This window comes from Alnus glutinosa, chromosome 3, assembly GCF_958979055.1.
Source record: "Alnus glutinosa chromosome 3, dhAlnGlut1.1, whole genome shotgun sequence".
Lineage (NCBI taxonomy): Eukaryota > Viridiplantae > Streptophyta > Magnoliopsida > Fagales > Betulaceae > Alnus > Alnus glutinosa.
In genome coordinates this window covers 20,850,203-20,974,498 of record NC_084888.1, presented here as the reverse complement: position 1 = coordinate 20,974,498, position 124,296 = coordinate 20,850,203, and the positions used below count along the sequence as shown (strand labels likewise).

Genomic DNA, 124,296 nt, shown 5'->3' with positions numbered 1-124,296 from the left:
TATGGTTGAATATCTGCATATTTTTGCATTTATTGCTTCTGGTTTATTGAATTACACATTATAGCTCATTTTTCTTTTGCCCCTTGATTTTTTCTACTAACTTTGCACAAAAAGAGAACAATCGTATTCTGTGGATGAACAATGCACCAAATACATCTACTTTAAATGGACATGTTGCTTATTTTCGCAAGTTCCTAACGATCGTTTGCTTGTTTTTTCAAGGAAACATAGTTTTTTTTTGTTCTTTCTATATTTAGTTTAGCAATTAATTGATTGGAAATTGTTGGTACAGTTTCCGGGACGGTGACGTGCTGGCTTGTGATTCGTTGTCTTCCTTGATCTTCACTCTTCTCGTAATCTGCAAAATAATAAATGGCTCGTCGGCTCGTGGGGGTGCCGACCATACCCCCACTCCGATGCCTAAGTTAGTTCAAACTATTTATTTTCTGGAGAGTATCAATAATCTCAGAGCTTAGAGAATCTGCCCGTTAAAAATACCTGACGTAGTAGTCTTATTTATAGACTCACAATTCACAGTTATGAAACTACTGGAGTGCTTGGAGCATAATCTAATTAGGAGTCTGAGTCCTAGATCACATAGTCTTTAATCTTATCTTCATAGAATTCAAATTGGGTAGTAGAGTCCAAACTGGATATGACACTCTCTTTAGCTAATGTCATTCTATTAGGTGCCTTATCCCATATTTGATGGGATAGAAGTCTATCTTGATATATTTGGGATATGCGGCTTTTTGGAGATAATGGATGGTCTTATACTTAAGTCTAATCTGGCCGGGTCAACCCGATGGGCTCAGCCCCCGATACTACCTTAGGCCCACGTGTCTTTGGAGTTGATTATTTGTCCAACAGTTACCCCCCTAATTCTCTTATTTGAATTTAGAATGTAAGAGAATTAAATACCTCAATTTCTGAATCTAGATCTTCCATAATCTGTATCTGACAATTGCCGCCTCTTTCAAAGTAATTATGATGAATAATGCCTCGAATCTCTAGATTGGAGTGGCGTCTGACCTGATGGATGCCAATTCAATTCTTGGACACTTGTGATCTGTCAGAGTACTAATAGCAACTTCCCATAGATATCTTCTACATAAGTGCCTTTACATAATATTATCGGTCGGGCTAAAGTTGTGAAGATGATCCTCTACTCTCGGTAGGAGATGGATCGAACTGATGTAGTTGATTTCACCAAGATTGTGGTGAAATGCCACTCTGAGAGAACACTTTACGTACAACTTTCCTGAGATCAAGGTTCTATCTGACAAAAAAGGATAAACCGTTGAAAAAAAAGGCTTAACATACCTGAAGCTTCTTCATCGGTAGTGCTTCGTAGACCGCTTCCACAAAAATCTCTCTTGGCGGCTTTAGAGGCTCAGACTAGCGCTGAGGCTTTGGTTGTCCGAGACTTACAACGACTAGGGGCTTCCGGTGGCCCGAGGTTTTGTGCTTGGCGTACCAAATCTTCTAATCTGAACACCATCTAGCTTGGTCTCACCTGTGAATATCTTTATTTTTGAACTTTGTAATGTTTGAATTCTTTGTTATGGAAAAACTTTCCATAACAAATCAATTCTCACTTATCCTCTAATAACTTGAACAAACAATCGGTTTGCGTAAGTTAACTCCGAGGATGGTAAGAAAAATCTTTTGTTTCAAAAATCTTTTTGTTTCGACCTCCGGGACTAGGAGGAAAAAAATCTTTTGTTTTAACCTCCGAGCTGAGGAGGGAAAAAATCTTTTGTTCAATCTCCAAAACTAAGAGGAAAAAATCTTTTTGTTTTGACCTTCGGGACTAGGAGGGAAAAATCTTTTGTTTTGAACTCCGAGCCGAGGAGGGACAAAATCTTTTGTTCAATCTTCGAGACTCATAGGAAAAAATCTTTTTGTTTTGACCTTCGGAACTAGGATGGAAAAATATTTTGTTTTGAACTCCGAGCCAAGGAGGGAAAAAAATCTTTTGTTCAATCTCCGAGACTAAGAGGAAAAAATCTTTTTGTTTTGAACTCCGAGCCGAGGAGGGAAAAAATCTTTTTGTTTCGACCTCCGGGACTAGGAGGGAAAAATCAAACTTTAAGCTATCCTCCTTAACTTTAACAAACAATCGGTTTGTGTAAGTTATGACCAAGGAGGATAGGAAAAATCTTTTTAGAATCGATAAACTTACTTGGTTATTTTTTTTTTGTAGAGGTGGTATCCTCTTATGGTTTGTTATAGGGGTTGTCTCCCGAAAGGTTTGTTGTAGGGGTTGTCTCCCCGTATCTTTGTCCGAGTTGCTCTTGAGAGAACTTAATTTAAGAGCTTGGTGCAGCTTCGATGATTTTCCCTTTGCAGAAGCTTTAACTTTGTTGAGCTACCCCCCATAACTTTAGTCCGCGACCGCGGGCTAAGTCGTTCGAGGCGGATAGTCAAGTCCTCTTGGTATCCTGGACAATGTTGTAAAAGAGATCTTGGAGTTCGGAGTGAGTCTCGGGGCTTCAGCCTGTAAATACTTGAACTTTCCTTTTCAAATGTATCTTTTTTGATGATTTTTTAAAGAGGTTTTATCCTCATACCTTCCTGAAGCTTTGCATCCTCTTTATCTTTTTGAATCTTTCCTGAAGTTTTATCATCTTGAAGCCTTATCTCCCTAAACCTTTATCTTCGTAGAGATCTGTCTTCCTGAATCTTTATTTTTCTGGATCTTTCCTTAAGCTTTATCTTCCTGAAGCTTTGTCATCCTAAAGCTCTGTCATCCTGAAGCTCTACCTTCCTGTTTACTTTCCTGAAGCTTTATCATCCTAAAGCCTTATCTCCCTAAACCTTTATCTTCGTAGAGATTTGTCTTCCTGAATCTTTATCTTCCTGGATCTTTCCTGAAGCTTTATCTTCCTGAAGCTTTGTCTTCCTGAAGCTTTGTCATCCTAAAGCTTTGTCATCCTGAAGCTTTATCATCCTGAAGCTTTATCATTCTGAAATTTTACCTTTCTGAAGTTTTATCTTTCTGAAGCTTTATCTCCCTAAACCTTTATCTTCGTAGAGATCTGTCTTCTTGAATCTTTATCTTTCTGGATCTTTCCTGAAGCTTTATCTTCCTGAAGCTTTGTCATCCTGAAGCTTTGTCATCCTGAAGCTTTATCATCCTGAAACTTTATCTTCTTGGATCTTTCCTGAAGCTTTTATCATTCTGAATCTTTCCTGAAGTTTTATCATCCTGAACCTTTACCTTCCTGAAGATCTGTCTTCCTAAACCTTTACCTTCCTATTTGTTTACCTTATTGAACTATCCCCCATAACTTCAGTCTGCGACAGCAGGCTAAGTCGTTCGAGGTGGGTAGTCAAGTCGCTGAGCTTTTCCTTCCTTTCTGAAGCTTTGTCATCCTGAAACTTTTTCTTCCTGGATCTTTCCTGAAGCTTTTATCATTCTGAATCTTTCCTGAAGCTCTATCATTCTGAAGCTTTACCTTCCTGTTTACCTTAATGAGCTACCCCCCATAACTTTAGTCTGCGACCGCAGGTTAAGTCATTCGAGATGGGTAGGCAGGTCGCTGAGCTTTACCTTCCTTTCTGAAGCTTTGTCATCCTGAAGCTTTTTCTTCCTGGATCTTTCCTGAAGCTCTATCATTCTGAAGCTTTACCTTCCTGTTTACCTTAATGAGCTACCCCCATAACTTTAGTCTGCGACCGCAGGTTAAGTCATTCGAGATGGGTAGTCAGGTCGCTGAGCTTTACCTTCTTTTCTGAAGCTTTGTCATCCTGAAGCTTTTTCTTCCTGGATCTTTCCTGAAGCTCTTGTCATTCTGAATCTTTCCTGAAGCTCTATCATTCTGAAGCTTTACCTTCCTGTTTACCTTAATGAGCTACCCCCCATAACTTTAGTCTACGACTGCAGGTTAAGTCGTTCGAGGTGGGTAGTCAGGTCCTCTTGGCTTTACCTTCCTTTCTGAAATCTTTGTAACCTGTAAAAGATTTTATATATTACTGAAATGAAATTACTGAATTGAAATCTTAACCTTTCAATTTCCTCATCTCTGAATTTAGATGATCCATACTCATAGCATCTGGAGACCCCCGAACGAGGGGACCCTTGTCTTGATATTCTTTCCATAACCTTTTCGGGTCGTCCGAGGAAAGGACTATCCTGAAAGTTCTTGTCCTTCCGGAAACTTTCAATCTCGCCGTGGTTTCCTTTCCATAACCCTTTCGGGTCGTCCGAGGAAAGGACTCGGGCCAATTCTTAATCTTATCCCTTCGGAAACCCCCAACCGAAGGGTTTCTTCCCATTGAATCCTTTCCATGACCCTTTCGGGTTGTTCGAGGAAAGGAATCGGGCGGATTCTAATCGGGATATCCATAACCTTATCCTTTGGAAACCCCTAACCGGGAGGTTTCAACCCTTTGTATCCTTTCCATGACCCTTTCGGGTTGTCCGAGGAAAGGATTCGGGCGGATTCTTTTCTGGATATCCTTAGTCTTATCCTTCGGAAACCCCCAACCGGGGGGTTTCAACCCTTTGTATCATTTCCATGACCCTTTCGGGTTGTTCGAGGAAATGAATCGGGCGGATTCTAGTCCTCATCCTTCGGAAACCCCCAACCGGGAGGTTTCAACCCTTTGTATCCTTTCCATGACCCTTTCGGGTTGTTCGAGGAAAGGATTCGGGCGGATTCTTTCCTGAGCATCCCCACCATAACTCTTTCTAGTCGTTCGAGGGGAGGAGTCAAATGGACGTTGATGTAGCTTGATCATCTTTGGAGAAGTTTGATGAAGAAGTGCTTCCATTCTGTCTCGGACTGCTGCTTTATTCTTAGCAGAGATCAATCAATACCTAGGGACTCTCTGTTCTTCCTTGCTCTCGGTGTTGGACTAACTGAGAGGCTTTCCTTGTTTTCTCTGCAAGGTTGTCTCCCTGGCTCTCGGTGTTGGACTAACCGAGAGGCTTTCCTTGTTTTCTCTGCAGGGTTGTCTCCCTGGCTCTCGGTGTTGGACTAACCGAGAGACTTTCCTTGTTTTCTTTGCAGGGTTGTCTCCCTAGCTCTCGGTGTTGGACTAACCGAGAGACTTTCCTTGTATAATTTGTTGTAGGGGTTGTCTCCCCGTATCTTTTCTACAAAAATGGTTAACAAAGCATTGCATATACTAAAACAAAATAGCAGAATGCACAGTAGCACCATATATTCTTTTCATCCGTCGGGATGATTTTGTGATCCTTTCACTCACGACAGGAGTGAAGCCTCAACACATGAGTCTATTTTATCAAAATATATATACATTTCGGCAAAGCGTACAAGTGCATGCATATATATATATTTTTTCCTGGTTGATAAAAACCAACATTTATCCTTACTTTAACATGAATCATGTTTGTAAAAGAAGAGTATGAACTTATCTGGTGAATTCGATGAAGATGAACTGTCTTACTTGGAATTCCTTATCTTGCACGCCCCTCGATATGGGGCTGTTTGGGAGAGTTCCTTAAGCTGGACCCTCGGTTCGGATTGGTCCCTCGGCATGTGACTGTGCACTTCGGAGGATGGCAAATCTGGAGGGGTCTTCGGACTATGCTATTTGAAACTAGAAGCTCGGGCATAGGGTCTTCAGGATAGTACCCTCGGAATAATACTCTCGGTATGTGTCGTCTCGGTACGTACTTTTCGTCTCTGTAGAACACCCTCGCGTCTAGCTTTTCTCCTTGGTAGAATGCCCTCGGATCAAACTTCTCGGAATATACTTTCTTCTCGGTATGAAACCCTAGGGTTTAACTTTCCTCCTTAGTAAAACATCTCGGATCTGACTTTCCTCCTCGGTAAAACACCTCGGATCTAACTTTTGTACTCCGTAGAACACCCTCGGATCTAACTTTCCTCCTTGGTAAAACACCTCGGATCTAGCTTTTGTACTCGGTAGAACACCCTCGGATCTAACTTTCCTCCTCGGTAAAACACCTCTGATTCACAATCTGAAGACAACTCTGATAATTCCTGATTATTTTCACCTGTATCTTGGTTCTGACTGAAGATTTCGGCAAAAACCACTCGTTGCACAGCGCTAGCGTTTCTCTTCGTTTCCCCAATAAACTGGAGCGTCTCTGCTTCCTTCCCTGAAGGCCTTTATCGGTGTAATAAAAGAGTTCAATAATTCATTTGACTATCAATTCGGCAGTGATCGGTTGGAAAGATGGCCTCTTTTCACGCCTTCGGTCATGGGAGGATCTTGACACGATGGTGCCAGAGGGGCTGTTCAAGGCGACCTGTAAGAGGAAATCTTCGGTTCGGTCATAAAGGTTGCTCTTCTTCTTTATTTTTGCTCAGTATTCTGACGCTACCTTTCTCTAAAACCCACAGCTTCAATCCTCACGCAGCGCACTGAACCCCTTTCAATCTCAAAACAAGCTTGGTCAGCATGAAGCCATAACTGCCTCGGTAAGTTGCGGGTCTCAAGTTCCCATAAGAATTGTGGGCCTCGGTGGAAATAGATGCTTCTCGGTTCTGCCGGAATCTTGGTAGAACCAGCCACTAGATCGCCTTAGACCCTTTCTGCCAAAGGAGTTCATAAATAACTCCCCTCCATTCTTTTTGATCTTATTTCTCTGCCAAGTTTTGAGAACCAGAAGAAAACAACACTGTTCAGGGCTCCAACATCTCAATGGGCGGAGCCCGAAGTGCCAAAGATTTACTTTGATGTCCTGTGGATAACAAGATATTGTGGCTCAAGTCAAGACTTTTTAGCCACTCTAAATTGTGAACTTCTATCAATTGCCCAAAATTTACGAGGATCGCAAGACGAGGCTGGGCTTTTTGGACCCATAGATGAACAAATACATCCAGCCAAGATTACCCATAAGAGGAAACTTTCTCCCTATTGCTCCAAGACTCAGCAAGAATCCACCCCTATGAAGTGTGAACTGCATCAGAAATCGGAGCTACTGAACCAGCTCAACGATTTAATGGGGAATCTTCAGTCGTTTTGTGCCAGGATCTGTTTGAGCATCAACTATCAATCCGTGCCGAGGGCTTTCAAGCTGGGCAAGAACAAGGCCGTGGAACACTCCGAATCTAATGGTCGTATCAAGAATATCGATGGCACCGACCAGGGAAGAACCGGAGTGTAGCTGAGCTAGGGACGAGAACTAGTTGTTTCTGGGTCGAACTACTGTGACAGTGGAGGGTCATCGCTGCCCCTGAGGTCCGAGTCCTTGGGAGTCTAGAATCTTCCGGTGAGTCTCTCTGTTGCCGTTATCTCGGAAGTTCGGGAGCCTCGGAAGTTCACATCAGTTTCACTGTTGTCTCGAAGGTTCACTGTTTCTGATACATGAAAACCAAAACACGGGGGTCTTAACCGCGTCCCACTCTCTGTCCTGGACGTTGGCCGAACCTCCGAGACAAAGCTTGGGTGATGGACTGGCCCCTTTCAATTTCTTTGATATGCACCTATGGAAACCACGGCTTGGTAGCTAAGAAAGGCCTGGTTGCGATCTGTTCGTCCTTGATAGCCACGGCTCAGTAGCTTAGAAAGGCCTGGCAGCAATCTAGTGTTGCCACGAGCTCCGTAAAACCGTGCGGTGAGGTGCTCTGATCCCTTCTCCGGCGCTAGTGGTTCTGGATCTGGCTTCAGATTTCGGCGGGTTGCGATCAAAGCCCGGTTGTCTACTTGAATCATCTGGAGACGAGCTTGATCTCCTACCATCAATCACCATCGGCCAGAAAACTGAAGATTGGGGCTATACATCGTTTAGCCTGTGAAGGCCAGCATTGATTCGGTGTGATGGCAGATCCTCCACCAACTGACTCGGCACCACCGGCAGCAAGGCCAGATCGTGATGTTCTCTGGCGGCAAAAGGGGAAGAGCCGACTAGCTGAGGGGTTCTCCGTTCATCAGGGAAGAAACCATAACCGGACTGGGTTGGACATGCCCGTCGGTTTTTTTTTTTTGTTTTTTGTGTGGGTCGACTCCTTTCTTCCTCTTGACCCATCTTCTTCCTTTTCGGTTGAATTTTCTGGAGGTTGGAGGTCTGACTTGGATGAAATATCTAGAGCCTTATACATCACTTGGTCTTTTTTTTTTGATGTAGCCGCTGGAACAAACAACCCATAGACTCGGGTTTTTTTTTTTTGATTTGTTTTTCAGAAACAAATCGACCCATCATCACCGAACAAATTGTTGAGTTTGTGCGAACATGAATTTGAGACTGAACCCCCGTGTAAAATTGTTACCACTGAGCCTCTGAGCGTAGATCTAGATGATACCACATCTGTATATTTTTAGCACCGATTTGGTGTGACCAAATTCTGATCTGGGACTTCAATCTTGATCTGATACCGCAGTCACCATTGCGGATTTTTTTTTAAGGAATGATGTTATTCTCACAGACGGCGCCAAACTGTTGGTACAGTTTCCGGTACGGTGACGTGCTGGCTTGTGATTCGTTGCCTTCCTTGATCTTCGCTCTCCTCGTAATCTGCAAAATAATAAACGGCTCGTCGGCTTGTGGGGGTGCCGACCATACCCCCACTCTGATGCCTAAGTTAGTTCAAACTATTTATTTTCTGGAGAGTATCAATAATCTCAGAGCTTAGAGAATCTGCCCGTTAAAAATACCTGGCGTAGTAGTCTTATTTATAGATTCACAGTTCACAGTTATGAAACTACTGGAGTGCTTGGAGCATAATCTAATTAGGAGTCTGAGTCCTAGATCACATAGTCTTTAATCTTATCTTCATAGAATTCAAATTGGGTAGTAGAGTCCAAACTAGATATGACACTCTCTTTAGCTAATGTCATTCTATTAGGTGCCTTATCCCATATTTGATGGGATAGAAGTCTATCTTGATATATTTGGGATATGCGGCTTTTTGGAGATAATGGATGGTCTTGTACTTAAGTCTAATCTGGCCGGGTCAACCCGATGGGCTCAGCCCCCAATACTACCTTAGGCCCACATGTCTTTGGAGCTGATTATTTCTCCAACAGAAATAATGTATGTCTAATTGATAATAGTTTATTGTTGAATGATGATAGTTTCAATATTTGGTAGCATAGTTGTTGCATGTGCCTGTTGGTGGTGGTTTCGAGGGAAGAACATGGTCTATGAAGTCGTCATTCATGCCCCAAAAGCATTAAGAAGCAATGCTTACTCCTTCAGTAGTCACAAATATATCCCAACATGTTAAGCCCAAGAGATACATCAAGTATGCAGATGTGGAATTGGTGGCTATAAGATTGCTTTGGTAGTGCTTATGTACAGGTTGTTTGGACCGTTGAAAGGGAAATATAATGAAGAAACATTTGATGGAATTACAATTTTATGTACTATAGGTTGTTACAATTTGGTTTGAAGTAACAACATATGTATGCTTTTTAAATTAACTCATTTGTATTCTATTGACATTTCATATTTACTCAATTTTATGGTTTTACTTTATTTGTTTAAAAAATTCAATATATACTTTTTCAATAATCTAGATGTTAAATATATTTTAAAATATAATATATGTATGATATTAAAATTATAATGTTAACAAATAGTGATGCATAACATCAGGAACCAAGCACGTGCATTGCACGTGCCATTCAACTAGTGTAGATAATAAGAGTATATTTTTTCTATTCTTTCTTGTTTATTTATTCTTATATATTTCTCCTTTTCCTTACTTAATTTTTTATTTTGTAATTCTATTTCTATTTTTCTTTATTTTTACTTCTCATTTTCTTGTTCCTTTTTGCTTTGCTTTTCTATTGTTAACTTCTTAATAATATATAATATATAATGCACACATAACTGCACTTACATATCTAATATCTCATAACCATATATAATCTCCCAATTGACAAACTAATTGGGACCATAAGAGTGCCTAGTATGCACAATTTATCGGAACAGATCCTTTCCATTCTAAATGAAATGAAGAGGAGCCGGTTAGGCAAAAATGATGGGCAAAATTGTCTCAAATTTAATATTAAATAAAAGGCAATTTATCATTTAAATTTCTTCAAATCTTAATAATTATTTTTAAATTAAATGGTTTATATTTTATCATATCAACACTCATTACATCTATGTATTCAACATTTAAAATTTAAAATTATTAAGATTTAAGAAACTTTATTCCAATTTGGTTACTCCGGAGGATCCTCCTATACCTACTAACACTTAGCAATTTCTTTTTTTCTTTTTTTAATTTTCGCAAATAAATTTTGTACAAATTAATTTGTAAAAAAATAAAAATTTTGTCCCGCTTTTTCCTAGTTGTTACGTAGAGGAAAAAGAAAAGAAAGGATGCGTCAAACATAAGGGTACATTGAAAAATTGAAGTGCATGTAGAGGAGAATCTTTTTTTTTTTTTTGACATGTCCACACAAAAGGGGGAGGGGGATTCGAACTAGTGACCTCCGTTTCATGAAGCGTGGTCCCCAGCCGATTGAACTACCCCTTGAGGACAGATCTTCTTCATTTCTGTTTGTTTCCTTCCCGGCCATTTTCCTCATTCTCACTTCCTTCTTCGTCACTGACTTCGAATTCCTTCCCTTTAATTAACAAGTCTTTTTAAACCATTAATTAATTACCTCATTCTTGTGAGACATGTTCTTGACATTCACACATTAATTACTACAGAAAAATCTTTAAATTCTTTACTCAATAAAATACAAGAACAGATGGATAACGACTAATCTTCCATGTCTGCGTTCAACAAAACTGAGTGCCAAGATCGAAACTCAATTTGTGCCATCACAGCTGACGGTTGCAATGCAGGCGGATATATATATATATATATATATATATATATATATATATATATATATATATATATATATATATATATATATATATATAAAATATAATTGTCAAGTTTCTTGCGATGATGGACTTTTAATTTTCTTCCCATTGTTGTCCACGTGTTTGGCCATTAGTTGCCACAAGTGAAGGGACGTGTTAAAATGTCTCATATCGCTAAGATTTTCTTCACCTAGGCACTTTATAAGTCATAGTGTTCCCTTTTCTCTCAAGGCGTCTTTTGAAAGTGAGTAAGGCCCATAAACTTTTACATGAGTCATGAGCCCAATAAAACATGATATAAACATGAAGCTAGATAAAATATGAGAAGCATTGATGAACATTTTGTAGACTCTTTTTAACGAAAACTTGAATCGAAAATCATGATAAAGTTATAGTTAGTCTCCAAGATCATGCCACGTCACTAATTGGGGGTATTTTTGTTGTTGTTAAAGAATCAACATTCAATGAGGATAAAAATAATGGACACTTGGTATTATCTGTCCAACGCAAATTGGGAGGCCGGAGCACTTGGACGTCCAGCTAAGCCCAATTACTTATCCTTCTTCCACACATTCTAAATCATAATCTCAGTTGGCTCTGATCTTAGCTGTTACTTATTTGACACGTAGCCCTTAAGATACACAATCTTTAGCCTTCACTCCAGCTTCACGCCTCCCACTTCCCCAAGACACGCTATTTGTAAATTTACTAAATTGTAATTGTGCCCACTTTCCTGACTTTTCTTGTGACTCTCTCTCTGTTGAAGTGTTGGTTCTCATGACTACCGCAAGATAAATATAACAAAAAGGTCCATTCCAATGTGACCAATAAAATCCTAAAACTTTTAGAGCTACTATAATTAGAAAGACTAATTAAGCAAAAACTGCTACAATAGTCTACAAGCCCTCGCAAATTGTATGATATTAAACTTTGCTTTGGTGTTTGATGTTTCATGTATGGCGGTGTTTCAATGTTCTTTTTGTGAAAATTGAATACACGCTGAAGTAGGGCTGTAAGCGAGCAGAGCTACTCGTAAACATGCTCGGACTCGGCTCGGCCTAGCTCAGCTCGGGATCGGTTCGTGTATTAAATGAACAGAGCTTGAACATTTTTTTATGCTCTTTTAATAAACGAACTGAACATGTCAATACTCGGCTCGGCTCGGGGTAGGCTCGTGAATAAAGCTCGTGGAAGCTCGACTCGATGGGGTCGTTCATATAATAATAATAATAATAATTAATAAGTATATATTTAAAATTTTGAAATTAGAATATAATAATCTATACAAATTACAAACTAAAACTATTGACTAGTGAAACACTGAAAGTTTGAAACTACAACTCGTTACTCGTTAGTCTTGAATTCTTTGTTTCTCAACTTTCTTTATTGAATATTGCCTAATTTTCCTGATGGAGTGATGGGTGATGCACTAATGCCTACTCCTTGAGATTCATAGAGTCATAATTTCTAACCATTGGAAATAGTAAAGGACTAAAGGCTAAAAAGCCTAAAGCCTAAAGGGCCAAAGGTGTTTTTTTTTTTGGCCTTTGGATCTTCATTAATGAAGATCCAACGACCAAATACATATGCTTTTGAAGATTTTTTTTTTTCGTTGCACACTTGCACGCTTCCTTCTCACTTCCCTTCTTCAATTCTTCAACTTTTTCTCGAATCTTCGGTTTCTCTCCTCGACAAACTCAAGGAGTAAATGCTCTCAACTACCCACACTGTGTGCATTGAATGAGATTTGATATCCTCTCTGGCTCTTTCTCACAAACGTTTTTGACTCTCTAAGACTCTAACCCTTGCCGCCAGCAGCTTTACCTCAAGAATCTCTCAACCCCTCTCTCAACCTCTCTCATCTTCTTTCTATAGATCTAGATCTTGAAGCTTCACATCTAAGATTTGCAGTCAAATCTTGAGCATGAGGACGACAACCTGTCTTGGGCTCACCTACACCACGAATCGCATGCTTCAGCTTCATCATCTTATGGGTTGTATAAATGTTTCTTTTTTCTTTTTTTTGTTATTTGTTATTTGTTACTTGGTTCGGTTATACTGTTGTAGATAGAACTCTGAGATTTGAATGCTTTCTCCAAAAATCTCAAAGGCGTTACGATTTGTATGGTGAATCTCTCTTTCTCCTTCATCCTATTAGCATATCTTCTGATGTTGTCCATCTTCTGTCGCTCTTTCTTGCCATTACTCTTGCCCTAAGTTTTGGGTTTTAAGATAACCGAGAAAGAAAAAAAAAATCATTTTTTTCTCATTTATCCACGATTTTTTTCCCCAGAAAACAGAGACAGAGAAGAATCAAAAGATATATTGTTTTTTTCGAAAGCTTATGAGATTTTTAAGAAAGCTTATGACATTTTTAGAGATAGAGACAGAGAAGAATTAGAAGATATACATTTTCAAAAAGCTTTTTCCTTATTTGATTTGTTTCAGTTGTTTGATGTACGATGAGAAAAGTGTTTGGGTTCTTTCAACTTCTTTGTAATTGGTATATTACCGTATATATACTATGATTTTTTTTTTCTTTCAACTCTATTTCTATGTCTCTGTTTGGGTTTTGAGAAACTCTTGTCCTAAGGATAGAAAGTAGAAACTCTGTATAGTATATTATGATTTTTTTTTTCAACTCTCTGTCTTTGTTTGGGTTCTGAGGAAATTGAGAAAAATGATACATTTGGATGTTTATCATTTACCATTTAAATTGTAGTATGAATATGATGCTATTTAAATATTTTAGCTTGATTTATTATTCATTATTTTTTATTTAATGCTCTGTATACATCATATTTGTGTTTATTATTCTAATGTAGTCAATTACTTAAAAATTGGCTATGGACGAGCTGATAGCCATTGCCCTTGTAGACGAAGGTTCACTTGATGTGAACCTGACTACACTAAATATCACATCGGATGATGAAGGACATGAAAATCTTGAATCACCTAAGGATGATGGTGGTGGTCCGGGTGGAGATGTTGTCTCCTGTGGGGATGGTGTTCTTGTGGCTGAGAAGGTCCAGGAGGATGATCCTCAAAAGTACGCTTATGAAAGGAAGCCGAGGAAGAAGAATTCTCCAATTTGGAAGGACTTTAAGGAAGTAGTGAAATCTGGTGTTAAGAAAGCTTAATGCATTCACTGTAAATCCATCCTTGGCATTCCTACTTCGGGTGCCACAACTCAGTTTCATAGGCACTTGAATAGATGTATTCCACACATAGCAGCTAACAAAAAGTAGAAGGTGCTTACATTCGATTCTGAAGGTGGTAGTGTGAGCTCCAGTTCAAATTTTACTTATGATCATAAGAAGGTAAGAGAGCTTGCTTCTCATATGATACTTTACCACGAGTATCCTTTTATGCAAATGGAACATGTTTTGTTTAACAAGTTTATGAGAGCTAACACTCCTTATTGACAAAAGATATCTCGTGCAACTGCAAAAAATGATTGTATATCTACTTATGCAATAGAGAAAAAGAAGCTGAAAAATCTGTTGAGAAATGTTAACAAAGTAAACATAACAACTGACATGTGGTCCTCAGGTCAGAGAGTTTCTTATATAGTAGTTACATGTCATTTTGTTGATTCTTGGTGGTATTTACAAAAACGTGTCTTGAACTTTTGTAATGTCCCACCCTTACATAGTGGTGTTATTATTGCTGATGCTCTTCAAAAATGTTTCATTGACTGGAGACAATGCAAGAAACAATGATGTGACCATTCGAATTTTAAAAGATGATTTTGGTGTGAAAAAAACATTATTTGTTGGGGGACAAATCTTTCATGTACATTGTTGTGCTCATATAATAATTTGTTGGTGAAAGATGGGATTAGTCAAATTGGGGATATTGTGGATTGTGTTAGGGATAGTATAAAATACTTAGTTGCATCGGAGGAGAGGTTAAAGTAGTTTGGTGAAATTGCAAAGCAGTTACAGTTGCCCTTAAATAAATTGATTTTAGATGTTCCCACTAGGTGGAATAGCACTTATATGATGTTGTTTGTTGCATTAGAGTTTAGGGAAGTGTTCCCTAGGTATGAAGATATGGATCAAAGTTTTCGTTGGGTGCCTACTGTTGAAGATTGGGTTAAATTGAGAATGTTTGTCAAGTTTTAGAGGTTTTTAATGAAGTAACAAAGATAATATCAGGGAGTAATTATCCAACTGCAAATTTATTTCTTCCTGAGGTTCGGAGAATAAGAGATGTGTTAGGTAAAAAATGTAGGGATGAAAATGTTTATATAAGAACAATGACACAAAAAATGAATATGAAGTTTGAGAAGTATTGGGGGGAATGCAATCTGCTTATGGCTGTTGGTGCTGTTTTGGATCCAAGGTTTAAGATGAAACTTGTACAATTTTGTTTCCTTGAAATTTATCAAGCGCCTGAAGCCACTAGAAATATTGAAAGGGTCCATAGGGTTTTAAATGAGTTATATGGTGAGTATGTTGATGACCACAAATAAGTGCTGCTGGCCCACAACGTGGGCAGGAAAGCTTTTCTGAATCTTCTTCAACTTCAAGTGATAGTTCAGCTAGTGTAATTCGGAGGAGCACTAAAAGTGGAATGGCGATATTTCAATCTTTTGTAAGAAGTGTTGATACCTTTCAATGTGTGAAATCTGACTTGGAAGTATATTTGGAAGAAGATGTTTATATTTGTGATGAAGGGTACTGATTTGAAATTTGATGCATTGTACTTGTAATTTGTAAGTTATAATTTGTAATCTGTAGTTTGTAGTTTAATTTGTAATTTATAATTTATAAGTTGTAATTTGTAAGTTTTAATTTTACTATTTTAAGTTGTAAGTTATTAGTTGAATGAAATTTGTAATGTGTAAGTTGTAATTTCTAGTTAGTAATTTGTAAGTTTAATTTGTAAGTTGTAAATCTGTTCGTTTTAAGTTTTGTATTTTCAGTTGTAAGTTTTAATTTGTAAGATTTAAGTTGTAAGATTTTGGGATTAGTCTGAAATTTGAATGCATTTAAAATTTTAAATTGTGTTTCAGTTTCGGTGTTTCTAGATTTGATTATTGAATAGTTGAATTGCTTGTAAAATGCCCTTAAAAAAATACGAGCTCGAGCTCGTTCATTTCAAAAATGTATAATGAGTTCGAGCCGAGTTCAAACCGCTTAAATAGTTAGCGAGTCGAGTTCAAACTAAATTCTTGTAAATTTTAACGAGCTTGAGCCGAGCTCGAATACACTAAAATTTCAACGAGCCGAGTTCGAAGATCCTAAGCTCGGCTCGGTTCATATACATTCCTACGCTGAAGAGAGTCTGGGCAGTCCACCAGTTCCGGACAATAGCATTTAGATTTTTCCTTTGGCTAGTTATATATATAAAAGCAAACCCGAGTGGAGAATTTGATTGGAAACCCGTTCTGACTTTTAAACTTGATCAGTCCGTGCGTGTCTCTGGCTGGGAGCGCGGAGTTGTGCGATGGAGGTGCAGAACCAGCAACAGCAACAGCAACAAGTGGAGAGGCTGAACCAGGCATTGCAGCAACAGCTGAACCTTGAGGCCGTGAAGGCGCGAGCCAGCAGCCTCTACAATGCCATCTCTCGCATCCTAGAAGACTTCGACGCCTATGGCCGCACCAACACCACCCCCAAATGGTCCTTCCCCCGCTCTTCATTCCTTTATCTTCTTCGCTTTTCACTCATAATTCCACAACTTCAAGATTTATGCTGTTTAGGTTTCTTTTTGGTTCAAGATTTACCCGCTGTCTGGAAAATAGCACAAACATAATTCCGTTCTCAGTTTCCAACAAATTGAAGCCCTTTATCGTTTCTTTTCTTTGCCTAAGTAATTGTGTTAACACGCTTGTGTTGTGTGCCAGGCAAGACATTTTGGGGCAATATTCTATGGTGAATCTTGAGCTTTTCAACATTGTTGATGAAATCAAGAAGGTCTCCAAGGCCTTTGTAGTGCATCCAAAGAATGTAAATGCTGAGAATTCTACAAGTATGTACTTGTCTTCTTAACATTAGTAAGGCATATGATTAATTCTCCGCTAGGGACATACATCAGCTTATGGTACTACACTTCACATATAATCGGCATGCACATTTATCTGATGAAATGCAATAGGCGAAGAGGCAATTGCGCACATACGTATGGTTCAGATTAAGTCCATTAGCTAAGCACTTGTTCAAGGTGTCTAACTTTGTTGTTACTACATGGTCACATGCACGTGTATATACTGTACTCTTGTTATCTTATATCCAATCATTGACAGTTTGGAATTTGCTGTTTTTATTTTTTTGTTTTGTTTTGTTTTTTTATTTTTATTTTTATCATGACTTCTAAATTATGATAAAGGCCTGCTCTAGCTTTATATGAATCCTCATTTTGCCTAATCTCCAATTGCCTCAGATGCAAAGCTGTGTCTTTTTATTTTTAATTTATTTTTATTTTTATAAGTAATCGCAAATTTATTAAAAAGCGCAAAGAAGTAGCCAAAGTACATAGGAAATATACAAGAGAGACTCGTAACTAGAGAAACGTGAAAGCTAGAAATATTAAACTCAAAGATAGCAGCCTAGTAGTAAAGTATCTTAAAGGAAAAAGCCTTTAATTCCACCGATGTCTGCTCATGGTCTTCAAAGTTTCGATTATTTATATTCCTCCAAAGACGCCACATAAGGCAGAACAATATCTCATCTTCCATACTACATCAAACTGAAGCCTACCAACTTGCCCTCTCCACCATGTGAAAAGGTCTACCACTCTACTAGACTTAACCCAAGCCAACACTTCACTGCTGAAGATAGTGCTCCCAAGAGAACTTGCAATCTCACAAAAGAGTAGGAGGTGATTCACTGACTCCTCACTCTTCTTACACTTACAACATCAATCAACCACAATAATATGCATCTTTCTAAGGTTGTCCATGGTGAGGATCTTACCTAACGCGGTCAACCAAGCAAAGAATGCCACTCTCAAGGGACTCTTATTCCGGCAAATACTATTCCAAGGGAAATCAACACTATTATGGAGAACAAGGACATTGTCGTATGATCAAACATCGAACAACCCTCTCTTGAAAGGTACTCAACAAAGCTTGTCTTCACCACCGTCTCAATATGAAGGAATATAACTAATTGAAGAACGAAGTAAAGAGATCCACCTCCCAATCGTGAGTTGCTTTAAGAAAGTTAACATTCCACTAATGAGAGGCACTTGAAAGATCCAAATAGTTTGCCACGAGAGCTTCCTTGTATCAGGCAATATTGAATAAGTTCAAAAAAGCGACATTGAGGGCTTGATCCCCACACCACTCCTCACTAGAATCTAATTTTAGAGCTATCACCCACCTCAAATCTAGTATGACTAAAAAGCTCTTTCCAGCCCCTCCTGACATTTTTCCAAAGTCCCACCTTGTATGACCCATGGACGTCATTTGAGCACCACCCACCCAATGAGCTACCATTTTTTTTTTTGATAGGTAAGAAAAGAAATATATTAAAAAAGCGTAAGGCACCCCTAAGCATACATGAAGTAGGCGTCAAGAACAGGCGTGAAGGCTTCTTCGTTTGGGCGCTCTTTTGCAGAAGTGGTGCAGGCTACACTTAGTTTTCCCACAGACTCTGGTGGGTTAAAGAAGTTGCTTTTGGGCCTCATTGATCTGTTTCCAGTGGTGGCTTGTTTTGAGTGGGAGAACGGAGGTGAGAATCTAAGATTGGCGGTGGATTTTTCTGAGATAGAGAAGAATATGGAGAAGAGGGTGGAGATTGGTCCAGAGGAGAGCTCTGAGTTAGTGAAGAAAGTGAAGAATATGAAGGGTACTCTCGTCAATCGCTCGCAAAAGAAGATTCAAGGGTTTGCGTGGAGAAAGTTGTGCAATTAGAGTAAGGTTGAAGTGGGTCGGGTGGTTGGTTATTGGCTGGATCATTTACCCACAATGGGTTTTAAAGGGTTTCGTCTGGGCCGGTTTGCATCTAAGCCCAAACTGGTTTGTGAGAAAATGGGTTCTAGCCTAGGTTTGGCACCCGGAGCGGGTCCTAGGGGTTTTTCGGATCTTGGGTCTGTTTCCTTGCCTGAAGATGTCGTAGGTCCTCATGCGAGGCTTGTTTCTTCACCATCGACGGTCAAAGCGTTGTCTTCTTTTGCAACCGGGGATTTCAAAGTCCAGCAGAGTGGGTCTTCTCAGGTGAGGTTTGCTTTTGCCGGTGGGTGTGTTTTAGCTCAGGTTGTATCAATAGATTCCGTCTTGGTGTCGGCGTTGGAGGATGTAGCTCTACCTTCTCTCTTGATTGCAAACCCTGTTGCTCCAAGGTTTGTTTTTCCTCCCTCGCCAACTTTCTCTTCTGGTCTGTTGTTTTCTGCCCCTATACCCCTTTCTCGGACCACAGAGACGTTGTCTTCAGCGTCTTTGGAAGTTTCCCTCAAGTCTGAGGGGCCTTCTTCGGCACCAGTAGGTATTGGTGATGGGTCTTTTTCTTCCGGTGACTCTTTCTCTGGGGCGGCTGAGTTGGGGTGGCTAAGCTGTTTCAGAGTTACTATAGGAGGGCTAGAGAAGGTAGAGTAGTGCATTTGGATGAGAGCTTATTTGCAGAGACGATGGCGGCAATGAGGACAGATATTGTTGGTGAGACCCAAGTCTTTGCAACGCTCTAAGGTGGAGGATCCCAGTAAGGCATTTTCCATGAAGGCTGTTGTTAAGCAATCTTCTTTGGCGAGGGGATTTCTTCGGAGGGGGTTTCTCAATCGGTCAGTGCAACCCATTCTCTCGCCTAAAGTGTCGGTCGCGTCGTCATCGGCTCTTGTGGCTAAGGAAATTGGGGTGGAAGGGATTCCTTCCCTTTTGGGTGGTTGCGGCTCTCTTAACGTTGAAAAGGATGAGGATTCCGGGCTTAATGGTTTGATCTAGTCTCAAAAGTGGCCGGTAGGCTTTGGCCCGAATGGGGAGGCATAGGGTGGGATAGAGCGACGAGTTTTGGTATGGGGAGGATGGAGAATCCCCTTATCCTTTGGGTGTTTTACGTCCCGACATCCCCTTGGGTGTTTTACGTCCCGACATCCCCTTGGATTGGGTGTTGGATGGTGATGAGGGCGAGGATCCATCCTTGGCAATCTTGGATGCCATTGATGAGGAGTTTCATTGGAAAACTATGGTTGCGCGCCAAAAGACCAAAGGTATGAGGGAGCTGTTGAACTTGAAAAGTTTCATAATTACAGCGATACAAGCGCACCCTCTTGGCATTTGAAAGGCAAGGCTCACATGATATAGTGTGGAGTGCCTCTTGGGTTTTAGGGTCTAGCGGTTTGTTGGTTTTCTTTGTTTTTTTTGAGCTGGTTTGGTTGCTCTTGTGTATACTACCTGTGTACTTAGGGGCGCTTTACGCTTTTTTTTAATATATTTTTATTACTTATCAAAAAAAGAAAAGAAAAAAGCATACAAGTAGTTTACAAAGGCCTCTCTTTCTTGAGCATAGCACCAAAACCACTTCCCCCTAAGAGCTCAGTTGATTAAAAGTAAATTTCGGACTTGCAACCCTCCTTTAGAAATTAGAGTACACACCTTAGGCTAGGTAACCAAGTGGAATTTGAACTCTTCACCAATACCATCCCACAAAGAAATGCCGTTGTATCTTATCTATACGATTAGCAACACCAATCGGTGGGGGAAAAAGAGACATGAAGTAAGTAGACATATTAGATAAAGTGCTTTTAATCAAAGTAACTCTCCTACCCTTTGACAAGTACATCATCTTCCATCCAATCAAACGACATTTTATCTTCTCAATAATGTCGTCCCAAATAAATTGGGTCATAACTCCAAGGGGTTGGCTCAAGTGGTAAGGGCCTTGGTTTTGGTGGCATTTCCATTAGGTCTACGGTTCAAATCCCCTTGAGTGCAAATAATTTCTTGTTGCCAGCCCGTGGGCAAAGCCGGATTATTACTCAATCCATGTGCAGGGGGCACTTTGCATGGCTTCGAGGTTTACTTGATAGGGGTGATTACACAATTTATCAACATCTCCTCCAGCTGGCTGTAGCTTCAGGCTTTTATTCATGACCTTCAATCGATGGTTTGGAGTACTGACATCAATCATGGGATTGTATGGGCCCTGGTACTACTTTTAATGGTACTACAATTGGGTATAGCTGATAGAAGTTGACACATAACTGCGTTATGAAACTTTTTTTTGGACAAAACTATCTTACACTTCTAAAATTTGATCCAAAATGGCCGCATTCTATCCGTCCGTACTTTTTTTTTTTGATAGGTAAGAGATTAATTTTATAGAAAAAGCGTAAGGCGGCCCTTAGTCTAGCAATCTAGAAATAGAAAAGCGAGTGAGAAAGTCAGAAAAATAAATATACAAAGGATGGACATAAGCCGAAGTCCAACAATACAAAGAGTGATAGAGCAAAGAAAGGATCTCATCCAAGGATCTTTCCAAGCCTTCAAAACTCCTATTGTTTCTTTCCCACCATAAGCACCAAAAGATACAAATAGGTGTCATTTTCCAAATAGCAGCACTCCTTGATCTACCAGATGACCACCAACATGCAAGCAAGTCAATAACCCGTCTAGGCATAACCCAAGACATCCCGAAACGGCTGAAGAGAGAATTCCACAAGACAGAAGCATCGCGCAGTAGAGAAGAAGATGATCCACAGTTTCCTCGGTCTTCTTACACATGCAGCCTCGGTTGATCACGATAACATGTCGTTTCCTAAGGTTGTCCTGGGTGAGTATCTTACCGAGTGCCGCAGTCCACACAAAGAAAGTAGCCCTAGGAGGAGCTTGAGTACGCCAAACACTTTTCTATCCATCCGTACTTAAACCACATCTTATTTGTTTTGTCTTATGTTCACCCATCCATACTTAAACAAGTCACAATTCCTGAATGAAAAAAAGAAAGATAAAGAAACTGTTATGGACCTCTTGGTAGGACACAACAGATCAGCTTGACTTTGTTCTTTCAAGTCCATTCTGCCTATTTTTAAAATCTTTTTATTACTTGTAATATATTTTTCTATTATGTCTTGTAAGTAAGAGCTACTCTATTTTATCAATCTGTGCTGAATGTATGATGGAGATGAATCAATTGGTTACTAAGAGCACTTACAATGGTTTATGTAAATTTTTATGCAAAATGGCTAACCAAAACCCCTTTTTGCTAACTTAGCTAACCATCTTTTAAAACCTTACTCCAACAGCTTATCTAAACTCCTTATCTATTTTATTAAAATAATATAAATTTTAGAATATTTTATTCATTTTAATTAAAAACTCATCTTTACTAAAAAAACACCAAATAAAACTCTCATCTCTAGTAGCATAATCACCGCCCTATTCTCCATCATCACCAACACTTTTTCATACGAACATTTTTCTTACGGTTGTATTTTACAATGGTCATTTTTCTAACACAATAATTTTTTTAATAGTCACTTTTCTAATTGTTATTAAAGTTTACTACTATTTTGCACCTTACTATAGAAAGAATTGCAATCCTTGAATTGTTTATACTGTAGTGACCAAGTTTGATTAAAACTAATATCATCAATGAAATTGGAAAAAAAGCTGTAAATGCCAATACGAGTTTTTTTTTTTTTTTTTCTTTGGTTGTTGTGAAGATGTAAAAAATAACTACTAATTAATTATAATCACAAGCAACCGTGAGAAAAGAAGGAAAAGAAGGAAAAGAAAAAAAAAAAAAAGGAAAAGAAGGGAAAGAGAGAGAAGGAGAGATGCCCAAAAGATATATTAAAAACAAGATGCATTTGTGAATAGTGTAACTCCACATGTCCAAGACAAATCTATTTTGCATTTTTAGTAGATAATGGGATGGAATGCTTTTTTATGATTTTGTTTAGCTATTCTAGCTAAAAGTGAGAGACAGATCCATTGGGAATGCTCTAAGGGGTTATTTAGCATATTGGTACCTTCACTTACAAAATGTATAGGGTCATGGTGAAAAGCTTTGTGCATTGAAAATTATAGTTTGTAGACTGTGATCAACACTTTATACTTGGATGTTTGCCCATCATAGTTTGCTTGTTTCTAGTTTTGCAAATTTTTTGAATTTTTGATCTTATTCTTTAGATTAGGGGTTTTCTTGTATTCTCCCTGTGTACTAAGGTGGCACCCCTTTACACTTATTTAATGATAATGAAATTATCTATAAAATAAAAGGTATTATAGTTTGTAGAATTCTTTTTACTTTTGTGAAAATCATTCTAAGTTGTGACTAAAGGCTACTCAAAATTGAAGATTTAAGAGCATATCAGCATAATGTTATTCAGTAGGAAGAAATGATTTGAGAATTTTTTTGGAATCTTTTAATTTATCTATATTTTGATGGTGTTTGGTTTTTTGTTCGTTACAAAACTTTAATTTATATTTTGATTTCCTTTGAAATTTTGGATTTTTATTTTATTTTTCATATATATGCATTTTTGCCAATCTCCACATATTGTGTATGCCTGATATTTAGTTAAACCTATTTTTGCCATTTTGGGTTCAATTTGATAAATTTGAATGGTTCTTGTATGGAACAAGAATTTTCATGTCTAACGCATGTGCATCATAGCTATATAATAGTGAGGAGGGATGGAGTGCTATGAACTAAGTTCTGTCCTTGATTACCTGGATGCCTCATCTTTTTAAAAAATTCTATTCAATTATGAACAGGTAAGTTTGAGATTTGTTGTATGCTGGAATCTGCTCAACTGTGTTTTGGTAAAATGATGGCTTTGATATGGTTACTTGCTTTGAAATCACTTTACTTACGTTAAACAATGGTGAAATGACATTGCGCTTTAGTCATATTATTGCAATAGCAAGAAAGAAGCCCAGGTAATCAAATTATTTGAGACTTCAAACTGAAACCCATCAACAAAATTTTTGTAATGATCTTAGTTAATGATTATATTAACCTTTTTTTTTGGACTTATCTAGATCTTTTTATTTCAATTAGTCCTTACCCTTAAAACCAGCAGGAAAGGAAAAAAAAAAATCTATTTTTCTCAACCATTTTTTTGTTAAACCAAGTAAAAGGAGGCAAGATGACATTTTAACCTCATTAGTCTACTGCTGCATTTGTTTGAATATTATCGTGCTGTAGCGTGAGCTATACTTGCGTTTGATGCTAATGTAACTTGAGCTCTTCTAATTTTAAGTTTAACAATCACACAACTGTTATAAGAATTTTACATTTAGCTATGTCAGAAATAGCAACGGAAGGACCCACAAATTCCAGGGTCGCTTTTTGTGTTTTTCTAATAAATTTTGACCCATGTCCATCTTAAAATGGGTACATACATGAGAGAAGAATATCCCAAAAGACAAAGGCAGTGGACTTAAAATAGGAGTTTGAATATACTTTTTTGATCACTATCCAATGAAACACATGATACAGCAATCAAAATCTTAAATCAATCAATGGGATTCTGTGATTACAGTCCTACCAGTTATGCTGTCCTCAAAGCTATTGCCTGAGATGGAAATGGATGACAACACCAAGAGAGAGCAGTTGCTTCATGGGATGCAAAACCTGCCAATATCCTCACAAATTGAGAAGTTAAAGGTGTTTCAGAGTTGATTGATAATCCAATATTAGTTTTTATTTCATTTTTATGAATTTCATGCATTTTGAGAGCTCCATTTTACAGGCTAGAATTGATATGATTGGAGCAGCCTGTGAAAGTGCTGAAAAAGTATTAGCTGAGACTCGCAAAGCTTATTGTTTTGGAACTCGGCAAGGGCCACCAATTGCCCCAACTTTGGATAAGGGTCAGGCTGCAAAAATTCAAGAACAAGAGAATTTGCTCCGAGCCACCGTAAATTTTGGCGAAGGCATTACTCTCAACTCCCACTTGACATTCAAAGCCTTCATAGATTATCTGCTTTTCATCCAGCTCTAACTCTATATAGGTTCTTGGTCTTATTTGTATCTTTTAAGATCAAAACCTGTGACATTTCTTAAGGCATCTAGTATTGTAGCTTTGTTTCTGCAATTTGTGGTCAGACAGTAAACATAGAAAATTAAACCGACTCTATGATGAAGAAAAGTTCAGCAGAAATTAAATACCTTATATTTGTTGTCACTAAGAAGAGTTCTAAATGATGGTTTGTGCCTATTGAAGCAACAGCGGCCAGATTTGGTCTTATCTGTGTCCTTTCTGCATTCTTGAGTTATTTTTGTTAGCTGTGACAGTGAGATTCTTATAGAATTGTGTTCTCATATGAATTGTCAGTGGATCAATCCCTCCCATATGTTGTAGAATTGTGTCTGTAAGCCTATATTATTCTTTAATCATTGGTAAAGACTCCAGGTTTTATATTATTCTTTCATCACATCAGATATGGCCTTACCACTTATCCAAAAAAAAAAGAAAAAGACACGGGCTTTACTCTTTTCTGTTTCTAAGATAATCTTTCCATTTGCATATAATTAAGGGTTGTTTATTCAACTCTTAACTCAGAGCTAGTCATACTGAATTTACTAATTATTCTTTGCTGAGTTTGGCTGCTTGTTAAACTGGATATTGATGTTCAAGATCAGTTGTCTATTAGGGACAGTTGTGCAAGAGCAATGTTTCCTGTCTGGCTGTAGCACAGAGTCATAGGATTTGGCTTAGGAACCAAGCTGTGCAAGTATATCTTGAAAGTAACATAATTTCTAATAAAAGCAACAAGTTCTCGTGTCAGATGAATGCTAGTTGGTCTAATTATGATTGGAAATTTTACATTTAGATTGATTGGTACATGCATGTAGGATTGCGAATACCTGGAGACCAGAGGCAGATCACACCTGCACTTCCATTGCATTTGGTAGATGTGGTCACTGTAGGTGATGGAGTGCAGAGTTTTGCTGATGCATCAGGTAATAATCAGTCATTTGTTGTTCAAGCATGATTTTATTTTGTGGAATTGGATTGAATATCAATTCTATTTAGGTGGCTTTTGCAAAAACCACTTGCAGGCATGTATTTAAAGAATACTCCTATTTCATCAAATAATATGAGTGGACAGGGCACTTTGTTGCAGGTAAGATCTTTGACGTTTTTCTTTAAGTGTCACCCCTAGAGTTTGATATGACTAGTTCATTTTTCCTTAAATTGTGAATCGAGGAGGCTGCTCTAGTTATGCAAAACCTAAACATTATTTCATGTGGTCGTCCCTTGATTTTGGTTACTTTTCTTCCATGTGTAATTGCCATTACTAATCATACAAACAATCTCTTTTTGCTTACACACACACACACACACACACACACGCATATATGAGTTGTTCAAGTTACACAACTCAATAACCTTTCTTTAAATTGATATTTTGTCGAACTTACTGTTAGATCTGATGTCCTCTACATTAAAAAAAAAATAATTTGATGTCCTCTATTGGCTTATCACGCATGCCAAATTTGAAAACAATCGGATGTCTTTCCCATAACTATCAAGCTTATTAGGGTTCCGTTCTCTAGAGGATGGCTTTGGAGAGGTGTTTCTTTGTGGAGGCCAAAACTTTTCTCTACTCGGTGGAGGAAGGCAAGTTTGTGTTGAGAATGGAGGAGAGAAGAAAAGGCTTCTTAGGGGTTGTGCTATTGGGTTTGCAGTGTATTGCTTGGGTTGTCGTAGCAATGAAGGAGGCTTTGCGGTCTTAGGGGGTTGAGGATTTTGTCAAATCCTTCTGGGAAGATTTGAAGGCTTGGATTGTTCGGAAAGGTTGTAATAAGGATGGCCGCTTTTTGGAGCTGGCGGTCTATGCAGTGGGTGGCCGGAGAGGGTTCATCTTGTTCCCAGAGGGATGAGGAGGGCAGGGCTAGAACAGAGTGGTTGATGAGTTGTGCAAGGTGATGGTTTTTCTGGAAACCACGTTTGGGTCTTCTCCTGTTGGTGTGTTGTCTTTGGTGGAGAAGAAGGATGGGAAGAAGGTTTTGGGGTTGAAGGTCTCCTCCCCAAGCTCGGGTGGGGCTTGGCCCTTTGTGGGTGGTGCTCTACTGTCATTCGCGGAGGTGGTGAGGTTAGAGGGCCCTGTCAAGTTACGGTTTCCGTTGGTTGAGAGGTGTGACCTTGATCTTCTCCTTGTGGTGAGACTAGCAATCTTAGAGGAGGTGAGATTGGCACTGGACTGCTTTGTGATGGAGAAGGAACCTCTGGGTAAGGATTTGTTGCTGAAATTGCTGGGCAAGGAACATCCACCACGTTTTCTCTCTGCCCAAGGCACACCAGGATCAACGAGGAAGATTTTGCCTCGTTTGAATCTGCGTACGTGGAGGAACCTTTTAGTGAGGATGATGGGTCGGGTCGTTGGGTTGTTCGTTTGCTTTTGAGCTGGGTCTAAAACCCACTTTCAGTTTTAAAGGTTTTCGTCTGGGCTGGGTTATGATGATGCCCAAATCTAAGAAGCAGACTGAGGTTACGGGTCAAGGGCTCCCTTTGGTTCCTGAAGCGGGTTTTGAGCTCTCTTTGGGTTCTAGGTCTACATCAGGATTTCAACGGCCGGAGGTGACGACAGCGGTTGACATGGGTGGGGGGTTGTTTGCTCCGACCAGTTATGAGATGTCTAAAGGTGCTGAAGATACTCCTGCGAGGCCGCTGTCCTTTCCTCTTGTGGCTCTTGGTTGAACACGTCGTTGGCCGCTAATCTCTCCTTGATTGTTTCCGAGGGATTTGCAAAACGGGCAGTAGAAGTTGCCGGCAGGGTTTGGGTCGGATTCTTCTGCTTTAGAGTCTTCTATGTACACCTCCTCTCCCGTGCAAGCCTCTGCGTTTCCAGGTATGTTGCCGGCGATCTTTGGTCTTGTTTCGGTGTTTTCTGGGTCCCCTTCTGCAATAGCCTCCTCTGCCTCTGCTTCGCCTCTAGAAGCAGTGAGTGTCCCATTTGGGTGCTCAAATTTGGATTCTAAGGGATTTCCTGAGGGATTTTCTCCAGCACTCAACTTCTCTGAAGTTGGGTTAGATTCCTTCGGTGCCTCTTCTTTGGGGGTGGCTACATTGGGAGAAAGGCTCTGCTTTTCTCTTCTGGAAATGTTGGAGTGTGGGGCTCCTATCTACCCGTCCGAGTCCAAATTGGTGCTGAGATATCACCAAAGATCGAAGGTAGGCAGAGTTGCTCAGATGGATGCTTCTCTATTTGACGAGGCTGTGACTGCTCTCAGTGCTCCGACGACGCCGTCTTTGGGTGGGACTGTGGTCCAGTCCTTGCCGAAGCCAGGTGGGAATGTGGTCAGTAAGTCTCCTTCGTCTAGCTTTCTTCGGCGAGGCTTCCTTCTCCTGAGTGTTCCCTTCCTTTGGGTGGTTGCGCCTCTCCAATCGCTGAAAAGGGTGTGAATTTCAGGTCGGATAGCTTGATCCAATCTCAGAAGTGGTCGGTAGGTTTTGGCCCTTATGGGGAGATTGTGGTGTGTGGGATCAATGCGATGAGGTTTGGGTTGGGGAGGATGGAGACTCCCCTTACCCCTTGGGTGTCTGTCCTCCCGAGTCCCGACATGCCCTTGGATTGGGTGTCGGATGGTGTTGAGGATGAAGATCCGTCCTTCGTGATTTTAGATGCCATTGAAGAGGATTTCCATCGGGTTGAAAAGGGTGCACGTCTTAAGATCAAAGGGAGGAGAGAGGTGTTGAATTTGAAAAGCTCCATTAACTACGGCGATGCAAGCATGCTCTCTAGGCGAAGGAAAGGAAATGCTCAGGTGCTGTAGCGTTGAGTGCTCATTGTGGGTTTCGGGTTTAAGGGCTGAGGTCCTTGTGGGTTTGTTTGGGTTTCTTTTTGTGGGCTGGTTTTGTTGTTCCTGTGTGATGCAAGCATGCCCTTTAGGCGGAGGAAAGGAAAGGCTCATGTGCTGTAGCTTTGAGTGCTCCTTGTGGGTTTTGGGTTTAAGGGCTTAGGTCCTTGTGGGTTTGTTTGGGTTTCTTTTTGTGGGCTAGTTTGGTTGTTCCTGTGTATACTTATTGTGTACTTAGGGGCGCCTTATGCTTTTTTAATAAAACCTTTCTTACTTGTAAAAAAAAACTATCAAGCTTATCAAATGGTGATTGGACATTAAGAGTCATCTTATCCATAAAGTGTTTAAGTTTATGTTTTTCGTATTCTTAATTACACTAGAGGAAACAAATTTGTATTTGATAGTTAATGACATCTGAATGTTGTGATATTTGATATGCCTCTAGTTTTCAAATTTATGTCTTTTTGGAAATCTTAATACACTAAACAAATAAGTTTTTGTATTTTATATTAAGTGGCATGTAAGTGTTGGGAAATCTGGCATGTGCGATAAATATAGTGAGGAAATTTAATTGAACGGTGGGTTTAAAAAAATTGTTGTGATAAGAAGTTAGTTGGAACTTAAACCCTATTCCGTTAGTGAGATACCATTATCAAAGAGCTAGAATTCTAATATATATCCTAGGATTTCCCAGACAAGCCCATTAGTTGAAGTTAAGATAGTTTGGTAAAGGAACTGGGAACAACCACACTGGGGGAGGTTTAAGGACCAGTAGTTTAATCAAAGAAATTGTGGAATTTCCCCATGAGGATTTGCATTACTTGCATTAAATTCCATAAGGGTTCTTGTGGTTTGCCAATGAAGCAAGGGGCTCCCTTATTGCATCTTCATATTGCAATTGAGATGGAATTGATGTTATTGAAGAAGAGAGAGCTTTATGTCATGAGGAGAAATTGAGAAAGGCTAAAGCGATTAGTGATTTGGAGAGGACTACTTTATTGGAGGAGGTTAGTTGGAGGCAAAATTCTTCGGCGTTGTGGTTGAGAGAGGATGATAAGTGCACAAAGTTTTCCACCGAGTGACCAATTCAAATAGAAGAAATAGCTCTATTGATTATTTGATTATTACTAGTACAATTTCTTCCAATCATTCTAGGGATTAGAGGGCTTTTCAGAGATTGGAAGGTGGACATTGTATGTTTATTAAAGATGAAATCGAAGTATATTTTTAGGGAGGTGACTTGTAGTTTATAGGGTTGTCAACATGTAGATTTGACATTTATGGGGCGAGAGAGGCTTCAAAAAAGATTTTGTTAATGTGGGATTGGCGGGTGGTGGGGAAGATTGAGAATTGTGTGGGGAGTTTCTTAGTAGTGTGTTCTTTTAGGAATGTTGTGGATAATTTTGTTTGGGCGTTTGCGAGGGTGTATGGTCCAAATGATGATGGTGTAAGGAGATATCTTTCGAATGAATTGGTCAGTCTTATGAGTTGGTGGGAGTTGCTGTGGTGTATTGGGGGCGATTTTAATATTTGGTTTTCGAGCGAAAAATCAGGTGACTTCAGACATTCACCAGCTTTGGTAGATTTTTCTAATTTCATTTTTGTGCGGGGTCTTTTGGACATCTCACTTGTAGGTGAGAATTTTTCTTGATCAAATAATCAGGACTTGTAGGCTTGGTCTAGAATTGATAGATTTCTTCCATCTCTTTAACGGGAAGAACATTTTTATGATGTCTCATAGAGGATACTTCCAAGAATCTTGTCAGATTGTTTTCCATTGATGTTGGATTGTGGTGTGTTAGGTGGAGGTAGTAGGTGTTTCAAGTTTGAAAATATGTGGTTGAAATCATAGGGATTTGTGGAGCAGGTGAAAACATTGTAGTTATCCTATAGTTTTCAAGGATCACCAAGTTATACATTGGCAAGTAAAGCTGAAAGCATTGAAAGTAAGTTTGAAGAAATGGAATGAAGATGTTTTTGGTAATGTAGGGAAGAAAAAGAAGGATATTTTGGAGGGTATTTGGGATCTGGATTTTATTGTAGAGGGCCGACTTTTAATGGAGGAGGAAGGAAGATGTCTAAGGAATTGTAGAGAGTTATTTTTCTTGAAGAAGTGCATTGGAGGCAGAAATCTAGGGCCCTATGGTTGAAAGAGGGGGATAAAATACAAAATATTTTCATCGGGTGGCGAATACCCATCGAACAAATAACTCACTGGATTCTTTAGTTATCAGTGGATTCTTTTGTAGAGTCTTCTGACTCTACAAAAATAAAGGAGCATATGGTGAAATTCTACAATTGATTGTATTCTAAATAGCTTAGTTGGCAACCAAAGTTGGGTGGCCTTTCGTTCCTTTCCATTGATGCGGATGACAGTATTTCGTTGGAAAGAGAATTTGAGGAGCAACAAGTGTAGGAGGTGGTGAAGGATGATATGAATGGTGACAAGGCTTCAGGGTTAGATGGTTTCTATATGGCATTTTTTCAGCATAAGATACAGCTGCAAGAAATTACTAACAATTGGCTCTCTCTCTCTCTCTCTCTCTCTCTCTCTCTCTCTCTCTCTCTCTCTCTCTCTCTCTCTCTCACTAACTTCGGCGCATGAGAGCGCGTTAAGCTAGGAGTTCCATACTTTCTACTTCCGTTCTTCTCGTCATGCTGTTGGTGTGCGAGTTTCGCTTCTTCTGGTCCTTGGGTTTCTCTTGTTTTGAGCGTAGGGGCTTCTTCCGGTGGTTTCTCTTTGTGGGTTCCTCTTCGCCGGCAATTATGTAAAGTACACTGGGTCGGCCGTGTTGTGGGTTGTGGGGGTGTTCTGAGATGGAGAAAAGTTTCATCGTGGAGTCTTTCGTCTTCTCGATTTTGGATGGGCCATCGAGGCTGAGGGTGGGGAAAAAAAGAACTTTTTCCGGTGAGATCGTCATCAGTTCTTAGCGCTCGGAGTGGCTCGCATTGACGATGGAGATTCTATTGGGTTACCCGGAAGATCAAGAGTTCATCAAATCCTTCAGGGAAGGGTCGAAAATCGTGATCACTAGGAGAGGCAGTAACCAAGCTGGCCATTTCCTAGAGGTAGCAGTTTTCAGGCTGGGTGGCTGGAAATGGTTCATTTTGATCCCTGAGGGCTGTGGTGGGTGGGGTTAGATCAAATTCTCAGATGAGATGAGAAAGGTAGCTTTTTTTTTTTTTTTTTTTTTTTCCTGCCAAAATGGATAGTGGTTTTGGGTCTCCGGCTATGTCGGTCAAAAACAAGGGGAAGAAAGAAGAGCCAAAGCTGGGTTTGGCTCCTTATTGGAAGGGACCCTCCTTTGTGGAGGTCTTGAGGTCAGGCATGAGCCCTATCGTGGGGGGTAGTCGATCCAGGTTGTTTCATGCTTCGGCGGAGCCGTGTGATCTGGACCTTCTCCCGTCGGTAAGGCAAGCAGAGGAAGAGCTTAGAATGGCAGTGGATTGTTTCTCTCTAGAAGCACCTCCGCATGAACTGATGGGTATTGACCGGCCTCTCTGTCTGTCAGGTAAGAAGATTCTAGCACATCCGAATTTGAAATTTAAACTTTCAAAACGTCGCACGTGGAGCAAACTGGATATGGGGTCTAACTTGGCTTTGGGCCGGGCTGTAAGAACTTTTGGCCCGTTTTGTCGAGATTGGTCTAGGTCATCGCTCGGGTTTCTGCTTAGCCCGACTCTTCCTGAAACCTATTCCTTCCCGTCCGTTGAGCGTCCTGCTGGAGATGTTGCCAGAGATTACTTCTGGGTCTCCCTCGGATCGCCTTTCTATTGGTCTCTTGGTGAACGCTCCATTGGAAACCTCTGAGAGTGTGGGTATGGCTTCGTCGGGCTCTCCTAGGTGTCTTCTTCAATAGGAGACCTCGTCGTCTCCTCCTCTGCCGGAGTCGACATCGCCGGCAGTCTCTAGGTGATTTTGGGTTTGTCTTCTTCCGGGGGTGGGCCTAGCTGTGGCACCTTGATCCAGACGGAGATGTGGGATCGGGTCTGACGGAGATTTCTTTGGGGTCAGAATCTGGGGTGGCTTCAGTGGGTGTGGATTCATTGGACATAGATGGGGACTCGGGTGTTGTAGCCGGGCCGAGTCTTCCTTCGATAATCCCTGGGTTTCGGGTTCTATAGTCGGACTTTCTGAGGCTTCTTCTCTTCTTCCAGCACTGGAAACGTCTTCCATGGTTTCTCCGATTACCCATACAGATTCACTCACTTCGGCTAAGAGGGATGAGAAGTTGACGTCGGAGTGAGAGTTAGATGTTAGGAAGAAGGCTCCTGGGATTTGGGAGAGGTTGTCCCAGGAGTATGCGTGGACGGTGTTTGAGGAGCATGGCGAGAGGATCAGGGCTATTACGGAAGAAATGATTAAGCGTCAGAAGACTAAGGGCACGAAGGAGCTTCTGAATCTGCAAAGCTCCGTTAATTATGGCGACTCTAAAACTTCTTCTAGGCGTAGGAAAGGCAAGACCCATGTGTGATGTGGGGTTAACCGTATGCCTTGGGGGTTTTTGTGGTTTGTTTCTCGGGTCCTTAGGTTTACTTTTTTCCTGTTGCTTTGGTTGTTTGTTGGGTTTTCGGGTTAGCTTTGGTTCTCCTTTGTATATCATCTGTGTACTTAGGGGCGCCTTACGAATTTATTTATTTATTTCAGCATTGTTGGGAGGTATTGAGAGAGGACATTCCGGCAGTTTTTAAGGAGTTTCATACTTGGCGGAAGTTTGAGAAGAGTTTTCATGCAACCTTTGTTCCTCTAAGCCCAAACAAGGCAGATGCTGTTGACATTAAGGACTTTTGACCAATTGGCTTACTGTGTGGTGTTTATAAAATTATTTCCATGGTCTTAGTGAACATGCTAAAATTGGTGTTGTGGAGGCATTCATTAGGATGATGTTTGCTACAGTGGATGGGGACTTATGTCAGGATTTTCAGTGGGGTCGAGGAACAATGAAGAGCTGTTAGTGTCTCATTTACTATTTGCCGATGATACTTTGATTTTTTGTGATGCAAATTCAGAACAATTACAACATTTGTGGTGCATTTTCTTATCTTTTGAAGCTATTTTTGGATTGAAGATTAATTTAGCAAAATTAGAAATCGTTCTTGTAGGCAAAGTGGGAAAATGTTAGGGTGAACACCCCTAGATTAATTTTTGCCCTGCTAGTTATCACCCCCATGACACACCCATAATATTAAAGTAAACACCAATCACAAACACATCATAATTTATCTACCCTTCGTTGTGCAATTAAATAGTCAATCTAGCACAAAAAATCAACTCACCAATAATGCAAAGAAATAAATCAAACAACCCTCAAGTAAGACACCAAAATTTTTACGTGAAAACCCTCCTATGTAAAAGGGTTGGCCAGTATTCTTGGTTGTAGAGTATATTTTTTGCCGAAAGTATTTGGATTTGTCATTGGGTGCTTCTTACAAGGCTATTTCTATTTGGAATTGTATTATTGAAAAAATGGAATGTTGGTTGGTTGGATGACCAACCTAACCCTAGAGCAGCAGAGCTTGAGTCACTCCCTCCCGTTGCCCACGCCCATCTGCTGCCCTTGCCTAGCCGCCCGTGGCACACGCCTAGACGCCCGTCTTTCTCTCTCTCTCTCTCTCTCTCTCTCTCTCTCTCTCTCTCTCGCCTCAGTCACTCTTGTCTCTCTCACTCTCGTCTCTCTCACTCGTGTTCAAGTGAAATTACTGAATCAAGCGAGGTAACTTGCTAAATTTCTTGTCTTTCAACATTAGTGTTTTTTTTTTTTTAATCATAATCCTTCATTAAGCTTATATAAAGTAAAACTTTTGTTGCATATCCGAGTTTTGATTGACTGATTACCGAATTACCTGCCTTATCCAAGAATCTATTTCGATCGAAAATCAGAAATGGTGTTTCTGACACCGATATACCCAATACCCAGCGTAAATGTGGTGCCTTTGGAGAGAGCGGAATGCTCTGAGCTTCAAAGATAAAGAGACTTTGGTGATAGAAATGCAAGTGATTAATGTTCAACACTTTTTATTCTTGGATATTAGCACATCATAGCTCGCATGTTTCTAGTTTTGCAGATTTTTTGAACTTCTATTCATCTTTTTCTCTTGATTAGGGGGTTCTTTTGTATACTTCTTGTGTACTAGGGTTGCACTTCATTGCGCTTTTTTAATGAAACTGATTTACTTATCAAAAAATATCCTTTCCCATCCTCTTCTTGGCTGTTCGTTGTGCACTAGTTATGTTTCTATGTTCTCTCCCATGACCTTTGTGAAGTTTTATCCAAAATTATCATTCTTTTCATTCTCAGTCATTTTTGTATATGTAATATGGAATTCCCTCTTTTTTTCTTTTTGCTTTTTTCTTTATGATGGCCAGACTTTTTTGAAATCTAAAGATTTACAACTGTAAATCTTTTACTAAAGTTTCATGCAAGTTGCAAAACTTTTAGGTGTCACAATATTATATGGAGCTTTATATCATATACTGAGCTCAATCTGGGATCCTTCTTAGATGGACCTTGGGTTGGCTAATCTTGGGCTGGCCCAAACCAGTTTAACATGGAAATGTAAGCCTACTCGCTAAGTGTGTTTTACTCCACATTTTCTTCATTTGATTCTTGGTTGATTTGCTTACTGCATGTTTTGCTTATCTCCCTATAATATAGTTTTACTGTAGTAAGTGGGGTTTTGTTGTTTGGCTTCTATGTGGGGATAGGGAATGTTGGTGGGATTGACATCTCTCCCCTTCTGTTTGCTAATGATATTTTGATTTTCTGTGGGGTAGACCTAGATCATCTACGTCATCTGCGGTGCTTGTTCTTATGTTTAGAAACTGATTCGGGCTTGAAGATCAATTTGGCTAAGTCAGAATTGGTTCTTGTGAGTAATGTTGATAATGTCGATGTGTTGGCTGGTATTTTGGGCTGTAGGGTTTCTTGTTTGCCTTCTCAGTATCTTGGTCTTCCTTTGGGGGCCTCCTATAAGGCCAAGTCTATTTGGGATGGTTATATTGAAAAGATAGAGCGTCAGTTGGTTAGTTGAAAAATGATGTACTTGTCTAAGGGTGGTAGGGTTACTCTTATTAAGAGCACACTTTCCAATTTGCCAAGATATTTCATGTTCCTCTTCCCTCTCCCTATGGGTGTTGCAAATCGTATTGAAAAGTTTCAACGAGATTTCTAATGGGGTGGGCTAGGCAAAGAGTTCAAATTTCATTTGGTAAGCTGGCCTAAGGTTTGTTCTCTGATCTCTGAGGGAGGATTGGGGGTTCGAAACTTGTTGATGTTCAATCGTGCTCTCTTAAGAAAATGGTTATGGCACTATGTACATGAAAGAGAGGCTTGGTGGAGAGTTTTGGTGGACTCTAAATTTGGCAGTTTGTGGGATGGGTGGTGTTCTAATGAGTCTCTTGGGTCGTATGGGGTGGCGTTATGAAAGATTATTAAGAAGGATTGGGGGACGTTTTCAAGTCATACCAATTTTGAGGCGGGAGATGGTTCCAATGTTAGATTCTGGCATGATCGGTGGTGTGAGGACAAGACCGTAAAAGAAGCCTTTCATGATTTATATGATATTGCTGGCGCGAAGGATGATTCTGATTTGGCAGTTCGTGGGATGGGTGGTGTTCTAATGAGCCTCATGGGTTGTATGAGGTGGAGTTATGGAAGAATATTAGGAAGGATTGGGGGAAGTTTTCAAGTCATACCAGTTTTGAGGTGGGAGATGGTTCCAAGGTTAGATTCTTGCATGATCTATGGTGTGGGGACAAGACAGTAAAAGAAGCCTTTCATGATTTATATGGTATTGCTTGTGCGAAGAATGCTTCCGTAGTGGTTCACTTGGAGCTTTCTGGTGGCTCCAATCAGTGGAACGTAAGCTTTGCTAGAGCGGCTCATGATTGAAAGGTGGATGTCTTTGCCTCGTTATTCAATTTGTTGTATTCAGTTAAAGTGAGGCGGGTAGGTGAAGACAAGCTCCAGTGGGCCCCCTCCAAAAGAGGGTTGTTCGATGTTAGATTCTTCTATAAGGTCTTGGTTGTTATGATGACATTTTTTTTTTTTTTTTTTCCCTTGGAAGAGTATTTGGTGGACTAAGGTTCCTTTGATGGCGGCTTTTTTTGTTTGGTCAATATCATGGACAATCTTTGGAAGCAACAGATCATTGTGGTCGATAGGTGATATATATGTAAGTGGAATGGGGAGTCCGTTGACCATCTTCTCCATTGTGAGGTTGCTTGTGCTTTATGGAATGCTTTTTTCAGTCGCTTTGAGCTGTCTTGGGTTACGTCTAGACGAGTAGTTGACTTGTTTGCTTATTGGTGGACTGCTGGTAGCACTCGGAATGCTATTGTGTGGAAGATGATGCCTTCTTGCCTTTTGTGGCGTCTTTGGAGGGAAATAAATGACAAAAGTCTTGTAAATGACAAAAGTTTTGAGGATTGTGAGAGAACATTGGAGAACGTTGGAGGAGATATATATTTTTTTTTTCTATACTATTTTTTCTTTAGACAGTTGCATTTGTATCTCATTTGGTGCTTAGTTTTCACAATTTTCTTTTTCTTTTTTCTCTTTCTAGCTATGTGTTTCTCTTGTATATTTCCTGTATACTTGGGTGTGCTTTACATTTTTAATGATATCTCGATTACTTATCAAAAAAATTATATTCAAATTTGTACGTAGTTGGGTTGAGCCCAGCCCTTCATAAACCAAATCCAACCAATGGATAACTTTGGCCCAAGGATTTTGGTCTTGGATTGGGACTTTGGACCGGATATTCCCAATTGATCGTAATTGATTTGTATGGGTTAGGGTCTCATCTTACCTATTCAATGTTGCCAAATTGATGTTTCACATTGTATGAGCCTGTTGTGGCTTGATATTCTGCATCTGTAGGATAAGAATTAGGGTCTCTTCTTTTCTGAAGGTGTCTGTTTTTGGTCCAATTACCAAGCACTTTTTAAGCAGGCTTCTGCTTCACAACTTATTGGAAGATCAGCTGCGTCTCCTTCTGGTGCCACAAGTGCTACTTCCTTTGATAACACAACGGCATCTCCACTGCAATATGCCAATTCTCCTAGGTCAGGTACAAACATGATGAACATGCCATCTCCTCAGCAACAAACTCAACAACAACAACAGCAGCAGCAGCAGCAGCAGCAGCAACAACAACAACAGCAACAGCAGCAACAGCAGCAGCAGCAGCAACAACAGCAGCAGCTGCAGCAGCAAAGGCAAAAACTGATGCAAATACCTCAGCATCAGCAGCAACTGCTTGCTCAGCAACAGTTCAGGCAATCTGGGATGCAAGGACTGGCACAGGTGAGGAATGACACTGAAATACGTGAATTTGAAGTGGTTTCGTCTTTTATGCTTCCAGAGTTTTTTCTTTTGGCAAGTAATGCTTCCAGTTTTCCATCTAAAGCAGAGGACATATATCCAATGTGGAAAAAAAATTTCTCACTTGAACACCCTTCATTATTCATATGTTCAGAAAGGAACTTGTAGAGAAACTTTGGTTCTGCTTTGGATAAAATCTAAATTTTGGAAATCTGAAGGTTCTTAAGGACTTGGTGGAGGTAAGAAAAGCCTTGTATTTAAAATGACTGAAACTTATGAATGTAAACTATTTTGAATTGGTTAAAGATTAGAAAATTAGGAAAAATGTTACCATTAACTTTGTTTGTGAAAGAATCATCTCTGTTAATACCTCTCAATCTCATATTACAAAAATCTGTTTCAGAGCCTTGAATTTTGTTCTTTGTTGATCTCGCTGCATGTTTTGCTTCTTAAGAAATTTAGCTGTATCTTCCAAATAGGAATTGTCTGAATCTGCATCTGAAATTGATATTTATTTGTTGCTGGATGTTTTCATTGCCAACATCTAAGATGCATAGCATTTGACTGTCACATTCCTCATGCAGAACCAGCTGCCACAGCTGCATGATTTGCAAGGCCAGGCTCAGCAAAAGTTTCCATCGGTAACTTTCCAGCAAGCTACTCTTTTTCGCCACTTCTAGTAGTTATTTTTGCAAAAAACTTAACTGCCACAAATGCATGCAGGTACAGGCACATACACATATATATAAGCTTGTTGCTTGCATGTTTATCATTGTTGTCCTTACAGAATCTTCTAATAAAAAGTGCCCATTTGGATGGAGGAGAGTAGAGGAAAGGAGAGGCTGAGGGTGGGCAATTCCTCTTTTCCCTGTTTTGATGTATTTTTTTGGGGGAGGATTTGAGGCGAGTAGGAGGATAACTGTCCCCTCAAAGCTCCTCTTCTTCTTCTTTTTTTTTTTTTTTTTTTTCATTTCCCTCAAATCAGGGGAGTTTAGAGGGAGGATGTACCAGGTTTAATGAGTTTTCTTCTTAATAAGTTATTAACATTTCGATAATGCTTAAGCAAGGAGAGAAATAGTGAGTTGTTTAGTAGTAGATCATGTTGGACTAACTCTTACCCTCCATTGTGTGCTAGGGTTGACCCGTCTTAGGAGTTCCTAGTGCATCTTTTATCTATAAGGAAGGTTCAAGGAAGGATATTATACAGCCCACATTGTTTAGAACAAATTTTGACCTGCAAACTATGCTTTCTTATTCAAAATGTTTTCACTTTGGACGAGAACTAATTTCAGTAGAAAAGAATAATCGAGAAAAAGGAGAGAATAATTCTTATTCAATTGTCTAGTTCCATACGGCTACATAGGTTAAACAGAAAAGACCTAAAACCGAATATGGAAAGGAATAATGAAATATTATAATGTGTGAACAATTCAACATAAAATCAGAATAATAATAAGCATAAATCAAGGAGGATCAAATCGTAAGTTTCTATCTTCAACACTTCCCTTCAAGATGGGGCATAGATGTCTTGCATGCCTAACTTGCATAAGACTGAATGAAGAACTCCACTAGATACTCCCTTTGTCAAGATATCTGCAAGTTGTTCTCCCGTCTTCACATATGGAGTGTAGATGATACCTTCTTGGAGTTGATCTTTAATGAAGTGTCGATCAATTTCAACATGCTTGGTTCGATCATGTTGGGCTGGATTATGAGCAATACTGATTGTCGCTTTATTGTCATAATATAATCGCATTGAATCCTTGGGGTCAAGTCCAAGCTCTTTCAAGAGTATTTTCAACCATAATGTTTCACACTCTCCATGAGCCATATGTCTTTGAACTTTGCCTCTGCACAGGATCTAGTAACCACCGACTGTTTCTTGCTCTGTCATATAACCAAATTACTTTCCACAAATGTGCAATACCTTGACGTGGACTGTCGATCCATAATCAAGCCAGCCCCATCTGCATTTGTATAGGCTTCTATTTTCAAACGACCATGTCGAAAAAACACCCCTTGGTGAGGATTTTAAGTAGTGAAGAATGCGGTAAACTGCTCCCATATGAGGCTCTCATGGAGAATGCGTAAATTGACTCACCACACTAACAAAATATGCAATGTCTGGACGGGTATGAAATAAATAAATCAACCGGCCAACGAATCGCTGATATCTGCCCTTATCCACCAGAGGGCTCTCGCTATCTTCTCCCAGTTTACCATTCACCTCTATTGATTGTCAGTGGCTTTACATCCAAGCAATCTTGTTTCCTTGAGAAGATCAAGTATGCACTTTTGTTGGAAGATAAATATACCATGCTTTGAGCTTGCTATCTCAATGCCGAGAAAGTACTTTAGACTGCCCAAGTCCTATTTCAAACTTGTTAGCAAGACAATGTTTCAAGTTATATATCTCCCCATCATCATTTCCTATTAAGACAATACCATCAACACACAATTAAAGCTATTACCTTTCCTTGAGGGGACTACTTAATGAATGGTGTATGATCAGCTTGACTCTGCTTGTAACCAAATCTCTACATAGCTCGGGAAAATTGTTCGAACCATGCTCTTGGAGATTGTTTTAGGTCATACCAAACCTTCTTTAATGTGCACACTTTTCCCATTGAGGATGAATCTTCCAATTCAGGAGGAATTTCCATGTATACTTCTTCTAGGTCTCCATGAAGAAATGCATTTTTCACATCAAATTGATGTAAAGAGGCCAATCCAAGTTCGTAGCTATAGAAAGTAGAACCCTAATTGAGTTCATCTTTACTACCGGAGAAAATGTTTCCTTACGATCAATCTCATAGATTTGTATAAACTCTTTTGCAACAAGTCTAGCCTTGTATCGTTCCACAGAATCATCGGCCTTATGCTTGATAGTGAACACCCACTTGCATTCAACAACCTTCTTTTCATTAGGTAATTTAACTGACAAAATATTATGTGAATGGCTGAATTTAGCCTTGAGTTCTGTCTATTATAAAGACTTTACATGAATGCTATACATGGAAAAAATAAAGTCCCGCATGATTCTAGCCCTATACGTACAAACCATAATCGGTCAAATATATATGCCAACTATACAAAATAAGAGATGGAGAAATAAGGAAAGAATAAGGAAAGAAATAATGAACAATTATGGACAGCTGTGCTGTCCATTGACAGCCCCCCTCAAATTGATGCAGGGTGATCAACAAGCATCAATTTGCCACTTAGGAAGCAATGTCGATGACGGGTGAGCGCCTTGGTGAAAATAAAAATTTGGAGATCAGTGGAAATATGTGGAAGAGTGATAATCCTAGCTTCAAAGGCTTCCCGGATAGAGTGATAGTCCACTTCAATATGCTTGGTGCGCTCATGATAGACAGGATTGGCCGTGATCTGAATAGCACTGGTATTATCGGCATGTAGAGGTGTAGGGTTGGTCTCAATAAAATCTAATTCAGCAAGCAAACCACGAAGCCAAATAATTTTTGAGCAAGCAAGAGACATAGCGCGGTACTCAAATTCCGTAGATGACTTAGAGACTCTGTCTTGCTTCTTACTTTTCCAGGAGATCAAGGCATCACCTAAGAACACACACCAACCAGTGATAGAGCGACGAGTATCCGCACAACCAGCCCAATCAGCATCACTATAAGCGGCAAGACGAGTAGAATTGCTGGCAGGAAAGAATAAACCACGGGCAGAAGTACCGCGAACATAGCGTATAATTCTTCGGACAGCAGTCAAATGTAGATGACGAGGAGCCTGAAGAAACTGGCTGACTTGCTGAACAGCAAAGAAAATGTCCGGTCTAGTAATGGTGAGATAAACGAGGCTTCCCACCAACTGCCGGTATAGGCTGGGATCAGCAAGTAAGTCACCCTCCTCTTTGCGAAGCTTGACATTTAATTCCATGGGAGTATCAACAGAAGAAGCCTCTTGAAGACCAGCTGTAGCCACCAAGTCACTAGCATACTTATGTTGATTGAGGGAAATGCCGGAGGGACCACGATGCACCTCAAGACCAAGAAAATATGTGAGAGACCCAAGATCTTTCATATGAAAGGACCCCGAGAGATGAGTTTTGAGCTGGTCAAGTAAAATAGAATCGGAACCAGTGATCACAATATCATCAACATAGACCAAGAGAAGAACAATACCCATGTCCGATTTCCAAAGAAACAAAGAGGTGTCATACTTGCTCTGCTTGAATAAAAATTGCAATAAAGAGGTGCGAAATTTATCAAACCAGGCCCTCGGAGCCTGTTTGAGACCATAAAGGGAGCGACGAAGCTTACACACATGTGAAGTCGGAGAGGAAAACAAGCCTGGAGGTGGCTTCATGTAAATACATTCTTTCAGATCCCCATGGAGAAAAGCATTCTTAACATCCATTTGATGTAGGGGCCAATCATTAGAAGCAGCAAGGGCAAGAATCGTACGAACAGTTGTCATTTTAGCCACTGGAGCAAAAGTCTCTTCATAATTGACATCATACTCCTGATTATTTCCAAGAGCAACAAGCCGAGCCTTGTAACGGTCCAAACTTCCATCAGATCGAACTTTGACCGAGTAAACCCATTTGCATCCCAGGGGCACAACAGTAGGAGGACAGGGCTCAATGTCCCAGGTGTGATTGGCCTCTAGAGCAGCAATCTCTTCCTGCATAGCCTGTCGCCAACAATCATGCTTGGCAGCATGTGAGTAACAGTTGGGAATATCAAAAGTGGCCAATGTAGCAGTAAGGGCTGAAATAGAACTGTCAGCACTGGAAGAAGAAAAACCATACCTATCCGGAGGTACAGACACTCGAGAAGAGTGACGAACCAAAGGCTCAGGAGATGTTGCCACGGACTGAATCTGGAGCGCGGTAGGATCAGATACCGGGTGAGCGACCGGAAGAGGCTGTGGGCGGGAGCGTCTTGTATACACAATGCCTGGTTTAAATCGGGAACTGATAGGAGGAAGATCTGAGAGCCACTCCTCAAAGGAGGGAAGAACCACAGTAGAGGACGATGACAGAGAGGACACAGGAAAGAAATGTTGGTTTTCAAAGAAAATAACATTCCTAGAAATACGAGTACGACGTAAGATAGGATCATAGCAAACAAATCCCTTTTGACACACATTATATCCCAAGAAACCACAACGGACAGATTGAGCAGACAATTTATGTCGCTCATGAGGAGGTAAATGAACAAAGCAGACACAACCAAAAGTACGAAGGTTATCATAACTAGGTTGCTTAGCAAATAAGCGGAAATAGGGAGACTCCATATGTAGAACTTGAGAAGGTAAACGGTTAATCAAGTGAGTATCAGTTTTCATAGCCTCGACCCAAAACATGGACGGAACAGAAGATTCTAACAAGAGAGTACGTACCACATCAAGAAGATGACGATTTTTACGTTCGGCTACTCCATTTTGTTGAGGAGTAGAGGGACATGAACGTTGATGAAGAATACCCTTAGACGCCAAGAAAGCCTGAAACTCAGTAGACAAATATTCACCACCAGAATTGGTGTGTAATGTTTTAATAGAAGAAAATTGATGGGCAACATATGCAAAGAATTCAGTAAAAATACGAAAGACCTCAAATTTAGAGCGAAGAAAATAGACCCAAGTAAATCTGCTATGATCATCAATGAACGTCACATAGTATTTAAATTTTTCATGTGAACTCACTGGAGAAGGACCCCAAACATCACTATGGATAAGTTCAAAGCAGTGAGATGCCCGACTAGCATGCAAAGGAAAGGGAAGAATTTTGCTTTTACCAAGTTTGCAAGAAGCACACTCAAGAGAGAAAGAAGAACTGTTTTTATTACCAAGCAAACTAGAATTCAATACATGAGATAAAATCTGAGTATTGGGATGGCCCAAACGACGATGCCACACCATACTAAGATCGGAAACATTATTACAAGCAAAAGACTTAATAGAAGAAACTAGAGACGAAACTGGAACAGGTAAAAATAGTGGAAACAAGCGCCCCACTTTAGGTCCCTTCGCGATCTGCTCCCCCGTTACCTGGTCCTGCACAACACAACCATCACCAGAAAATTTAACATCACAATTGTTTTCAACTAATTGGCCAACCGAAATAAGATTTGTGGAAAGCTAAGGAGCAAGAAACACATCAGTGAGCGTAGAAGAGGCATCTCCGACAGCAGCTATTGGCAGAGAACTGCCATTGGCAGTCTGAATAACAGATTTACCAGCATAGGGCCGAACATGGCGCAAAGCGGTGTGAGTAGGAGTCATGTGATTAGAAGCGGCCGAGTCCACATACCAGAGTTTAGGGGAATGTTTACCTTGAAACCCCATTGCAGATAAGGCTGAGATCAGAATCTGTTGTACCATTTCTGGAGTGCAAAAATCTGGTGCAGGAGGGGCGGCAGGAGCAGCAGTAGGCGTGGCAAGAACTGAAGTCTGAAATGCCTGGGCTGGACGATTCGAGGGACGAATACGACATTCCTTGATAATGTGAACCTTCTTCTTGCAATAAGAGCAGAATTTCTTAGGACAATTAACAGCAATATGCCCAGACTCCTTGCAGCAAAAACACTGCAACGGTCGAGAATGCATAGGCGGTCCACGGCCTTGGGCAGAGAAGGCCACAGTGGCAGCCCCAGAACTGCCATGAGATTGCTCCAAAATAACTTGAGTACTAAGACGTTGTTCTTGACGAAGTAACTCACCAAAACAAACATCAAGAGAGGGAACCGGAGAGCGATTCAGTAAAGAGGAGCGAACAGGTTCATATTCTGGGCGAAGTTTCATAAGAAACTGATCACGCTGTGTAGTGGCGTGAAGAGTTTGAATTGCAGAAAGAGCGGCAGCAGGAACGTCCGCAGTAACCAAGGCCGCATATTCGTGCCAAAGAGTCAAAAACCCCGAGTAATAATCTTGGATGGAAAGGCTATTATGCTGAAACATGGCAATTTCATGTTCCAACTGAAAACGACGAGCATCATTAACTTGATGATAAACCTGCTTCAAATAAGCCCACATGGCTTGAGCAGAGCGATGAGGCCGCAAGTGAGTGACAATGTGAGGCTCCACTGAACCAAGAAGCCAGGACATGATACGGGCATCAAGCACAGCCCAGGACGGAGAAGACCCGTCAGCCTTAGATTTTTCAGAAGTTGACGATGAGTCAACATCCGTGCCATCAATATGACCCCAAAGCGCCTTGCCCTTGAGAAAGAACTCAAACTGAAATGCCCAGGTAGCATAATTGGTGCCGGTAAACTTAACACACACAGGAGCTGAATCCATAGGGAAGAAAAAGAGACTCTGCCGAGAAGAGAGATTCTGCCGAGAACTCCACTGAGAGGAACAACCCACATTGTTGCCCAGAGAAGTGCCGAGAAAACCACCGAGAATCACACAGAGACTGCCGAAACCACCAACCCAAGCTGCAGAAAACGGTTTCGAGAGGATGAGGCCGAGAACCACCGAGAAACTGAGAAGCCACTGAGAAACCAAGAAACTACCGAGAAACCGAGAAACCACCGAGAAGCCGAGAACCGAAAAAAAATCAGGAAGCGAAAAAATTTAGTAATTGGGCTCTGATACGATGACAAAATATTATGTGAATGGCTGAATTTAGCCTTGAGTTCTGTCTATTATAAAGACTTTACATGAATGCTATACATGGAAAAAATAAAGTCCCGCATGATTCTAGCCCTATACGTACAAACCATAATCGGTCAAATATATATGCCAACTATACAAAATAAGAGATGGAGAAATAAGGAAAGAATAAGGAAAGAAATAATGAACAATTATGGACAGCTGTGCTGTCCATTGACATTAACAAGATCCCAAGTCTTATTCTTGTGAAGAGCTTTCATCTCTTCTTGCATCGTTGTCCTTCACTTTGGATCACTAAGTGCCTCTTGTAGATTTCTAGGGACAGGCACAGAAGACAATTTGGATACAAAGGAACGATATGATGAAGAAAGATGTTGATAAGAAACAAAATTAGACATGGGATGGTGTGTCTCATATCAATGGGTAGACTCATATCATTGACAACAGGTATTGCAGAATTCATATCAAGAGTATAAGTAGTATTACCTGAGTCAGGATCGGATGCTTGACATGGAGCCACAGGGATGGTCTGACTTTTCTAGCGTCTAGAGTAAACTCTCAACCCTTCCACAGGTGGCCCAAATAACTTTTCAATAGGTTCAGTAGGGGACTCATTAGTAAGTTGTTTCTCCTACTCAGGCATGGAAGTAGAAACATGTAATGGCACCAAAAAAATCCTCTTCTCTCTAACTCTCCTACTGAAGAGGAGTCTGGGATGAAGAGAAATGTGATTGTGTTTCAAAAAAAGTGACATCCATTGAGATATTGTTTTCTCGATGGGGGTTGATAACATTTGTACCCCTTCTTCTTTGGGAGAATAACCCACAGAGACACATTTAAGGGCTCGAGGGTCTGACTTACTCTGAGCAGGACCATGAACATGACAAAGCAAACGCAATCAAAAACTTTCGCAGAGACACCTTTTGAAGTAGAGAAAGGTGGGGACAACACCTCAAGGGGTGTTTTGAAATCTGAACTCGAGAAGGCATCCCATTGATGAGATAGGTAGCAATGAGTAAGGCGTCCCCAATAAGATTTGGGGACATGCGTGTCAAGCATTAAGGAATGAGTGACCTCTAAAAGATGTCGATTTTTCTGTTCAGCAACACCATTGTGCTGTGGAGTATCGACACACATGGTTTAGTGTATAATGCCATGCCGTGTTCATGAAAAAACACCCCAAGATCACCGACATATATTCATCTCCATTGTCAGAATGGACAATTTTAATATTAGTATTAAACTGAGTCTAAACCATCTTGTGAAACATTTGAGACAGAAAACACATCACTTTTGTCTTTTAACAAGTAGACCCATGTGGTCCGAGAAAAATCATCAATAAAAGAGACAAACCACCAATAACCAGATAAAGAAAGCACTTGTGAAGTGCCCCACACATCAGTATGAACAAGAACAAAAGGTGCATCACTTTTATTGATACTAGGGAAAAAGACACACGATGGTGTTTTGAAAGTTTTCAAGTTTCACACTGAAACTTCAAAAACATTATTATTTATAAATATGAAGGAACATGAAGGACAGAGGACAAGGTCATAGAGGATGCCAGAGCCAGATTCTACCAGTTGAGTCATCCACCCGAACAGAATGATATGCTTGTGTGAGTTGACCTTGTGTGTTGGGCTGAGAGTCTAGGTAGTGCAAGCCATCCCTCAAGCTTCCATCGCCAATCGTCTGTCCCGTCACAATGTCCTGAAAGAAGCAATAAGAGTAAAAAGTTACTTGACAATTCAACTCGAGGGTAATACGTGCAATGGATAATAGATTAGCAGAAAGATCAGAAACATGAAGGACAAAGGACAAAGGACAAGGTGACAGAAATAGATCATTTACCCGACACTAGCGAGAGAGAACCATAAGCTATTCTAACTTTGTCTCTGCCTGAATAAGGATTATATGACGAAAATAAAGGAGATATACCAGTCATATGATTAGGGGCACTAGAGTGAATGACCCAAGGATCATTAGAGGAAGTAGTAGATGCATTTAGAGCAGTGGCTAAATTATTTGTATGAGCGAAGGAGGAGGATGCAGTAGCAGGTATGTCCAATCGAGACATAAGTCGACGGAGTGCTTCTACCTCTTTTTTACTCAAGCCCCCATATCGATGGAAGAAGGGTGAGTATCGGGTGTGGAAACGTTCATCTCAACTATGAAAGTATGATTGGCTCGAGGCCTGGTTCCCCCACCTATGCGACCCCCACGACCTCAGCTAGGAGGACAACCATGGAGTTTCCAACAAGTCTCCCGAGTATGCCGCAAGCTATTATAGTGGTCACAAAACAGTTTGTCTTTGTCATATGAGGTCACGTTTGCTACTCTGCCACCATCTCGACCTCTAAAATCATCTCTTGAAGTGAGTTGAGATGGACTTAATAGGGCGAGTCTGTGAACCGGAATGAAGCATAGTGCTACGATGACTCTCCTCATTTTTGATGTATGAAAAAACTTCTAGTGACGGAAGAGGTTCCTTCCTAAAAATGTGAACCTGCATAGGATCATACTCGGAATTCAATCCACCTAAGAACTTATAAATGCGTTCCTCTACAATCACCTTCTTAATTTTAACAGCATCAGCTGCACACTCAGGTTGCAAGTTCTAATAATGATCTAACTCCTGCCACAAACTATGAAGCTTATGAAAATAAGTGGCTGCTAACCAGTCACCTTGAGTTAGTCCATGTATCCGTCGCTTTAAGTCATATTTCAATGCAGCATTCCCCATTTTGGAATATGTCTGAGCAGCTGCATCTCAAACCTCTTTTGTCGTACGGAGAAATAAGTATCCTTGACTGATTTCCGGTTGCATTGAATGCAACAACAATGAAATAATGGTAGAATTTTCTGCTTCCCATTTATCATAAGTAGAGTGATCGAGCTTTGGTTCTTGAATTTTGCCATTCAAGTGTCCCATCTTCCCTATGCTCTTAATAGATAAAAGAGCCGATTGTGACCAAGTAAGACAGTTGAGCCCATCCAATTTGGCAATTTTGATTTCGAGAGTTAGATTTTCACCATGGTAGGTCACCTAACTCTCTATCCTTTTCGTCTGATTTGTCTCCAACATTTTTAAATCAGACATCCAACCAAATAAATTGCTCCAACACAACCAATGGGCTCAAGGAAAATTACAAATCCCAAAAACAACCAGAAACTGCTGAAAAATCTAGGGAAGTCAGCCTTGTCAAGATCGATGCATCAAAAAAACACTATTGGGTGTTCGTGATGTATCGGTTAGTCAACAACTTCCCACCTTTAGTCGGAGGGATGGCTCAGAGAATGCCGGCGGTACGTTTTGTGGGTGGTGCGACCTAGATGACGGTGAGCAACATCTAGTTGCACAACCCCACTTGTGTAGGTACCAGTAGAAATGTCCACGGGTGGAGAAGAACAAAAACACCAAAGAGAAAAGAAAGAAAAAACAGGAACAAAAAAAATCGGCTCTGATGCCAGGTATAAAAAGAATAATCAAGAAAAAGGAGAGAAAAATTCTTATTCCATTGTCTAGTTCCATACGGCTACATAGGTTAAACAGAAAATACCTAAAACCGAACATGGAAAGGAATAATGAAATATTACAATGTGATCAAATCAACATAAAATCAGAATAATAATGAGCATAAATCAAGGAGGATCAAATCGTAAGTTTCTATCTTCAACAATTTCTTCCTTGAGTACATATTTTGGCATAATAATGAACAAAAATTTGAGTTGCTTTTTTGGAGTGTAGCCTTTGGGTGACCACATGAATGGTTGGTGAGCAATCAATCCTTGTTTAGGGAACTTATAATGTAATTATGTGGTCAACTAGGCTTATCAGACTCTTTGTTTCATATGTATGGAAATCTATAAAAGGATGAAAACAATTTGGGTAAGTGGGTAGCAAACCCATTTAATTACGGTTGTTCCCTGTTCTATTGTTTCCTTCTAATATCTTAAACCTACTTTTTAGACCTCCCTCCCCCTCTTTCTTTGAGTGTGTATATGGTACTTGTCCTCGTATGTTTGCATACATTCTATATGTCATCTATATGTCATGATTCGTTTCTTATAGAGTGAATATATTTGACAAGAAGACTGGAGGCAGAGAAATGTTGGATTTTCAGATTTAGAATAGTGAGACTGTGAAAGTCCTGTATTGTTAAAAACTGAGTTCTTGCACATGAATAATCTTCCTTTGGTTAAAAACAACTAGGGAATGCCCATTAAAGATCATTGTAACAACCCAGAAAAAATGTTAGTCACATCTGCGGTATCACTCCAAAAGGACTAGTCAATTTAGAGCTTCCCTAGAATCCCTTATAAAGCCTAGTTTCATCTAGTAACTAAGCAATGCGAGACTTAGCACTCTTAATTATCTTTGTAAATCACCACTCCATGTGGGCTAGTCCTCATCTTCCCAATGTGGGATAGGGGGTGTTAAAATCATACAATTAAAAAAGCATTTTCTGAATTTTCCTTCAATGTCCCATATGTTGTTGATCCATTTGGCATTTAAAAATAAATGGAGAGAGTACTTTGATTTGTCTTAATAGTTTTGATATTTTCTATGTAGTTTAATTTATTACGTTCGATTTTGGGTCATCATTTCCTATCAAAAAAAAAAAAAAAAAAAAACCTATCAAAAAAGATTTTGGGTCATCATTTGATCGTACTCTTATTTAAAGATGTGGACTCTGATATTTCTTTTCTGTATGAATGTTTGCATTTGCAATAGTCGTTGTAGTTCCACAAACTTATGATTGATTTACTTGTCAATAGTGCAATCGTTTTTGTCATCATAAAGATGTGTGTTTAGCTCAAATGTATAGTTATGAACATTTTGGTTGACAATAGAATTATTAGTCATAACATTCCAGTTTACATATATCTTCACCATGAAAGGTCACATATTATGCAACATGTTTTCAACATTATGGAGTTAAAAACTTTAGAATTTATTATTTTTCCTTCTTTTTTCTGTTCTTGAAAGACTGTTTACAATGATCATAAAAAGAAAAAAAAAATTGTCATTTAAGTGCTTTAGGAAAACTTTTTTTCTTCTGTTTTACTGGATATGGTTTGAGTTCTAACCAACAGGCAGGCTTTTGCATCAATAATGCAATAAGAAGCAAGTAGAATTGTCCTACTTCGATTCTGCAATTCTTTTTATTTCGTTTCCGTAACTAAAAAAAATGTTTTTCCTCAGTTACATGGCCAACATCAGATGCAATTTTCTCAACCAATGGGGCACCAGCAGTTTCAGGGTAGGCAGTTGCCATCAGGACATGTTCAGCATGGCATTGGTCAAAGCCAACTCAACCAAGGAAATCATATGAATCGCCACTTAAGCCAGTTCTCTAGCACTGCTAATAGTGCATTATTTAATGCAGCTCAGGCGACATCGAACACCCAAATGGTCAAATATGTCCTTTTATTGATTCATTTTCAGTTTTCCATCTTCATGCTCTGTATGTGTTAATTGCAAGTTAGAATTCTAATCATGAACTACCGTAGGTAGCATATAGAACATGTATTTGGATTAGTTTCACTAGCTGAGGCTGTTACTTCCCCCTCCTCTCACTTCTCTCTTTGTGGTTGCATTGTTAATATTTTGCTTTTCAGATGTTTTTGCACATTCAGGAGTTCATTGGTTGGTTTATATTTGGTTTTGATGTGATGTTTTTGGTGGTGTATCTGCTGGTTGAGCAGTATTATTCTCAGTTTTGGCAGTGTTGCATTCTAGATTCCTAGGATTATAGGTTCTCTGACATTTCTTTAAAAGTCTAATGACGTGTATTTATGCTTGGGCCGATGTGGTGTGCCTACTTTATTCTGCCAAATGGCTATTTCTCATTGAGGAGATTTTCTAGAATCTATCCGTTTTCTTAGCACAATTTTTCTAGTCTATCCCATGTTTGTCTTTTCTTGCCTGACTTCTAGATGTTTTTAGTTTTTGTCTTTAGCTGTATTTGCTCTCTCTTTTCTTTTCTTTCTTTCTTTCTTCTTTTTTTTTTTTTTTTTTTTTTTTTTTTTTTTTCTGTTATATTTTTTGGTGATCCCATTTATATACGATCTGTGTGCTTGGCTTACACCCTTCTCCTCTTTGGCAGTTGTTTTTTACTTAAAAAGAAAAACGATAGCACCATCCACAAATTCTGAAAGCTGTTTTTCTCCATGCATTGGTTGATATAATGGGTTTCTGGTTTCTACTTCTCTGTTTTCTTCAGGATTTTATCCTCAACTACAGAGTATAATATGTTGAGTTATGATCTTTCCTTTCGGGATTTTTGTTCTCTATTTTTGGTTTGTGAAGCACATGTGGCATTGATGAACATGACTAGTAGAAATTGAAGTTTCACTCACAATTTATATTTTGGATTATTCCCACATTTCCTACTTTTATTCATAATCTATAACCTGCATCTGTATTGCTTGTTCACTCATGCTATGCATGTTTTTATGTCCCACATCTGTTTCCTAGTGATCTTTTGTTCTTTCCCTGTACTCTGAAGCTAGTTTCTCTTATCCTTTGTGATGGCATCTCTGTAACTTGACTTTCATATGTCCTGTTTCAGATTCCAAATATTTCGGGAGCGATGTCATCGCAATCACTTTTACCACGGATGCAGGTCTGCTTCCAATGTGCTTTGCTAATATTTTTTCCCTTTTATTTTATTGATTTGCAAAGGAAAAGAAAAGAGAGAAAGGGGCAGGGCGGGGTATGGTGAAGTATGTATTTGACATGCTCTGGATGTTATCTTGATAAGGTGTTACATACTTGGTGAACTTTAAGGAGACTTGATTCCATAATCTCTATAAAGTTATAACCATGGTAATAATCTCAATGGTGGGTTTTAATTGGTGAAAAATAAGTTCTAGTTTAAATGTGATAACTTATTCAATTTTACTTCAACAGCAGAAAAAAATGGTTATACCTGGTGAAATTTATAGAAATGACCAAGCTGTAAAGTTTACATTTTGAGGATGTAGGTTGTAACTTATGCCGGCAATAATCTTTTGAGTTGCAAACGTCCACATCTAACTGAAAGTTTATAGATCTCTCTTTTGTCCCACTGGGATCTGTCTTTTTCTATGTGCTCAAGTTCTTTATTGTCTTGAAGTCGGCGGAAAACTTATCTGACAGTGGTTGAATTCGTAACTTGCTCTTGGTATTGATACCTAGGGATCATTCTGGAGTGTGGAGCCATATGTGATCAGTTTTGACATATTTTGTGCTGGGAGACTCAAAAATCATGTCTTGTTCCTTTCTGCATGGGCTACATGCTCTTAACTCCATAAATTATTATACAGCATAAGTCTGAGCAAAAGCTGCTTGTTCAATTTTTTTGGGATTGGAATGGATCGATTGTTCACTCAATGTAGTAATAGAATAATGTAATTTTGACGGTTCAAGTTCATCAATGCACCACATATGGTTGCTAAAATATCTAATGATCCTGCTATTGTGAGTTATCATCCTGGTTTGCAAGCGGAAATGCTATGTAGTTTTTACCACTTCCGTATGGTATTAGATTACTTATTCTTGCTAATCCAGAAAAGAATTCATGCATCATCTACCATAGAAATCATAATGGCTTTTTTGATTCGTGTATGTATTACATGCAGACTGCTTTTCTTCCGTAATTAATATTGTCTAGCTCAATGCTTTATGTAATTAGAGACAGCCAACCTGCCAGTGCATGGCACTGAGCTGCTGACTTTCTCCATGCCTGCTCTATAAAGGTTCTAGATAGATAGGTGTACTAAACATGTTTTTGTTTTTGCGTAGTATTGTCAAATAACCTTTTGATTGTGTGACAATGACTTCTGTGCTGCTTAATAGTTTGGATTATCTGGTAGCAATCCCCAGCGGAGTCATGCTTCCCAAATTTTGAGCGATCAGAGTAGGAATCATATCCTTATGTTTCTATGTGAACCATGGTGTCCTATGAATAATGTCTGACTTAATAGGCTAAAATGCAACTGGGACTTTTTCTTGCAGTGTTTAATATGGGAACAGCAAACCCTAGTGGTATGATGCCAATACAACAACAGCAGCAACAACAGCAACATGGTTCACAAAGTGCATTTGGTAACATGCAAACAAATGCTCAGAATCTGCAACCTGGTATGGTAACACTTCAGAACACGCAACAGAATCTTCCGAATTTCGCCCAACAGAGACAGCAAAATCCACAGTGAACGATATCATCTGGTACTAATATGTTATTGTTAATTTGTTTTACTATTTTATTTCCAAACCATTTTATTTGGAGAACTCAAAACAATGCTGTCTGTTTTGGCAATTTCATATCCTCGAGTAGAATCGGACATTTTGTAACAAATACATGATTGGGGTTTGTAATTTTCATCACTTGTATAGACCGTCTCATTTTTAGTTTTATTTTTTTAAATTTTTGAAAAAGCATTGGACATGACTTTCATTTTACTTTTGTAAGCTTTTGTATCTCTTGTCTCACTCTGAATGAAAAGTTCTGCCCTCCTTATCATTCCCGTTGGGAGTAGGTGTTTGGGGCAAGCACATGACTCTATGCCTTTCTTCTCCCACTGTGCTGTTTTTAGGACTTGATAAAATGAGTGATTGTCCTGAAATTGTGTAGCCACCCATCAACGTCAAGAGTGTATAATGTTGGAGTGTCGGTGTGTTGTATTGAGTTGAGAGGGTTCCAAGTTTCAACAACATAAATATGTAGGGATAAGATTGCTCAGACAAAATGTACGCATCAGATCAGAAAAAGCTAATCACGCTGCTCATGCATTTGACTGATGCATTCTCTCCATCTCCGTAGCATAGCGCTCTTTTTTTTTTTTTTTCTTTTTTTTTTTTTTTTTTTTTTTAAAAAAAAATTATTTATTTATTTGGTATTTTATAAAGAAAAAAATTCTAGTTGGAGCCAAAGTTTGGATAGGGTACTAAATGTAAATATTATGCATTCGAGAGTAGGTAAATTTGAAGTAATGGATTAAAGAACCAGAATGGCTATGCTGGCTCGCAAAGATGGTATCTTAATTGAATTCACCATTATTATACTTATTGGGTTATCTCTGTGAGCAGCTTGAGAATCAGAAGAAAGGGATAAAAGAATTGACGTCATAATTCTAAAACATTTGCAAGTTTCAAGAATGGTTACAATTACTTCACCCATAGACTTGTGGTAGCAGTGCCAAAAAAATCATTTGAGGCTTGTCTGCCCCCCCACCCCATCTTCCAAAAAAGAGAAAAAAAGAAAAAGAAAAAAAGAAAACAAAAAACGACTTCGTAATGAGTTAGCGGAGACGTTAGCAATTGTGTTGCATATGAAAATTCAGAGAGGCCTGTTGGAACAGCAACTGCAGCATTTCTGTATAAACCAATCAAGCCTGGAACCATCGAGACACGGGAATAGGAGGTTAATAATAATAAATAATACTTTTAGCCTGTTGGGTCTACATTTTGAGTGGTTGGCGGGTTCTTTGGAGATCCAACAGGGATTTCAAGTCAAAGAACACAGCAAGACCTACCAGTCAAAACACCATCAGGAGGAACCTTTCTTTCGTGCAAAGAAAAAGCATCATTAATTATCAACAATACTAATTCCAAAAAATTGTTAAAAAAAAAAAATAAAAAAATCATGGTCATGGATATGAAATTAGCTTATTTCCTTAGAGAAATGATATTGAATGGTTATTCCCTACCATTGAATTTATGGGACCTACATTGAGTCTCAAAAATCTAATGATGGATTTGAAAATGATGAGATGTATTTGAGTAAGAAATGACTAAGTGCCTAGATTCATGTAGATTCCAGTAATAATATATATATATATATATTAGAACAGCAAAATCATTTTAGACGAAAAAAAAAAAAAAGGAGAGAGAGAGAGAGAGAGGGGCTTACAAGTCTTTGAGGCAAGAGGTGGTAGAATCCAAATCATCCTGGTATGGACGATCCAAGGAAATAGCAAACGGCGCTGCAGCAGCGGTCAAAAGAGGGAGATTGTCGGCGGAAGTATGGTTGGAGAAGGGCGGGGAAGGGGATGGAGATGAAGAGAAGACATACTTTTGGTTGCCTGGTCCGACACTGATGGGAAGGGGCGAGGGAGGTGTTGGAGGTGACGAAGATGGAGAAGGATGATCAGCTTTTTTTTTACTTTCCTCCATTCCAATTCATAATACGTGTACCATCATCTGCTTCGATCTGCTTTCGTCTTACTCTCTTCGGACAACAGCTACTACTTTCCCGGGATTTTCTTTTTGTTTTGTTTTGTTTGAATCTTAGGTATAAACCTAACGGTCATGTGCCTACCCGCCAGCTACCTACCCATCCAATTACCTTTCCTTTTTACCTCACCAAATCAAATTACCATTTTGGGTCTCTACACTTTGACTTTTATGATTGGACCCGCGCCATATCTTTTTTTTTTTTTTTTTTTTTTTTTTTTTAATAAAGTGAAGCCTCCTGCTAGCCTCATGGACAGTAGCCCAAACGCGCATAGGGATTGTCATCGATGGTTTCCTCAATAATATTTGTAAAATTACCACAATTTTACAAGTGGATGTGTCAATTCACAGTTCAATAAGTATAAAGGTTCTAATCTTAGTCTAGTAGATGAATTGGAAACTAGAATCAACTTTTTATATTAATAGAGTAATCAGTGTGATCTCTACCACAACCATATGGACTGTGAAAAATTTCTAATCAAAGGCATAAACGGGGAGTCTACGGATTGGATAGGAAAGTATTAGTCTATTTTGTTCTCCAGCTTATTCAAACATGTTTATTAGATGATGGGTCCCAGTAGTATAAAAGCATTCACAACAACTTCCCTATAAGGGTTTTGTCCTTAAATTTTAGGAAAAATTTCAAGAAAGTTACAAAAAGCTACCAACAGCAGCTTCCCTATAGCATTCCTAAGGCATTATTATAATCTCATAAAAATCCATTATCTCTCCTCTCTGCAACACGTTGCAGCAATACAATCGGTCAAAACATAGATCTCCTCGCATAAATCACATTTATGAAGTTAGATTTGAGGTATGGAGCTTGAATCTTCAAGAAAATAAGGTTTTCTATCAAAATCCTAAGAAAAATGGAGAGGAAAGGCGACACCCGTGCGGAAAATGAGCAGAAAATGACTCATTTTCCCTTTATATCGCGTGCCGTCCGGACGGAGTAAGTGGTTGTCCGGACACGCGCATGAAAAGCCGTAGGATTTCTTCTCTGTGGCTGTCGTCCTGAGGACGTTGTGGCTATTCGGACGCCTACTCTAGAGAGCAAATATTTGCTCTATGTGGCTCTCGTCCGGAAGTTGCGTCTAGAAACTCAATTTCTTGGATTTCTAAGTGTTTTCTTGCATTCTCTTGATAATCATTTAATTACTTTAATTTACATCTTAAATGCTCTAGTGATGTCTCGTACATTACAATGATGGTATAGAGAAATGTCGCCTAAACGATGAAGAGCTGCTCGCTGTAATGTGGAAGAGGAATTTGTGAATGGGAGTGGTGGCGATGCACCTCCACCTCCACCTCCTCCATCTCCACCACCACCACCACCACCTCCTCCACCCATGCCTAATATGGGGCAATTTGTGGTAGCCTTGATGGACGCCATACCTAGACAAGCTGAGCGAATCGAAGTGGTTGGTTGTTCATTGGCCACTTTTTTTAGGCGTAATTCACCTGTGCTAGATGCTAGGGAAGGGTCTATGGCATCTGACGATTGGGTAACCTCCTTTGAAGACCTCGCCAATGTGCTTAGGTGCACTGATGAGCAAAAGGTAGACTATGCAGGGCTGAAACTGATTGGTGAAGCCAGATACTGGTGGAAGGCTAGGAAAACATTCCTCACTGAAGAATTGGGACGTGGAGTTCCTATCATATGGGAACGTTTCGAAAGGGAGTTTAATGATCGTTTCTGAAAAATAGATGACTTCTAAATTTAACAAGTGGGTGCAAAAGTGTGCAACAAAATATCAAAATGCGGAATTAAAAGAGACAGATATTTTGTTGACGAAGTGAAAACTCAGTTAAGAGAAAAACCACTCCGGGGTAGCCAAACCTAGGATATCCACTATTTAGAAGACAAGACTAGTTACAAAGCAGTAGCACTCACATAACCTTATGCAGTGGTCGTACCTTGAACTCTGACGTGTAACCCAACACGAACGCCTCCTAACCAAGTCTCCTACTTAAAGGGGTCTTCAATGGAATCCTTTACCTTAGGGCCAACCCCTAAGATAGGCTTCAGTTTAGCACAGCAACAACACTTGGCAACGGCTTGAGAGAGACTAACTCAGCACAACAACTCTAAAATATAATTCTTTAAGCACTACGGAATTCAATATCGAATTCTTAAAATTCTCAAGCCGAGGGGCCTCTATTTATAGGTTACAGGTTCAAATGAGCGTCTGGCTAGAAATACCTAGGCGCCGTCTGGACGGTAGACATGAGGCGTCCGGATGGACAACTGTGTGATCGGCTTTCCAAAATTCGCTGAAATTCTTTCCTGAATTGAGCCGTGTCCGGACGGTGTTGCCCTGCCGTCCGGACGGTCGCACTTTAGCTGCACGTAATTTTCATATCAAGGCTTGACGCGACCATAACATCTGTCGTCCAGACTGTTGATTTGATTCACGCAATTTCCATATATGAAGCTTGAGAGTTCAGACCATGAATACCAACGTCCGGAAGTCTGGATTTTGAATGCACGACTTGCCTTATGGATGAGCGTGTCCAAACGGGAATCCACATCGTCCGGATGGTTGTAGTTGTCTTCCCATATCTATGTTTTGGAAAGAAATCCCGTAGCTGATCGAACACTGGACGGCGTCCGGACGTGTTGCTGAGACGTTCAGATGGATGCAAGCTGGAGTAGTTTAAAGCTTCTCGACATAGGGGAAGGTCCGGACGGAAAGTTCTCGTCCTCTGGACGGATGATGCTTGGACAGTTAAGTGTCTGGACGGAATATCACGTCATCCAGACGGCTGCAAGGGATCCGATTTCACTGACTTGAAAACTATGCAAAATCTTCTAGAAAAACTCTGAATAACTGAATCCCTGTTAAAAAGCATCATTACATAGAAGTGATTTTGTCCAACAGAATGTAGCCAATCACAAACTAACAAACTCCCCATTTGGCCATTCTAGGACAAAAATCACTTGACCAGTTAAAAATACAATCCTGGTCCAAATCAAAAATTACTCCCCCTTTTTGTCACAAAAGGACAAAGGGTAAACAGAGTAATAAGATAAACCACACATGAATTACTCCCCCTAAATGTCTCAGAAGAACAAGGGTAAACAGAGAAATAATATCCAAGAGTTACAATGTTTTAACAAATAATCCACAAAAAGAAAGATAAAATATCCCAAAAATCAAAATCACTAAAAACTAGGCACAAAAAAAAATCAAGATGCATCAGCCATAGGCATATCGTCCTTATCATCACTGTTGGATGGATGATGATGCCTAAGACACTCCTGGATGTCCAGTTGGCTCTGCTCCACACAGAGGTTGATCGAGTGTACCTCCTGCTGCATGGTAGAAATGGACTGCTGCATAGATGACATAGTCAACTGCATGGAACTCATGCCTCCTTGAAGTGAAGCCAAAGCCTCCATTATCTGAGCATAACCTACATCCTGCTGTGGAGGTGGTAGAGCAGTCTGAGAAGAGGATGCCATATCAGGTACTGCTACATGGATATGAGGGGGTTGTGGATCATCATCCTGATCGTCTCGCTTCAGCTGGGCATTGGACTTCATCAGCGTCTGCTTGCTGACAGGGTTCCGGATCTTCATCTTGGGCTCACCAGTGACACCGATGCCTGACTGCAAAATGATCTGAGTGAGCAAGCAGCCAAAGGGAAGACCAGTATTGCCCTCATTACGGGCCTCCAAAATAACTCCCAAAATATGCTTGCACAGGCAGAAGGGCAAGCGCAAGCAAACAACATAAACAAATTGTGCCTTCTTCAGAATGAGGTCATTGCGCCTAGTAACAAGCCATATATTGTGCAGGATGATCTTGGAAAGCATGCGGTGCGGAGCAGACAGGGCACCGATCCTGATAGTAGTGGCACGCTCCTCACCCTGAGGGAGAGCCTGGAAAAATTCTCTAAGATCATCCAGAGATGGATGCAAGACTACCTCATTATATGGGCTGGCAGGAAGTTGAAGCACAGGCACCCCGATGATCTGATTGATGATCTGAGGATCAATAGTGATAATATGCCAATCCACTGAGGACTGAAGAACCAACCCGCGGTCATCATCCTGAACAACCTCGAGATTAGCATAAAATAGCCTGACAAGCCTATTGAGCACAACACAGGCGCAGTTGTGAAGATATCCCCAGTGGTAGGTCTGGATGATATCGTGGATGCTGTCTAGAGGAGCCACCATAATGTTTGCACGAACAACGTTCCGTTCGGCAATGACAGTTCTGTCCATAATTTTGGCTCTTAGGGCTGACAAATCTCCTTTTGTCCTCTGTTGGACTCTGCATTGTGCACTGCCTATAGACATGATTCTGCAAAAATAACCAACAAGATTTGCCAAAAATAATCTCAAAAAGGTTAGGATCTTGTTAGTTCCAAAAAAAAATTCGGCATTATAACGGTAGTAAAATGGACTTTCCAACAAAATACAACCAGCCAATATCATAATACGATCCAAAATAATGCCAAAACAGATGTTCCCAACACACCAAATATCACAAATATGCAATTCATATTCTCAAAAACATTCCCCAAAAGATTCTTCTAACACTAAATGAGAATATAAAATAAAAAAAAAAAACCTGGAGAGAGGAGAAAAATGCACAAGAGGACAAGATAACTCGAGATTTTACGAAAACTACGAGAAAAACGCACTAGAAGAAAAAAAGGACTGAGCACTGAGCCTTTAGATCAAAATATATGTGTGGCCACTCCTGTTGGTGAAGCTATTACTTGTAGAAAGTGTGTGAACAATTGCCCTATAGTGATAGAAGGGAAGACTTTACCAGCGAAGCTAGTTGTATTTAGCATGTTGGGCTTCAATGTCATTCTGGGAATGGATTGGCTATCGAAGTATAAGGCTAATATAGATTGTGATAAGAAGGAAGTGACATTCCGACCTCATGGTGTAGAAGAGTTCAAGTTCCAAGGGTCTAGAGTGCGAGCTACTCCACCACTTCTCTCTGTTATTCAAGCAATCAAGAGTGTCAGAGAGGGAGCATAAGCTTATTTGGCTTATGTCCAAGCCAATTCTAAAGTCAGAATGAAATTGGAAGACATTCCAGTAGTGTGCAACTATCTGGATGTTTTCCCTGAAGTCACGAGATTGCCTCTGGATCGAGAAGTTGAGTTATCCTTTGACTTGATGCCGGGAATTCAGCCTATTCATAAGGCACCCTACCACATGGCTTCGACAGAATTGAGAGAGTTAAGAGAGTTGAAAGAGTAGCTTCAAGAGTTGCTTGATAGGGGTTTCATTCAGCCTAGTGTGTCACCATGGGGAGCGTCGGTATTGTTTGTGAAGAAGAAGGACGGGTCTATGCGGCTGTGCATAGATTACTGTGAGTTGAATAGGGTGATGATGAAAAATAAGTATCCCTTACCAAGGATCGACTACTTGTTCGATCAACTCAAGGGAGGTTCAGTATTCTCGAAGATAGATCTTCTTTCAGGTTACCATCAACTCAGGGTACGAAAAGAAAACATTCCTAAAACAGCGATCCGAACTCGGTATGGCCATTATGAGTTTTTGGTGATGTCATTCAAATTGACAAATGCACCTTCAGTGTTCATGGATTTGATGAATCGGGTATTCCATGAATACTTGGATTCTTTTGTGGTAGTTTTTCATAGTTGACATATTAGTCTACTCAGCTAATCATGTCAAACACGAAGAACACTTGAAGCAGTAATGGAGAAGCTAAGGGAAAAGAAGTTGTTTGCCAAGCTCAAGAAATGTGAGTTCTGGCTTGAAGAAGTGTCCTTCTTGGGTCATGTCATGAACAAGAATGGACTCACAGTGGATCCGTCAAAGGTAACGGCCTACAAATGTTAGGGAAATTCGTAGCTTTTGGGGTTAGCAGGTTATTACCGGAGGTTCATCAAGGGATTCTTCGCATTGTCAGGGCCACTAACCGCCCTCACAAGGAAGAATGCCCCATTTGTATGGAGTGACAAATGTGAAGCAAGATTTTAAGAGTTGAAGCGCAGACTGGTTACTACACCTATACTTGCACTACCCATGGAATTTGTTGGGTATGTAGTGTATACAAATGCATCTAAGAAGGGATTGGGATGTGTTCTTATGAAACAAAGCCAAGTTGTGGCCTATGCCTCGAGACAGCTAAAAGATCATAAGAAGAACTATCCTACTCATGATTTGGAGCTAGCAGCAGTTGTCTATGCACTAAAGATACGGAGGCACTACCTCTATGGTGAAGAGTGCAAAATTCACACTGATCACCAACGTTTCAAGTATATCTTTACATAGAGAGACTTAAACATAAGGCAAAGAAGATGGCTTGAAGTGTTGAAAGACTACGACAGCAAGATGTTCTATCATCCTGCAAAAGGCAATGTAGTAGCTAATGCATTGAGTAGAAAGTCTCATGATGATGAGACCAATCCTGAAGAGCTCATGGACACACTGTCACAACAATTTGCCATTGTGCAGATCGATAAAGTGATGACATATGGTTCTCCAATTATGGCAGCACTTGTAGTATAGCCACCGAGTCTAGACGGAATTAGACTTGCACAAGAAAATGATCTTGAGCTGCAAGATCTCATTGATAGGACTTGCCGCGGAGAAACAATGGGGCTCTATCTCACAGGTGAGGGAACATTGGAGACAAGCAGTGGGGGAACAATTATTCCTAATGATGCTCAATTGAGAAGAAATATTCTTGATGAAGCTCATTATACACGGTATACTGTTCACCTAGGCAACAACTAGATGTACCAAGATCTGAAAAAGAAGTTTTGGTGGTGTGGCATGAAGAGAGATATTGCTGAGTACATTGCATGGTGCCCTTCTTCCCAACTTGTGAAAGCTGAACATCAGAGGCTTGCTGGGCAACTTCAGCCACTTGAAGTGCCTATGTGAAAATTGGACCAAATTGCTATGGATTTTGTCGTTGGTCTTCCAAGAGCACCAAGCAAACAAGATGCCATATGGGTTATTGTTGATCGATTGACGAAGTGTGCCTGTTTCCTCCCCATCAAAATTATAGATTAAATGAACAAGTTAGCTTAGTTGTATGTGCGAGAGATTGTTAAGTTGCATAGAGTGCCTATCTAAATTGTGATCCATGGTTCACGTCGAAGTTTTGGGAAAGGTTGTAGAGTGCTATGTTAAGCTGAATTTTAGCACCGCTTACCATCTGCAAACAGACGGCCAATCCGAGAGAACTATTTAGGCACTCGAGGATATGCTTATGTTGTGCGTGTTGGACTTCAAGGGAAGTTGGATATGCTACTTGCCCTTAGTTGAATTTGCCTACAATAACAGTTTTCAAGCAACTATTGGCATGGCACTGTACGAAGCGTTGTATGGGCGCAAGTGTTGATCACCATTATATTGGGATGAAGTTGGCAAGAGGCAGTTGCTAGGGCCTGAGTTGTTGCAAGATACAAAAGAAAAGATTGCACTTATCCGAAAGCAGATGCTCACCGCTCAAAGCCAATAGAAAAGTTATGCAGATAAGCATCGCTGCAAGCTCAAATTCCCAGTTTGTGACCTTGTGTACCTCAAAGGTATGTTGGACCCTCCCAAGTGCTAAAAAGAGTAAGCCTTTTAGCGTACAAGATCGAAATGCCTCAAAGTTTGGCGAGTGTTCACGACTTTTTTCACGTCTCTCAACTGCGGAAGTGTGTTCATGATCCTTCACATGGGATAAGTTATGAGCCTCTTGATCATCCTAATCTAACATATGAAGAGTTGCCCGTGCAAGTGTTGGATCACAAAGAACAACAGTTGAGAACCAAAACCATCCTTATTGTGATGATCTTACGGCAGAATTACGGTGTTGAGGAAGCCACATGGGAGCTTGAGCAGCAGATGCAAGATAAGTATCCCCACTTGTTCGAGTGAACCCAGGTATGATCACTTGATTCATACCATACCTATGTCATTCTTTGAGTAAAAATGCATGTTTGTTTGTTTGCAAAGCGTTTTAGAATCCAAATTTTGAGGACGAAATTTTTATAAAGAGGGAGGGATGTAATGTCCGAGACATTACTTGTGTGTTTAAGATGTAAATTAAATTAAGAAATGGATTAGAGTTAGTGAAATGTCATGAAAATGCCTAGAAAACACATAGGAAATCCAAAAAAAATGGAGTTTTTGCAGTTAGAATTTAAGTTATGCAAATTGTTTGAGAAAATGACATGTTGAACTGTTTATGTTTTATGAGGAAAGCATGTGTTAAAGGCATGATCATGAAATTAATTGTATAGTATTTGAGCATGAGCATTGAGCATGAAACATGAACATACAATCCTTAAGTGGGGGATCACGTCTCAGCGTACCTGACAAAATATTACTGGGGGATCACATCCCATGGTATTTGATAGGGAGTAATTGGACTAATTAAGTGGGGGTTCACATCCCATCGTACTTTTCAAGTAGTATTGGGGGATCACGTCCCATGCTATTTGGCAAGGAGTAACGGGAGATCACATCCCATGGTAATCAGACAACAGAATAAGAAACAGAAACAGAGAGATAACGACAACAAGCATGCAAAACATTGTTTTACTCAAGTGTTTAAGTTGTTTTCATGATATGTAGCTGTTTTCATGCTAGACGTATCTATATGCCTATAAGGCTGATGAGGATAGCGCATATGTATATGTTTACGGCTATATTGCATATGTGATTTAAAAGCATTGAGCTTCAATGTACTTAGATATTTACGCTACCAGATTTTGAAATTCAAGTGTCTTTGTATTGATAAGTGAACTGCTATTTTGTTTCCAGTTTAGCCGTACTTGTATACTAGAGCTTGCTTGTGTGCATGTATAACTGAACAAACGAATCAAAGGCACTAAGCTTCAATGTACTCTGATATGGTGTTACCTATATATGGAAGTGATGATGTCTTTGTATAGTAGGCGAGATGCCATGTTTTCCTGCTTAGTGGTACTTGTACGCTTAAGCCCTATATTGGAGCACTTGCGTGCATGTATAGTTGAGCTACCGATTATAAAAGTAGTATAGTGTAGATGGGTCTATATGTAGATGCTTCCAAGGTGGATGACTAGAACTTCTACATATGTTCACAGATACATAGTATGCTTTCATGTATTCTGAAATATCGGTGTTTACTTTATCAGCTATGTTATGTTTTTGAGGGGCGGATTTTCATAACTAAAAACAGTGGCTATTATTGTAAACAAATGATAAAATGAAAAGTCAGTTCTTTGCGAAAACTTAATGAGTATTATGTTGCTGAGGCCTCCATATTATGTACTGAGGCGGTGAACTCATACTTTCACCTATGCGGATGTGGCTACCACCACAACCGTGTAAATGAAGTTCCTTTGGCTGCAGGTATACCTGACGTGGATGACGACCCCATAGCAATGTATTTGGGATATTATGATTGAAGCTCGACGCAACAGTTGTAATGTATCGGACCATGGGTTGTCCATCCTTTTGTGTATTTTGTCTATGGCTTATGACGTATGTGTCCCTTATTATTTTGTAAAGCCATTCTTTTGTCATATAATTAATGTTTTTGATAAGCCATAAACATATAGACTTATGTATGGCTCTCTTTGTTGTAATTAACAGTTATGTTATTAGATGTGCTTTCCGCTATCTTGATGATGTTTATATGTTCCGCTGCATAGATGTAACTCTGAATATCAGGTACACATTATGGGATGTGTACTATATGTTGGTTGAACAACAAATAGTCGTACCACTCTGATGACTCATTTATGGTTGTATATATATAAAAAATAAAATAAAAAATGGGTCGTCATAGGGTACATGAATTATAGTGGTTATTGTTATAAGCTTGATAATGAGTGGTCAGCCAATGAACTTTATCACATCCGTAATGATAGTGATGTTATCATTTTGATTGGTAGGATACTAACGGAGAATAAAAGAGTGTTGCACATAAATGTGGATCACGAAACCGATGTGGCTGATTTAATTGACCCAACCGAACAACCAGCTGATGCATCTGAATTATGTTTATTGGATGGGGGAGGTGTACAAGATGCTGATGTTGACAAAGGGGATGGGGAGGAGGAGTAGGTTGGCGATGACTCATCTGATCAATCTAACGATTCTGATTATGAAGCTACTAGGGAGGAAAATTTAAGATGAGACAACTGATGTTGAGGATGAAGATCTTTATACAACAGTTGCAAGAGGTAAAAATAAAGAGGATTTTCATGGAAAATTTGATTGGATTAGGGTTGGTGCATCCTTCAATGCACATGATGGGGATGTCGTTTCATTTGATTCCGCTGATAGTGAGCGGGATATGGAGAGTTTATCATCAGAGTTTGACAATGTAATGCCTCTTAGTCTGGGCGCAAGAAGAAGATAAGCTACTCGGAATTCACTGAACATGATTTGGAAGGCAAAATAAAGATGAAAAAGGGGCTCCAATTTCCAAATACAACAATGTTTAAGGCTGCCATTAAGCATTATGCCATTCAAAATGGGTTCGATTTTGTGTACAAACACAATGATAAAATACGGATGTCAGCGGTGTGCAAACTGAATTGTGGGTGGCGGATTCATGCATTGCAGTCAAACGCACGAGATGCCTTACAAATTAAAACCTTCATCCCTATGCACAACTGTGACACCCATCATGAGAACATAAAAGCCAACATGTATTGGATCGCGAATCAATATCTTGTGAGTTTTAGAGACGATCCCACATGGACTGTGTATGGTTTGAGAGAGCGAGTTAAGAGGGACTACAATATTAAAGTTCTGAATTGAGTTGCCTACCGAGCCAAGAAGATTGCCATGAAGAAGGTGTATGGGAGTGAGATTGATCACTACCAAAACAGTCAGGACTATGCTGCAGCTGTGCACAAATGGAATCCGGGGAGCATGTGTGGTTTGTTAAAAGATGGACCTAATTTCCATAAGATGTTTGTATGCTTGGATGCATGCAAGAAAGGATTGCCGGATGTAGACCGATGATTTCATTGGATGGTTGCCATTTAAAGGGTCCATATGGGGGACAATTATTATGTACGGTATGCAGGGATGGGAATGATGACATGTACCCAATTGCTTAAGCTTTTGTAGAAGCCGAGTGTAGAGACTTATGGACATGGTTTATGGCTACTCTTCTTGATTTCCTTGGCCCTATTGAAGAGCGTGGATGGGTATTTATGTTTGATAGACAAAAGATGATATATTTGAACCATTTTCTTCGAGTGAATGACTTTAAAAAATATATTATGCTAATGTGATATATTTGTCTCTTTTGCAGGGTCTCATGTATACATTTGAGACTGTGTACCCTTGGGTTGAACATAGGTTTTGTATTCGACATCTTCATGCCAATTGTAAGAACAAATGGTGGAAAGGAAGAGCATTTAAAGATGAGTTGTTTGAAGCTGCTAGGGCCACAACCGAATCAGATTTTAAATAAATGTGATTAAGGATATGAATGAAGAAGCTTTCAATTACTTGGAAAAAATTGATCCTAAGGGTTGGTCAATGCATGGATTTGGAACCAATTCCAATAACATTGTTCAATCCTTTAATTCATAGGATGCTAGAGACAAGCCACTCATAACCATGTTGGAGATAGTTAGGAGACAGTTGATGAATAGGTTTCACACTAAAAGAGAAGGAACTAGTCAAGCCACTAATGGGATTTGTCTATAGACCAAAAAAAGCTAGAGATGTCTATAGATGTCTATAGATCTATAGAGAAACTACACTTGTCAATGGCGAGATAGGACGGCGTTTGAGGTAGACAACTGCTACGGTTCATGGAGGGTGGTTAATCTTACTAGCATGACATGTAGCTGTGGTAGATGGTAGCTTAATGGGATTCCGTGTCCTCATGCATGTGCTACTATTTACGCTGACCGATTTAATCCAGAAGACCTTGTGCATGCGTGCTATCGGTATAATACGTACAAGAAAGCATACGCTCCTTCAATTCATCCAATGTTTGGGCCTGATGAATGGCCAAAAGTTACTATGGACACCACTCTACCACCATTGGCGAGAACTTAACCTGGACGCCCTAAAAAAGTTAGGAGAAGAGATGCGGATAAGCCTCAACACCCGTATAAAGTTACAAGGCAAGGGTATGATGTTAGATGTGGGAACTGTGGGTTGATTGGCTATAATGTCAGGTCCTGTCATGAGCCATTGAGGCCAAACCGTCGGATCTATAAGAAGAAACCTAGCAAAAAGAAAAGAACTGTAAGGACGAGTGTTTTGCTGAAACATTTATACATGCTAGTTTCAACTATTTATCTTAATCCTTTGTTGATATATATATATACATACATATATATATATATATATATATGTTTTTCATACAGGGAAATGTGACTAATGATTCAGTCTCGCAACCAAATGCGTTTGGAACATCCAATGTAACGTGGCAGCCTAGTCAACATAGTGAAGGGATAGGAATTGTAAGGACATTTTTGCTGATTTTTTTTACTATATTGAACTGTAATGACACCATGTGAATGTTATAGTATATGATTGAGACTTTGAGTGGATAAATAACATTACATACTCAAAATGGTGTAGGATTCGGCTTATTCCCTATATTTGTTACTAATTGATTTTTACAATGTGTTGTTGTTTTCCTTGCAGGGGAATGTCACTAATGCTTCATTTTCGCAACATGATGGCCACACAATAGAGTAACATATTTTGTGATTGAGATTTTGTAAGGAACAATGACATATGGTGGGATTTTGTTGATGTATTGTGGTATCTTGTAATGGACAATAAGGTGGTATTTTGTCAGGAACAATATGATGTATTTTGGATTATCGAGGAAGGGATTGCATTATACATGTTGCCTTGGATTTTAATCCTCAATATACAAAATTTCCTTTCCTTTATGTTCCCTTGCTTGATAATTGACTGTATTCTTGCTCAAGATTTGTAAAATCTTGTAATTGAATGGATGATAGAGGAGCTTATACACTTGTGTCATGGGACTACCAAAAGTATGCCAACTTCTTCACCATACACCATTTTGGTTGAAGGGATCAATACAATTTAGGTACAAGGGACCAAGGGACACCAATTTGTGATTCACTTACAAACTCACATAACAATTTGCTCAATTAAGCATCCGAATAATGAGATTACCATTATGAATCGTTCTTCATGTGGACAACAAAACAAGAAACAATTCTGAAGATACCCCCATTCTACACCCTTAAGGTCTAAGAAATAACATTACAGCTGATTACATAGAACAAAAAGCATTAAACTTAGCAATTTTATCAATCAAAGCAAACTTCCACCTTTTGACGCGAATACTCAATGCTTAATGAGGCAAGAGGTCTGGTTACTCAATAAAAAGCTTAAAGTGATCAATATTATTCTTTTCCCTCTTTTCTTTTTTTCTTTTTTTCCTTTTTTCTTTTTTCTTTTTATGCCAACGTTATTCCTCCAATAAGTTACCTAACTGTATCCAAGATATTGATAATAGACATAACTGATTTCAAATTTCATACCCCACAGACTACGTGCTAGTTTGCTTGTGAGAATCAAATTGAAACAAGTAATATCTCATGCTGCCAAAGAAAATAACAAAACTTCTTAATTTCATAGTCACGTGATAATGAGTTCATCATGTTTAGCTTACCAATGAAATATAAATAAGAATTCAAAATCAACAACATGCTCAAGAATAACATAGCAAAATATTGGACAGTGTTTCGTTCTTCCATACCCCCAAACTTGATTCACACATTGTCCCCAATGTGTGTATAGAACTGAACATAACAATAAGATGATAGGAATACCTGAATGAGCAGATGTGGGGTATATCATACCCCCAAACTTGATTGCAAAAACACATGTTCTGAAAAAGAGAGTGATACTCCAACCAAATACCAGTCAAGTGCAACACATTGTTGTAAAAATATAAACCAAGAATGAAACAACAATGGAGAAGATAAACTTGGAAGGAGATCGTGTACCCTGGCCTGATGGAGGACTCGAGCACACAGGGCTTGTGCTCGAACCTATGAAGCTGACTCATTTAGTCAAAATATGTGGGATCTGCCAAGCCAATGGAATCCACATCCTTGATGCGCCCAGTGCTCTCTGACCCTTAAGTTTAAATTTGAAGCACCAATCTTTTCTTCTCTTGGACCAAATAGAATAAATTTTACCTACAGAAAGGTAATTCCGAATGTTTGCATATCGAGGTAGATCCCTCTGAATATTCTCGAACAGTTTCTCATCCAGAAGGGAATCATGAACTGGAGTAAAATGAGGAGAATACTCAGGGAAGTTTTCTACCTCGATGGTCTCTTTTTGCTCTTCTAACAACCATAACAAACTACTCTCCTGACCTCTTCGTAAGTCATAAGCAATAATGACCAAGAGAGTGTTATCTGTCTCTAAAACTGAAATTTTTAGATTATCTAGAATAGGGGTTCGGAGTTCATATGGCGTCTCGAGAATAGGAGTGGATGATGAAGGAGCCTCAGTGCTCACTTCCTCGCCTTTTGCCCGATGTAGAGCTTGTGAGGCCTCAATTCGCTCCTCCTTTCTATTTTTCATGTGAGTTTTGACCACTTCTCCATTCCTCCGAGTGGTGATAGCTTGCTCATGATAAGAGATACTCTCATCCACAATGTAATGTCCATCAAGATTGGCCACCGGCTGACTTTGAAGCTCTTCTTCTTCTCTATTGAGGTGGTTGATGATTTGTTCGACGTGAGCTTCTATCTTGGCAAAGAATTAAGGGGTATATTGTTCCTGTTGACACTTCATAATCTAATTAGTCTCCTCAATTTCTCTCATAAGATTCAACATTTAAAAGTTAGAATCTGACAGAAGAGATGGCTTCTCTTGGTATTGTTGTTATGGAGGCCAGTAGATGGGATATGGCTCCTCTTTGTGAGCTTCAATCTTGGCAATGGATTCAGAGTGAGAGTTCACAATTTGATTCTGAGAGTCCATTATTTGATCCATCTTGCTCATAAATTTCAACATCTGATCTTGAAAGTCAGAACTCATCGAAGGAGGTGGTTCGGCTTGGTATTTCTACTGTGGAGTTGCTTGATATTGAGGGGAATATGATTGATCATTGAACTTGGGATATGCCTGATGGTACAGTTCATGAAATTGTGGAGCATAATTTTCAGGAGCTTGAGCTTGCCACAAGATATTAGACTGGTTGCTCAATGCCGGGTTATAGGAATCAGAGTAAGGGTCATTCCTCGATTTAGAGAAATGTGTGTTCATATAGCAAAAGAATAATTAGAAAATTGTCCGGCAATAAGACAATCTCTAACATGGTGATAAAGACTAGCAATATGAACATGGTCCATGGGGTGTTGGAATGCCTCCCTACATGAACTAAATTGACAAAAATAAAATAAAATAACAAAAGAAAAATAAAAAATAAAGAAACCAAAATTGAAATAAAAAAAGAAAAGAATCAAGTTAAATTTAATCTTTAAAATTTAATAACATAATCGTTTGCAGTCCCTGGCAACGACGCCAAAAATTGATGGGGTGTTTTTGTGTACAAAAATATCAATAATAAATAAACCACTCGCAATAGAACGAATCCTTGTAGGACAAGGCTATACAGAGGGTGTCGAACCTCAAGGACTGCAAGGGTATTGTTATCAAGTTTATGAAGATTAAAAATAACTAACGAAAAGATTGTTGATTTTGTGATTAACTAAAGTGCATAAAATAAACGTAAAAGAGAATTGAGAGAGAGAGAGAGAGAGAGAGAGAGAGAGAGAGAGAGAGAGAGAGAGTAGAGTATTGACTTCACCGTTATCCGTACATCAATGATTAATTATATTTACATAGAGAAATTCATCCTATGCATGTTATAAATAAACAAGAAATTACCATATTAAAGAAAAAGTATAATCCATCTTTGGTTGGCATGGAATGTCCACCTAACCACTAAGATGCGGTACGACTCGTCTTTGAAAATAAAATAGACTCCTAATTTAACGTGTGTGTGTGTGATCAATTGTGTAACAAAATATCTAAATACGAAATTAAAAAAAGACATATATTTTGTTAACGAAGTGGAAACTCAATTAAGAGAAAAACCACTTTGGGGCAGCCAAACCCAGGATATCCACTATTCAGAAGACAAAGCTAGTTACGCGACATTCGTACTCACATACCTCTGATGCAGTAGTCGTTACCTTGAACTTTGACATGTATCTATACGTGAACGCCTCCCAACTAGGTCTACTACACTACCTGAAGGGTTATTCAATGGAATCTTTTAGCTTAGGGCTCCTCCCTAAGCTAAACTTCACAGGTTGATATCAAATCACACAATAAACACCCTAAGAGAGCTAGCAAATATCTTTGTTTCTGCCTAAACACCTTCTTTTAGTACATAGGAATTCAATACCGAATTTATTAAGTAATACAAGCCTAGAGACCTCTATTTATAGGTTTTAGAAGACCTATTACAATACTGATTCAGAGTTCTTTGGGTTGCGTCCGGACTTAGACAGTGGGCTTCCGGACAACAAGCAGCAACCGACTTCCATAAAGTGCTTCACGTGTTTCTTCATTAAGCTTCAATCTCTGCGTTCGGACGGTGTTGCCCTAGCATTCGGACGGTTGCAAGCTATCTTCACAAACCGTGTCAGTTAAGTTGTTCAAAATCTTCTTGAACACTAAGTAGCATCCAGACGGGTTGCCCTATTGTCTGGACGGTTGCATGCTGATATGCTGAGCTGTTCAAAATCTTCTCAAACACTGCTGAGCATCCGGATATTTCTCTGGGCCGTCCGAACGGTAACTAGGGAACCGACTTTGCTGAGCTGTAAACTGCGCAGAATCTTCTAACAATTGGAAAAACTACCTTTCTAAAGCTGATGACACTGATATTGCCATATTAAGGCTCTTTCCAAGTTGGGAAAATAAATACTGAATACAACATCCCTGTTAAGGCAGCAAACTTTCATAATAGTGATTTTGTCAACAGAATATAGCCAATAAAACAAACAAACTCCCCCTTTGGCCATTCTGTGACAAAATTCACTTGACCAGTTTAAAAATAACATTCCAGTCCAAAAATTAAAATACTCCCTCTTTTTGTCTTAAAAGGACAAAGGGTAAACAGAGTATGAAAAACCACAGCAACAAAAATACTAATATCCAAAATAACATGAATAAAAGTAAATTTTCTCAAGAGGCCCAAATAAACAGAAGTTTTTAAACCAAAACAACTGAAAAAAAAAAGAAAAAAAAAAGAAAAAAAAGAAAAGAAAGAAAGAGTGATCACATCACTTAATCATCCTCAAGCTCCAAGTGTTGGAGGCATCGCCTGATGTTAATATGGTTTTGCTCAACTCGGACACTCATAGTGTTGACTTCTTGTTGAATGGAAAGTACAGTGTCTAGAATGTGAGAGAACATAGCATCAGAGGTTGGAGTATGTGGAGCAGTCTGAGAGGAGTAAGCTGCAGCAGGATCAACCTGAGCTGACGAAGCACGAGGAGACTCAGCTTCCCTCTGATCCTCAAAGCGCAGCTATGCATTTGACTTCAGCACATTATGCTTTCCAAGGGTATCCTTGAAAATAAATAACTGATAAGATAGTCAAATAGCAATTCAAAAATATGTAAACATATTAATGAAAGTCAAGTAATCAATGAGCATAAATTTCTCTGCCGATAGAAAATTTAAATAGATGATTTAACTCATGCTATGCGTGTGTGTGTGTGTGTGTGTGTGTGTGTGTGTGTGTGTGTGTGTGTGTGTGAAAGCTTTCTCAATAAGGTATGATGTTTGCTGATATGATTTAGAACAACTGAATTTTCTAAACAAGAAAGAAATATTCAATGTTAGATCAATCAAAAGTCAAACCTTATCTTACTAGGGCCTAGTCACCCTTATCTGATATACTTCCCCTAAGAAGCAGCACTTTTTCTTATCATTTAGTCTATTAGTGACCGTCTGTTTCTGCAATGAATTGGTCACTGACTGTTTCTATAAGGACAAGCTTAAGAATATATTTTAAGCACATTCAAAAGTGGATCTTTTGAATCTAGATTTTCTGATTTTTTAATGCTTTATTTGTTTCTTGTGCTACAACCTAGAGAGTGTCACGCCCCCGTTTTGGGATGTAAGGGAAAACGCGAACTTGAGTGTTAAAAACATTTAAATGAAAGCGTACATTTACAACATATAGATTGTAACTTCCTATTTTATTATTTATGCCTATTAATAATTCTTTACAATGTCATGAATTCCAAAAAGAGACATTCTATACAATATAAAGGTTAGGTCGGTCCACAATGATTTATTGCTCTTAGCGAGGTCTACACCATTACAAAGAAATGACTTCGTCTTACTGTGTCATCTGAAAAGATTTGGAGGAAAATGGGTGAGTTTGGCAACTCAGTGAAGAAAGCATAACAAACAAGAGTATGATATTTTTCAGGAATTCTAAATAGAGTTCAAATAATTTAACAAGTAAAGAAACAATTAAATGACATACAATTAGATCAAATGCATAATGATGCATGAATAATTTATATAGCGTGTAAGTTTTAACCTCCACCGGCCCACCTCCGCTATTTAGTCTTGAGTGGCGCACGTTATGTTTGACATGTCCAAAAGGACCGATCCCGAATTACCTAAACGCTCATCTTGTCGTCACAGGAGAGAGCCGACGGGTTAGTAACTTCCCTAGGTGAATACCCCCCAACCGATAGCCCACACTTTTGGTGTGGTTGCCACGCTACCCATATGGATTTGGATCGAAACACGATGGTGCTGTGGGGTAAAACTTTGTGTAACGTATGCACATATAGTTACGATGATGCCATCATTTTTTGCTCACATGGAGCACATGCAACATATACAACATGGTGCACAAATACAACTATACATGATATCATGAAATCATATATAACACATACATTTTGAGAACCATAATTTCATCAACTTCATTCATATGGTGCACGTGTAACTAATTCATAGTTCATACTTTGAGAGCTATAATTTTATCTACATCATATAATCCTATGAATTCTCAATCACCTTTGATAATAAGAGTAATATCATGACAAAATTTAAAAAGACAAGTAATATAGAGAAGTGAAAAAGTTTAAGGAAAATCCTCGACTTTTCTCTTGAAAAAGTTCTATTAAAATTTCGCCCAGGTTTTAAGGCTGTGTTTCCCTTACCTGGATTTTCTGAGCAAACTCTTAATTACTTCTACCTAAATTAGACCATAAAAATTCTTTTAGAGATCATTCAAAAGATAATCAAAATCTATTCTACTAATATTTCAAACCAATTCAGCCCATCAACATTCTGCCTAATATTAGAGGCATGCAGTGAAAGGTTTTAACTCTAGGAGGTTCAACGCATGTTAATAAATCAATATAATATCATTTTCTGCTGCAACTTTGTAGCCAAGATAACAACAATAAAAATCAAAAACGAATTTCCATTATAGTAATCAAAATGAAGGCAGAGGATATGCTCAACTGCAGGCATGTAAAAAGTAAGTCCATCTACAACCATCCCTCGTACAAATAATGACAAATACAATAGTAAATAAACTGTATGAATCAAATTTTACAACATAAAACATGTGGGTTGTGCAATACTATTTCAGATCTCTAATATTAACTCATATTCTAGTCAGATCCTAAAAAATGTTGATTTTTGTCCATTAAAAGGAATTCCAAAATTAAAATCAAAATCTAGACTGAAGATCCAGATTTGAAAAAGCTACTTCTGTCATACCACAAGTATACCTATTTGATTTTATTTTCAAAATCAGTACATTTATACACATATAATAGGGTGGCTAACAAATCTAAAAAAAACCAAACACATAAGAATACCTAAAAAATTTCCTTCAAATCTATGGAACACAAAAATCAAATAGACTCTCATATTACATCCCATTCCACAACTACATTCATCCATACCATCATCTTTACAACAAAAAAACGAAACTCAGAAAATAAGAACTCATTCAGTTGCATAATCTTCCAACAACTACTACCACAATTTAGTCAACAAGAGAGAAATATAACCAACACTAAGCTCCAAAATTCTCCATAACCAATTCAGCCTACGACATGAATCAAAGACAAAATTCCCAACAATTTATCACAACCAAAATTCCAACAATCATCAACCCAAAAACATTTTTCCCACAAAACCCACTTTGTTGTTCTGCAAAATCTCAAAACCAAACTTTAGAAATTCTCAATCCCCAAAAATCCTTCAACACCCATACGGTTTTGGCTTCAAACAAATCAAAATCAAACCAGAAATTGAAACCCAAAATTAGAGGGGAAGAACTTTACCTTGAATGAATTATATGACCCAACCGGTCCTTTCCTCTCCTTCCTTCTCTTCCGGCAAAATTCTCCTCTCTCGGTGAGTCTCTCTCTATATCGGTGATTCTAAGTCTCTCTCTCTCTCTCTCATTTCTCTCTTCTTGTCTCTTGTGCTCTCTATTTCTTTCTCCCTCAGCTAGGACGAAAAGAAGGAACCAGAAAGAAGGAAGGTATGCATGTGTGTGTCCTTGAGGCTCAATTCTGCAAGAGTTTGGTGCATGGTTGCAATTTGTCAAGAGCTTGGGACACGTTTAAAGCATAGATGGACGCTTGTCCTAATGCTTTAAAAAAAAAAGACTTCCTTATTCATTGTTCTTGAACCTACACTGCCACGTCTCCTTTCTTTTCTTTTTTTTTTTTTTAAAAAAAATCTCTTCTAATCTCTTTTGATAATACTTAATAATTTTATTTGGGTTCTTATAAAATAAGGAAGAATATACTGTATTTTCTTTTAACAGTATCTAGTATTATGCAAACATTTTAATTTATTTCAATTTATTATACAAAATTTCCTTTAGGTTCATTTTATATAAAAAAAAATACTCTAATATTTCTGGGGTGTTATAGAGAGAATGCCAGAATTTATAGGTTCTAAGTTCAACTAGCGAGTTGGTTAATTTAATCATCTTAGGAAAAAAAAAAAATATCTCTCATCAGAATTTTCAAAAGCTAAAAATCATAGAGTAAAAAAAAAAATGTGCCTTAGGGGAGCTTTGGATAATGCACAATTTTTTCATCACATGAGAAAAACAACTATCTAGTATTAAGAAGCAACATGAAAACTTAGCAAATATCAAGCATAAACTCTCAATCATATATAAGCATATTCAATCAATGCACAATGAACTGAGATATCAGGCAACAATACATATGATATCTTAAAAGCTATCAAAAGAAAGAAAAAAAAATTATGTTGAAAAAAAAAATAAGACAGAAAAACAACAAAAATATGCTATGAGGAAAAGAAACAATATCTAGTCCTAACATGTGAGGTAAGATCAAACTTGTCCTTAGGGAGAGAGGTTCGGAATTACCAAGACAGATAAGCAGTAACGTGCTTTCTCTGTTGATAAGCGTCGAATGTTGCACATTCAAGCTCCTTAACTTATATATGTTTATTCCTTAGTATTGTTATTTGTTTGATTTTGTGTTGTTTTAATGTTTTCAGGTTTTAAATAAAGATGCAATTAATTCCATTAATTTTGGGCTTAAAGCACACTTTGAGAAGACCTAAAAGATATTGGTAAGCTCAACCAATCATAATAGAATACCTATATGATGTGATTAAGTTTAATCAAATCAAGTGAAGGATTAAATCGGAATTTCTCCACTAAGAGTCAAAATCGGATTGGATTCAAATTTGGATTCTGCATATGTCTCAGTGTTTGGATCATAATTTTTGCGTCAGATATCGGATTACAATGAAATTGGTGGAGTTGGAAAGCTAATAAAATATTCAACAAATATGTCAGAAATAGCTTTTCTCTAATTCGAACGTTTACTATTTTAAAATTGCCTCGCAATAAAAGACCGCAATTCTTGTCGAATTTGAAATCCTTTTCCTACTTGGATTGAAGTTTCAATCTCCTACTTGGACAAGAAGACTCAAGAGAAGATTTTTATGGAATTCCAAGGGCTTCTAGGACTTGTGTGCTCCCTATAAATAGACCCCTAAGCTTCAAGAGAATGTGTGCTTGGTGCTTGGGCTTGTGCTTAAATTTAGACAGAAAATTCTTCTCGGAGGTCAGACAAGTTGAAGAGGAGAAGAACATGGCAGGAGGCCATCCCAGCACTACGATGAGCGGCTAAATTCCTAATAGGGTGTTGATGTAGCCCTTTCCAAGTAACGATGGTTTAATTGTATTTTAATTTGGGATTTTCTCTATACATGATAGTTGTATAACTGTGAGAATTGATTTTAATGTTTATATTCAATCATTATAAATTTCTTATCTTGTCTTAGAAAGTCTTTTATATTGAATGAACTCAATCCTTCATATTTTCTGTGATTATGTGAATGATTGTTATACAACGGTTTTAATTGACATATGATCAAGAGGATTAGATAGACCATGCCTAGGGAAGACGGATTGTACTACACCCTAGTTTAGTGTAATTTAGGTAGACAGTCTGTGCCAACCGAAGATGGGTTATACTATTTCATTGATTGTGTGTATATCCTATTAAAGACGTAGCTAGTCCATGCCTAGGGAAAACAGGTCGTACCGCATCTTAGTGGTTAGGTGGATGGTCCGTGCCAACCGAAGATGGATTATACTTATTCTTTAGAGGTAATTTCTTGACTACTCGAGTGAGACGAGTCCTATATCATGCATAGTATGAATTTTCCTTGTTAATTTATGATTGACCATTGTTATGCGGTGAGTAGTGAAATCAATTCCCTATTCTTTTTCTCATCCCTACTATCTTTAAATTTATATCTTTTACTTTTATGCATTTATTTTTAGAAAACAAAATCAAATCAAACATATTTTTAATTAAGTTATATTTAATCTTGATAAACTTGATAATAATACCCCTGCAGTCCTTGAAGTTCGACACCCTCTCTATAGTCTTATCCTACAAGGATTCGTTCTATTGCGAGTGGTTAATTTTATTATTGATATATTTTGGTAAACAAAAGCCCACATCATCTGTCATCCCCATAAAAATACCTGTAGAAATTTTCTCAATACAACAAGAGAAAATCTGGGGATAAAAAATATGATTCCTCAAACAGAATGCAAGGCATGCATAAGATATGACATGATAAATAATGCAATGCAAACATACCCGACATGCTCTAGGATTTAAGAACCAAAATCCTAGGCATGGTGTGACCTCACCTTTACTAGGTAAGTCCACTCCCCCTCAAGGGGTGAATGGTCTCATCATTTCTGACCCATACCTGCTTGACCCGTGGAGGTGGTTTGTGGGTCTTGTTCATGTTGTCCATTCTTCTTAGCATACCTTGCATCAGGCTCAGCAACTGATAAGTCTTGAATTATTCGATTCAAGACCCTTAATTTGCATTTGTTAGACCTAGTTTGTATTGTATATATAATGTTTTGTTGTAGTTTTGTGTTATGTCTTATTTTAAGGTCTAAGTTCAAATCTAATTCAAAACACTTGAATTAGACCTGAAAATACATCAAGGGCATTTTAGTCAATTCCAGAGTTCGAGATTGCTCCTGCATATTGAAGAATCGGCCAAGGCAATTCGATCGATCGACTTTATAATCGATCGATCGAAGTTTATCAGTCAAAGAAAAATCGATCTAGCGAAATGTGATCGATCGAACCAAGACAAGCCTGACTGCGATCGAGCGAAATGCGATCAATCGACTTTATAATCGATCGATCGATTTCCCCGTCTTCCAGAAGATCATATATTTCCAAATCTTTGTGCAATCCAAATCAAAAGTTGGATTTTGTGGACAGAAATGGACGGCGACCAGCTTTGAATACTTGGCTAGAATTAACTCTTGTAGTCCTTTTGTAAATCCAATTTCCTATATATATGGGATTAGGATTTAGGTTTAGTTTATGCACCTTTTGGGGGTTTCGGATTTTCTCAGGTGTATCACTTTAATTACTTGTGTTTTAGTTTACTTTGATGCATGTTTTCTGGGCTTAATTCCAGAGAGCTTGTTTCCTTTGCATTTCTTCTTTAAATTTCAAGTGTAGTTTAGGTTTGTTCTTGGTTTTTATTTTCTTTGTAGTCCGAATTTCCTTAGTTTAATATAGATGTTTTTAATTCATTTTCTTCTTGTTTCTTTACTGTTTTCCTTAGATTTCATGCTTAGATTAGATTCAATTATGCATAGCTAAACTTTTCCTTAGGGTTTTGATCAAAATCTTTTCCAAAGCCATTGAGTGTTCTTGATGTTCTTGAGTTTTTCTTGATATGTTTGATGATTGTGTAAGGCTAGAGGATTTCAAAACTCATGCTAAAAAGTTTTGTCTTCAATATTCCAATCCATTTATTTATGAAAAAGAGTTATACTTGTCTATGAGTTTTCTTGATTTCTTGAATAAAACTAACGTTTTTGAAAGGGAGCGAAGTCTTTTGCAATGGTTCTATTTGACATGATATGTGTTTACTTATTAGAGTTACCTTATAGGGTATGCCAGGGAGCACCGGTCATTTCATACTTTTTGTAGTATAAAATGTCTTTCCATTATAGTATAACTTTTACGTGATGTGATCAGTGTGAAACTAGATATCTTATCATTATGGCCTAATTAAGGTTTTCATGTATTGTGTATGCTTATTAGGATGCTTTATAGGGTAGTAAGCTAGGGAGTATTAATCACCCCACACCTTTTGTAGTGTAAACGTTTTCAATTATAGATTAATCTTTACGTGAGGTTGTTTAAGTGTGAAACTAGGTGCTCTATGATTACGTCTTAACGAAAGTGTTTTCATGTCGAGGTTGTCGTAATGGTTGACGCCCATTATGCGGTCATATCAACATGTTAGGAAGATCCATATAGACTTTAAACATTCCATTGGTTAAGGATTTGATAAGATCATTACCCTAAATTTTCTTTTAAGTTTGCTTTCATTTTCTTATTTTTATCACTTGATTCGTTGTAGATTCAATTCTACAACTTTACTTTTGTTTTTCTTTTTAAGTTAAGTTAAATACGCCCTTTGAATATCCTGTTATGCAAAACAACCCCCAATCTTTGTGGTTCAATAACCCTTACTATAGTACAATTGATTCGTACTATTGCGAGTGATAAAACTTATAAATTTAAAATCCACGTACGGAGTCGTCTTGACTCGATGTACCAATTTTTGGCGCCGTTGCCGGGGATTGTAATGGTTGTTTATGGGATATTTAGGATTGTATTTAGTTTGATTTAGTACATATTGTAGATTCTATCCATAAGCTGTTTTTGGTTCTGTATAAAAACTGTTTTTATTGTTTTTAGTGTTTGAATTCGGTTATGTCTATTTTCTGCAGAAACAATGCAGAATTCTGTTTCTGCAGAAAAGTCGATCGATCGAAATAATAATCGATCGAGCGACTTTAGATCGATCGATATAATATTAGATCCATCGATTTTTATTTTGAGCAGCACTGTTTTTCTGTTGTCTCTAGACCGAACCTACATTTAATTTCATACAGTGCTTTGCATATTTAGTATTTAATTTTGTTCATATTTATTTTTCTGCATTTTTCTTGCATTTTTCCTTTCTGTAGAGAATCGATCGATCGACTTTAAAAGTGATCGATCGAAGTTTCGATCGATCGACCAAAAAGTAGATCGATCGACTTTTCCTACAGTAGCACTCCAGCTGCTGCTGCACTGCCTCACTGTAGAATCGGTTAGTTTTTCTGCCTTTTTCATTTTATTTGTTTTCTGTATCTTGTATATATAGATTAATTTTTGTTGGTGCATGTTTGGTCGTTGTTCATTATCATTGCCTATTTTTCCATACAACCCAAACTTAGAGCGAATTTCTAGACGAAGTATATCCAAACGGAACTCACGTCTAAGAGCCCATTCTAAATCACCTATGGCTGAAGAACCAAAGCCTGTGTTGTTGAGGGACCACTATGTTCCCTCGACATACACACCTACTTCAAGCCTTCAGTTGTCGGATATTACGGCAGCTCATTTTGAAATTAAGTCCGGATTCATTCAAATGCTTCTATTATTTTTCGGACTTAGTACCGAGGACCCTTATAAGCATTTAGATGAATTTATTGAAATCTGCTCCACCATAAGGTTGCAGAATTTTTCAGAGGATGCTTTAAGGATGCACCTGCTTCCGTTCTCTCTGAAAGATAAAGATAAGTATTGGTTGAATTCCCTAGAGACTAACTCCATTACTTCTTGGGCTTAGATGCAACATGCGTTCCTTAAGAAGTATTTTACCATAGGGAAAACAAATCAAATACGAAAAGCCATAATTGGTTTTTCACAGATAGAGGGAGAACCTTTTCATGAGAATTGGGAGAGGATGAAAGACCTTTTACGAAAGTGTCCACATCATGCTGTTCCCAAGTGGCAATTAGTACAGTGCTTCTATGATGGCTTGACTGAGCCTCATAGACAGATGGTAGATGCCTCATGTGGAGGCACTTTTATGTTAAAGAGTGAGGATCATGCATGGATACTTTTTGAAAATTTGTCGGAAAACTCTTTACACCATTCATCATCTGGTCGTAGGACAAATGCTAAGAGCCAAACTCTCTATGAGGTATCCCAACCTTTGGACTTGAATGCCAAAGTGGATGCTTTATCTAGAAAGTTAGATCAATTACTTGCATCTGGTTTTGTTTCTGCAACCGCATCTCATATATACACTCCACATGATGCATGTTCATTTTGCTCCGACCCATCACATCAGGCCGGAAATTGTCCTATTGTTGGACAATTTTCTGAGCCTCCAGCTGAGCAAATGAACGCAACTTTCTCTAGACCGGGTGGTGATCATTTTAATAATTCTTATAACCCAGGTTTGAGAAACAATACTAGTGTGTGGCGGCCTAATGTTCCATAATACAATGGACTGCAAAACCAAGCTTATCAGTAGTCCAACAATCAATTTTACTAGCCGCCACCTAATAGTCGTCCTCCCAACCCACAATAGCAATTAGCCCTTCTACCTCCTAGTAATTCTACATTGGAGGAAAATGTGTTGACCAGTCTCTGTTAATTTGAGTCACAGACTCAGATTCTGAATTCCCATTCTCAGTCTATAGCAAAGCTAGAAGTCCAACTTGGACAACTAGCTAAGTCCTTTAATGAGAGAGAGATAGGGAAATGTTCTAGTCAGCCTGTTACTAATCCTAGGAGTGGAGGGGTAGTCATTAACCCAAAGGTGGGAGAGACGAAGGCCGAACCAATAGGGCAATCAGAAAAGACGAAACTTACCAAAGGTAAGGGAGTGTTTGCCGAAGCACCACACTCCACCACACCGCTTCTTGAGACACATTTTAAACCTGAAGTGCCATATCCACTATGTCTCAAGGATTCGAATTGGAATGGGCACGAAACGATCAATTTTGCCCTACCACTACCAGACACAAATCCATTCATTAGCAGTGAGTTTTGAAGGGTCTTGGTCCATGAAGTCCTTAGGTATGTTATCATACCACAGTAACATTCCTGTGACCCTTCCTTGTCATTTCCCGAGGATGACCAATTTGACATCTAAATCAACATCTACAAATGATTTCAAATTAACAAATACAACATGTGATTCCCGTAGTATGTATATATGTGTCAATAACCCAAAATTAATAGTTTGCATTCATATGATGAAATAATAAGGTAATGTTATACTACACACGTGTCAAGAGAATGATCAACTATCACTTAGTATTTGGGGTGTTATCAAATGCACATGCACTATCCTACACATGAAGAAACAAAAGGGGAAAACAAAACCCACCATCCTATGCATGCAGACAAACAAAGGGGGAAACACAAGCCCCACAAATGGCACATAGATTGCTGATCTAAAAAGATCCGACAAGCCCAACTTTTTGGAACCCACTATCTCCAACCTCTATTTAATCCCATTAGTGGCCGATCCCATACCCATTTAAACTCACAAGTTGCAGTTTCATATTCAAGAGGACGATTTAAAAAATACCAAGGAAGGAAGGTGGCTTACCCTGTGTTGATTTTGGCGGCACTTGAAAAATGACTTTTCCACTGGCGATTACAGTGGTGGTCGGTAATGGGTTGAGTTCCCTGAAGATGGGTGGTGAGTGGCGTGAGGAAGAAGATGAGTTTGAGGAAGAGGAGAAGAAATGGATTAGAGGCAGCAGTGGTGAATAATCGTGGTAAAAGTTGAGGATAGGATTACCTAGAAAATTACTATAGACAAATGACGTGGATCACTCCTTGACGTGTGTGTCCTATGTGGCTAACTAAAATGACGTGGAAAAGCCAACCTGTGTTTTCAAAGAATTTAAAAAACAAATTACACGTGTCGCGTTTCTATTGGGTATGATGTGGTAAACTAACGGACCTTGTTAATTTTGTGGAGGAAAAATGACTTCAGGGGGTGATTCGTAATTTTAGTTTACCATAAGGATCCTACAATAATTTTTTGTACTAAATGGAGTGATTCATAATTTAGGCCAACCTCAAGGACCAATGGTGCAATTATTCCTTATATTTTTATCTCACAATTGTTCCACAATATTGACGTAACAATTTCAACCAATTATTCGAACAATCATTATTAATTAATTAATTTATTTTTAAAAAAATTAAGGAATTAATTAGAATTGCCCCCCTCAAGTTTATAAAATAATGGTAACATAAAAATGTGGTTTGTGAGGCTTCTGATTTTTTATTGCATGAGAGCATATTCCTTATCCAAGAAATTCAAGTAAACAGGCGCCTAATACACTACCAGCCGTTAATTCTCTCTTTCTCTTTCCAGTAAGGTTGGTTAACATTAGCAATGCCTTGGAAGCAGCAGTCTGTGAAAGATTCTTCTTCTTCTTGAATTTCAGTTGCGTTTGATTCTGATGTCAGTTTCTTGGCAAGCTCTCGGCAGCCTCAGCGCTCTTTCATTAGCAGCGCCTCCCTCCTCTATCAGAACTCGTTGTTCCTCACTCCCTGGGTTTCAGGAGATGTCCCCGGGGCCCTTGCGCTTGGAGTCCAGAAGTGATTTTATCAACTTGGCGCAATCAGAGAAGGTTATCGAGAAAAACAGAGATTTTGTGCCGGGAAAGGACGGGCAAGAGCAAAACGAAGAAGACGAAGGAATTTCCATGTCAACAATACAAGTGCCGAGGCAGAAGTACATCCCGGTTTCAAAGGCTGAGCTGCTAGACGCCATCGTTCTGATGATGTTCGAGTCGCAGCAAGATGATGGTGATGATGCCCATCACTTTCTTCTTCTCTCATCGTAAGGCCAAATAGATAATTTGTATATATCAGTAGTGGGCGTTCAATTCCCATTTTTTTTTTTTTTTTTTTTTTTATCACCTTTTTAAGCTCTTTGAACATATCATAGTAGTGGTGTTTGAACCTCTCACATTTCAATTAAATGTTTTATGTGTCGGGTCTTGTTTATTAGGCCTCAGGAGAAGTGTTATAATATAATTAATGATTAAATTCAACTATGATTTAACAAGACGTTCTAGGTTAGGTTGTCACTTTTAATTCATGATACAAAACATACTTGACATTAGAAACAAAAGCAAACAGCGTTTTCTCCAATTAAGGATACCATTTTTCTCAAAAGGCTAACTCCCTTAAGGTGGCCATTCCCATCTAGAAATAATCTAACTCCCTTTCTCACATTCCCTGTGGTGTTTTCAACCAACTCTGCTGAACTAAGCTCAAAGTTCTAGCTAATTATGTAAGGTGTGCAAATCCCCTTCCACCGTTTATTCTTATCTAAGACTGCATTTCCATGGTCATATTCAACCTCAAGCATACTATAAAGTCTCATTTTTACATCTTCAATCACTTCTCTAGCGAGTGTTTCATGTAGAATCTTTGATTCCTCCCTGTTATTAAATAGTAAACAGTTGCGGTGAAGGTACCTTCTGCACACAAAAGACCACATTATCATCTTTCCAGTGATTTTTTCAGCCATTAAACTTTCTATTTCCAGCTCCCACCTGTTTGCTAATGCAGCATTCCTCGATTTTACTTTCCACAACATAGTTGAGTGGTGGCTGCGACGCCCTAACTTAAATATACAAGAAGGAGAGCGCGGAATACTCGCATATTTCACGCAGCGCTACTACAGTAATTGTGATGCACGTAGTGGAAAATGCATGTATTTTTTTTCTTCCTATTTTTGAAACCACAAACTCGCTTCCACAAGATTATCCTTTCTCAAAATAAACCTCTTTCTGCTCCTAAGGATGGTAGTCCAGATGCTAATTTTACAGATGGAAATTGATGAGTCCATGACTCCATAAGTAGAATAAACCAACCAAGTTATCTATGTGACGTGAGCCCTTAGTTAAAACTTCTCTTTTTTATTTCTTTCTGAAACCAGGTTTTTGTGTCATGGAAACAAATCCTTGAGAGATTTTCTTTCAGAATTCAGATATATATATATATATACATGTGTGTGTGTGTGTGTGTGTGTGTGTATTGATAAGTAAAGTATATTTCAAAAAAGCACAGAGGGGCGCAACTCAAAGTATACAGGAAGTATACATGATACCCATAATCCAAAGAGAAAGAAGAACACAAATCTCTTATCAAAAAAAAAAAAAAAAAAAAAAAAAAAAAAGAAGAAGAAAGAAAGAATAACACAAATCTAAAAAATTAGAAAAGGAACAATCAGACATAGAATGTAGCGTCACTCTCCACGTAAACAAGGTTTGTATCACAAACTTCTTCAAATTAAGTGAATAAGTCTCACAATCTTTAAAACTGCGTGCATTCTGTTCATTTCATAGACACCACATCAAACACAATGGAGCCATTCTCCAAATTGGCACCAACAACCGGTTGCCCTTTTTCCCCCTCCAACTCCCCAACATATCGATCACCGAACGAGGCATAAGCCACACAACACCAAATAGCTGCAATATCGTACTCCACAATTCTGTAGCAACCATACAGTGCAAGAACAAATGATCAATGGACTCTCCACAATTCCTACACATATAGCACCACTCCATTACAATAACATTCCTTTTGCGTAAATTATTCAAAGTTAGAATTTTCCCTAAAGTCGCCGTCCACACAAAGAAAGCCACTCTCGGAGGAACCTTAACTTTCCAAATACTCTTCGAGGGAAAAGAAGAATGAATAGGAATAGATGATACCTTATAGTAAGACTTCACTTCAAATGATTTCCTTCTCGAAGGAATCCTACAAATTTTATCCTCTCCTTCATACCTTAGTTTAAGAGAATACAACATCTCAAAAAATCTAGAGACCACTTCCACTTCCCAATCATGTACAGGTTGAGTAAACAAAATATTCCACAGAATATTACCATTTTGTCTCTGCATATTCTCCGCCACCCATGTTTCCTTACCACACGCAATAGTAAACAATCTGGAAAAAGAAGCTTTAAAGGTAAATCTCCACACCACACATCATGCCAAAACAAGACTCTAGAACCATCTCCGACCTCATATCTCACATGAGCTGCAAAAGCATCCCAACCCCTCCTAATACATTTCCATACTCCTACTCCAAAAGTACCCCTAACCTCCTTAGAACACCAACCACCCCTCATACTACCATATTTAATATCCACCACCTTTCTCCAAAGAGCATCTCTTTCCATAGCAAACCACCATGTGTGTGTAATTATAGTCAAATGTAATTATAGTCAAATCAATGCATAATCCCATGTACAGAACATATTAATATCATATACACAGAGCAGAAAAGTGTGTAATTATAGTCAAATGTAATTATAGTCAAATCAATGCATAATCCCATATACAGAACATATTAATATCATATACACAGAGCAGAAAAGTAAGTATTTAAACCCCACTCACATGATCATATGTGTGTGTGTGTGTAATTATAGTCAAATCAATGCATAATCCCATATACAGAACATATTAATATCATATACACAGAGCAGAAAAGTAAGTATTTAAACCCCACTCACATGATCATATATCGAGTGTTTAACACCGCGCCCCTGTTCACTCAATGGATCATGGCGTAAGTGTTTTACCCCCACTTACAAGATCGGATGTCAAGTGTTTACCCCCACTCACACACTGGATCATACAAAAACAGTTTCAGAATCAGATTTTTCCTTTAGAACAAGTTCTTTCAAATTCCTTTTCATAAGATATCCTTTTCGTTAACAATGCAGAACACAATTCAATATACAGAATACACATAATGTATTTTAAGATTGTAGGTCTCAGTTTCATGAATGAAAGCATGCATATTTAGTGCATGGAATGTAAAACAATTTAATCAGCTAGGTCGAGATATTTTACTTACCACTTTTGCTAATTCCTGGATTTTATCCTTCAGGTATCCCCTCCACGATCCTTTGCATTTCATTATGACCGTGTGTTAGACTCTACCCTTATCTAGAACACTAAGGTGTTACTTGGACCCCAACAATTCTTTCTCTTTCCTAAAACATCTTATCTTTTCTGTTTTGAACAGTCCCAATCGAACAAACTGCGAGTGCCAAGCGACCAGGCTCTCTATTCTACATCTCGGTCGAACGGATTTTGGCCGGTTATCGACCGAGGCTTGAGGATCTAGCTTTTACTCTTAGCCCTGTCGATTGGATTGTTACCAGCTATTGATCAAGGTTCTCTGCAACTGTCATGGTCGATAAGTGATCGAACAGTGATGTGCAGATTTTGCACATCAATGTAAAAATCTCGTTTTTACTCAATTTTTGCCATTCTAATTCGTTCATTTTCATTATACGATCATTCCTAAACCAACATACAGCTAAAAATCCTATCTTTTTATGTTCAAAGGCTCCATTTTGCATGAAAACCATATTTTTAAACTTTTACAATAACTCTCATCGAAACACCATCACTACCACAATATTGTCAATATAATCTCTATAGTGTAACTACGCATACATATACATAGACATTATATGGGCAAAACAAGGGCGTGTGTTTATACCTTCCGATATTTGCTTTTGCGATCACCACCTTTGGAAATCACACGATTTCCCTTCTCTCTCTAACCAAAAGACCTCTTAGCAACTCAAAAAAATTCCTTGGGACATTTGGAAATGAAGAAAGGAAGAGAAATTTCATTTTTTGCTGTTCTAAACTTCTTTAAATGGATAAACTTTCCGTCACTGTGCACTCCCGTTCAAATGGATTATGCTCCAATTCGAACAACGCTATGGCAGCATGAAAATAAAAATACCTAAGCTTCATCAGTGCCAGGTCTTACCGTAGACTGATTGACACGTGGAGATTCCCTTTGGTCGATTCGCGTTCAAACACCTGACATCTTCAGCCTTAAACATGCGTCAGATCAGTCTTTTCGGCACGTGATTGGATCTGAGCCGTAGATCATTTGTCACCGTGCAATTTGGTGATGCCACGTGGGGATTGTTCAAGCGAAACGTTCTCCGATCGAACGTCGTCACTTGGTTTCGTCTGATCTAATTTGGACCGTTGTTCTTTCCCTCAAGCTGCCGTGTGTTCAAGGTATCTAATTGAATGTGGAACCCCGCGTTCGAACGGGAAGGTCTGATCCTAAGTTTTCTAAGTCTTTTTTGAACCAATTTTCTTATGTTCGAAGTTTTAACACACTAAAACTATTCATGCTTAATCTCATTAGGGCCGTGATATGTCCTATACTCGTGCCACAATATTCTATTAATATTTCTAGCAATATTTTCATTATTTGCATGTTTAATTAATACTTGGTGTTATAGTGGCAGTTGAAGAAAGGCATTATGCACACAAGCCACATCTTATGGTACTCAATCTACCTAGTTCAACTTATTATTGTAGTCAATATTGCCTGTGCTTTTTTAATGCTATTTCTTTTATTACCTATCAAAAAAATATATATATATATTGCATGTGCAACTTGTAAGTCTTCAGTTTGCTGAATCTCTTCAGTGCTATATGTAGTACGAATCTGTGCCTTGTTAAACTGCCCTTGCTTCAAATGAGTTTGTGCCTCTGAACCTCCCGCAAGGTTTTTCTTCATAGCTTGCCCAACACAGTTAATGGCAAAATTTTCCTTCACTGTCAGAGCTTCACAGTATCTCATCCTTGGTTACCTACCCATCAGAGGAGCCTGGGTGTTTTTCAACAGATTCTGTACAACCTGTACATTCTCAATATACGCAGCAGGTGAAATCTATCTAGAGCCTCTTCAAACATCACCTGTGGTTGCTTATCTGTCTCCTGATTCTTCAGGGTTCCCTTCACCTAGAATCATCATAAAGTGCAACAACTTAATCACAATTTAAATCAAAAGACGGTGTCTGCTTGAAATTAATTTTTATGGTCATTTCTTTTTTGTATAAATGCAACACTTCTTTTATGTTTGTGTAACTGCAGGTGCTTGGACTCCATTCTTCATGCTGAACACAAAGGAATTTTAGAAGAAATGCGTACTGATTATTCCTTTTCTCATTCCATGGGGAAAAGAAAAACAATTAATGATGGTTCAGCTAGTTCAGACTCAGCTAGTTCAGACGGAAAGTTTGTTACTAATGGGAAGGAGTCAGAATATGCTGGAGATGACATTAATGGAGTTGGGAGCGTAGAGAGATATGAGGAGGAAGATAATGAACTTGATAAGCCTATATCTTTCATTCACGGTTTGGACTTGAGAAATCTATTGGGCTCTTCAGACAAAAATGTCAAGAAATATTCTGATGGTGGATCCAGGTTTGTCCCAAATTGTCTTGCAGGCATCAGACTGTTTTCTTGTTGTCTTGAACTAAAGACCTTGATAGAAATATTTTGATGGTGGAAAGTTGCAATGCTTGTTTATTAGATTGCCTGTTTTTAATTTCTTTGAGTTCTTGGAGTTTTGTTTTTGTTTTTCTATACTTTAAGGGTTCTCTTGTATACTTCTTGTGTACTAGGGTTTGGGCTTTTAATGAATTTCAATTACTTATAAAAAGAAAAAGAAAAAGAAAAAGAAAAAACAATTCAATTTGTTTACTAATGTGAAATTGCTGCATAAGCTGATGCTTGTTTATTTTGTAATGGAAAAATAAAGAAGTCTGAAAAAAAATTTAATCAGAATAACTATCAGGGTAAGATGTGATGGAAGCTTTGAAAATTATTACATTAGAGATATCCCCAGTGTCGCAGGTCATAGAATTTAAGATGATGCACAAGATGGCCTGACTGGTAATGTTTAGTGGTAAAGTATGTGCGAAGCTACATAGAAGTTCCAAGAGATAACTAGTTATCGGTCTGACTATGAACATTGATACTGCGGGTCAATAAAGGAGGGAAGGTGTAACACCCCAGTCTCATTTTGGGAAGATGAGTAGCTCATATAGAGAGTGTGTGATTTATAAGAGATGCTCATGGGTGCTAAGTCCCATATTGCTTATTTACTAAGTAAAACTTTGCTTTCTAAGTAATTCTAGAGAAACTCCAAATTGACTAGTTCTTTTGGGGTGATAGCACAGATGTGACTAGCGCTTTTCTTTGGGTCATTATAAATGGTATCAGAACCAGGTTGTAATGCCATATGGTACTGTTAGCACCGCACAACGTGGACCTGATGAAGACGTCAGGAGTTTAAGGGGGGGAGTTTGTAAAACCCCAATCCCATATTGGGAAGATGAGTAGCCCACATAGAGAGTGGGTGGTTTATAAGAGATGTTCAAGGGTGCTAAGTCCCACATTGTTTACTTACTAGGTGAAACTGGGCTTTATGAGTAATTCTAGGGAAGTTTCAAATTGACAAGTTCTTTTGGGGTGATAGCGCAGATGTGGCTAGCTTGTTTTCCTAGGTCTTTACAAATGGTATTAGAGCCACCTAGTAATGCCATGTTTAAGGGGGGAGTTTGTAATACCTTAGTCCCATATTGAGAAGAGAAATTGCCCACATAGAGTGAGTAGTTTATAAGAGATGCTCATGGGTGTTAAGTCCCATGTTATTTACTTACTAGGTAAAACTAGGTTTTATAAGTGATTCTTGAGAATCTCCAAATTTACTAGTCATTTTTGGGTGATAGTGCAGATGTGGGTAGCTTTTTTCCCTTGGTTGTTACAAAAGGCCTAGTACATATTTTTTTTTGATAAGTAATTGCAATTTTATTAGAAGACAGCGTAAGGCGCCCCTAGTACACACGGAGTATACAAGAAGCAACAGCCTCACAACCGACCCGATAAGGAACAACCCACAAAACAACCCAACCCTAAGCCCCTAAAGCTCACAATCTTCAATCATATCCCATCGCCTATGTTCCTCATCAAGGGCAGAGAGGAAAGCCATAGATCTATCCCCCTTTTCCCCGAAATACGAAGAGCATGCCATAGACAACTCCAAAGGAGATAGCTTTGGCTTCCTCCCTTTACATAAAGGCTTGGAGGTGTGTTCTTCCAGGGAGGAGGAAGGAAGAATCCTCCCTTCCGGTGAGCCCATCTCAATGGAAACTTGTGAACCCACAGCAGAATTCTCAGACCCACGACCCGCCTCTGAGGAAGCCAAAGAAGAAACCGGAAGAGGAAAATGAGAAGATTCGGTGACAAGATTGGGATCCGGAACCGAAACCAACTCCGAACCCATATCCGATCCCTGACAAATCCTCCCACCAGCTTTCCTACGCCTAGAGGGATAGTTCGCGTCACCATAGTTGATGGAACTCTGCAAATTTAGAAGTTCCCTTTTTCCTTTATACTTCTGGCGCGCAAAAACCTGGAACTCCTCTTCCATGGCTTCCCGAACAGCCAAAGCCCCCTCCCTAAAATCCCCATCCATCGCCCAATCTAAGGGCAAACCATCCCAGTAGTCATCTTCCTCCTCCTCCCACACCACAATCTCACCGTTATGATCGCCCTTGTTGACCTCCTGAAGCTCCACGGAAGGGACAGGAATCGGGGGTAGGTTGAGAAACCCCTTTCTAAAAAAGCCCTGATTCACTTGCGTCACTGACTTCTTCGTAGCACGAGGCTTTGTCGCCTTCTCAGCTGGCGGCTCTGCACCAGTAACACTCTTGTCAACGTATCCAACTGACATCTTAACGGCTTCCAAAGAATCTGAAATTAGCTCATCAGTCCATTTCACAGAGTGCTTTTCCCTCAATTTTTTCGCCCTCCTGTAATAACACTGAAAAGGCAAAGAAACCGCCACAGGGAGGGGAGAACGCAGCTTCTCACCTAACATATCTGCTCCAGCAATAGACGGTGTAACCGGAAGAGATTTAGGAATCTGAAGCTTTCCGAAAGGAGTGAAATTAAAAGAAACAGTAGTAGCCGCCGGAAAACCCAGATCCGGCGCCGGAGAAGGGGGGAAACCGAACAGGTGGGAGGCTGGATTCCAGCTAGAAACCGCCGGAATTACCTGGGACCTGCTCGACTCACCCCCTGAAGGAGACTCCGTTCCAGAAATAAACCCAGCATCAGCCACCGACGGTGGCTCCGGCCTAGGGGAAACCCCAACAAAACCCGTAGAACCTGGACTCGCTCCCTTTTTTGCTCCCAACGCTGTATCCTCTGAACCCCCATTTGGAATCCGATTCAGAACCAACCCAGAGGACACCTCCGTTGTCGTCACCGGCGATGTTGGCGGCGGACCGGAAACATTAGGTTTCCGCATGAAACGAGCCACGCGACAACCTAAAAATTTTCGAAAAAGCCCCGACCCGGCATACCGAGTCAGGACTCTCCTCACAGCCCGGCCCAAAACCAAACAAAAACCGGGACCCAACTTACGCCACGTCCGCGTTCTCGCCTTTTCAAATTTCAAACCCTTACCCTGCGGACTTCCAGGCTGGTCTTTGACCAACAGATCAAGCGTGTTCTGCTCCAGAGAAAAGCAATCCACCGCCAATCTCGGATCAGCCTCTGATTGCTGCACCGCCGGAAGGAGATCAATCTCACATGGAGTCGCCAACGAAACCCTTAACCAGGACCGACCATCACCCGCTATGGGCATCGTCTCAGCAACGGTGGTCGGGTCCGACCTCAAAATCTCTGCAAAGGAGGGCCCCATCCACTTTGGAGCCAAGCCCAGAGTCGGCCGATCATCCTCCACAACCTTCTTCTCCGATGTAGAAGAGGAGCCGAGCTCGCCACCCGACGAGGCTGAGAAAAAAACAACAACCTTTCTCAGCTCGTCGGAAAATTTAAGCCATCCCCACCCTCTACGTCCCTCGGGGATAACAATGTACCCCTTCCGACCACCCAAGCCGAACGTTGACACCTCTAAAAAGCGCCCAGCTTTATTCCCCCCTCTCCGAGCAATTAGGACCTTCGAACCTTCTCTGAACGATTTAACAAGCTCCTGCTCTGCCGGGAGACCCAACAACTCTTCCATCATCGACGCAAGCCATTCGGAGCTCTGCGCATTCAACAAAATCACACCCAGGAAATTTTTCCTCTTCTCCTCCACCCTCAACGTCGATGCCCCACCCACCACCGAGAACGTGAAGGACTTTGACTCCACTAAGAAATTCTTCTCCATCTACGAAACCCCCAGTACTAAGACGACCAAACCAGAAAACTACATCTCCGATCTATTATCAAAAGTCATGAATTTTGGAATGCCTAGTACATATATGGCAACCTAAGCTATATATGTATGTGTCAATGAACTAAACAAGAAAAAAACAATTTTTAGTTGATATATTATTAGCGTAAGAGAGTTTCTTTTATTGTGAATATATTAGCATATGAGAGTTTCTTTTATTTCACAATAATGGAATGGCCATTTTAATGAGATCAAGACAAACATTCTTCGAGGAGGTGATAATTACACTAATTCTCATTTGGTTTTTGTTTTTACTCTAGTATGTTCTGTTCTATTAAATTTTTTTGTAATGAGAATTTATTAAGGCTTCTTAAATATTTGGGATGTTGTATAATGTATTGATTTTCAAGATTTATTTGATATTGTAAGTGTTGTTTAACTTCACCCTTCAGGTATATTTTAACTTATTATGCAAAATTGTTCACAGGGTTGCTGTTGCCACTCGTTTCCAGCGTACTTTCATGCAACTTCTTTATGATGCTCAGTTTGAAGAATTATCAGCTAGGGACTTGATGTTGACATCTGCAATGAACACAGATTATCTTCTTACTTTGCCAGTATATGTTGATTGGAAGAGAGCATCTGAGTCCAATGCAATAATATTCAGGTGATGTAATATTTTCTTGAATGTGTTGCTTTCATCTGCATATTTACTTATACAAGAAATTTGATCAAGCCAGATGATGAAATATGCATTAACTATTATTGTTGATGAGATAGTAGATGTCAAACATAGAAGTTTAATATATATATATATCGACTAAATAAGTCAACATACTTCTTCGAGACTCTCCATGATCTTTAAAACCATCTATTTTCTGAGATGGATCAACAGCATGAAGGGAGTTTATTCTAGCCCGGACACAAAACATAATATCCTGAATAACAATATAACTATATATATATATTTGTGTGTGTGCGTGTGTACCTGTGCATTCACATGTATATAAATGTATGTATGTATGAATGTATGCATGCATGTATATGGAAATTTGAAATGATGCATTTTTCTTTAGTCCTATGGTCTGTAAAGGCTTCAACAATCAGTGAATAGCATTTGATGTCCTGAGTTGGTGACTATGGTACTTCCATTATGGTAATTGACTTACGGTATCCGAGGTTACCTAATCAAATTCAGCTTTTGAGGAAATTGATTTTAGCTCTATTTTCTAGGAAATAGGACTCGGTTACATAAATCATAATTAAGCATATTTCATTTGTTTATGAGTGTGTTAATGAGTTTTAGCTTAAAGGGTATCTCCTTCTCTTACAACAACAAAGAGGAAAGTGAGGTATTTGGTTCCAGACATATTGGATGAGTGTATAACTTACCAATAACCACTCTGTTTATGATTGAAATTGAGTACTTGGAATGAGGTAAAGAAGTTTTAAAATAAGAAAAAAATGCTAGGAATTCGAACATACATGGCTAAAGGAAGCTGAATAATATGACTTCATGTTATTAATATATAAAATCTAAAGTTGATCAGTAAAAAGAAAAAGAGGGTGAAGATCAAAGGTCTTTCATACAATTAATTTCTATACAATATGTTGAGGCAATTAGTCCATTTACCTAAGTGCACTGGACTTAGCATTGTCTAGATATTCTACATTGCAAGATTTTGCAGGTCATTAACTTGTCAATTTTTCCTTGCAGGCGGGGATATGCAACTGAGAGGCAGAAGGGCCTCCTTATTGTTGAAAAACTAGATTACATACAGTCCAAACTTCTGCGAGGAATTTTCTTTATAATATCCAAGCCCTTAGGGAAACTTGTCACCTGGATAAATGAGGTGATTTTATTTTCTGAAACTTTTGTTTAAATAGAAATTGGAAGGTATCCCTTATTCACGTGTATAAACATACTTATATGCACATACATATGTAGAAATGTATTCATAAGCATTTCTTGATTCTGTAGTCACTATGGACTCTCTTTATAGGAAATGGGCTTTGATGGTATCAGTCCACTACCACTTTATTCCTTGGCAATAAATTGTCAAGAGAATTGCATATGTTACGCTCAATCATATATCTTTGGTTTTCGTACAAGTGAGTCTTTTATTAGAAAGGAACTAACAAAATAGTGGAAACCCCAAATTAAGGAAATAGGGGTGCATCATGATGTCTCGTGTTTGATAGGAGGCTATTCATAAACATGAAAGGAATGCCTTTCATAATTTAATTTAATTTAAAAGATTATAAAAAATGATTATTGCGTTAATTTCACATTTAGAATTTTTCTAATTGTTCGAGGGCATGTGATTTTACTGGCAAGTGATAAACTTTCTCTGTGAGCTTGCATTCAACTCACTGGGGATGGATTTGAGATGGGGAAGGCTACTTCCTATTGTGTAGGAGGTATTTCAATAGCTGAAGGTAGAAGCAAAAAAAAAAAAAAAAATCTACCTTGTGAGCTGATTAATTTTTTATTTTTTTTTCTTAACTATAGAAAAGACCACAAAAATTAATAAAATGTCTGATATCTGGTGAAAACTTTTTTAGTAAATTTATGTTAGAAATGAAGGAACTATTCAAAACTGCTGAGATTGTTAAGCTTTAACTTGTGATTTACATTGTGGAACTTTTGGCAAGAGTGAATGACCGAAGAGACCTAATTCAAGAGTTTCTGATAACTAGTATGCATATATGCTATGGAGATTCAGAGTGAAAGGTTGTCATCTTCTTAAACCAATAAATTGAGAAATGGCGAGAGATAGGTCTTACTTAAAAAGCATATAATAGAGTATTCATATCTGTGTCTTCTAAACTATTGGAAGTGCGCGCACACACAGATAGAGAGATTTATATATATGTAAACATCTTAAATAACATTTTTGATGAAATTGTGAATATGGTGAGGACAGCCAAACAGAGGAACAAGTAAATAAGTAGGCTTATATCAGGGCTAAGCATCATAGCCCATCGCTGTTGCCTTTGTTCTGGATGAACTAAGTAGAGGCTACAGGGAAAGGTCCCTTTGGACATTATATTTACTACTCTAGTGTCAATATACATGAAAAGCTAGGCTGTCATATTAGCACCACTGAGGTTGATTACGAAGAAAGAAACTACAACTCAACTCAATTCATATAAGCCTTAATCCCAGCTGGCAGTTAAATAGGGGCCAGCTTATGATTCTCATCAAGTAATCAGGGTTGTCCAGAAAGCATTTACTAAAAGTAGAAGTGGGATATTAGGGAGTTGTCAGGGTAACCCTCAACACCGAAATGAGTGGGACTACGTTTGTTGTTAGCTCTTGATTACTTTAGGGACAGAGGTGATTGATGAAGTTGTAATAGAATTAAAGTGAATTGGTTGATGTGGAAGAATGTGCTTTTTAAGCGTCATACATCATGTGTTGATCTATCAAATCAAAGGGATGGCTCTGTTGAATGGCCGTAAGTCTGGTCATGTTTTATGGCACAAATTATGGGGACGTTAAGATGTAATATGTTTTATTTATGAATATGAATAAATTGCAGGTGTTTGAGATGAAAAACTGGCGAGGCAGGACATGATGGGATCTGGAATATCTTCTCCCTTTTATAGTTGGAAGTATTGAATTAACACTAGTCGCAAACAAGATGATAGAAAATCAATTTATTTATTTTTTTAAAAGTAATAGAGATGTCATTAAAAGTGTAAGGCGTCTCCAAGTACACATGAAGTTTACATGAGAAACCTAGAAGGAGAAAAGAGAACAAGGAACTCATGATAACTAATCACCAAAGGAAAAACAAAAGCAGTTGTCCAAAGATACAAAGTGTAAATAAATAAAGCCTTAATTTCCTCCAATATCCTCTTACAATCTTCAAAACTTCTGTCATTTCTTTTTCCTTATAGACACCACAACAGACAAGAAGGCAAAGGAGCTGTTGATCCCAAAGACTTTTGCCTGAGGATGCAGAGATGATCTGCAAACTTGCGTGGCACTATAAAAGGTGACATGGTGCAAGGAAGAGTGGGTGGCTAAGAAGGACAACTATTGAGGTAGTGATGCAGTGTGACGTCGTGGGTCGCAAGGATAAACAACAAGAGACTCACAACACTTTTGAAACCTAGATTCTATCTAAGGTTTGAGGCAACATAAGAGAAAAACTCAACTCTGAGTACTTATTATTGATAAACTAATCAAAACCAAATTCAACTCCCTTATTACAACGCAAGCTACGTATTTATAGTAGCAGGATTACTTGGGGCCAAAGGAAAACAAATCAAAAAAGGGGAAGGACAATTAAAACAAATCATAGTTATATTTGGAGAAATCGGTAGTAGATACGCTAGCTAATTAGATCCTCCAATAAATTCACCATTAGAAGAAAAATCCACTCTTCTGGAAGTTTCATCATTAATGCACTAGATTCTCGAATTTTGTCTTTAATGCACTAACCGATTTCTCGATTGGTTATTGATTCAAGGATTGCTTCTCTCGATCTCGATCCCCGATCGGCTTTTGATTCACGTATCGCTTCTTCTGATTTCGATCCCGGTCGCTTCTCCCCTGATCGCTTCTCAGTCGATCGCATCTCATCCGATCACTTTTCAGAAAGATTATTCAAGATAACACTTACATCTGCTACTATCTTCCTTAGGAAATTACACGCGTCCGATCTACATCATACTCCACAGCTTGGAAAGAATTCGCCCTCGAATTCAAGTCCTCATCGAAAGAATCACCAGTGAAGGGAACTAGATGTTTAACGTTGAAAACGTTAGGTTCGAATGTTGCTCGGGAGTTTCAGCCGATAAGCATTAGAATTGATCTTCTCAATAATTTCTTCTGGGCCAATCTTCCTGGCATCTAACTTACTATACTCCCACCAAAAATCGATCTTTAGTTAAGATAGCCCACATGAAATCTCTTTCGTTGAATTCTACAGCTTTCCTCTTTTTATCCGAACTGGCTTTGTACTTTGCAGTGGATTCTTGCAAATTCCGAGTAGTCATTTGATGGACCTCTTGTATTCGAGCAATTAAATCTTCAGCCTTAGCATGTACTCGCTTCAGGTCAGGAATTGGTGCCAAGTCAATCGGTGCTCGAGGATTAACCCCATAAATAATATTGAAAGGACTACACTCTGTACTCCGATTAGTTGACTCGTTATAGGCAAATTCAGCTTGAAACAACTTCTAATCCCACGATTTGAGATGTTCGCCAACTAAACTCTGAAGCAAAGCTCCCAACAAATGATTGACGACTTCTGTTTGCCCATTGGTTTGGGGATGATAGGCACTGCTAAAATCAAACTTGGTATTGGCCATCCTACATAAGCATCGCCAAAAATGACTCAAGAATCTTGTGTCCCGATCGGAAACTATGGAGAATGGTAACCCGTGAAGTTGGTAGACCTCTCGGAAATACAATTGAGCCACATTGACAGCATCAAATGTTTTCTTGCAGGCAGTAAAATGAACCATCTTAGAAAATCAATCAACCACAACAAAAATGGAATCATTACCCTTTTGTGTCCTCGATAATCTCAACACAATCCATGCTCACGTTAGTCTAGAGACCCTCTGGAATAGGAAGTGGCATGTACAACCCTGCGTTAATAGTAGTTCCCTTAGATAGTTGGCAAATTCGATAGCCACTCATAAATCTCTCAACTTCCTCCGCATACTTGGCCAATAGAACTGATCAGACACCAGTTTGAACGTCTTGTCCCGTCCCATATGTCCTTCGTTATGCAGCTCTTGGATTATTTTCAATCTCAAGCTACCTTTAAGAACAAAGTTGAGTTCCTTTAGAGAGAAATCCATCATGGAGGCAATAATCATTCTGATTCTCAATCACCTTGTTGAGGAGAGGACCAAAAAATGGGTCAGTACATAATGCATCTTTTACAAACTCAAAACCAACTACCTTCGTCTTCATTGAAGTTATTAGTAGTGTTTTCCGACTGAGAGCATCCACCACTTTGTTCAGGGCTCCAGATTTATCTTTGATTGTGAATGAAAACTGTTGCACATAAGTAGCCCACTGGGCATGTCTCGAGGAAAGTTTGTTCTGACTATTCAGATGCTTTAATGCCTCATGATCCGAATACAAGATGAATTTACTATAGGCTAGGTATGAACTCCAATGCTTCAAGGATTGTACCACTGCATAAAATTCCACCTCATACGTGTTGTAGTTGAGCTTCGACCCGCACAACTTCTCACTGAAATAGGCTACTGGTTTCCTACCTTGACTCAACACCACACCAATACCAACCTTCGATGCGTCACAATGTAACTCGAAAGGTTGAGTAAAATCCGGCAATACAAGCAATCGTGTCGTGGTCAGTTTTGCCTTAATGACTTCAAACGTGTCGATCGCTTTACTCCACGAAAATCTCCCTGCTTTCATGCAGTCAGTAATGGGTGCCACGATCGTATTGAAGTTGTCAATAAAGCGTCAATAGAAACACACCAACCCATGAAAACTTCGCACTTCATGTAATGTTGTGGGAATGGGCCAGTTTTTGACAGCTACGACTTTGGATTCATCCACCAAAAGCCCTTCCTTTGACACCACGCAACCTAGGAACAAAACCGAGTCCCTCATGAATGAGCACTTGGCGATCACCACGAAAAGGTTCTCTTTTCTCGACACTGAAAGTATTTCTCGGATATGTTGGAAGTGTTCTCGATCATTATTAATGTTGTAGATCAAAATATCATCAAAGTACACCACAAGGAACCTCCTGATGAATGGTCAGAAAATCTCATTCATCACCCGCATAAATGTACTCGAGGCATTAGACAATCCAAATGGCATCACCAACCACTCATACAATCCTTCCCGCGTCTTAAACGTTGTCTTCCATTCATCACCCGGCCTAACCCGAATCTGATGATGCCCGTTCAAATCAAGTTTTGTGAAGATTGTAGCTCCACTCACTTGGTCTAAAAGTCATCCAACTGCGAGATAGGGAATCTATACCTCACAATGATCTTGTTGATCGCTCAACTATCGATGAACATCTGCCAAGAACCATCCATCTTAGGTGTGAGCAAGGTAGGGACTGCACAAGGACCTAGGCTTTCTCGGATATGGCCTCTAGTCAACAGTTCTTCTACTTGTTGATGTAGTTCTTCATGCTCCTTCAGGCTGATGCGGTAATGAGGTCGATTGGGCAGGTTAGACCCCGGTACCAAATTGATTTGGTGTTGGATGTCTCAATAGAGGTAGCTCCTCTTGCAACTCTTTTGGGAATATGTCAGCAAACTCTTCCAACAACCCTCTGACCGATTCTGGTACTACTTCACTCTGGCTACTTTCCTTGCCCAGTAGTACGTATACGATACCCAAATCCAACATCTCTTCGACGAACTCTTTTTTGGTTAGGAGGGTTTTGGTATCTCCTGTTGAAGGTCTTTGTTCCACCTCTGGCTTCGGTAAAAGCCTGATTGTCACGTTATCAAACACGAAGCTATACATGTTCTCCTTCCCATCGTGTAGTGTTTCCTGATCGTCTTGCCATGGTCTTCCCAAGAGTAAGTGACATGAATCCATGGTAACCACATCACAACACACCTTATCCCGATACTTTGTTCCATTGGAAAACAATACAAGACAATGTTTGGAAACTGTTATCTCGTTTCCTCGTTTGAGCCACTCCAATCAGTAGGGTACAAGGTGTTTTTCTGTTTTTAAGTCCAGCTTTCAGACTGCTTCCTCTGAAACCACATTCTTGCAACTCCTTGAGTCGATGATGAGTTTACACACCTTTCCCCCCATGGTGCACATGGAGTGAAAGATGTTGTGGCGTCGCCAGTCATCGCCTCCCATCTTACGTGGCATGAGATATACCCTTCTTACTACCTGTAGAGGACCTTCATCTCCAATGACAATCTCCTCGTTTTCAATGTCGTCAAAATTAGCACCTTGGTCATACTCCCTCGTGGAGTCCTTCACAGGCTTGCTGGAATCAACGAGTAAACCCTTCCCATACTTCTCTCCCTTGCGGCAATCTGCCATCCTGTGCACCGTCTCTCCACATTTGAAACATTTTGGAGCACTAGTTGAGGCCGTTCTGGAGGACAGCAGGTGGTATAATTGACCTGCTGTTGTTGTTGCCTCCTCTCCCTCCAAATAACCCCAAAGGTTTATGGGACATTGTCTTCTCTAAATGCAAGGCTTTGGGATCGAATAAGTTCAGTGAGTCCTGGAATTGTTGTATCATATCTCCAATATATCCTGACACTTGCTGCTCTTCTCCCTCTGCTAAGTCTACACGAGCCACCAACATATGGAATTCTATTGTGTACTCATCCATAGAGCGTGACCCTTGTCTTAGATTCTGCAATTGTTGGTACATGGTTCACACATAATTATGTGGTAAGAATGCGGCCCGCATGTATTTCAATAGTTTCTCCCAACTAATTTGGTTGCTACTAGAGAGACCTGTCGATCATCAAACACCTCCTTGAAGTCTAAGACCTCCTCTACAGGAGCTACCCAATCAAGGAATTCTTCAGGACGCAAGCAACCTTGGAACTTTGTTAGTATGAGTTTGTGCTATGGGATAGTCGCTCCGTGCTCCGCACCTCGCAAAAGGGTTGACAGGTTTGTTCTCAACACTATACTCATCTTCCTCCTCCACATAAAGTGGATTTGGTTGACGGCGATGACCGTTTGTGCCATTCATGTTGGCAAGTTAATCAGCAAGAGCTCTAATCTGGGCGTGGATGCTGGCCCCGATCCGCTCAAATTGCTCATCTAAATGCTCCTCTGTGATTTGCTGCAAGCGTACCACCTGTTGCTCCTCACGTGTTGCTTCTTCGCTTTTGTGCACGCCATTCAGGTCTGCAAAGCGTCCGCCCCTTCTGCGTCCTCGTGGCTCCATGGAAAGTAACTTGGGCTCTGATACCAACTAATGCAGCGTGACGTCGTGGGTCGCAAGGAGAAACAACAAGAGACTCACAACCCTTCAGAAGAATTGGAAATTTCACCTCAACACATCTAATCTAAGTCAACCAGTCCAAATGGATGATGAATTCAATTATACAAACAATGAATGAATTGATTATTAGAGCAAATTTGTTCGAAGCATAGAACAAAAAAAAATTCATATGTAAATGGATATATATATTACTTAAAATTATAACTTCCAGAAATTCTATTAAGATTTGTGATGCTCAGACTTTGTTTATAATTTAGTTCTATAGTTGTTTTAGAGTTTCTTTAGACCTTTTTTCCCCTCATGTGGTGATTTTCTTTTTCATAGCACTCCATAACATAGTTCGTATCTTTTTGCTCCTTTTTGGCTCTTCCGTAACATGTGAAAATGCTTTCTGGGAAGGAACACTGACCTCTTTGCTAACTCATTTTAACGTTTGTCAATGGAATTTTTATAGACCTGGCAGAACTCTTTTACGCCTCTGCTTGACACCGTATTGGTCACTATTGCAAGGTATATGGCTTTGCATGTTTACTGTGTCTGTGATTGTTTCTATGGATCTGACTTAAAAGGCCTTATAATTTAAAGCTTAGATGCATCAAATAAGTGTGACTTTATAATGAACCGTGAAGCTTGTTGGTAGTCGCGATAAGATTTTATTGTCTTAAACCAATTGTAATGCGGTCAGAACAATCATCTTAAGGAGGGACAGTAGGTTCTTTTTAGTTGATATTAAATTTTGCTTTGACGGAAATCATGGATTAGTTTCAAGAACTACGCTACATTGAGTTTTGTGTTATTTTCTCAAATTCAGTCCATATCAGTTTTGATGGGTTTCATTTCTATTACTCGAGCACAGGCTCTCAAAACTGCTATCCAGACAAAAGAAGTACAAGAGTGGAGTGAGAGAATGAAGCTTTGGCTTAAGGATCTGTCAGTGTTTCAGCAATCATCTCTGTATAATCAACGTGTTTCTGATGATCTGTTGGGAGTGCAGCAATTATCAGATAGGGACCTTCCTATTTGGCTGGCAGCACAGAGGGCAGTAACTCGTTATGAAGGGATATTGTCACCGGTTGGTCCCCGTCGAAGGCTCTTGAGGAAATTGCTTTCATGGATTGGACTAATCCCACCTACACCAGAAACACCATATGAGCTTGATAAAGATAGTAATTCTTCAGAATCTTACAAGAGGTTTGCGCCTATAAAATTCCTTTCCTCTTATATTGTTGCTGTAGTGGTCTTTTTCACTAAATAAATTAAAGGATAAACCATGATAGGGTGCTGCATTATCAAAACTGATAGGCCATCACCCATTTATATATATTTTGGTTGGATCATTTGTTCATCCACTCTATTCAAAGAGATACACAAACCACATAAGGAATTTTTTACATTTTACATGAATTAGTAGAGCCAAATGATTTGTATCTTTGGTTAGATTTGAATGGTAAATGGCATTGCATGTTTAGGTCCAAATGTAGGCTCTTTTTTTTTTTTTGTTGGAAAGAAGGATTAAATTTCACATTTTTTCTATTGCTCTCTTTTAGAACCTCCTTAATTTTTTGATAGTTTAAGTTGTGATGAAAACTAACAATAATATTCAAAAATAGGTGATGCCCTATTAATCTTGATGGTACACCCTATTATACCCCATAAAGGAAATCTTGTTGACCTCATATTTTCTGCTTTTAATCCTGTTAGAGGACAAAAACCTATACAAATATGGTCCTGCTAAAAGCAACAATCAATTGATGTAACTGGATGCAGTTCACAGGGAAGAGTCTTATGCCTTAGTTATACTACTGGTTTTGTTTCTCTGGAATCCTAGATGATGATATTTTCAGGTAAAATCAAGCATTTCCAGACAAATATGGAAATTCTATTTCTGTTAGTAGTGCTAATCTCCTTAAGGAGATTCTGTGTGCAACTCTGGTATTGTAGCCATAGGTGGGGCAGGATTTAGGATTCCCTCGGGACTAAGAGAACATTAGAATGGTTTTTTTTTTTTTTTTTTTTCTCTGATCATGCTTTCTAGAATTTCTTTATTGATTTTATCTAAGAAAAATTAAATTGTAACTACTAATATTAACTGAAGCAATAGTAAGGATATGAGTGTACTTAATTTTGTTGTACGAAAAAATAATTGGGAATTGAAGGACTTCTGCAATGTCATATTCATGCCATGTTAGCAAGTTTGATTTCTATAATTTCCATTTAATTAGGGGTTGTTTAAGTTGAAAAGCATGGCATGAATAAAAAAATTACTCATAAAAAAAATAAAAAAAAATAATAATAATTGAAAAGCACCCTTTGAAATGACCAAGTAATAAAAGAATTGTTCACCCAGGCCTATTTTCTTATCAAGGATATCACTTAGTGATATTTGGAGACCGGCTTCAAGGAAATACTGTGGAAACAATCTTTGGAAGATATTTAAAACTTCCATTTCCATTCTTCTCTCACAGTCAATCCTCCAGGTATTCTCCATATGTCTTCTGCTATGGCTCTATTGAGAATGTTGTCTATAACGTGCTTCAGTGTGGATGATGAACTTAAGATAGCAAAACTATACCTTTTTCCCATTTCTTTGCCATCAATCTTCTGTACATACTAAAAATAAAATTAAAGAAGGCAGAATACTTAGAATATTTTTTTTTTTTTTTTTGATAAGTAATTTCAAATTCAATAAAAAGCGCAGAAGGGCGCAACCCTAATACATGAGAAGTATACAAGAGAGCCCCTAAACGGGAGGAACAGCTAATAAATTTAGAAAGTCTACAAAAGTAGAAACACCTAGGTGGCAAAGACGGGACGCTATCCAAAGATATAGCGTGTTAAGTACACGCTTCCTTAACACTACCATTACAGTCTCGACATCTTCAAAAAGCCTCGCATTCCGCTCCCGCCAAATGCTCCACAAAACACAATGAGGAACTAACCGCCAAACTTTTTTAGCTAGGCCATGCCCAAAAAACGCACCCCATGTAGTCAACAAATCCAACACCGTTTGTGGCATTACCCACTCAACTCCAAATAAAGAAAACATAAAACTCCAAAGCTCATGGGCGGCGTCGCAATGAAGTAACAGATGATCAATAGACTCCCCCTTCTTTTTACACATACAACACCACTCAATAACCACAATATTCCTCTTTCGCAGATTGTCATGGGTCAATATTTTTCCTAAAGCTGCCGACCATACAAAGAACGCCACCCTTGTCGGAGCCTTAGCACACCATATATTCTTCCACGGGAATGATGGGCCTTCTTTCCTACTAAGCACTTCATAATATGACCTTACTTTAAAAAAACCCCTTGTAGAAAGGTTCCAAACTAACTTGTCACCCTCTCCTTGTCGAATCGAAGTGGAGTACAACCGCTCGAAGAAAGAAAGCACCATCTCCATCTCCCAGTCCTGGAATTGCCGCGTAAAGAGAACATTCCAATGAATATTTCCATTCTGAACAGCCAAATTATCCACCACCATTGTAGCTTTGTTCCTCACAATACTATACAGAACTGGATAACAATGCTTCAAAGATCTCTCCCCACACCACTAATCATGCCAGAAACTGATATGTGACCCATCCCCTACCACAAACCGAACATAACTGCAAAACTTCTCCCATCCTTTCCTGATATATTTCCAAACCCCCACTCCATAGGAACCCGACACCTCAATAGAACACCACCCCCCCTTTAGGCTCCCAAATTTCGCGTCAATCACCAAACGCCATAAAGCCTCTCTCTCCCTACCATATCTCCACAACCATTTACCCAAAAGAGCTTGATTAAACTGGGTGAGGTTGTGAACTCCCAACCCACCTGAATGCAATGGAGGACAAATCCTGTTCCATTTTACTAAATGAAATTTGGCCTCATCCCCTATACCACCCCATAGGAAATCCCTCTCGATTTTTTTCAAGATGATTAGCCACCCTCAAAGGAATAGGGAACAACGACAAGAGATACGTGGGGAGATTGGACAGCGTGCTCTTAATAAGAGTCAACCGCCCGCCCTTTGACAAATACATACGCTTCCATCCAGCAAGCTTCCTTTCCATTTTCTCAACCACCCCTTTCCAAGTAGAAACGGACTTGTAATAGGCACCCAAAGGCATACCCAAGTAAGTCATAGGCAAAGAACCAACCCGACAACCCAAAAGCTGAGCCAACCCTTCAACATCCTCCACCTCACCAATAGGAACAATTTCTGATTTTCCTAGATTGATCCTTAATCCCGATGCTGCCTCAAAGCAAAGAAAGATGCACCTCAGATGTCGAACTTGTTCTTCTTGCGCCCCACAAAAGATCAATGTATCATCAGCAAACAATAAATGATTCACTACTATTGCCTCTGATTCTCTATGTCCCACTGCAAAACCTGTCATCGAACCCTGCTCCAACGCAGAAACCAGCATCCGGCTCAAAGCCTCCATAACCACCACAAATAATAAAGGTGACAGAGGATCACCTTGTCGCAACCAGCGAGAGCTGGTAAGGAAACCCGACGGAGTTCATTGACAAGGATGGAGAATCTCACCGTAGAGATACAAAAACGAATCCAAGCCCTCCATTTCTCCCCAAAGCCACAACGTTGTAGTAGGTAAAGCAAGAAGTCCCAATTCACATGATCATAGGCCTTTTCCAAATCCAACTTACACAGCAACCTAGAATCCCCCGAACGAATATGACTATCCACACATTCATTAGCAATAAGCACTGAATCCAAGATTTGTCGACCACCTATGAACGTGTTTTGGGTGTTTGAAATAATCTTACCCAAAACTGATTTAAACCTATTCGCAAGGACTTTGGAAATAATCTTGTAAATTCCCCCAATAAGACTAATAGGCCGAAAGTCTCTCACATCCAAGACATCATTCTTCTTTGGAATCAGAGAGACAAAAGTAGCATTGAAGCTCTTTTCAAATTTTCCTCGAGAGTGAAAGTCTGCAAAAACAGCCATAATGTCGTGTTTTAGAATATCCCAACACTTCTGAAAAAAAGCCATAGTGAAGCCATCAGGGCCCGGTGCCTTATCTTCGTTAAAATCTCTGATGACATCCCATACCTCCTTCTCCTCAAATTCTCTTTCTAGCCAACTACTTTCATCTTCATCAATTGAAGGAAAAGAAAGGCCCTCGACCCTTGGCCGCCAAGAACAGTTCTCAACATACAATTTTTTATAAAAATGAACTATATGCTCCTGAATCTCCCTTGGATTTATGGAGATTTCACCATTTATGCTTAGAGAGTCCAAAGACAGAAAGGGGTTCAGAATAAAAACAAGGAATGGGATGGTTGATTGTTCTGTGGATGATGAACTTAAGATAGCAAAACTATACCTTTTTCCCATTTCTTGGCCATCAATCTTCTGTACATACTAAAAATAAAATTAAAGAAGGCAGAATACTTAGATTATTAAAATGCCAAAGACAGAAAAGGGTTCAGAATAAAAACAAGGAATGGGATGGTTGATTGTTCTAAAAAGGGTGAAAGTTAAGGGGAGAATATTTGAGATGAAGGAAAAGCTGCGACGTTTTTAAGAGCAACATGCATTCAGAAAAGAAAGTGATGGTAACAACAAAAAAAAGAAAAAGAAAAAAAAAAAAGAAAAAAAAAAGAGGGAATTATTATTGATATTAGTTAGCTATAATTAGTTACTACAATAAGGTATTACCTTATTTTTATTTTCATTTGATTACACATATCAGACTTGAGTGAGCTAAGAAATTACAGATATCATGTAGCTCTAGTCTATTCCTTCACATAATTCCATTGTTTTTGTAAAAACCAAGGAATATATAACCTGTTATTAGAGCATTTTGAATTTTGTGTATTGGATTCATTCTCTGTTGCAGTGGAGAACAAGATAGTGTTGACATACATACCATAGGAACCTCCAAAAAGAAGGGTGATCTTGTAGGGTGACATGGATAAATTAAGAAGACCTGTTGGGAGCTGGTTGGTGGTCCAACTACGTTCACATATGGAATATTTTCTTCAGCATGCAATGTATCTTAACCCAATCTTGCCATTTTAAAATATCTGGCCTAAAGAAGTTTGGCACAATTAAGAAATTACTTGATTCTTTTCAGAAAGATTGAGGAAGATCAGTGCTTTAAGGTGCAGCTTAGGGTTTCCACTTTCATAACAACAGTCATTATTGTATCTGCCTTTAATAATGAAAATTATGTCTGCATCATCTTCTTACTGTATCACTCAGACTATACACTGGCTATTTTTTATGCAGAGATAGTTAATATTGCAGGTTAGTCCTTATTCCAAATTGTAGGGACAGGAATTATTGTTGTCATACCACAATTTTTCCTTCACATGTTGCTCAAGTCCAAAATTGACTTATTTTTCCTTGTCGGTACTTTTACTCAAAAGTATGATCCCCCCTTTCAAAGTATTAAATGTGTGAATTATCAAAACAGTTTCGCCTATGATTCTTATTTAGAATCATTATTATCATTGTAGTGATATTATCTTTTAAGGATTGTCAATATGACTTACCAGTCTATGATCTAAAGAGTTGGTGCCCTTTCCAAATTAGGAGGCAGCATTCCAAGAATTGATTTTACTTTATACCAAGGAAGACAGCAAGAGTGATGCTGAAAGTAAAGCTGACGTTCAATCATTACAGTTAAAGATCTATGAAAGAATTCCTATTCCGGATTTACCAGTAAATACTTCTGAGACTGCGATGTCTGCCAACTGTCCAATATTTTATGCTCATCTCATGTGATTTGCTATGCTTTTTTAATCATTTTCCACAGATACTTCTTTTGTAATTTTGATACTTTTTGCCTGAATTTCACATTTTTGTCAAATTTGTTTGTAGGTCATATTCCCTCACAAAAAGCTATCTTTCCGTATCATAGACACGGTATGAATGGATTGGATCAATCTTTTTGACATGTTTGACTTCAATAATTTAATCCACAAATAATATGCATAGAAGAATTTTAAAGCTGCATGCAGTACTTGTAACGTTTTCACAATCTAGCAGCACAGATGTTTCTTCATCCTTTCAGCTCATTTTAAAAAATTCATGTCTACCAGTGGAATGATAAATGCCTCCCATGCATAATCTGGTTTGCAGTTATAGCTGAATTATATGAAGCTCTCTTGCCATATAGGGGTCCTTCATCTGCAGATATCCAGTCATTTTGTTATGACCTAGTGATTTCAGATGCTTCAGGAACTTAATTATAGAGAGAAGTTCTGTTTCCCCTAGCAATTAATTATACAGAGGTCTTGACCCAATTCTTTCTATACATAAGATTTGAACCTAAGAACTACAGTTACCCCACCTCTCTCTACCGCCTGAGCCAAGAACCATTACCAGGATTTATGCTAAGATGCATCTGAATCATTTACATTTATTGAAGCTTGTATCATATTTGACAGAGGTGCTTAACATACTATATAAGATTGGTAGTCAGTGGGCCTTGGACTAAATACTAGACCCAGTTAGTGCTTACCTGCTTAAGCCAGTAACATTTAAGCTAATACAAATTTTGATTAATGATTTTGGAATATAGTAATGGCAGATTTAATCCATTGAGCAACTCTGAACTCGTAGGTACGCTTGGATGCTTCCACAATAGTGGGACTTTTGGCATTCTTCATAAACTACAAGTTTGAGGATGTCTTATCTTCCCCGTACGTATTTTTAGTTCTCATGTAATTGCTCTTGGAATTTTAGTAATATGACACTGAATATTGTATGAAGATAAAAAAAATCGGTAATTGACTCTTCGAGTAACTTTCTCCTGGAATACTTATGAATTCTTGTGGCATCAAATTATTATAAGAGGGTCACAAGTAGGCGTAATGGTCACTAGCTAAGCACTGCTTTTAAGTTTGGTATGTCACCCATTTTTCTTTAAATTCTTTGTAACATTCTCCAAATTAAATAGACTGCTTGTAGAGACTACGTACCATGCTGTGGTCATTCACCTCTAACATGTGTTTAAGTTGAAATTATTGCAGGTATTTGACCATTTTTATATTGTTATTTTAACATTAACTTTGTTTCTTTTGTTTTTGGGTATTCTTACTTCTAGGTGAAAATTCTGACTTAGACCCCAAGTTGTTATACACAAGATTACTAGGCCAATTATTAATTCAGTTGCCACTATTGTCAATACCAAAGTCTTACTATAAGGTTTTATCTAGTCCTTCAGTTTTCTTTTCCGTGGAAAAGTATTTGGAAAGTTAAGGTCCCTCGAGAGTGGCATTCTTTGTGTGGACGGCAACTTTAGGGAAAATCTTAACTTTGGATAATTTACGAAAGAGAAACATTATTGTGATGGAGTGGTGCTATATGTGTAAGAATTCTGGAGAGTCAATTGACCATTTGTTTTTGCATTGTATGGTTGCTATAGAATTGTGGAGGACGATTCTGCAAATGTTTGGGGTGGAGTGGGTAATGCCGCGATCGGTGAAAGATATGTTGGGGAGTTGGAGGGGGCAAAAAGGTAATCGGACTTTGATACCGATTTGGCGTATGGCTCCATTGTGTTTGATGTAGTGTGTATGGAGGGAACGAAATGCACGTTGTTTTGAAGATTGTGAGACTGATTTGATGAACTTGAAGAAAATGATGCTACAAACGTTGTTTATGTGGAGAAAGAAAATTTAGTTTATGCATGAGTGTTCTTATTTTGAATTCATAGATAGGTGCTCTCTTTTTTCTTTGAATTAAGGGCTTCATGTATACGTCCTGTGTACTATGGGTTGCGCCCCTTTGCGCTTTTTCAATATACTTTACTTATCAAAAAAAAAAAAAAAAAACAAATATTTTGGTAACCTTTAGAAGAACTCTTCAAAAATAAAGCCACTCTGGGGTGGGGCTAGCAACCCCGAAGACATCCATGATAGAAGACTTATCTTACAGATTGTTCTTACTTACAAAACCTTTGTAATACTGAAGACCCAATCTTTCAACCCTGGTAAACAACATGTTCACCTCCCACCGTAGTGGTTCTAAAACCTCAGGCTTATACAGAAGGGTAAAACTGAACCTTTTAGGCTAAGTCAGCTAGGTTTTCCACGATTTGCCGCAATCTCATTTGAACAAAAATAAGTTTTGTTCAAACCATATCTAGGGTTTCACAGTTACGCATGCAGCGATCGAACGGGCTTCAAACAACACTTCGATCGGAGCTCTTTGCGGCTTTCTCATTCTCATTCGAACGCCTTTCAAACACAGTTGCGTGCGAGGGTCTCAGGAAGTCCTTTTTTTTTTAATACACAATTCAATCAGGCTTCGATCGGAACTGCGATTGAGTAATTTTAGAACTCGACACACATTCTCGTTTGAACCAGATTGGGTTCGTTTGACGAGATATTCAATCTTTGCACCAGATTTTCAGACTTCTATTGACAGGCCGTTTTTATGTAATAAACATTAGAGTTGGGAACTCTGTGAAATACAAAGTTGCAGCCCTTTGAATTAGCTTTCCAACACCACAAAGCTTGCCTTCATTTGATGTCGGAATGAAAAGATATGGTTGTTTTACTCCAATTAGGTGTTTGCTGAATCGCATTCATAACCTTTAATTCTTCATGTCTTGGACTAACTTTTACACCAACTTAATCCTTAACTCAAACCTAAATCCCAACTTGTTTTGAAACTGAATTTGGCAACTTTAAAACCTAACAAACTCTCCCTTTGGCAATTTTGTCACAAAACTCAGCAATATTTCAACTTAATGAAAAATTACAATGAATTAAAAGGTAACCCTATCAAACCACTAAACTAGGATTACTTTGAACTCGTTGATGACGACCATGTTACCTGAAACACTTAGAAACTCATCAAACGTATGGAGAAAATGAATTATAATAATACAATATGATAAACAAATTTTGATCATTAAGGTAAACAATGACATAACACAAAACCTGATCATCAGAGTCAACTATCATAACAGAAAACCTACTCCCCTTGACTACCATTACTTACTTACTCCCCTTATCTAATTTCTCTCCCTTTTCGTCACAAAATGACAAAGGGAAAGCCAACCAACTCAGCTCGATTACCTGAAATATGCAACACAAACTGCCACAAAAGCACGTCAACACCAAACTTATCACCATATGAACATACCCCATAAACATCGACTTAGACCCAATGATGATGCACCAGCACTAAGACAACATGATGTCCAAAGGTTTAACAATCTAGATAGCATATGCTTGTGATGACTACTATGTGATGTAGTAAATGCCATGATGGAAAAACAATGTGTCTAGACAAAACCAATAATAAATAGATAAATAAATAAAATAACTGAGTAAACATAAAAGTTTGCAATTTCAAAGCACAAAACTAACTTCCAACTTTCACTCAAAAAGGCATATTGAATGCATACTTCCACCTTTAGATACTCAATAATTTAAAGTACCTACGTGCTTCTTTTGGTGTTTATGGAGGGAAAAGAATGATAGAAACTTTGAGGACAGGCAGAGGATTATGGGGGAAATTATTTCAATGTTCTTTGAAACTTTGTATCTTTGGACGGTGGCATATGTGTCTCCTCTAACGATTAGTTTTAGTGACTTTCTTGTTCGTTTTGCTCTTTCTAGTTAGGTGGTTCTTTTTCTATACTTTCTGTGTACTTAGGGACGCCTTATGCTTTCAATGAAATTGGTTTATTACTTATAAAATAAAAAATAAAGCACTCTTAAATGCTTGAGGAGGTAAAAAAATAAAAAATAAATTAAGTCAGTTTTGACAATGGTGCAAACATGATTTATATTTTAAACAACACTTACATGATGTGTGTGAGTGATTTTCAATAAGGGAGCTTAAAACCTTAAATTTTTGAGGAGGTTAATCATACATATGAAACCACAAGTAGAGGATAAGGTGTGTATGAGTGATTGTCAATAAGGGGCAGATTTTTATTCTCATCATAACTATTCAGCAATGTACATAGCGAAGTCACCGCTTTATCCTCCTCTTGCATAACACTCACATAATGCATTCATATATGCCTACATATCATTAAGCACAAAAGAGGACATCATACACTCAATAGGGAACACAATGATAGAAGTTTTGAGGACTGCGAGAGGACGTTGGTGGAGCTTATGTCCTTATTTTTTAATACTCCGTATATTTGGACAGCTGCATTTTTAGCTCCCTTCGTGCTTAGCTTTCATGAGTTCATTATTCTTTTTTCTCTTTCTAGTTAGGTGTTTCTCTTGTATATTTTCTGTGTATTTAAGTTGTGCCTTTCGCTTTTAATGATATTCTGATTACTTATCCAAAAAAAAAAATGGACTCCACAAATTTATTTATTTTTTGTTAAAAAAAAAAAGTGAAAAACGTACAACAGGTTTAATGCATGAAAAACACATAAAATACGATAGTGCAAAATGACATGCCATAGGATGATGAATGAGACACTAAATGCAATCCTAGGGATATGACCCAATGTCCTAGGTCAAAGTCAAATCACCATTATCCTCCTACAAAGGGTGGATATGGTCCCCTTTTCTTACTCAAACTTTCTTGACATTGTGTGGTGCCTTATGACTCCTAGACTTGTGAGCACTTAACAACCCAAATTTGATCAACTCATCCTAACACAAGGGATTTAGAAGACAAATCATTTTCGTGGGTTTACTTTCCATTTGCAGGATTAGGATTGAAATTGTTTTGCCTTAAGTAATAAAGCATTATTGTAATGCCTCCAAAATTAATTAACAAGGATAATTAACTCAGATTGTCTCTTGTAGCTCCCCAAATTAATTAACTAGTAATTAACTTGAAAGGCCACTTGTGTTAACAATTGTCAGAATAAATGCAACAGAAATGTAATATCAATCTGAGCTGAAAATCTATTTACCTTGATAACATCTCTTACCAATAACACAATCCAAAGCCTCTTAAGAAAATACATTAACATCTATTAACACCCAACACACTCCTAATTCTTCTCTAACACATAAGAGTTCTAGTGAGTGTATTGATAAGACTTCCGGTAATTCACAACTCCTAGTGACAACTGGTTCCTAGAGATAAGAGTCCTACTTGTATTGAGTGAAAGAGTTTTACTTGTATTTAAGTTAGTTTAGATTATTGATTACAGTTTTGTATTAGATATGACTTATCTCTAAGAGATAGTATTAGACTAGGAAGCTAGAAGCTAGAAGTTATCTTGTATTCTATGTAATCTCTATATGTACTGAATAGATGCTCACTAGATGGGTAAGCTTTGAAAGCCAAAATATTCTGTGTTTCTATATGGTATCAGAGCTTCTATAGACTCACGTCTCCAATTTTTTTTTTCCGTTCATCACTATGTTTGCCTCCAAGTCTAATTCATCCAACGTCCTCTTTACCGTCCCAAACATGAATCATACCCTACAAATCAAACTCTCAAATGCCGATTTTCCAAGCTGGAGAACTCAGATTATGGCTTTTGTTAAAGCCCAAGACTCTTATGGTTTCCTGGATGGTACTTCTACACCTCTAGCCAGACAATTCCGAATCCGAGCACTACTCCAAATGCTCTTGCCACCATAGCAAATCCAGAATTTTTAGCTTGGTGCCAACGTGATCAGATGCTACTCAGCGTGCTCATCTCCACACTTACCGAACCACTTGTTGTTCATGCTGTTGGTTGTCCTACCGCTCACCAACTTTGGACTACCTTAGTGTCCATGTTTGCCTCTCAAACTTGGTCCCGGGTAATGCAGATTCATTATCAACTTGCTACCTCCAAGAAGGGTAGCGCACCAATCACGCAACATTTCCAAATGTTCAAAGCTTTATGTGACAACCTTGCTGCTGCCGGCCAACACCTCAACGACTTTGAACGAACATCCTATTTCCTAGCAGGTCTCGGGACAGATTACAATCCGTTTGTTACCTCCATCACTACACGGCTGGATCCTCTGACTCTCGATGAAATCTACGGCCATCTTCTGGCGCATGAGATGCGAATCGAACACCATCTCACTCCTTCTGATACTGTCATGCCCACTGCAAATTTTTCATCACGGGGTGCACCTTCGTGCGGTCAGGGCTATCGCGGTCGCAGTCGCACCAACAACTACCGTGATCGAGGATTTTTCTCTCCTGGCCGTGGCAGAGGAGCCTCCTCTTACCCTAACTCATGCCAATCTTCAAGGCCCATCTGCCAGCTCTGTGGCAAAATTGGGCATACTGCCCCCAAATGCTATCAATGTCTTGACCCTGCACTTGCTAGACCACCCTCTGCCTAGTACCAGCCTGCTCAAGCATATTACTCCTCACCTTCTCTTCCTCCAGAAGAGAACTGGTACCCAGATACTGATGCAACTCACCATCTTACCAGTAACTTGCAGAATCTGAACATATCCTCTGAGGAGTACTCTGGTCAAGATCAAATCCGAATAGGTAATGGTACAGGTCTGTCTATCTCTCACTCCTGTTCTGCATCTCTTTCTTTCTCTCCTCGACAATTTCTACTCAAACAACTACTTCACATTCCTCATATATGCAAGAATCTCCTCTTAGTTCGTCTATTTGCACTTGATAATGATAAGGTTAGTGAATGGCGCACGGCCATGCAAACTGAATTTAATGCTTTGCTCAAAAACAGCACTTGGACACTTGTTCCATCATCGGTTGGGAAGAATGGTTTTTTTTTTTATAAGTAAGAATTCATTAAAAAGTGCAGAGGGGCGCAACCCTAGTACACAGGAAGTATACAAAAGAGCCCCTAAACAGAGGAAAGAAACGAACAAGAAAGTAAAAAATCAGCGAACAGCATACTACCCGAGCTATGCGTGGACACCCAAAGATATAACATTTTAAGCACATTTCTACAAGGAGCCCTAACCGATACCTCCATATCCTCAAAAAGCCTAGAATTTCTCTCATGCCACAAGCCCCATAACACATAAAGGAACCTGCTTCTAAATACGGAGAACAGGACCACGACCCAGCAAAGTGCTCCAACCACTCAATAAATCCAAGATACTACTAGGCATAACCCACTCCACCCCGAACAAGCTATAAAAAGAACTCCAAACCACCCGAGCCACATCACAATGAAGAAGAAGGTGGTCAACGGATTCCCCATGCTTTTTACACATAACACACCACTCTACCACCACAACACCACAACACCACGCCTACGTAAATTGTCATGAGTTAAAATCTTTCCTAAAGCCGCTGTCCAAACAAAGAACGCCACCCGCTTTGGAGCTTTAACACGCCATATATCCTTCCAAGGAAAAGAAGCCGCCTCATGACAAACTAATGCTTTGTAGAAAGTCTTCACTTCAAAATTCCTCCTCTTGGAAAGAATCCACACCACCCTATCAACCTCCCCATGCCGAACCCGAGTAGGGTATAACTGTTCATAGAATGACATCACCATCTCCACCTCCCTACTCCTTGGTTGCGAAGAATGTGGTTGGCTGCAAATGGATTTTTAAGGTTAAAAGGAAGGCAGATGGGTCTATAGAACGTCATAAGGCCCAATTGGTTGCAAAGGGCTTTCACCAACATGCGGGCATTGATTTTGGTGAGACATTCAGCCCTATTGTCAAACCAACTACCATACGGACTGTGTTATCACATGCCTATTCTGCAGGATGGTCTATGAAACAAATCAACATACAAAATGCATTTCTGCATGGTCTCTTGTCCGAGGACGTCTATATGGAGCAACCTCCGGGGTTTATTCATCCTTCGTATCCTCATCACATCTGCAAACTGAAAAAGGCTCTTTAGGGCTTGAAGCAGGCACCACGAGCATGGTTTGCTCGCCTTAGTGGGAAATTGGTTGACCTTGGTTTTATTGGCTCAAAAGCGGATTCTTCTCTGTTTATCTATCATACTGCAGCAGTCACTATGTATTTACTTATTTATGTTAATGATATTATTATTGTTTCATCTGTTCCCACTGCCATTGATGAACTCTTACAGCTATTAAGCACTGATTTTGCTGTTAAAGATCTTGGAAAGTTACACTACTTCCTTGGAATAGAAGTTATACCCGTGAAGGATGGTCTCTTACTTTCCCAGCAGCGCTACATTCGGGATTTACTCTCCAAAACGAATATGACGGAAGCAAAACCAGTCTCATCTCCCATGTCATCTTCTGCAGCCTTATCCGCATTTACAGGTGATCCTATGGAAGAACCCTCCTTATATAGAAGCACGGTGGGTTCACTTCAGTACTTGTCTCTTACAGGCCCAGATTTGGCGTTTGCGGTTAATCGTGTGTGCTAATTTATGCATCGTCCAACCAAACTTCATTGGCAAGCTGTCAAGCGGATCCTTAGATACCTAAAACATACCATCACTCATGGTTTGTTGTTACAAAAGACCTCAACAGATTCTCTTCAAGCATACTCGGATGCTGGCTAGGCAGGATGCTTGGATGATCGACGTTCAACCGGTGCTTATTGTGTTTTCCTTGGCTCCAACTTGATTTCTTGGAGTTCTCGTAAATAGCCTACTGTTTCTAGGTCTTTTACAGAATCTGAATACAAATCTGTTGCTAACACGGCTACTGAGGTGATCTGGATCCAATCTCTACTCAAAGAACTTGGTCTTACACTTTCTACTCCACCGAAGATATGGTGTGACAAAATTGGTGCAACTTATTTGTCAGTTAATCATATTTTTCATGCTCGCACCAAACATGTAGCCATTGACTTCCATTTTGTTCGAGAGTTGGTTGCTTCCAAAGACCTAGAGATTCTATTTGTTCCAAGTGATGATCAAATTGCAAATGTTCTCACTAAGCCACTTGTTTCAAGGAGATTTCATCATCTATCATACAAGCTCAACGTCCGTGCACTCCCGTTGAACTTGAGGGAGGATATTAACGCAAAACACACTCCTAACTCTTCTCTAACAAATAAGAGTTCTAGTGAGTGTATTGATAAGACTTCCGGTAGTTCACAACTCCTAGTGACAACCTGGTCCTAGAGATAAGAGTCCTACTGGTATTGAGTGAAAGAGTTTTACTTGTATTTAAGTTAGTTTAGATTATTGATTACAGTTTTGTATTAGATAAGACTTATCTCTAAGAGACAGTATTAGATTAGGAAGCTAGAAGTTAGAAGTTATCTTGTATTCTATGTAATCTCTATATATACTGAATAGACGCTCACTAGATGGGTAAGCTTTGAAAGCCAAAATATTATGTGTTTCTATAACATCTAAAATTTACTACTCTCGCGGAAATACAATATTACACCAATATTACATATAAATCTGCCCCTACAGGACTTTGCTCAGCAACTCAAACCCTTGTGAACGACTCTAATTTGCAAGCCTGAGGCTAACCTGCTAATATGTAAAACAAAAATGTTTTACAAGTGGAAAAGCAAACACTTGTAAAACAAGTGTAAAACAAAAATGTAAACCCTTGCGAACGACTCTAATCTGCACCCTTGATGCTAACCTGCTAATATGTAAAACAAAAATGTTTAGCAAGTGGAAAAGCAAACATGTAAGTCTACAACTTAGTAAGTAAATCGCTAACGAAACATAGCCTATGTAATGTACCCAATTTGGTTGGAAAATAAAGTAAAAAGATAAACGATTTTTAGAAATGCTTTGAGGAGTGCCATTAAAATAGCATTAAGGCTTAGCATGGAATTTTTAGACAAATTATGTTCGATAACAATTAGCAGAATACTTGTGCCAATACGAAAAACAGTACATTTATAAGACAGTTTATAGCATAACCCGAAGTAAACATGCTGTAGTTTTAAAATAGAAAATCATGTTCATGAAGTGTACAATATAATAAAATTAATAATTCTAGTCCATAACCATCTTCCACATGGCCTATTTGTGTCCATAATCGTCTTACGGTGAGGTTTGCGCGTCCCATGGGACTTCAGGTACAACACCGATGCCCCGGTGAGGCACAATAGCTAGCCACCACAAGTTATTCGACCGGGTCTGACTTTGGGTGATCCAGAGCAAAAAACATTAAAAATAAACTGGGGCCATAGGGTTCAAGTTCGTATACCTCGATCCCAGGATTTCTCAATACCTCTTCCACCATCGACAGAAGCCGAGCAGTCCATCTCATCCCCAAAACAGCAACCCCTGAGAACCCTTTCCTCTTTTCCTCCACCCGAAGCTCTACTAACCCTTTCACCACCGACAAACGGAAGGATTTAGCCTCCACAAAGAATCGGCTCTCCATCCCCAACTGCAAACGGCAACCCTTACGGGGAACGCATCACTTTCTCGTTTTGCATAGAGAAAGGGATGTACACGAGGGAGAGAACAAAGGCTATCCACCTCTGTTGTGTCGCCGGTGGAGAATGGTGGCAATCACCTGGCTGTGTAGTGCTCGTAGGGAAGGAGAGAGAAAGGCTATCCACCTTAGATTTTGTTAACTTTTTAGATTTTCTCCTACATAACATAAATATAAGTTTTATATAAATTTACAAAACTAAATCACAACTAAAATACAAAAGAAGACAGGAATACAACAAGCCTAGGGTATAAAGGTTACCTTTCTTGAAGCTAAAAGCTTAGGAATCGTCCACAAACCTCTCCTTCTTCCTCTCTCTCTCTCTCTCTCTCTCTCTCTCTCTCTCTCTAGTGTTTGGGTGGCTGAAAGAGATCAAATGGTGCGTCTAGGGTTCGACCTAGGCCCTTATATAAGCACCTTCACGAGACTTGTGCTGAAATGACTCTATTTGATTCACATGTAGACTGTCATCATTTGGACAGTACTTACACCGTTCGGACGTTTTGCTGAGGTGGACCGTTGGGATGGTCTTGGGACCATTCCAACGAATTTTCTATTTTACCATTACCTACTACTCAGCATCATTCGAACGTTCTGACGTGACACCCTTGGGACGATGCGCAGACCGTTTGAACAGTGCACGTAAGTTTTAAAATCCCAAGTGTTTTGAGAATGCCCAAAAAAATTTATGCCCTCAATTGAGCATTTTAACTCCTTTAAAGTCCTTTGGGTGTTTTGTAAAACATAACATTATCCTTTGCTTTTGTGTATAAAGTATATATATATATGCACATAATAATACACATGCATGTATATCGACATGTGGTTTTGTAACGCCATGTGTTTTGGACAGGGTGTTACAATTATAGTAGAGATAGTATATTTTATTAAACATAATAATTAGCAAAAGTGAACTGCAAATGATGCTCATCACATCACTGGACTTCACATTTAGTGACCCTTGGCAAAATTCCAAGGAAGATGAATCCCAAAGAATGCAGGGATATCGGTTGTTTATTTTTCCCAACAGTATCTACTGCTGGCAGAGTTCTCGAAAAGGATAATGTTTCTGTTCTTCTTTGTTTTGTGATTTTGTATTGATAAGTTTGGTTCCTTTATGGATTGGGGAATTTCTTTATGATAATTGGATAGATTTCTGCTTCTCATGACTCCTAATTTACAGTAGCAATTTCATAATATCTACTGTTTTTAAATTTCTTTGAGAAATTTCTGGTAACATTATGTTATTTCAATTTTTGTGTCAGATCAGCAGTAGTTCTTGATGCGGTTGCTATCAGCGCTCTTATAATTTATGTGTCTCGTGTGGTTCTAGGTTACAAGCAGACCTGGGATAGGTATCAAGTGAGTCAATTATCCTGTGCGGTTTTGGAGATGATTATGATCTAATTATATCCTTTATTGTCCTATTTATTTTAAGGTAAATAAATGATGTCCTGAAGCCATCGTTTGTTACAGTTATTGGTGAACAAGACACTTTATGAGAAAACCTTAGCAAGTGGCTTTGGCTCAGTGCATTTTCTTTTAGATGCTTCTGAACAGCAGCAAGTGAGAATTCTTTCAGTCTACGCATTTATTTATCTTTTTGCATTGTATAGGTTGTAAAGAATTTTATTTGCTAAAATTTATTGGGTCCAGAGTATGTTTTTGTGTAATAGAAGGTTTTAAATCAGCCACATCTTTTAGGATTGAATTTTATTATGTCAGCTGGTTTGCAATAACGAGATTACTCTTCATTACAGCAAGAAATTTCATTCTATAAAGCCTTTTTATGCCACCTGCTTTACTTTTCTCAATCCTTCAGTGGGGCAACGAACTTGACTTGTAATTTTTCCAGTGCATTAAATTAGATCTGGTTCCATGTCAACATCAAGATAGTGGATGACTAACTAAATTATTAGTCCTGTTTAGCCATTTAAAGGGACATTTTTTTTTTTTCCCTCTATGCTAAATGGTTGAAAAGTTGAACAGAAAGTAATTGATTTTGTTAGATGTTGACAATATGGACAAGGCAGTCCAAGCTAGCAAAGTACTTGGCTTGATAAGACTAATTTGAAAACTTTTTGATGAAGATAGGATGGACTTTCTGACGATTATGCCAACTTTTAACAATAATTTACTATTTTCAGTACAAGGAAGCCATTTTGGCGTATGCAATCCTTCTCAAAGCAGAAAAGGGCCAGGTGTGCCTTTCCCATCTCAGTTCAATGTTTCTGCATCTAGTATTCTATTTAATCACTAAGCTTTAAGTAGGAGTTTATGACCCTGTTTTTATGCGTAGTAAAGTTGAATTAACCTTCGGTATATGCTTCATTAATGGTATAAATTAACTACTGTTATGGCTGGATAATTACATTCATTTCATCAGTGAAGTAGGTACTGGCTAGTTTGTTGTGGAACAAATAATAAAGAAATATATTTTGTAAAAATAGCAGAACAAATAATAAAGGAATTTACATGTAGATAAAATGGAAGTAGAAGAGTCCTAGTCTAAGATACTTCATTGCCTGATAAAGGGACTACATATTACGTATTCCAGCCTAAATATCAAGTATAGTTATGGGGCGAGGCATATCAGGCAGGAAATTTGGTACGAGTATTTTCAAGATTGATATCATGGTTATGTATGTAGATCAGTAAGAAATGTGGTAAATGCAGGTCACTTGTCGCGGAAGTGTTGGGGACAAATGTGAGAGATTCATGTATGATGCATTTAAAGTAAAGGTGTATTATCTTGTAATGTTTGTATTCAATAATATTGGTCCATAAATAAGCAGATAAACGAAAAATAAGAAAGACATGCATACGGGGTTTTGCAGGTTGAAATGCCGATCGACAAGGCAATCAATACATTGGTGAGGCTGGGCCTTGTTGTAACTGAAACGGATGCTATTGATGCGAGTGATGGAGTGCAGGCTGTTCCCTGTCCAAAGGCATACGAGGGCCTTAAAGAACGTTGGAATTGTTTGCTCAGATAAGTTTGATTCATTTTCACGCTACCTGCTACGTATGAAATGATCATGTGTTTTTTATTTTTATTTTTATTTTTTTTGGCAAAAAGTCATTGAAAAGATTCGAGTTTGTTTTAAATGGCTTTTTTTTCAGGAGTAATGTTTGCTACACAACATTTGTACAGCAAAGCTGACGTGAAAATTATTTTCAATTTTTTTTTTTTTTTTTTATGGAGTGTATAATGTTGTCCAGTAATTTCCACATCAGCTTTTGTGCAACAAACATTAGTACTCCTTTCTCAGTGGGTATCAAAATGTCATTGTATGTGATATTTGTTTGGATAGTGGAAAGTGGAAATGAAGAATAAGATTGCCCTACTTGGCTTCTTCTCGTAGCAAGCTTTTGTATTTGTTTAATACAAATGAGGCAACAACTTGATTTGCTCCTCACTTCCTTAAAATGATCGACTCCATCCAACAAGCATGTAATTTAGACTCAACTTCTCCAAAATGTGTTGAAATTAAGATTTAATAAGCCCGAATGCATTATTAAATAAATGGTCCTCCTAAAAATTCAAATTCTTGGGAAGGGCAATCTCAGTTTGAGATTTTATAACAGGGCAAGCATTCAAGGGTTTTATGGTGCTTTGTGCAATGTTTGCAACTCTAATTCTCAACCAATAATTATCAATCGTATATAAAAGATATAGCTGCAGCCTGCAGGTGATTTGCCTATGTACGGGAATGTAATCGAGCCGAGTTTTGAATATTTAAATTTTTATTATTTAATTATTTCCAACATGAGTCAAGCTTGAGTTTATCACTAAGCTAGATACTTTGTTTAAGTTTGGCTCATTTATTTTTTAAGCGAACTCGAGCTTATTCAGAAACTGATCAGTTAACTTATTCATTCCTTATATAAAGTAAATTTTATACTTCTTTATTTTTCGTAAATCTATACTAATTATTAATTAATTAATTATTGTTAAAATTTTAGCAATAAAGAGATAATTAAATAAATTAACTTGAATATTAAATACTTCAATCTCGAGTTTATATGCATGTTTTATAATTTGTATATAAACT

The 124,296-nt window shown here is 38.9% G+C and overlaps 3 protein-coding genes and 1 long non-coding RNA gene across 8 annotated transcripts; 3 read left to right on the top strand and 1 right to left on the bottom strand.

Annotated features, from left to right (window-relative positions):
• The first annotated feature begins 16,066 nt into the window (after positions 1-16,066).
• Positions 16,067-53,842, top strand: LOC133863749 (mediator of RNA polymerase II transcription subunit 8). Of its 2 annotated transcripts, XM_062299827.1 has the most exons (12): positions 16,068-16,401; positions 16,626-16,750; positions 24,206-24,330; positions 24,416-24,599; positions 25,522-25,629; positions 25,729-25,793; positions 37,425-37,778; positions 38,381-38,437; positions 50,596-50,805; positions 51,965-52,018; positions 53,233-53,293; positions 53,392-53,842. In XM_062299827.1, the coding sequence occupies exons 1-12, from the start codon at positions 16,226-16,228 to the stop codon at positions 53,589-53,591; spliced, it is 1,719 nt and encodes a 572-aa protein (XP_062155811.1). In that variant the 5' UTR covers positions 16,068-16,225; the 3' UTR covers positions 53,592-53,842. The 2 variants fall into 2 exon arrangements, with proteins under 2 accessions (XP_062155812.1, XP_062155811.1); XM_062299828.1 differs by lacking the exon at positions 53,233-53,293 and having other exon boundaries at positions 16,067-16,401; positions 53,392-53,560.
• Positions 53,843-54,480: 638 nt separating this feature from the next.
• LOC133864494 (uncharacterized) lies at positions 54,481-55,635 on the bottom strand. Its single transcript, XR_009899517.1, has 2 exons — positions 55,289-55,635; positions 54,481-54,770 (listed from the first exon to the last, which is right to left on the bottom strand). It is a non-coding gene; the product is annotated as an uncharacterized LOC133864494 (long non-coding RNA).
• A 6,571-nt stretch (positions 55,636-62,206) lies between these two features.
• On the top strand, positions 62,207-63,484 carry LOC133863253 (uncharacterized). Its single transcript, XM_062299211.1, has 2 exons — positions 62,207-62,319; positions 63,148-63,484. Exons 1-2 carry the CDS (start codon positions 62,207-62,209, stop codon positions 63,482-63,484), a joined length of 450 nt encoding a protein of 149 aa, XP_062155195.1.
• Positions 63,485-84,306: 20,822 nt separating this feature from the next.
• LOC133862961 (uncharacterized) lies at positions 84,307-123,605 on the top strand. Of its 4 annotated transcripts, XM_062298899.1 has the most exons (15): positions 84,777-84,844; positions 89,309-89,352; positions 89,946-90,278; positions 94,532-94,711; positions 95,762-95,897; positions 103,852-104,186; positions 105,343-105,472; positions 109,558-109,686; positions 109,846-109,890; positions 110,590-110,669; positions 121,507-121,603; positions 121,718-121,807; positions 122,389-122,442; positions 122,918-122,983; positions 123,079-123,605. In XM_062298899.1, exons 2-15 carry the CDS (start codon positions 89,330-89,332, stop codon positions 123,235-123,237), a joined length of 1,857 nt encoding a protein of 618 aa, XP_062154883.1. In that variant the 5' UTR covers positions 84,777-84,844; positions 89,309-89,329; the 3' UTR covers positions 123,238-123,605. The 4 variants fall into 4 exon arrangements, with proteins under 4 accessions (XP_062154882.1, XP_062154880.1, XP_062154881.1 ...); XM_062298898.1 differs by lacking the exon at positions 89,309-89,352 and having other exon boundaries at positions 84,307-84,844; positions 122,918-122,961; XM_062298896.1 differs by lacking the exon at positions 89,309-89,352 and having other exon boundaries at positions 84,307-84,844.
• The last annotated feature ends 691 nt before the right edge of the window (positions 123,606-124,296 follow it).

What these genes read in the sequence shown, in the direction of transcription:
- LOC133863749 (XM_062299827.1), top strand. Translation starts at nt 16,226, where the DNA reads ATGGAGGTGCAGAACCAGCAACAGCAACAGCAACAAGTGGAGAGGCTG. An exon ending in CACCGTAAATTTTGGCGAAG is followed by an intron (nt 24,600 to 25,521) that starts GCATTACTCTCA and finishes ACATGCATGTAG; the next exon opens with GATTGCGAATACCTGGAGAC. An exon ending in CACTTTTACCACGGATGCAG is followed by an intron (nt 52,019 to 53,232) that starts GTCTGCTTCCAA and finishes GCTGCTTAATAG; the next exon opens with TTTGGATTATCTGGTAGCAA.
- LOC133863253 (XM_062299211.1), top strand. Translation starts at nt 62,207, where the DNA reads ATGGGGCTCTATCTCACAGGTGAGGGAACATTGGAGACAAGCAGTGGG. An exon ending in GATGAAGCTCATTATACACG is followed by an intron (nt 62,320 to 63,147) that starts GTATACTGTTCA and finishes TGTACCTCAAAG; the next exon opens with GTATGTTGGACCCTCCCAAG.
- LOC133862961 (XM_062298896.1), top strand. Translation starts at nt 84,462, where the DNA reads ATGTCAGTTTCTTGGCAAGCTCTCGGCAGCCTCAGCGCTCTTTCATTA. An exon ending in TCCAATGCAATAATATTCAG is followed by an intron (nt 94,712 to 95,761) that starts GTGATGTAATAT and finishes TTTTCCTTGCAG; the next exon opens with GCGGGGATATGCAACTGAGA. An exon ending in AGACCTGGGATAGGTATCAA is followed by an intron (nt 121,604 to 121,717) that starts GTGAGTCAATTA and finishes CGTTTGTTACAG; the next exon opens with TTATTGGTGAACAAGACACT.